The 112,930-nt window shown below is 41.8% G+C and overlaps 12 protein-coding genes across 17 annotated transcripts; 4 read left to right on the top strand and 8 right to left on the bottom strand.

Moving 5' to 3' along the window:
- Positions 1 to 5,802: 5,802 nt before the first annotated feature.
- si:dkey-234i14.6 (uncharacterized) lies at positions 5,803 to 15,018 on the bottom strand. Its single transcript, XM_062389284.1, has 5 exons — positions 14,301 to 15,018; positions 11,557 to 11,733; positions 9,100 to 9,309; positions 7,422 to 7,635; positions 5,803 to 6,887 (listed from the first exon to the last, which is right to left on the bottom strand). The coding sequence occupies exons 1-5, from the start codon at positions 14,769 to 14,771 to the stop codon at positions 6,709 to 6,711; spliced, it is 1,251 nt and encodes a 416-aa protein (XP_062245268.1). The 5' UTR covers positions 14,772 to 15,018; the 3' UTR covers positions 5,803 to 6,708.
- A 4,023-nt stretch (positions 15,019 to 19,041) lies between these two features.
- On the bottom strand, positions 19,042 to 25,521 carry prpf18 (PRP18 pre-mRNA processing factor 18 homolog (yeast)). Of its 2 annotated transcripts, XM_062390128.1 has the most exons (11): positions 25,345 to 25,521; positions 24,209 to 24,286; positions 23,945 to 23,971; positions 22,798 to 22,902; positions 22,586 to 22,699; positions 22,182 to 22,328; positions 21,053 to 21,121; positions 20,684 to 20,824; positions 20,529 to 20,600; positions 20,283 to 20,438; positions 19,042 to 19,798 (listed from the first exon to the last, which is right to left on the bottom strand). In XM_062390128.1, exons 1-11 carry the CDS (start codon positions 25,408 to 25,410, stop codon positions 19,718 to 19,720), a joined length of 1,056 nt encoding a protein of 351 aa, XP_062246112.1. In that variant the 5' UTR covers positions 25,411 to 25,521; the 3' UTR covers positions 19,042 to 19,717. The 2 variants fall into 2 exon arrangements, with proteins under 2 accessions (XP_062246112.1, XP_062246113.1); XM_062390129.1 differs by lacking the exon at positions 23,945 to 23,971.
- Positions 25,522 to 26,840: 1,319 nt separating this feature from the next.
- On the top strand, positions 26,841 to 31,633 carry bend7 (BEN domain containing 7). Its single transcript, XM_062389685.1, has 10 exons — positions 26,841 to 27,108; positions 28,010 to 28,087; positions 28,169 to 28,531; positions 28,753 to 28,869; positions 28,940 to 29,292; positions 29,915 to 30,022; positions 30,190 to 30,307; positions 30,403 to 30,516; positions 30,715 to 30,750; positions 31,503 to 31,633. Exons 1-10 carry the CDS (start codon positions 27,045 to 27,047, stop codon positions 31,559 to 31,561), a joined length of 1,410 nt encoding a protein of 469 aa, XP_062245669.1. The 5' UTR covers positions 26,841 to 27,044; the 3' UTR covers positions 31,562 to 31,633.
- Positions 31,634 to 32,876: 1,243 nt separating this feature from the next.
- Positions 32,877 to 39,060, top strand: sephs1 (selenophosphate synthetase 1). Of its 3 annotated transcripts, none has more exons than XM_062389706.1 (10): positions 32,877 to 33,003; positions 34,835 to 34,957; positions 35,063 to 35,159; positions 35,388 to 35,491; positions 35,610 to 35,717; positions 35,864 to 36,018; positions 36,127 to 36,217; positions 36,315 to 36,414; positions 37,141 to 37,353; positions 37,787 to 39,060. In XM_062389706.1, the coding sequence occupies exons 2-10, from the start codon at positions 34,862 to 34,864 to the stop codon at positions 37,999 to 38,001; spliced, it is 1,179 nt and encodes a 392-aa protein (XP_062245690.1). In that variant the 5' UTR covers positions 32,877 to 33,003; positions 34,835 to 34,861; the 3' UTR covers positions 38,002 to 39,060. The 3 variants fall into 3 exon arrangements, with proteins under 3 accessions (XP_062245690.1, XP_062245692.1, XP_062245691.1); XM_062389708.1 differs by lacking the exon at positions 32,877 to 33,003 and adding an exon at positions 33,257 to 33,845; XM_062389707.1 differs by lacking the exon at positions 32,877 to 33,003 and adding an exon at positions 33,257 to 34,335.
- Positions 39,061 to 39,396: 336 nt separating this feature from the next.
- On the bottom strand, positions 39,397 to 46,763 carry cpt1b (carnitine palmitoyltransferase 1B (muscle)). The gene is made up of 19 exons (XM_062389705.1): positions 46,595 to 46,763; positions 44,982 to 45,134; positions 44,698 to 44,837; positions 44,387 to 44,558; positions 44,107 to 44,208; positions 43,486 to 43,623; positions 43,327 to 43,404; positions 42,980 to 43,087; positions 42,434 to 42,518; positions 41,999 to 42,194; positions 41,724 to 41,909; positions 41,528 to 41,633; positions 41,332 to 41,448; positions 41,091 to 41,255; positions 40,865 to 40,999; positions 40,328 to 40,480; positions 40,122 to 40,235; positions 39,949 to 40,041; positions 39,397 to 39,825 (listed from the first exon to the last, which is right to left on the bottom strand). The coding sequence occupies exons 2-19, from the start codon at positions 45,120 to 45,122 to the stop codon at positions 39,691 to 39,693; spliced, it is 2,364 nt and encodes a 787-aa protein (XP_062245689.1). The 5' UTR covers positions 45,123 to 45,134; positions 46,595 to 46,763; the 3' UTR covers positions 39,397 to 39,690.
- A 999-nt stretch (positions 46,764 to 47,762) lies between these two features.
- On the bottom strand, positions 47,763 to 53,377 carry LOC133955043 (high-affinity choline transporter 1-like). Its single transcript, XM_062389684.1, has 10 exons — positions 53,194 to 53,377; positions 51,015 to 51,131; positions 50,748 to 50,903; positions 50,442 to 50,590; positions 50,221 to 50,364; positions 49,957 to 50,110; positions 49,466 to 49,683; positions 48,924 to 49,388; positions 47,976 to 48,123; positions 47,763 to 47,797 (listed from the first exon to the last, which is right to left on the bottom strand). Exons 1-10 carry the CDS (start codon positions 53,375 to 53,377, stop codon positions 47,763 to 47,765), a joined length of 1,770 nt encoding a protein of 589 aa, XP_062245668.1.
- Positions 53,378 to 55,842: 2,465 nt separating this feature from the next.
- chkb (choline kinase beta) lies at positions 55,843 to 65,927 on the bottom strand. The gene is made up of 11 exons (XM_062390886.1): positions 65,195 to 65,927; positions 62,640 to 62,748; positions 62,362 to 62,475; positions 61,618 to 61,751; positions 61,430 to 61,534; positions 59,447 to 59,505; positions 58,560 to 58,647; positions 58,308 to 58,416; positions 57,616 to 57,716; positions 57,433 to 57,514; positions 55,843 to 57,330 (listed from the first exon to the last, which is right to left on the bottom strand). The coding sequence occupies exons 1-11, from the start codon at positions 65,698 to 65,700 to the stop codon at positions 57,274 to 57,276; spliced, it is 1,464 nt and encodes a 487-aa protein (XP_062246870.1). The 5' UTR covers positions 65,701 to 65,927; the 3' UTR covers positions 55,843 to 57,273.
- Positions 65,928 to 68,660: 2,733 nt separating this feature from the next.
- On the top strand, positions 68,661 to 71,227 carry LOC133955850 (zona pellucida sperm-binding protein 3-like). The gene is made up of 8 exons (XM_062390887.1): positions 68,661 to 69,138; positions 69,258 to 69,376; positions 69,536 to 69,639; positions 69,744 to 69,921; positions 70,017 to 70,134; positions 70,241 to 70,323; positions 70,424 to 70,548; positions 70,707 to 71,227. Exons 1-8 carry the CDS (start codon positions 68,719 to 68,721, stop codon positions 70,766 to 70,768), a joined length of 1,209 nt encoding a protein of 402 aa, XP_062246871.1. The 5' UTR covers positions 68,661 to 68,718; the 3' UTR covers positions 70,769 to 71,227.
- Positions 71,228 to 73,647: 2,420 nt separating this feature from the next.
- On the top strand, positions 73,648 to 101,255 carry mapk8ip2 (mitogen-activated protein kinase 8 interacting protein 2). Its single transcript, XM_062389451.1, has 13 exons — positions 73,648 to 74,221; positions 85,932 to 86,037; positions 91,098 to 91,331; positions 91,449 to 91,527; positions 91,959 to 92,162; positions 92,796 to 95,252; positions 96,251 to 96,326; positions 97,101 to 97,273; positions 97,375 to 97,484; positions 97,578 to 97,700; positions 98,090 to 98,160; positions 98,249 to 98,347; positions 99,547 to 101,255. Exons 1-13 carry the CDS (start codon positions 74,157 to 74,159, stop codon positions 99,617 to 99,619), a joined length of 3,870 nt encoding a protein of 1,289 aa, XP_062245435.1. The 5' UTR covers positions 73,648 to 74,156; the 3' UTR covers positions 99,620 to 101,255.
- Positions 80,156 to 83,441, bottom strand: LOC133955456 (gastricsin-like). Its single transcript, XM_062390304.1, has 9 exons — positions 83,386 to 83,441; positions 83,160 to 83,301; positions 82,899 to 83,016; positions 82,084 to 82,202; positions 81,449 to 81,648; positions 81,243 to 81,359; positions 80,977 to 81,124; positions 80,705 to 80,803; positions 80,156 to 80,531 (listed from the first exon to the last, which is right to left on the bottom strand). Exons 1-9 carry the CDS (start codon positions 83,439 to 83,441, stop codon positions 80,376 to 80,378), a joined length of 1,155 nt encoding a protein of 384 aa, XP_062246288.1. The 3' UTR covers positions 80,156 to 80,375.
- An 834-nt stretch (positions 101,256 to 102,089) lies between the features above and the next one.
- LOC133954900 (arylsulfatase A-like) lies at positions 102,090 to 107,358 on the bottom strand. 3 transcript variants are annotated; one of them, XM_062389453.1, is made up of 9 exons: positions 107,269 to 107,358; positions 106,241 to 106,514; positions 104,959 to 105,199; positions 104,629 to 104,847; positions 104,388 to 104,557; positions 104,052 to 104,176; positions 103,521 to 103,648; positions 103,318 to 103,420; positions 102,090 to 103,226 (listed from the first exon to the last, which is right to left on the bottom strand). In XM_062389453.1, the coding sequence occupies exons 2-9, from the start codon at positions 106,468 to 106,470 to the stop codon at positions 102,931 to 102,933; spliced, it is 1,512 nt and encodes a 503-aa protein (XP_062245437.1). In that variant the 5' UTR covers positions 106,471 to 106,514; positions 107,269 to 107,358; the 3' UTR covers positions 102,090 to 102,930. The 3 variants fall into 3 exon arrangements, with proteins under 3 accessions (XP_062245437.1, XP_062245439.1, XP_062245438.1); XM_062389455.1 differs by having other exon boundaries at positions 106,241 to 106,511; positions 107,269 to 107,349; XM_062389454.1 differs by lacking the exon at positions 107,269 to 107,358 and adding an exon at positions 106,690 to 106,934.
- Positions 107,359 to 108,191: 833 nt separating this feature from the next.
- Positions 108,192 to 112,548, bottom strand: LOC133954899 (arylsulfatase A-like). The gene is made up of 8 exons (XM_062389452.1): positions 112,242 to 112,548; positions 111,035 to 111,275; positions 110,692 to 110,910; positions 110,451 to 110,620; positions 109,829 to 109,953; positions 109,558 to 109,685; positions 109,370 to 109,472; positions 108,192 to 109,278 (listed from the first exon to the last, which is right to left on the bottom strand). The coding sequence occupies exons 1-8, from the start codon at positions 112,469 to 112,471 to the stop codon at positions 108,983 to 108,985; spliced, it is 1,512 nt and encodes a 503-aa protein (XP_062245436.1). The 5' UTR covers positions 112,472 to 112,548; the 3' UTR covers positions 108,192 to 108,982.
- Positions 112,549 to 112,930: the final 382 nt, after the last annotated feature.

Below are 112,930 nucleotides of genomic sequence, written 5' to 3'. Positions count from 1 at the left end.
GTAAGAGGCATTTGAGACAAGTGTGTGAGAGACACGGCGTGAGATCTGCGGAGAGGGACGTCTCTCTCGGAGGCTGTCTCTGGTCATATCCGCAAAACGGGGAGACAACAGAGACGATGCAGAAGAAAGGATAACCCGGGCAAACACCCAGGGGCAGGATGGCAACGTGGAGAGGTTACCACATAGAGGAAGAGTACACAGGGGCAGAGGGGTCACCCGGCTGTGTGTGAGCTGGCTTTCCCACTCACGTCCCATCAGTTAAACTGTGCTTTTGTCTGCTTGATGCCCCCCCCCCCCCGCCCCCGTGCCCTCCCATCCCTCTACTCGCCGCTCTCTTCCTCCCAAGCCCTGCTCCGCATGCAGGGCCTCGTCAACTAGATCCATGGCGACAGGCCCTAGCTGCATGCGCACACTGTGACCGACTGCTCTTTTTGACTTTGCGTCTGCATGTGTTTGTGCGTGCATACGTGCCCATGCATTTGTGTGCAAGGAGAGGTGGGGGGAAGTAAGTCAGTTTCCCTGGCATCTGAGGGGTCGGATTTTTGTGGCAGGGCTGTCAGATCTCCGTTCCCCCCACGCCAGATCAATGCCAGCACTGAGCAAGTGGCAGCGCCTGATGAGAGCCACCCGCCCCTCTGACGGGTGCCCTCTACGACAGGGAATATGTTCTTCCAAATAGCAAGCTGGTAGCAACTAATTGATGCACACACGGAGTGGCACCGCGGAGGGAAATCAGCTCCTTCACTGCACAGGAAGGCTTTTTGCTGAAAGTAGTGGCAACCTAGAGGCAGCAGGTTCATGGGCCTTGAGGTCTGAATGGCGCTTTGTGGAAACAAAAACTACTTGTTGATTCTTTCTCTTAAACTATAAGAAGTTCAAATTACTTCTACTTAACCAAACAACAAAAAATGCCATTGAACTTTAGTCTTTAAAGATTTTTTTATTTCCCCTTTTCCGCATAAAATTAATCTGCGCGCTATCAACTGAGTAATTTGATTTTATTGTTTGGATTTATTGCTCGTCTTCAGTTTGTTAATATGTTGCAATATGCTGGTGGTGATTAACATGAGAATATCACCATGCCTACACGTTGCTGCTCTGAATTCTCCCTCTTTCTCTTCAAAGTGCTTCAGTCTGATGGAACGAACTCGATAAATTTCCCCCAACACGTTCTTGTCAGATGCAGGAGACCGGGCGAGGGCACGGCAAGCCGAGCGCCGCGTCCAATGCACAGCACCCAAAAGCCATAACACTAAGTAGACGCTGCCCACTTAAATCTTTACATTCTTCATTCACTTTAGCTCACCAAACACCACAATCCCCATAGGCGAGTAATGAATAATCATTAGCAAAAGGTCCACAAATTATTGATGTAAAATAAGCAATGATTCTTTTTTTTGTTTCGCAATTTATTGCCATTAACAAGTAACTTGCAATCCAATAAATGTCAGCATGGCTTTCAGTTAATTAAAGGGAAAGATATTATACAGTAATGCAGGGTGGCGTTTATATCTCGATTTCCACAGACTGCAATTTACTGCCGAGCCTTTATTTGAAGGGACCCACAAATAATGGCTATCAAGCCGTCAGGGGATGGACAGGGGATCACATTAATGAAATTAGATAAGGTGGAATGGTGATCTACACAGCCTGGACTCTGGAGACACACACAGACACACAAAGCCAAACGGACATTTGGGCACACTGCACACTAGCATCATATATTAGGGACTGCATGCTGTTTAGTTTCCTACTTCCACCTCTTTTTTTATTTCCCCCGACCTGCACTGGTTTCTGTTTTTGTTTTCTCGTCCTTCTTGCCTTCACCTCTTCTGCATTTTGTCCAGGCACCGACCGGGGCCCAGTTACAGCAGGTGTTCAACACGAGGACCTGTCAGCTCATCAGGCAAAGTTTCCCTGTTTGTCCTGAGCACTGTAGGTAGCCAGTCAGTCCATCAACTCTGCCATCAACACTGCAGACACACACAGACACACACACACACACACATATACAGACACGCACACACTGACACACGTGTCCACATCTCCCCCAGTAACAGGGAGGTGTCACTCGGGGAGGCAGCTGCAGTCGATGGTATGACGGCTCTCCTCAAATCAGAGACCCTCGTCCCTGTCAACAGCAACCAGGCCCTGAGGCTACCCCTGTCACACAGCGTACACCCCCCTGAACACACACGCACACACACACACACACACACACACATGGGGGAGGAAGAAGAGGACAGGGAGGAGGAGGTGGCTGTGTTCTATCTGGGGAGCTGAATTCCCCTGGATTACGGGGGAGCAGGGCAATGGAGGATGGAGGAAGAGCGGGGGAGAGGAATAAAGGGGGGAGGGAGGGATAAAGGGAGGAGTGAGGGATGTGTGTTTTAGTCAGAACAGTGGTCCTGATTTCCTTCCTGACAGAGAGGCCCAATTATTGGCTGTGACAGTTTAGGGAAATTGGGCGTGAATGTGATGGGACAGATAGGAACTCAACAGATAGGGGAGCTGATAATTGTTCGACAGAGGCCCAAGTCAGGTCGAAATCCAGCTGCAGGATTCGACTCACTCAACTTTCATGGTTAAAAAAAGCAGGAAAGGAATATTCCAGGAATCACCAAAGAGACATTTTTCCCTCGATAACCAACTCCGCCAAAACTCTAAACATTTCCTTTTCTCTGGCTTTGTCCTCGTCCTCTCTCTCTTTCTCTCACAATGTGTGTGTATATGAATGACTTGGTCTGTATTTGTGCTGGCAGCAAACATAAGAGGGCCTCTGTGCAATCGGACAAGGTGCCGATATCTCAGTCATGTGACAGTGACTTCCTGTCTGTGTGTCAGACAGCAAGTGAAGGCTTGTCAATACAACCTCGTGCTCACATCCTTCCCCATCTCCTCAAACACAAACTCACACGGCCGACGGAGAAACTGGGAAAATCACTTTCTTCTCTTTATTTTTCTGTCCTCCCTCACTTCAGGTCAAACTGATCCAGGAATGAAACTTTCTTTTAATACATACAAACTATTCTTATTCACTTAATGTGAACATGAAAATTTGAGGAACCATGGTTGGAGGTAGAACTTGTTTTTGCATTAGATTATTTGCATTTCACTGAGATTATCCTTCCCCAAAACACCACAGCATTAACTATTTTGCTTTTATCAAATATATATGTTCAGCAGTCAAACAGTCTCCATCCGTCCCGTCGTCGACCCTCGGCCACCTAATAAACTCAGAGAGAGCCTGGAGGCTAATTAAAAAGACAACACTGCCCTCCTATGGCTGAACAGTGCTATTAAATTTGCCATCCAGGTGTGCCTGACTAACCATTTGGGATCATGGAGGTCATCCAAGAAAAAGGTGTAAAGTACACATCATTATCAGTATCAGCTGCAGATCAGGTGCACAAATTCCTCACAAGTTTCAATTAATCAATGCACAATTAAAAAAGCGTTACAGTTGCCAATTTGATGCCGCGCACACTAACAATCCCACATGTTGATCAGTGACATCTCAGTCTGTGCATCACATGTGCTGGTTTGGACACATGGATGCCTGTTGCTGTGACGACGATCCATTCAGTCTCTGTTTAACATTTGTCATCGATTGCAGCCCCCCCCCCCCCCCCCCCCCCTCCATCCCCATTGGCAGGTCTAATTCATTTACGAACCCGTCATTCCACATCATTGATTAAGTTGTCCTTCATCCCACTTTTAATTATATACAAAGATAAAAGATTTTCTCATTAATGTGTTTAATCTAATGAAAGGCCTCGTGCTAGTGCGAGGGCCGGGTTCAGGGGTCTGGACTATTGACCTTGGAGGGCACAGCGAGCGGATGAATGTTTTTAATTAGACGGAGCAAACGGCTCCGGGAGCGAGAGCCTCAACTTGTCTGTCGGAGGGCTGGGACAGGTTGGCACGGAGCAGTTTAATGGATCTCCGCAGGTCACCGTCTCTCACCTCTATCGACTACAGCTCAAGACTTATCACCATTTGGAGCTCTGAAAAAATATCTGTCTTCAAGTGACGTTTAATTTAACATGCAGCCTTTTAACTGCTTGATAGTCTTTTACTTATTGGACTGCTCGGACTCATTATATTTCGAGTGTTACTGTTTTGTTCTGTTAAATCCAGTAGTTATTTGCTGAAAGAAGAACAGCAGTCTTTTCACAGACCTCCTGCCACTGTTAGATTGACCATCAGCACCACCAGGAAAAATCCCACGAGTGTGATGGCTGTTAAAACATTCATAAAGATTTCACAGTCCATGGTAGCAGGATTCATCATAAACTCACATTGTTCTCTTCTGAGGCATGTGTGGTCCCACGCTCCGTCACCAACGACTGATCAGCTCCAAAAGTTAATCATCTGGAAACACACTCCAAAGTAATATTTGCATGAAGTTTGCTGAAACTCCATTCATGCGTTGTACAGTTGTATTTGAACACCCCCCAAGTAAAACTCGTCGGATGAAGAATATAACTGTAGCCTTTTTCCATTACACAACTTTGAATATGAAATAATAAAACATCTTGTAAATAAGAACATGTTAATTCACCTTGGATCCACGCTTGGTAGATAAAACTGGTTTTGTTTTACTTCTCACAAGATAATAGATTCAGATTTTATGTTCGCAGGCATAGTTCTTCACCTTGTTTATATTTCCATTGTGGACAGTTAATAGTGGAATGAAAAATGATGTGTTGTGTATGTTAAGAGGGAGCGATACAGTGAGAAGATAAACATGTTTCCAGTGTACTCTTCACAGCACAATAAACATTTGTAATTAAACCTTACTGGAGAATGTTGTTTAATACTGAATTTAATGGGGGGCAAGTACTCAATGCCTGCTACACTAATGACATCTATGAATTTATATGGAAAAATATCATGTTTTTCATTTTTGTATATAATAAATGATTTTTTTATAAAAGTTCCTCTTGCATCATTTCAGTGATTATTATGAAGTGACTGAGACCACGTTTTTCTTTATGTGTCAGATTGGGAATTTACACTCAATCACCTTTTGATTAAAAAACTAAATCTGCACTGTTTTTAATCATCCTTGTAAAGTTTGACATGAAAACAATCCTGGCAAACACAATTTTATTTAACTACAGGTTCACATATAATATGTTGCTAGGTAAACTTTGTTGTTCCATCTTGCTCTTAATACCTACTATTCGCTATTTCACTTGACATCTAATGTTCTCGTACTGTAATTTTTTTGAATATTAAAATAATTCTTGGGGACTATTTATGGATCATTTTCAAGAGATCTTATCTGTGAAGGATCATCTGCTTTTATACATTAAATACTGAATAGTTTGTCTTATTGAAAAGTGACCGAAATAAGTCGAGTCTGAGCAGATGTACCTGACAGGCGACACCACTAGAGGGCAGTACTGCTTCATATCAGCCAGGGTGGGACTGGTGTGTTAACAAAACTCTGTAAAAGGACTTTTAGAACTCTAACAATAGAAACATTTCCTGGGAAATTATATATTAACATAAGTTCAATAACATAAAACTCAGCCTGTTATTTTCCAACTCAATATTTTATCTTAATTTACAAAGCCAAATTCTGTTACTTGCTAAACCGTAAAACTGTAATATAAATGCAGCTTGATACATATCGTAACAATTGAGTTAATTCAAGTAAATCCTTAGTTTTTTCTGACCTTACTATCCTCTCTGTTTTAACTTTGATATCAGATACTTATTAAATGTTACCTAAGACTAAACCAATGAAAGTTTTTTTTTGTAAAGATCCATATCATTCGTATTAAATCAATGTGTATTCTTCTTTATTGGCACTTCAACAGGAGCAGGACATCGTCATCAGCATAGTCTCCTTCAACTGAAATAATAAACTTAATAACAGGTGATTCTTTTGTCCTTTCAGATTCCCTTGAGAAAATGATTACAAGAAAAGTGAAAATTTGAATAATAAATATATATTTGTACTAATAAAGCTTCTCCATATTATTATTCCAGTCCATTATTTTTTAAATGTGCCAAAATCCTTCATTTATAAAAGTTGCACATAAAATAAGCCACGACAGCAAATGACTCACAACATAATCACCGCGATTATCCGCACATTGTCGAACAAACAAAAAGACAAAAGGCTCGGTGATATAACTTTGGAGCAGCTGCGCCCTCACGTCATCTGACTCCACACGTGTGTTCCCTTAATGTCCACTGAGCAAATCGAACCAGTTCTAAAAATCAAGTCACTTCTCTCCCTCATCAAAGTAGAAGATGACAGTAGTGAATATAATGAGGATCACAGAGTTTCCATATTTCCACTAGTCGAACACTTTACAGAGAAATCCAGTGCATTGAAACTCAAAGTAGCAGATAGTGTTTCACTGCAGCTGTAAGAGTTTACACATCTCTTCCTGTATTATCAAGCTTTGTAAGCTGAAAATCAGAAGAGCACATATGGAAAAACGTAGCCATTTCTATTCTCCCTTAGGAGCAGATCTATTCACTGAACGTCACAAAGACCTATGGCCACATGTTTACATCCATTATCCAGCTGTACACTGCTCATTCAGCTCCATTCAGCGGGAAACCATTAGTGGTTCATTCCAGCTTCAGACTCGTGATTCATGTAAACATTTGTTGTAAACATCAATGATCCACCAGCACTTTCCACTAGTTGATGTTATGCATTCGCCAGGATGTCCCTCTGCTTCATTCATACATTGATTCAGCCAGGCCCGTCTGCCTGAAGGTCTCAGCCACTTGTCTGGAGTGCTGCATCTTCGCTGACAGCGCTTCGAGAATATCGTTCTGGTCCACGGCGGTGGCTGTTTGGTAAATGAAGGACGCCATCGACTCCAGACCACGCATACCTAGATTTACCCCACAACCTGGAGGATGAAGAGGAGAGGAGAGGAGAGGAGAGGAGAGGAGAGGGAAAGGAAATATGGAAGTGAAAAGAAATGGAAGAATAGACATTATACACCATCAAATTAAATTTATCTTGGTACTGCACACACCACATATTAATGAGAAGTTCTGTTCCCTATTTTACAGACAAATCCTGAACCGTATAACCTTGAAGTCACAGTTATGGTCGAGATGAAAAACACCACAGCACATATACATAAACACCGCCGAAAGGCCATTGAGTGCAATAATGAGTCACCCTCCCATCAACACACACAAATACACACGCACACACACCACATGCATAAAAATGATGTATATTCTCTTTTCATTTGCATCTCCCTCTGTTCCATTTATTCAAGGGGCTCTGTTTTCCAGCTAAAAGGACCTTTGATGTTACGTCTCACCTTCAGCTACTTCTACACATATAATGGAAAAACAATACCGTGCTTTCAGACAAATGTCCCCTTCTATTCTTAGCGAGGTAAAAACTGGTATATTTCACAGACACGTACCAGTGTCGAAGTTGAGGACTCGTGCGGCCTCCCCCTCCACAGTGACCGCCACGTTGCCCCCCTCAATGTAAGCAGCGCTGATGCGTCTGTGCGACAGCTGGATCTCAAAGAGACGGCGGCTGCACTGCATGTGGTGGTGCGTCACATCGCTGAGACGAGGCTCGATGTCCGTCTTGTAGGCGTTGAAGGACTGATGGAAAATGTTCTTCATGATCTGGACGACAAAACGGGGACAGTTAAAAGACATTCTAGTTCATTTCACCATGACATCATCTTCCCATAAATAGAATCACATTTACACACACATGTGAAGGCTCTTATAAGCAACGTACCATGTAATGCAATGTATTTGCAACTGTGTTAACTGAACAGTCTGTTAAAACATACACTTGTTGTGAAGTTGATCACTTTGAACATTTTCATGTGAATACTGGTATGAGGAAGATGCACGGAAGGTTGCATCATAACTGATCCCACATCTGATGCAAACAAGAGCCAAAAATTATAAATATGACTCATCAACAGGAAATTAATCTGCAACTATCGTGACAAATAATCATTATTTTCAAGCAAATGCAAAAGCTCCTCTGGTTCCAGCTGCTGAGATGTGATCATCTTCTGCTTCTCCTTGGTACACATGATTTAACATTGCATAGATTAGGCTGTTTAGGTGTGGGTTGGCTGAACCAAGCAATTTGCAGGCGTTGTTTTGGGCTTTGAGGAAATGTGACCTATTTTAGTTTTATACATACATGAAACATTTAACTGAATACTCAAGGATACAATAATACGATTTGTCAATAGCAAACATAATTGCTAGCTGCTGTGCTAAACTTAATCTTTAAATCATGTACTATGAGTGACATGCTGTTCATTTGACCATCTGTGATGACTCTGTAAAGAATGTTATCTTTTCACGTTGCAGTATGAAAGATGGAGATGAATATGTGTGCTCCTGTTGCTTCGTGCCTCCTCATTTATTCCACAGTAATTGTTGGTATTGAGTGACAACAGCGTCTCTGGCTCCATCTCTCTGCTCTGCTCTTCTTCGACCCATACTTGCACAGTCATCTGTTACCAAGTAACAGTGCATCTGAATGGCCGCCCACATAGCAACTCGCGTTCCAAGGAGGCTTTCGCCTCAAACCTGTGAGTGAGTACTACGCTGCAGACTGTGGCTACAGGCTACACACCATCAGACCTGTGTACTTCACATGGAAACACAGAGAGATTACATCAAACACCAGCCGCCTGGAGTTCAGCACAGGAAGGAATAATGTCGCCTTCCGTTTGTCCACTGATGTGTAACAGCAGGGTGCAGAATGCTTCTACACACACATGCACACACACACACAAACACTCCGGGGAGGTCTACTTTCTTCTCCTATCTCTCTTTGACTCCGACACACTCAAACTCAAGTAGGTCCACAGACTTGAAAACACACACACACAGAATCCCTCACACATGCATGCACAGACACACACAGCCACTAATGGACTCCCACAATATTGCATTCAGAGGCCACCTGCTAAATGAAAGGTGAGGAATATGCATGGAATCACAACGCTGTGGAGTCTTGGAAGTTAACACGGAAACACAGCTTCACAGCCTTCACAGCTCATCAACGATAGTGAGCAGCACTTGAAATTGAATCAAATATTTTATGGTGAGCCTCACAGAAGAGTTGGCCGTGTGCCGCAGGAAGCGAACCATCTTGGTGTCCGATGTGGGGCAGACGAGGGCCATGTAGCGGTTTCTGAAGGTGCCGTAGATCTTCAGGTGAAAGCCGGGCTTGGTGGTGGGGCTTCGGTGCTCTCGCAGGGCCTCCACTCCGTAAGCTGACAGGTCAAAGTAGAGACTGTGGGCACGGATCTCAGGAGTGGGTACCTGAGGTTATGAGAGAGGGCAGAAGGACGGGGGAGATGCTATGGGAAACTAGAACACTCGGTACGCTCATACGTCCGCCAAGGCCAGACAACAGTCATAAATATTAGTTCCCTAAATATGCCTGATTATTTTTTCACAAGGACCCATGAATTCTTCCCTGGGAAAACTGTTAAAATCTAAATGTAAATGAGTCTCATTATGTTAAAGAAAGGATCAAATTTAATGGCTTCTTCCCTGACCCATACAGGTTTCATGGAAATCCATAGTTTTGTTTTTGTGTAATCTTGCTTACAAACAAACAACAAAAAAACCAACAAACAGGGGTGAAAACATAACGTCATTGGCGGAGGTGACATTTTTAGATGTTGAAAAAATATTCGGTGATCATCAGTTTTGATATCATCATTTCGACATGAGCAATATATCTTCCCAGTCGGTCTACGTCATAACATACATGCACCATATGATGCGTCTGTGGTAAAAGCACATTGAGCATTACCTACACACCGTTCCTGCCTGTGGAGCTGTTGTCACTTGAGCGGAGATTAAGAATGACTTGTTTTTTGATTCAGTGGCTCAATCTGGCATCGACGGCCCCCGTTTCCCCTCAAGCCAAAATTGATCAATTTCCTTTTTAATGTCACAAAGCAGCCACGTGAGATGAAACAGTGGTTAGTGCAGCTGAGGGAGACGAGCGAGGGAACGGAGTGCACACTGGTGTGGAAGGGACGGCGGGGCCGACCAGATCATATCCTGAGGGGTAAATTCAATCACTACAGGAAACAGTCACAGAGACAGGGGGCCAATAAAAGGCAGCCACACAGGCACAGAAGAGAATGTGATATCAATGGTTATGATGGCATAAAACAGCAAGGGAGATGATATCTGTGTTCAGTATTGGTTAGATATTAGCCTGGGGATTTTTTCACCTCCACGTGATTATTTCTTCAAATTAATCTTCCCTGTCGGACAGAATGTCACTGTATATAATCCCAAAACCAACCTGTCATCAACAAAAGTCATTCTATACAGATAGTGAATGACGAGGAGCAGGACGCTGCTGTAAATATCATTTGTCTCCTGCCAGTAAAAGGTGACCCAAGGCTGTCTGTCTGTTATTAACCTCTATTAACAGATTCTGCATGTGAATGTGCAGAATCTGGAAGTGAGGGACAAGAGTCTGGTTTTCATCTCTAGTGTCACCAATCACGTTTGAGCAGGCTTCGATGGCCCGCAGGTGAGCAGTCGGTGTGGAAAGCAAAAAATTCCTCTTGATTTTCAATTTATCTGCAATCACACTCAGACGGCCGTTTATAGAGATTAGTCAAAATGTCTCCTGGACACGAAACACCTACAAAAAAGTAACTATGCTGGGTTTTGTGTGGAGAAATGTTCGACTTGTGAGATTAGAGAAACTAGTCGGACTGTAAACGTGAACAGAGTCGTGGCTCAGATATCTGCTGTCTACAGAGGAAGGCCCAAAATATCGGCCACTGCCCCCAGAGGCTGATTCATCATCAGAGGGCGATTGGTCTGTTGTAAACCACATTCCATACATCACACATTTCTTGGTTCATTTTCTATTTTATGTCTCAATCTAAAGCTGATATAATATTACACAGTCAAAGAAGGAATTATTAAACTATTTCAGGGGCAGTTTTAGAGGCGATTACTCTGTGGAGATGTCTCTTATTTCTCTACTCAGTCTTTTATGGATCTTGCAGTGACACTGAGTCATCATTCAAGGAACCATCTGCCTATATAATAACAAATGACCTTTGATGCACCGCGTGAAAAACAGTGCAGCTGATGTGTCGATATCGTCATTCATATTCACACCAGGGGACGGATTATGAGTCTCAGCAGGGGGACGCAATGAATCCAGAGCTTTATCGCGGTCATCGCCTGCCTCCGTCAGCTGCTCTTATCAGATTCAATGAGTAAATCAAAATGTTGCCAGGGTTGACGGTGACAGGACCAAACAGCCTGCCAGCTGAAATCTGGCTGTTTATATGAGAAACCCGATATTGTGCTCAGCTGCTGTTGGCCGGTCCTCATCACTGTTTGCTCCGATCAGCTTTATGAGGGCGAATAAGGTCACCTTCACTGCAATATCCTGTTACCACTCCTTCATTCTTTCCAATGGAAAAACATTTGATTATTGCCTCAGCGTGTGCACATGAGTGTATGCATCTGTTAGTGTGCGTGCATGTGTGTGTGGCCTGGTGTGTGTGAACGTGCAATGACCTGTCTCTGGTCTAGTCTCTCTATTGTTGCATTAGCTCCATAGGCATGGCAGGAATCCACGGTGTAGTCGGAGCTGATGCCCAGCACCGAACACGAGTCACCGCACGACCCGTCAGCCACCACGATCACACTCGGCCACTCAGGCTGAGGGATGCGGCGCAGGTATTCCTCAGTGAACTAAAACAGGAAGAAAACAAACAAACAAACAAAAACACAATTATTTTCATGGTTCCATATTGAAAGGGGCTTCAAGCTATAAATAGAGGAAGAACGTAACAACTTGCATCTACTGTGCTGGAGCAAAACTTGTAAATGTTGATTTTTCCCTTCGCTGGAGGTGGGTGTGATTGTGGATGTTTGTTCAGTATTTTGTGAAAAAAAGGATCACAATGCTCAGACACTATAAACCTACATTAGTATAACATAACTACTTTATTGTAAGTACGTATTAGTATAATTGTAAAAAAAAATAGGTAAACAAATAGGTAATTGGTGATTCATTGTTACAATTTACAGGTTTAGAGCATCATTATTTAAAATTTGGGAAATCTTTTTTCTAGATTCCTTCATTTAACATAAATCTTTGAAAAGTAAGTTTTTACAACTTATACATCAAAGGATTTGATTTATTTTTCTACCACTGTGTAATATTTCAGAGACAAATGGGCTGTTTTTTGTATTATCCCCATACAAGCTGTTACAATATACTCCAGAGGCTATTCTTGTCTTAGCAGCAGTGCGTCTCTTACAGAGATTTATTATTATGCCTGTGTGCACTGCTGCACCTCAGTAAGACACCAGGCATTTGTCTGTGCACAGGACAAGAAAGAGCAGGACAAAGTGAGGTGGGGACAGACTGAAGGGGGAAAGGAAGAATAAAAAGGGGCCTTAGTAGGGTCTTTAACATATATCTAAGTTTAATCCATTCAGACTGCAGTGAATAGGGGATTTATAAGATCCCTTTTACATGCTCAGATCTTTGGAGGGGGGGGGGGGGGGAGTAATCAAACATAAGTTCCTGTCTACTCGAGAGGAAAGGGAGAACTTGAGAGAGACTCTGAACGAAACTGAAATTTATTGTGATCAAAGATCCTCTGGACCTTGTCTTCCACCTCATGAAGTTGGTGGATAGTAGTGAGGTTAGCTACTGATAACAGGAATGACAGCAGAGAGAAGAGTAGCAACAGAAAAGTGTACAGATAATAGTTAGTTATGTTTACTACTGTGTAATTGATGGTAGGAAAAAACACCAAAGTTCAATGACCACGTCTCAATATCCTCAGTGACGCTTTGACTCAAGTTTAATGGAGCAGGGATGAAAATAGTCGACTCTGGTTCCCAGCAATGAAATAATATTCACCAAGCATTGAGTCATTGTTTTTCAGTAAGAGGTTTTTTTGTCCTATAGTGGAGGTCAGGCTGGAGGAGAGAGGCTTAATGTGATGTTATTGTTCTCATGCTGAGGGTCTCCACAGCGAGGGGTATCTAATAAACTTAACTTTTTAATAAGACAGGGACAGCATCTGTTAGTTTATCATCATGCTTAGATCAACATTAGTGATCTCTGAAAACCGGGTATCTGCCCGGATACACTATGATACAGGTGGTCCCCTTAGTAAATACCTTTCTGGAATCATGTTTAATTCAAACAGGATTACAATTTATAATATGTGTTATTCAGATGCTGTAAAACGCTTGGATTTGAAAGTGTTTACTAAAATTTTGTCTTTACACCCCACATGACCTAAATGTCCTCAGGTTTGAGGTCAGTTTACATAACAGGTTATTTCCACTGATGAGCCCGCTTTCAGTCTGATATAATACAATGTCGTATAAAAAGAAGCTTTGGAGGAATTATATAAAATCAAACCTACATATATATGTCTGTTAATAAGAAAAATAGATCAGCAGAAAGCCAAGTGTTAAATGGCTTGCTCCTGAAGAAGGCTTGTGAACCGTGAACAGGGAACCTGAGTATAAGTCTCTTTCAGGTGTTTTAAAGGGCAAAATGGCTCATGTTGACAGCAACACAAAAAATTCAAAAGGCTTTTCAACAGTCAGAAAATGAAGTAGTGAAGTAGAGGAAGCCTGGACCAGGTTCACAGAAGAGATGGAGGAGACCGGGGAGCAGACGTCTCTGTCACCATCACTGCTGATCCATCGGATTATGAAGCCATTACATGATGAGCTGGTGTGAGTGTCTCCCCTCTACAAAGTGATCACACATCATTTCCAGATCGGTGGTTTTGCATGAGATCAATTTAAGTTTGAAAGAAAATGAAACCTGTACAACACAGTATGTATTGCTGAGAATAGAGCACAGGGATTATTTACCTCTCTGCAAGTTGTTATAAACATTGTGTTGAGCTGATACAACACTTGTTAAATACATACCGTTTAAATCAACCAACTAATCAAATGTTATTTGTATAGCCAATAATCACAAATTAAAATTTGTCTCATATGGCTTGACAAGGTGTGGCATCCTCTGCCCTCAACAAGAGTACGGAAAGATTACCCAAAAAAAAGGGGGGGGGGGGGGGCGTAGAAACCTCAGAGAGCCACATGTGATGGATCCCTCTACCAGGACGCACAGAAGTGCAATAGATGCTGCATGTAACTGAGAACATGAGTAAAATAACAGTATTTACAACATTGAAGAAACAGTTTGTAACACAATGGAAAAGTGTGTGAATGTTTAAAGTATGTGTACACGAGAAATATTATCGGATAGAAAGCTGTACCTTGGTTCCCAGCTGCACCTTCACCTCCACCTTCTGTTTCTTCTGCTCCAGGATGCTCAGCAGGTACTCCTGGAACACGCCTATCCTGGTGAAGAAGTGCTCGTCGTGCCAGCAGCCCTCCATGTTGTCAAAGTCCACACCGAGTCCCAGCAGGAACTTCACGCTCCGGGGATCCAGCGCGATCTGCTGGGGCCGGCACAGCAGCGCGCTCCGGTACCGCTCGTCCAGCACGGTCAGTTTCAGCACCTTCCCGGAGCGGACAGCGACCAGCGCGGCCGTCAGCCCCACGGGTCCCGAGCCCACGACGAGCACCGAGATCCGGGCTCGCCACTGTCTGATGCCGTCCAGGCTCACCTTCACCACCACGTACACGGCCACCGCCACCAGGGTGCTCAGAGCCGTGTCATAGGCCAGAGCGCGGTACTTTTCCTCCGGGTTTTCTCCAGCATGCTCCGCCTGCAGCGCGTCCATAGCTCCAGCAGAGATGATACTGTGTGGGCTCCTCTATCCACCAGCCCAGCGTCCTCTCGTCATCTGTGCGTTCACTTGGAGACAGCAGGAGGGTTTACATCCGTGCACACGCACACCAGCTGAGATCTACCAAATCCCTCCTCTGCACGTTGAGTTGTTGCTGCGCGCTGGACCCTCTCTCTCTTTCTCTCTCTGCCATCTCTCTCTCTCTTTCGTCCAGCCTTAAGTGACTTGAGTCCGGAGGGTGAGCAGTGTAAAGACCCCTCAGCTGTCATGTTTGGCAAGTGCCAGGACTTCAGAAAGGCAGTGGTAAACGATATATATTGTATGTAAAAACTATAGCTATGATATAATATAAATTTACTTATTTTAATCACATGCCTACACCTACATAGGTATGTCTTCTTTTCTAAAATCCTATAGATGCAAACTGTGGGGAATGGACATGTGCTTTGTTTTTACTCTGAGAAACTATTGATTTTCTGATGCTAAAAAAAGAGAGGTCGATTTAAATGTCTCTCTCTCTTTCTCTATCTATGTCTCTCTAACAAACACACACACCACACAAAAACACACACACACTGTACTTTTATCCTCTTTCTGAGGTTCTTCTAACCCTAAAAGCAAATGTGAATGCTTTAGAAGCCCTACTCACACATGCCAGCACCAAAGTAAACATACAATCAATCAGTGTGTACAGACATCTACTCCTGTGATCAATGTTCAGTTTGGGATCTGAACTGGGTGATGAAGGTTCACAGATTTACACAAAAACAGCAGACGAAAGATAAAGAGGGAAAAACAGCCAGAGGACAAGAGATGCTGGTTCATGTTTCCTACAAATCACATCTGCTGATAAGCAGCTTCACATTAATCTCCACTTTATCCCTCTGTGCCATTCAGTTCAATTTCAATTAAGTCTGACCATTACATTACGGATCAATTTCCTTTTTCTTTTCCTGTGAAAGAAAAGCAAGCAGTGACCGTGTGGTCACTTCACCATGGTGATGGCTCCTCAGAGGACAAGGCCAGTTTGTATGAAATCATTCTGTGCTGCTGTTTTTGACGGTGCTGTTGCCTTACTACAACTGAATGACCTCACTATACCTCTGGGTGGTGTTAGGATTTCAATATTTTAGCTATATTCTGTGTCTGACTCAACTCTAAATGAATAAAGATAGAAGCAGTTTGAGTCAGATATAATGCCTTCTATACAAATTATTAATAAATAACCTTTTCCTTCCTAGTGTGTAATCTTGAAAATTAGAATGTGTCTACGTTATAGTTGTGTTTCGTTGTTTTGGTTGAATTGTTTGGAATGTCTGTACAAACAGAGTATTGTTTTGATATAGCAAGAACACAATAATCTTTTCTCCAATTGTCAACACCATTGGCCCACATGCCATCAGCTGTGTCAAGGCCTTGGGAGTGGCTCCTTGTCACTTCCTTATTCCAATGCCAAGAGGATGGCCTACGCCTGCGCACTTTCGAGGAGGAAGAACCAAGATCTACTGTTATAAAATAGACAGGCACCGGCTGTTTGATGCGTTCTGATGGGTCTCGTGTTCTGATGCGACTTGTTGGATGCCCATTGCTTTGCTGATTGATACCTTTCATTGCTTTCTAAATAAATACTTGATTGAACAAGCTGAGTTCGGCTCATCTTCTCATATTTAGGATAAACCAACACGCCTGACAGTGGTTTGGGCTCATTTACATAAAGTTAACAAAGAAAGAACAAATAAGGGAGCAGATTAAATTAATAGATTTTTTTCAAATGGATATTAGTTGGTGTCATATTCTCTCATAGAAATTGTGAACATTCCCCATCACTCCTCTCCTAAAAACCTCAATGCAACACATTCATTAAATGATTTTGCATTTTCATCATAGTGCTGACCTTTGAGCCCCATTAGAGCCCAATAAAAAAGTCAATTTAGCAGGTAATGATGTCATCAGTTTATCTAAATGACTCTTCACATGAGATTTCTCCTCACAGGAGACAGAGGTTCATACAGGTTATTCATCACTGCATCTGACTACTACTGAAAAGTGCCTGAATCCATATGTCAATTGAAATTGCCAGGGAATTGGAGAGAGAGAGAGAGAGAGAGAGAGAGAGAGAGAGAGAGAGAGAGAGAGAGAGAGAGAGAGAGAAAAGGGAGAGGGAGGTGGTCATATTGGTTCGATACATTATGCTTTCCACCTTGGTTTCCACCTCTGCTCAGGTGCCTAGCAACGATCACACTGCTCTGACAGTCCAGGTGAAAGGAGAAATGCTCTAATTACAGCAAAGAGCTGCAAGCTGGCTGGCAACCACAGACGAGGCCTTTTCATGGAAAAGAATGGAGAGGGGTCACCTGGAAACACAGCCAGGAGCTGAAATATTCCAATGATCACTTTGTGGAACTAAAATGTAGTCTTCACCTTAATACAGAGTGAGCTGAAAAGCACGAAGAGTCCAGTTCCATTTGTTTTGCATGTATGACACATCTGTATCCAGCCTAAATAATGTACGGGTACCTCCAATACTTCCTGACATAATGCCCTGAGAGATAATGCAGCAGAAAACAATTCGGAGCAACACTTTTGCTTTGATTTCCACATCAGCGTGTTAATTTATGCAATTACAAAGGGGGTATGGAGATAATCCATCCACGAAGCCTCAGGATCTGAATGTGTTAATGACACTGAGCGGAACCCTCACACGTCCCGCTCTGACACAATCCTACGCCACAACAAAAGGAGCAGAGAGAGCGGGTCTTTATCAGCTCACATCTTACAGCTCAGTAACTGGGCTGTGCATAGGTCTGAGGTCATTAGAGAGGAAAATAAACATTAGGCCTCCACACAGTGAACACAAACCCTCATTGTTGTTAGGGAGTTCAGGCGGCTTTGAACTAGTATATCTATGTACAGGGAGACGGGGGGGCACTCGCTGGGAGAGTTTACAGATTCTGTTTGCGGCCTGTACACCCTCTCTGTGTGTGTGAACAAGCTGAGGTGAAATGAAGAGGACACTCAAGGGACGGAGACGGCAACTTAGCATGTGTGAGTGCATCTTGTTTACAGATTGAAGAGAGGGCAGAGTGTCACAGAAGCACAGCAGCTAGTCTGATACAAAGTGTATCAGCGTTAGGAGCTCAACGTTTTGGAGGGATCACTCCGGTATCTGCTTGGGCACTGCGATTGGTTTCTCGTTCCCTGTGCTGAGGTCGTTTCATTCATTCAGTCATTTATACAGTTCCTCTTCCACTGCTCCACTTGGCACCGGAGTAGCTGTTACGATCTCCAAATGAATCTTGTGGTTTCATAAGGGTTTTTCCCAGATGTCCAACTCAAATAAACATCCTCTCTGTTGGACATACCACGGCTCTGGGAGAGAACAGAACTCAACGACCCCCCCCCAGGTGTGATAACACACAAGGAAGTCTCCCGATCATTTTGAATGAACTGCAAATACTTTGGATGGTCATTTCAAGGCCTCGGGCCGAGCAGACGTCACAGCTCACACTCACACAACAGATTAGACTGGACAACAGCCAAAATATTTGGTGCACTTCATCTCAAGGGCAGACGGTGAAATGCCTCCGTCGCTGGACAAATGAAACGACTGCTCATCGGGTCATCCTTTTGCTCTTGAGTTCCAGTGCTGGATCTTTTGCTCTGTTTTTGCACTGTCTGTTAGATGCGGTTGGTGAAAGTGGAAAATCCCACACTCGTTGACGCGTTTGCTCTGCCAGCCGTCGTCCTGTCCATCTGAGTCTCAAGTAGTGACGTGTTCAGTGCCCACAGACCGAAACTGCAGTGACGTGCGTTCAGGCAGCCGAGAGCACACTTTGACCAGATCACATCACCATGGTTACTCAGTGTAATAAGGTAGGTGCGTGACGCTGAATGTTGCCATCTTAGCACCTTACTGGAAGGATTCCACCAATAATCAGGGGCTGCAAATCTAGTTTATTTCCCAATAGCGGCCCAGTAGAGCGCATAATAGCACAATGATTCCTTAATTGCATATTTTGATCTGATAAGTGCATTCTAAATGAATTCTTAAGTCTCATTGTGGGCACTCAAAATGTTAACTGAAGCATGTCACAGTTGCTGTTGAGAGACATTAATTACAAACTGTGTTGGCATCGACACATTGTCAAGAAAACCAGCTGCAGAGGACAAGAGAGCCAAGATTGATAATAAAGACACAAAGTTTATATTGAAAAGGGAAAATGAACTTGTCACACTGCATTCAAATTACTGTCAGGACTGTTGCTGGTATTTAACAAGACTTTATTTTCTCACAGAGATTGAATAGAGACACGTTGATAGGTTCCATTATCAGCTGAAAACATGACAACTCAAACACGCACATAAAACTAACTGCAGTGGAGAAAGCAGGACAACTAAGTGTTAAGAACTGTTCCATCTCAGGTGTTATAAAACCTGCACTACAGGAGCTACCCTGGCAAATGATACTTTACTTTTACATCATGAAAACAAACCTTTGAAAAACCAGTATTTAAAGTATTATCATGTTACAGCCGAGAGCAAGAGCAGTAAATAAAATTAACCCCTTAACATTTTAATAGTTCTTCAGAAATAGTTTTGGGTCCTAATACACATACATGTTCCCAGGAGGACCAATGACTTCATTGGTCTGGGATGTTCACCAGCTTTTCCAGTAGTTCACGAGGACAAATCAAATTAGATTCCCATGTAATCTGACAAGTTGTTCTAGAAAAGGAGTCTGAATCTTTCTGACTGTATAATACAGTTAGATTTAAATTACACGTGTATCCTGTAAAATGCATTTGCACTTGAAAGCGACTATACAAGGTTCTGCCTCAACAACACTTCAATCAGGCCAGAACCCCTAATTAAGCTGCAGTGAAAAATAACCACTTTGGACAGAGATACAATAGAACTGCTTCAGACGTGCTGGGTACAACTTAAAGAGCATTGTACTCGACACATTTTGATGGAACAGTGGTGAAGTGTTTCTGGCAGATGGTCATTAGCCTCTTCAGTCCCTGTGGTGAGAAAAATAAAAACAAGATGAGAAAGCTCCAGTTTGACTGAAATGAGAAAAACATCGTAGATTATCCTAAATTTAGTATAATTCATGCTATTGACGGGAACAGGATGAGGTTGTTACGCTATAAATTCACCAAATACTGTGAAAGTTTTGTTGGCAGAGGTGGAAACATAAATTAAATGAATTCACAGGCAACATATCAGGCTTAGTTTTAGACCTTAATGCCACATTTATTATTGTGTATAAATATGTGTACATATATGTCCATTGTGGATAAATAATGTAACTTTGAAGCATGACAACATGATGTCTATTGATTATCACTACATGTTAATGTGAGGATCTTGTCATGTTTATTAGTTTGTATTAGATTTAATAAGGTTGATGAGTCAATATCCTGAAAAAGTTATAATATAGATATAATCCCACCTAAATCAGGATTTCAATGCCATTTGTAGTAATGGATATTAGGGTCTTACCTGAATGTATTTTCTTTGAGTCTCATCGTTGAGAACGTGCGCCACGTGCTTGGAGAAAATCTTTTCTCGTCCAGTACGGGCGTGGATACCCACCATGGTCACACCAATAGGCCAGGGTGCATTTCCGATTGCCATCTGCAGATAGGCATCATTTGCCTTGAGAAAAAAAAGATGCAGATTGTTTATGACAATGGGAAGTCGATTTTTGATAATTAATAGAAAACTGTGATCAAATACTCAACACACCTTCACGTATTCTCGCTCCAACATGAATTTGATGATGTCTGTGATTGACTCTTTGATGTCAGCGGGTAAATTCTAAAAGAGAAAGAGAAATTAGGATCATTAAAAACTCTAGCATGAAAACTCACATCTTGCTTTAGTCTGCTCAAACACTATACCTTCTTCCTGAGCTTCCTGAAGAGAGGCTTGAGATAAGACTCGGTCTGTGAGTGGGTTGCACTGGCCAGCTTGCCCTGAACACTGCGCTTCACGTGGTCTTCTCGTTTGTTCAGATCCTTGGCCCAAACCCCAAGAAGAAACTGGAACACAACAAAAAAATCTGTCTATCAGGAAAAATATTACCAAAAATCGTAACAGTGACCACCACTTGATTTTGACAGACTCTTGACTTGAAACATATTGTACAACAAAAAACAACAAATAATTATATATAATATTTAATTTAAATAGATGAAAAACAAGATGAATTGCAATTATCCAACAGCTCCTTCTAGATCCAAGGCAGAGCTTGATGTTTTTGGTCTTACCCACAAAAACTTGTCAATAAGTTCCTGGTCTCCAAGATCGTCTCCGGTTCCCAGAGTCTTACCAAGAGCCTGGAGTAGATTTTCAATATTAGAGAGCAAAATAAACCATAACATTGATTAACAAACATATAATGTAAAAATCAGTTGGGTATGATTTTATCTGTACACTACAAACAGGTATTCAACAAGCTTGTCAAAACACAGCAAACACTGTCCAGAGACATGTGAAGCTGTTCTTGTTCAGGTTCATAAAGGGAACATCTGTTCACACATGTACAACAAGCTGGACAAGTGTCTGTCTTTTGAGGGAAACAGTCTTTATCCAGTTGCTGCTCGAATTTCACGAGAGAGAGCTGCGGTTGTCGGCTGCACATGTCATCAAAGCGCTGCAGCTCAATGACCTCGAGCTGCTGGGAGGCTACGCTAGCATTACGATGTTTCACTTCCCCCCCCATTCAGTGCAGGTTATTCTCTGATGAATTACGCTTCGGAATGTCAAGAAATGCCAATTGCCTGTTTCATTTTTGATTTATATAAATGTGTTATTTCACCTGCATTTATTTCACCCTAACATCTGTTTGTAGTCACATCAAGTAGGATCTACAAGGTGCATGTCTGCAAACTGTAGAATAGTGCTGCCATCATGAGGTGATAATTGAAAACGCAAAGTGATCACTCTGGATTAATCAATATAGAGTAGCAGGCCACGTACTGTAATCTTTGAGAGATTAAACGGATAATTAAAATGAGGTCACGGTTGGCCAGTGGGCTGGACTATGGACACACCGGCTGTAAAGGGTTTTTGTACCTCAGTGTGTGTTATTTAAAAGTACAAAAGTATTTATTACTCAAATTACTTATAGCTTGAACTGACTTTAACAAAACTATTTACAGACAGGTGACACAGCTAACTGTTCAACGTATGGGGAGAGCGTGGCCTAGGGGATAGAGCGGGTGCTCTGCAACAAGAAGGTTGCCGGTTTGAATCCCACTCTATCACATCTGCATGCCTAAGTGTCCCTGGCAAGATACTGAACCCCTAAATGGCCCCTCATAAATGCTGAGTGTTCTAAAAAAAAAAAGTAAGTCGCTTTGGATAAAAGCGTCAGCTAAATGACATGTAATGTACCTCCAGTTCTTCTATAGTGGTGTTTTCTTCATGTACTTTCAGGTCATGCTGTGTGTCCACTTCTCCTGCCTCTGTCCCTCCAACAACCTCATTCAGGTACTGCAGGTCGATCTTGTCCATGGCTGTTTTCAAATCGTTCCTCAAGCCCTAAACATAAAGAAAGCAGCAAATACAAGGAGTAAAGGAGTGTTGATCAGCACAATTCTGGAGAGTAGAACCATTTTTGAATTGAACATGACCGCTGCATTGCTGAGACGTGAATGGCTCTGAACAAAAGAAAACCATCTGCTTATGATTTTTCTTTGTGGTGACAGCTAATAGAACGATAACGTATATAACTTTTCCAAAGTAGAGGTGAATTCAGTTGGAATTGCCCTCACACTGGTTTCCAACCATATCCGTACCTTGTTCACTTCTGGGGTCAGAATCTCAATCTTCCTGAGTCTCTGGAAGGCATCATAGTCCGCCTCGGCAAACATTCGGATTGGTTCACCTCTTTCTCTGAGCCGACGAATTACCTACATAAACACAGCAAATTACATATTTAATAATACGTAATGCAAATCTGAACAAAAAATGCTCAGAGGCAAGCGTCACATTATACATATTTACTCACCTCCTGTCGTGACAGTGTCATCGGCAGCTTCTCTTCTGATGGCTCCATTTCTGAAACTGGGGTTGCAGCGCTGAATTGCTCATCTTCCTCCTTATCCTTATCAATCTTCAGGGAAACATGGAGGAAACAGATGTACTGGTGTTATTGGAGGGATATTGACGTATTATCAAAAGATTTTTTTCATTCTGCTCCAATGCAAAAGAAAGAAATACAACTCAGATATGTAAAAGCAACTGCTGTGTCTTGATAAAACAATATTTCACTGTATATACATGTAGTTCTTCAATAAAGACAAGCCACAATAATTCAACAATCAAAGCAGGCATGTTGAATATCATATAAACCTCATAACATCCATTTATAGGAACTTGAATGCTGGTGTACCACCCAAAGTCAAAAAACAGGCAAAAAGTATTTTTTTGGCAACAATGAAACTTAAAGTATACAATAAGGTCATGCGATTTTAGGCCCATGCATCCTGATACTCTTAGATTGTGGCTTAAGCAACACAATCTAAAAGAACCAACAGAAAACTGACGACAAGACGCCTTCCAAAGTAACAATGGCCCTGGCTCCAACAAACGCAGCATCCAGCATGAGCGTCTTAGGTCTTGCACAAAATGGAACAGAAATGCAGTTTTCCGTAGAGCGACTGTTACAATGCAATGCAAACTAGTGAAACAAAAACCATGGAAACTCAAAGTTGGCCAACATATTAGAGCTACTGAAGCTGCTGTCCCAGATTATGTGCAAAAAAAGAGACGCAATTTGACAACAGAAATATATTTTTAATATCCATTTAAAATCCCATGCTGAAATCCACATCCTGGCTGTGTCCCACTCCGGCTTTGTGGCTTCCTTTCTTTGTTGCCTGCTACGAGCAGCAAAGTATTTGGTGACTCTGTTAACAGTGACACATATGATTAAGTTAAAAAAAAAAATAGATTTAAATTCATTTTTAAAATGACCAGTTTAACAAGCCCAGCCAGCAGACATAGGCATTTTTTTGTATTCTGGAGGCTCACTGACTTCAGCAAATGATCTTACAAAAAGGATGCCAAGGAAGCAGAAGCTTTTGGGACACAGTGTGTTCTCACTGTACGTTCTCATGCATCCTGGTTGCTCATTTCACTGTGCATTGCCCTACCTGGCTCTCGGGAGTCTCTCTCTGAACCTACAGATGCAGGCAGCAGAGGCAGGTTGGGAAAAAACAGCACAATAAACACAGATACAAACACTAATTTTCACCTGAGCAGTACTGCCTGACTTCATTTCATTTACAAAAAGTTAATTCTGAGTATTAGACTGACTAAATATGATATAATAACTGAACTGAAGAACCGAAGGCATTGAAGGGATTTATGCATCTTTGTGTGACAGTAAGAGTAGACAGAGAGTGACGGGTATCAACCTTATATCCACATCTTTTGAAGTAATCTTCTTGTTCCTTGCGAGCAAGATCCGACCTTTTGAAGTACCGTTTGGAGTCCTGGGGACAGAGGGACAATTAGTTAGATTTTTTCAGGGCATTGTATGTATGCTGTGACAAGGAAAAAACAGTGAACCACTGTGCAATGACCTGGTTTTCTGAATTAATTGGTCCTAAAATATAATCCAAGTCCGAAGTACAGACAAATACAATGCTAAAAATCTAATAATGTACAAAACATACAGATTTATTTGTTACATCCCTTAAACCGGCACAGGGATGTGAAAAGATATAGTAACCCTTAAAGGAACCGATCAAACCCTGCCAGCGATATCCTAAAATAAATGTTTACAATAGTTGAGGATCAGACCTGCACAACATTCCTCAAAAGAGCTTCACTTCAGCCATGTTCTTATGATGTCTTGTTGACAGGCATTACTACTGAGTGAAGGTCTGGACTCTGGCAGCCTGTCCTTGTGTCAGGTCACTCTACAGCAGATGGGGTCAAATCCCTGCTACATCACTGACAGCCACCCTATATCATTCTGTAAAATAACCTTGATCAGAAGTCTCCTTCGAGGCAGAACAGATAACTCAAAGTGATTTGAGTGTTTATAAAATAATTGTAACCTTCACCTCTTCTCTTGTTTCACTGTCTGGACTCTAGGTTTGCAAACTCCAGACTCCAATAAACTTTTGAGTGGGATTCACAAACTTAATCCAATTCTACATTGCGATTACTTGAAGGATCTATTCAATAAGACAATAGCAACACGTGTGTTGTTGGTTAAAATAAAGCGTTTGTTCATTAATGTAATTAATTGAACATATGACTATATTGTTACATACATGTGTATAATCCCAAAGGCCTCATTGGAGTTTTATACCCATCTACCCCGAAGTTAACGTTAAAGATGATCAACACAGCTCGGTGATAATCTACTAACATTCGTGCGACGCGTCATGTTTAATTTTAGGGAATCAAAAGAGTTCGTCTCCGTAGAAACGTTTTGGGAATAGGAAACTGTAATTCGAGTTTCCTGAGCACAGTTAGTGCTTCTCAAAATTAGCATACGAGGCTACAAGCTAACAAACAAATGGCCGAATCAGCGACTCACGTCAACGAGCTGATTTTCTTCGAGGAGTTTCCTCTTCCTGGCGATTTCAGCTTTCAGTATATCCATGTCTGAACTGGGATGTCAGTGGTTAGTTCTCTATTTCCAACAAAAAACACTGGAACAAACAGTAGCTGCTGTGCTAGTGACGACACACAGACACCGGAAGTTCATCTCAAAACCCCGGAATACTGCATTTCAGTCTAAGAGTCCCTCAGTGGTTCCGTTTTGTACATTATGTTTCAAAATAAAAAGAAACGCAAGACAAAACAAAATGTTACTACCTGTTATTTTTGTTTATAACAGATTTCACATAAATCACATTACAGCTCTTAATATTTAAACCAAGCACTCCTGTTTAAGGATAACATCAGATATACTGTTATTATTTTGATTATGAGTGAAGTGGAAAAAATATTTCATCCAAATATTAACTTACTAAAGTGTGTTGTTTTCTAAGTTAAATATTTATGTCTTGGGTTTTCAACAAACAACACATTTCTTATTTACATTACGAGGACCTGAATCTGCTCAAATTGAACTGTGTGTGTGTGTGTGTGTGTGTGTGATAGACATACCCTTTATTTGAGAGCCCAGATTTTTCCTTTTTTAACAATTTTGTGCTAAACCATTTGTCTAGCCAAACCAACCCTAACCCGAATCAGAGTGCCATCTGCAAGCAGACAGGTGATCAAGACGAATTTAGATTATTCCCCCCTAAAGTGAAATTTTGTAATATAGGCTGTGAACAACTACAGATGAATTATACTTCATGCATGGACCACAGTGTGTCTTTTTCAGAAATAAGAAAATTATAAGGAAAAGTGACCCCAGCTAGTTCAATGGTCAGCACTTGTTTCTCACTGGGGCCTGTACTACTTCCTGTTTTCTACTCTATACAGTTGCCTGAGGTGAGGTCATGACTTGTGAGAGAACAGTTTTGCCGCTGATAAGAAGATGAGTTTATTCCATCTGACTCATGCCTGCTATGAGAGGACTTTTTTTTTATTCTAACAAATGGAACAAGAAAATGCTGGACAACCAACTCATCATATCTTTTTAAAAGAGCCTTTTTTTATTTTATTGTCCTGGGCTTTAGTCCTTATATTCCTCATTGTTCCTTATCAATTGTTATAGTTTGTATTATTATTATTATTATTAGTAGTAGTAGTAGAATTAGTAGTAGTATTATATCAAGTGTACTTCTCACTTCAGTCAGACATTAAATGTGTAAACATGAGATCATTTGGTAATTTTACATTCATGATAGTAAATAGAGAATTTCTATAAAAGAAAAGTTTGTGTGAGTGTGTTGGGTCTCGTTGCTTTTTGGGTTGCATGTCTGGACTCCACAGTGTCTGACTCGACCTTTCAGACGACAACGTTACCATCAGGTGGCGCAAAGGGATATGTGACGATCTTTTAATATTAAAGTCATTAATTTATTTACATGGCGCAAGGGAGGAACCAGCATCACGCCGGAGACGGGAGCAGATCTTACTCAGCAGCGGTTATCAGATGAATGGAACCACAGCACGGTGCAAATGTGCGGATGACAGCGTCTGTGTATAGCTCAGCCTGAGGAGGAATAGAAGTGATCAATAAGGCAGACGGACACTGACTGTGTCCTGCTAACTGAATCTGAATCCTGCTCTCTGATTTTCCCCCTACTGCGCTACTTCACTGAACAAATCCTTCTGAAGATGGAGTTTGGGGAGAGGAAGAGGAGAAGGAAGTCTCGGAGCTTCAAACTGGTCACGGATGAAGGTAGGCTGCTGGATGAATGGATGCAGGACCGTGCGGAGACGCGCGTCTGTGTCTGGATGTTTGTCTGGCGCCGTGTGCCATGCAGAGGCGACACTGTAAACAAAAGCAACGGCCACGACAATGCCTGCATCGATTTTAAACAAACAGCGAATGATTCACATTTTACATTTGAAACAATATCTGACTCATTATAGCTCCTGACAATAAGATCTAATTAAGGAGACGAACGGTGCAACATATGTAAACATGTTGCGCATGCATTCTGGGCATGCTACATGCAGCCTTTGATTGTTCACTTTCTGCTGAAGCTGTAAGCTGTAGGCCACCTCTCTGACCAGGCTCTGACTACACTTCGCCATACCACCTCTCTGACCAGGCTCTGACTACACTTCTTCATACCACCTACAGGTGGTGGTTTCTGCATGGGATGGGAGGGGGGGGGGTCTGCCTCATTGACTCACAATCCCTGCTAGTCTGCACAACCCTCATCATAAACACGCAAAACAAAAGGCAAACATGCACCATTCCTGCAATCATCAACTAAAATATCTAATTCTTGTTATAGATAGATAGATAGATAGATAAACAGATAGATAGATAGAGAGATAGATAGATAGATAGATAGATTGATTCATAGATAGATAGATAGATAGATAGATAGATAGATAGATAGATAGATAGATAGATAGATAGATAGATAGATATGGGCTAATTGAAGACCAGCACAAAACTATTGCTAAATACACAAAATATAAAAAAGGCTTTGTAGTTCGTGGAGGCGGTTGGATTTGTTGGGGTATGTAATGTCCTGAGTGACCGTCTAACACTGTCTGTTGTGAAACCGTGCCTTGTAAGTGGAATACCCCATTTTCTTGACAAAACCTTGCTGTTTTACATGCAGATGATGACGCTTCATGTGTGATGAATCCCAGCTATAAGGATCCCAATGTGGAGCCTAAGGTGGCTGCTGTGCCTGAAGGTATGTGTCACTGCAAGGATTCATCTTTTGATATAACATAATGGATCTCCCTATTTTGACTGACACTCTTCTCTCTCAAAGTAGTTTGGCTGGGGGATGAAGGCATGGAGATAAAGAGGCAAATCACAGGAATGATGCAGCTCCTGAGTGATAAGAGCAGCAGGGCCTATCACCGTGTGGGAGCAGAGCAGGACAGCTCAGTGACGGAGCCCCCGGAGGCAGACTGTCGGGCCTGGCTACATCAACCTGCATCTTTGCCTCTTGTATCAGAGGACCACCAGAGCAACAGCTGGAGCTCTGCAGCGGACATGGGGCCTGCAACGACTTCAACCATATCTACTCCCATCCCCGGCGATCCAGGCTGTTCCCAGTACAGCACACGCTCCAAGGCCCTGAGGATCCTCAACCACACAAAGGATGGCATCAAAGTGAATGAGGATAACGGTAGAGTACCCGAGCATGTGTGAAGAGGAGATGGAAAAAAAATTTAATGAAACAGAAAGGAGATCCTCTCTAGTGTTGAAGTGTTTTGTTGTGTGTGTTTGAGTGTGAAGCAGACACTTAGGAGTGTTCTTGGCAAATGGATCGAAAAGAGATGCATACACACACAGTGTACACGCTGTCTTCAGAGATATGGCATTAAAGCACTACTGATTTTCCAGCAGATGTGGTACCACCTGCTGCGTCAGAGGCCCCCTGCTGCCTGTGTAACTGTAAGGGCACCTTGCAGGCCATCCTGCAGGAGCTGCGTGCCATGCGGAGGCTGATGCAGGCACAAAAAGGTCAGTGGTTAAACACAAATACTAACACACGGTGGGAGAGAGAATGGAGTGTGTGTCTGTCTTTTTGTAGCCACGCTGGAAAGGCAGGAACAGACAGCATCACCATGCCAACCTCGTCTCGGTCCAGGACCTGCTCCTCGCCGCAGGCCACGCAAGAGGAGGCCAATCTATAAAGTGGCACCGCTGAGTGTGTCTAGTACCAGGAGAGCTGCTCTTAGCCCTCTGGAGGCCTCGCCACTTATAGCTGCACTTGCAGAATCTGGAAAGAGGCAAGAATCAGAGAACCAGCGGGACGAATCGGCAGCCAACAGACATCCAGTCTCCTCTGAGGTTTCTGTGCTGCCACCTCGGAACAATCCAGTGGCTTTTAACAACTCACAGAGTCCTCTCCTGAACCAGTTAAGGGAACCTCAGTCATCAGAGGTAAACTGCATGTTAGTGTAAGTGAATGTGTATGTGCTGTGCAGTTTCTGTGACTAGCTTGTAGCAGTGATTTATACTTGTGTGAGTGTATTACACTATTTCCCACTGAAACAGTACTTATGCATTTTGAAGTTAGTCTGTGGTTTAAATTAATGTGTTTCCTTCATAAAACTTACAAAATATACTGATACTCTTTTCTAACATATATCTCCAACCCCATAAAAATGTCACGTGGTTAATGTTCTTCCAAGTTTGTATGAAGATGCAGATATAAGACATAGTGTTTTCTATTATAGAAAATCTCTCTTTATCATGTTTGACTTTATTTAAGCCATTTAAAATCATTAAACTTAGAAGCCATTATCAAGCTTATGATTTTGTTCCATTACCTTTGTGATCTCTTGGACGCACTCACATCATAACTTTCATGTATGATCATCATCATGCTTTATTTTTATATAATAATGTACAGCATTATGACTCATTAGGGATCTTATTATGATAGTGGTTTCTGTTGGACAGTTTTTATTTTCTCTCTAAAAACAGAAATGAATCAAGTTGTGTTCATCTTTCCCATGATGTGTTTTCGTCTCATACTGTGTATTGTTTGATTCCTTTTCAGTCTGAGGTGCGTCTTGCCAAGGATTACGATGTGTTTATCTCAAAAGCTCAGCTGGACTCCATCCTCGTCAACTACACACGCTCTGGGAGCCTGCTGTTTCGGAAACTGGTGTGTTTCTACAACATTACACATCAAACTCTTGAGTCTTTTATTTAAAACCACTGGATATTTCTTTTTTTAACAATCATTTGTAATTGTTTCTAATACACTTTGATAATAACTTGAGTTAACTAAAGGCTCCGCAATGTCTTACCATTGTGTGATTACATGTTTAGGTGTGTGCCTTCTTTGATGATACTACCCTGGCCAACTCCCTGCCTAATGGTAAAAGGAAGAGAGGACTCAATGACAATCGTAAGGGCTTGGACCAGAACATTGTAGGTGCCATTAAAGGTAGGCAAGAGAAAAGTACCATAGGCTTCGTAGCAGTGTACACCAATCACGACAAAGCAAGGAAACGTTAATAAAGTTGTGTAAACTGTGTTCAGTCTTTACAGAGAAATACTGCACCGAACACCGAATAGAGAAGTTGCCCGGGCCTCGGGACTGGGTTCAGATCCTTCAAGATCAGATCAAACTCGCCAGGAGGAGGCTGAAAAGAGGTACTGCCTGCAAGGCTTTTCTTGTAATACTTTATTTTCATATTTGGTCTGGCGTCATATTTCTACTTCTTTAATCTTATATTATCACGCAAACAGTTTTCTGAGATTTGACTTAAGCAAATAGTTATCATTAAGTAATACGGTTACTGTGTTCTGTGAATGTGTCAGGTAAGTTGTGATGTCCCTTTGACTCCTCAGATGCTGCAGAAGAAGTCTTAAATGGACCTTCTACAAGTATGAGACACACACACACAGGGACACATTTATTTACTTGTATACATTCATCTTTCCTTGCCTGCACCAATTGACTGTATGTACAGACGGATGATGCATCTCCACTTTCTCCCCCTCACCACAAAAATATTCCAGATATGAAAGCCACCATCTGGTGATCGGGGTAGGGAGCTCAGACAAAACCAAACATAGTGGAAATATAAACACAAGCAAACATCAGTGTGATAAGAACTTGTGACATTACTATATTAGGTCCATGTACCAACATGGAGTAGGGGGGGTTTATGACCTATATTTCAGCCAGTCACCAGATAGACATTTCGACTTCCCTTTTGTGTAGCTGACAAGCTATGGTCTCCACCTTTCCCCTCACTTCATCTTACTCCATCTTTCTACCAGGCCTCCTTTGAGCCCACAGCGTCTTTACCTCTCCCCACTTTGCCATGACATCACACGGAAACTGATGTTGCTGGCCTGCTTATTGGCTCATATGTCTTTGTCACGCGTCACTGTGACATTTGACATACTCACGCAGCTTCTCAAAATGTCAGCTAATTATCTTCACACCATGCACCATATCCCTTCTTTTACTTCTCTAGTGCACTGTTCACGTCAGAAAGGCCCTTCTCAGTTAACCTTTCAAAAAGGCAATGAGACCTGTAATAAAACACCAGATGTGTTGCTTATACATTGTCACACAAACACATAGAGGCTGTTCTGGTATTTCATTTGTATATTGTGTTTCTTTACAGGCTATGACTACAGCAAACCTGCAAGTGTGAATGGGACAGTGGTGAACATGACAGGTTGATATGAGGGCTGCAGAAGATTTCCTGATAGTCATCATTACTTCTCTAACTTGATCATTCATCATATTCTGATTTTTCTTTTGCAGTTAACTGCTGTGTTTTGGATGTAGAGGGGAAAACAGGACCACGTGTAGAGGAAGTCCCTCCCTCTCACACACACACACACTTGTGGTCCTTCAGACTTTTTATTTGACATGGCGTAAACCACTTGGATCTGGGATTCTAAACCAGCAGATGATACAGTGGTAGAAGAAATGTCAGGTTATTTTCAAGTTCAGAAGTAACTTAGGGCGACAGCTATAAAAGCCCACTCGCCTGTAGCTCATACGATATTTAGTCTACTAACTCAAAAGCCTGAAATGGGACAAAGTACTGCAATTCATATATTTTGCACAAATTACGTTTTATGGGATGTTGCCGATTGTGGATTAAGCCTTTAAAGTGACATGTACTTCAATGGGTGTAATGTGCAGTGCAGCATCAGCCTTAAGTTCAAACATTACATTGAAAAGTAAATATTTGATGTGAGCTGAAAATAAAAAAACTCTATAAAATAATGTTTCTTTTAACTTGTTGTAACTCTCGGGATGGAAATACTGTATTTCCCCCCTTGCAAATGAAATTGCAGTGCACATTAAAATGAATGGTTGTTTCCATCAATGAATATTGTTTCTTCACAACTGTGTTTTTCTGTTGAACACCTGAAAGTATAATTGATTCCTTCCTGCAGAGGTTTGACTTATAATAAGGAAATTAAGTTTATAGTAAAAAAATAAATTAACAATTTGAAATTATTTATTTCGATGGGATGATTAAAATATATGTTCATAAGAATAATTTTTTTCTGACCTTCTTATTGCCAAGCAGGTTAACACATACAAGGGATTTGCTGTGTGGTATTTGTGCAGGTATAAATATAAAAAATATAAACATAGGAAACAAACATTTAATATAACTAATACTATGAGCACCAGGGGAGGGATAGTGCAAAGTGAAAGATTATGGATCAATGAATATGTTTATATATTCCAACCAGGCAGGGCTGTCGTGTGCTCGCTCGGGTCGTAGATTTGGAGGGAAAACAGTAAATTAAAGGTACACTCCATTGTAGAGATTTTGTTGCCAGACTCCACAGCTCGTTAAAGGGGATGTCGAAGCAGCCATAGCTCAGGCGGAGGACCCTTTGAGAGCTCGTCACTTTCCTCTTTGTATTGTCAACCAAAAATCTTTTTCGTGACTGTTAAGGAGGACTCGACAACTCATCCATCCAGAGCTCGGTCGATGTTTGTGATAGTTCTAATTTTTTACCGTCCGGTCCCGACATTGCGGGCGAATATGTCTGAATTCTCGTCAGGCTTTCTCTGAAGACGCCCGTTTCTGGCCGCAGTGCATTGTGGTCCCGTCCCCGCTCTTCTGTCGGGGATCCACCGCTAACGTGAAGCTGGTAAGGATAAACTGGTCCGAGCAATTAAAGGGGAAATGTAGAAAGAATATAACTCCGCTTTGGCCCTAATATCGTGTTTAGGGCTCCTGTAAACAAGTGTACTGCACCACACCAGCACAGAAGCCACACACGTGGCGTGTTTACCCCGGTTTCATTGCTTTTAACGCTGATGTTGCACCACCTCGCATGGCGACGGGCAGGAAGGGGTTAATTTTTTCCGCCGCCGACATTTTTGCTCGGTGCACTACGGCAACTTTCTAACTTAGATGTGTGCAACGGGCCGGCGCAGTTTCTCCCGAGCTGGCGCCACGTCTGTGCTGCAGCGTGTTGTTGTTGTTGTTGTGCTTTGGATGAGGCGCAGATCTGCAGCTCGGGCGCTCCCCGCTCTTTTGTTGCTCAGAGCCGCCGATGCCCATCGGTGCACGGATCGACGTTTGCTAGCAAGAGCTAGCATCCGAGCGAAAACTGCATTTCCCATCAAAACAAACACAACATGATACACGCGGATGTGCCCGTCAGACTTAAAATGTCACAGCTTGGCTTGACGTGGGTTGTATTGACACTCGTGACTTTTTGTTTGCACTAATATTCCCAGAAACAGAGGGTTGAATGAAGTTTGCAGCGTTTTGCGTCTTGAACACTCCCACAGTTCACTGACCGATCCCACTTTGTGCAACCTGCAGCAGTTCAAACCTCGAGGAAATGGTTCGAATGGCTTCTCTTGTCAGGTGTTTCCCGCCGGGAAGTTACTGCGCTTCATTCAGTTATCTTCAGGGAAACTATGAGAATGAATTGATCAACACGCTGCAGCTCATTGTGATGGTGGAGGTTGTCAGTGGAGAGTGAGTGTGGTGCATGGAGCTGTGGAATGCAAACAGTGTTCAAGGCGGTGCTTTGCAAATTGCATCAGGAGCTGTTTACCACAGGCAAATACACATTTACCAATAGATCATGCAAAAGATACACGAGACACGCATGAAAAGAAGCAGCGATTAAAATATGTATAAAGTGCTTGTTTTCATAGTAACTGCTTGTGGGTTTGTGTGCAACAGTGCTACTGTGAGTGCAATCGTCATTTCTCTACCAGGGCACATAGATACTCATTATTGTGTGCTTTACTAAAAGTTCATTATAGTTAAGTTTTCTTTACCTGCCTTTAATTTAACACAGTACAACACGCTTAACCAGACATATACTCGTCATTACCTGCTAGAGATATGATTTATAAATTGGCCAATAAAAGCAGTTAAATCTTGAAGGTTAAATTACTTATTGAATTATTTTGCTTTTAATTGTTTTTTAAAGTCTGACTCTTTTTCCATCCTCTTCTTTGTGAGTATCTTTAAATTCAATATTTCAAGATTTCAGTCAGACAAATGCGTCAACATTTAAAGCTATCACCCAGGGCTTTGGAGATGTATCTGGAATTTCCATTGTATTATAACACTTACAGTGAATAATGAATTGCCAAAATCTGTAGCTAAAGTGATGATAAAAACAATTGTGAGTTGCAGATATAAGCAAATAAACCAAAAAATGTAATATCAACAGAAGTGAAATGAATCCCTTCTTTGTGTAGCTTAAAGGCAGGATGCATAGCAGGGCTTCAGATTGTACAGATCATTTGTGCTTGTGTGTGATTCACTTGACATTAGGCACAAAAGAGAATATTTATGAATAAACCCAGATGGCACTGCAGTCTGACGAATCAGCTGTTTTTATTATTTGATTTTAAGGCTGTGCATTTAACAAAATGTTCTACCTGAGACATTAAGACCCTGTTTCCAATCACAAGTATATTTTTTCTGTCCTGTCATTAACATGGTCTTAGTGGTGAGGACCCAGAGTTTGTACAGACATGTCTGTGCGGGAGTCCTTCAACCCCGAAAGCTATGAGCTGGACAAGAACTTCAGACTCACACGCTTTGCTGAGCTCAAGGGCACAGGCTGCAAGGTTGGTTCTCATTAATATCTCTCTTATAGGAAATTCCACCTGATTCAGGAATATATATATTAAAAAAATAATGTGTGGTTGATAATGGGTCATTTCTGGTCACAGGTGCCCCAAGATGTTTTACAGAAGCTGCTAGAAACCCTACAGGAGAACCACTATCAGGAGGATGAACAGTTCCTGGGGGCAGTTATGCCCCGATTAGGTACTAATGATATTCATATGGCGATAATGATGATAAACACCCTGAATGTGTATTAGTAGTAATGTTTAACAAAAATATACAGGCTGTATGAATGGTAGAAAGAAGTGTGTTAGTATAAAATATAATTTCTATATTACATACAACCTGACCCGTAGTTCTGAAAGTTCATGAAATTCTATATAAAAGCCAAGTTGTTGAGCTTCTGCTTTGTTTTTGTTTTCTGTGAAGGCATAGGCATGGACACCTGTGTGATACCCCTCAGACATGGAGGCCTTTCTCTGGTCCAGACAACAGATTACATCTACCCCATTGTGGATGACCCGTACATGATGGTATGGAAGTCTCTCTTTTTACTGAGTGCACTGAAGTGGTCTTATTGATTATATATATACATGGGACAAATAAAATGGTGACACTAATACTATTAGCTTTAATTTTCCTGTCTTGTAGGGAAGAATTGCCTGTGCCAATGTTCTAAGTGACCTGTACGCCATGGGAGTGACAGAGTGTGACAACATGTTGATGCTTTTAGGAGTCAGCAACAAAATGTCAGAGAAGGTAAGTGTCACGTCAGCCGATGCATTCACTTTTGGATTGAGTGCAAATATCTGCAAAGAACCCACTGTGTTAACTGTTAAAAAACCACACGTAAATATTTCCTCATTTATTTTGCCGCTCTGACTTTTTGTTTTTTCACTTTACAGGAAAGAGACAAAGTCATGCCACTGATCATTCAGGGATTCAAGGATGCGTCAGAGGAGGCAGGCACGTCTGTAACAGGAGGGCAAACGGTGCTCAACCCCTGGGTCGTGATGGGAGGAGTCGCCACAACAGTCTGCCAGCCCAACGAATTTATCATGTAGGAGTCTTTTCTTACTCGAGCAGTTTGAGTTACTCACAGCTGCTTAAGGATAATGTAGAAATGTATTGTGATGCAACTAATCACACCTTGTTGGACATTTCTTAGGCCAGACAATGCAGTCCCAGGAGACGTGTTGGTGTTGACGAAGCCACTTGGAACGCAAGTTGCCGTTGCAGTACATCAATGGTTAGATATTGTAAGTTTGCTTGTTCACTCATGAATAATTATGTCGTGACAATTCTTGTTGTTTAGGATAGACACTAATTCCATGTATATGCTTTCAAATCACTCAGCCTGAGAAGTGGAACAAAATAAAACTGGTGGTAACTCAAGAAGATGTAGAACTGGCTTATCATGAAGCCATGATGAACATGGCTCGGCTCAACAGGACAGGTAAATGATGAATTCATCCTCAATATTGATTGGCAGTGATTAGAGTGTATTTGAACTTTTGGTTGTCCTTACTTTTAAATCAAACAAGCAGTATAAAGTTGAGCATAAGTACGTCAGCAATTGGGCAGAGAAGCTTTGAATTTTGTAAAGGGCAGTAGCCTCTGCTGCAGCTCAGCTGAATCGCACACTTTGTTGCTTAGTATCTTCAAGCAAAGACCAGACTTTCCACAAGGACATTAAATAGTGAGCCAGTGGGGGGAAAGTACCCACCGACAAGGGTCCAGGGTCATGTGTGTTGTGGAGGAGAGAACAAAGAATTGAGTCAAATGGGAGCAGATCAGCACAAAGCATCTGATTCTTATATAACCAATTACACTCACACAACTCGATATAAATGTCCTCTGAAATACAACCTTACTTCAAATAAAAAGTCTGTTACCTTCTGCAGTTGAGGTAAATAAAGAAGGAAGTACAAAATAAAGATTAAAGTTCAGTCAACTAATTTTGCCCACTTATGGAGTAAGATGAAGTACTTTGTGATAGTCAACCCAGACTGAATATTCTGCATTTTTTCCCCTACTGAAGAATCTTCAATTATGAAAACACAGGTGTTCGTCTGTCTGTCTGTCTGTCTGTCTGTCGTCCGTCTGTCTGTAATCTTAACAATTATTATTCCAGGTGCCCTTCTAAGTCTGTCTCTCTCTTTCTCTCTGTTTCCTCATGTAGCGGCGGGTCTCATGCACACCTTCAATGCCCACGCAGCCACCGACATCACAGGGTTTGGCATCCTTGGCCATGCCCAGACGTTGGCACGACAACAGCGAAGTGAAGTGTCGTTTGTCATCCACAACCTCCCAGTGCTCGCCAAGATGGCCGCTGTGTCCAAGGCCTGTGGGAACATGTTTGGTCTCATGCATGGCACCTGCCCTGAAACATCGGGTATGTGTGTATTCCTAATTTAATCATTCAACTTTTTGTCTCTTATTATCTACATTGTGTTTTTCGGGGGGGGGATGACAAAAAACATAACACAGGGAAATATTAATACAATGCTGTATAATTCCAAAGTTTCAGTCACAGTTTGCCCTTCTCTCCAAGAGGGAAACTCAAAGCCCCTGAGTCTGTCAGTGTATTATAGATTTACGATGAATGAGAAATTTGAATCTATATTTTATACAAACCTAAACAAGGGAAGCCAGTTTACTTCAAGAAAATGAGCCCTGAGGGACACCATAGGAGAGAAAGTGATGAATCTCAAAAGAGTCTAAATAGTCAGAGAGATGATGAGAATTTCTGTTATGAATTAAAACACGTATATATCTTCAGCATCATTACAACATCAGAATCCTTATTAAGACCCTTTCATCCACAGGAGGCCTGTTAATCTGTCTGCCGCGGGAGCAGGCTGCTCGCTTCTGTGCCGAGATCAAATCACCAAAATACGGAGAGGGCCACCAAGCGTGGATCATCGGGATTGTAGAGAAAGGAAACCGCACTGCTCGCATCATTGACAAACCTCGGATCATAGAGGTGGCACCACAGGCCGCCACGCAGAATGTCAACCCAACTCCCGGTGCAACCTCTTAATCCTCCTCTGCTGAGTCATAGACCGGAACCCAACAGCTCTGTTGAGTGATTTTAGACACATAAACTACAAAACCATCCTAGAGTGTTGAAATATATACACACAATAGTACGTACACAGAAAAGACTGGGTTGGCGTGTATCTACGTGGAAAAACTGCACCACACAGTGGCCGTGGGGAGCATGTCACCACCCATGGACTCAACCTGAAGTTATACCCATTAAGAAACATTGGTAAGAAATAGAGCGTACTTAAAATCCATATGCCTTTTGTGTCTATTGAATTCTGTTTCGTTAAATGTGCTTGAGTGGCAGGAAGCTTCTGGTGAGAGAGTGATCAAGACGATAATCTGATAATGTTGGTTCATTTTGAATCTTAGGAAGTCTGGAGCCCGTTGCCTCTTTTTAAAAATTGCTCTCTTCAAGGGACATCAAGGTGATGTGTTGGTGTTTTTGTTTGTCCATTCACTTTGTACAGTTAAAAAAAGCCTAGTTTTAGTTCATTGCTGTAACTGATGCCTTGAAAGAGTGTGACCAGAATGGTTTGTTTTTTATTACTTTGACTTTTTGTATTGTCCCCACATAAACTAATAAATAATAAAATAGACAATGTTTTGTTCTCGCTGTTTGGGAGTGGCAGTTCTGTGAATAAACAAATACAAGGTGACATTATCTACTTACTTACATAGAGCTGCAGATAGATTTTTTTTTTTACATGAACAGCAGATTGTGCTCCACTTAGATGAGTTCTGGTTTTAGGTCAAAGCTGAGAAAATCTGCAAACTCTTAGGAGATGAACCTTCTGCATTCCTGATATCAGATTTAAAATTGTGCGACTGTTATAAAGGAAAAGAGTTTTTCAGACAACATGTGCTCGAATCTGTGAATCCGTTACCTTGGTTCAGGATCCGTTGCATTTAATTTAGCACTCACTTGAAACAGAACTTTGTTTTGTTCATCCTAATTGCTGAGATGAACCTCTGTAAATGTTCATGTGGATATCATAAACCAGGTATAACCTCCACCCCAGCTCTAATAATAAACTTCTCTTATAACATAGTGCTTTCCTGTGTCAGTCTTTGTTTACCTCCGCCAAAGAGTTTGTTGTTTGTTTGTTTGTTAGCTGCATTACACAAAAATCTACAGGACTGATTTCCAGGAAACTCGGTGAGAGGATGTGCTACAGAACTGGGGAGAACCTATTTTATTTTGGTGTGGATCTAGGAAGATTTTTTTCACTATAGCATTGTGTGATTTACAATAATCAGTGGGAAAGTTACTAGTATGATAATTTCATAATCATGAAATTCATAATTATTGGCAGATGATTAAGAATTTAAATCTCAATGTCTCAGTAGAAAAAATTACAAATCAAATTAAAAAAGCCAAAGACCAAACAAATATATAAAGATTTATTATGTTACATACAGTTCTGCGTTACCTGGAGAAATGTGGTGGGTTCATTTATCTCCAGCAATGGTGGTTTATTGTTTGCAATAAAACCACTATTTTGGAAGTACAATATAAATAAAAATAAATTAAAGGTATACCAACTGTGAGAAGAATAGCCGCCTTCTAAAATGACCCACCGGATAATCAAAAAGATTTTAAGTGCAATCTGAACTTTCTTCCTGCATATGAATGAAACTTGTCAAAGACAGACTCTCAGGTGAATCCGTCCCACAGAGTCCGTTATATGTGCTTTTTACCATTTTCAATCTGTGCATGCTTTCCAACATCCTCCATCTTCTTATCATTTTCTGGCTTGAAGAGTCCCTGGATATCGAGCATGGCCTTCTGAATGTTCTGACCAAACCGGTTTGAGTCCTGCATGGCACACAGACAGGGAATAGTGAGAGTGAGTTAGAAACAGAGAGAGCATTGAGGTTGGAAAGATACTGCATAAATAACTGATATATAATAGCCAATGCTCTCAGTTTGTGCTCTTACTGTGTCAGGGCTGGAGAACTTGCAGGAGATATGGAATGTGATGAGGTTCTCCCCCACAATGATATAAGACACACCATAACCATCGTCAGCCACCTGGGGGCACAGTAGAGTTGCTATTATTCAGCTCAGGACTTCAGGGTAAAACATTCTGAACATTTAACATTTTAACTCACAGGTCCAAATCCACCGCCTGCTCCCACGTATTGAGGGAACTTGTTGATGTCAACCAAATTGAGCTGCTGCTGTGGAGTCTGGCTGGTGGACAACTTCCACGTCTCTGAGAGCACCTTGAATCAGAGACATTGAATGTTGTGTGGGAAACTGACCGATAGGTTGTGGTATGTAGGTTAACAGGACACCTGTGAATCGGCGCTCTAACCTTTTTAAGAAATGGCGAGTCAACACCAAGGTATTTGGACACGAAGTAGAGACAGAAGAGGTGGCGGTCGATACCAGAACCAGTCATGGCCAGACGGTACATGTTTTGGTGCTTATCAGCTGCCTTCCGAAACAGGGCAAGTCTCTGGGCGTTCTGGTCACAGAATAAAAGAGCAAACACACACACACATCAGATCAACATGACCTGAATTCTGTTCACATGTATGTCAGTGTAACCCTGGGACATGAGAGAGTTCAGAGTCCAGGGCAATGACACACACACAGACTCATTATCTCTGGTGTCATCGACCAAGTCCTCAGCAGAATGATGTGACCCCTCACATCACATTATGACACTAGATATGTCAAATTATATGCAAAAAATATGTAGCTATTCCCTCCAGTAAAGGATTTTAATGTCTCACAACTACAATTCCATTATGAGCAGCTCAGCGTTATTTATACCACCCCCAACTTTATGTAATGGAGCTTTTATGTTGCTTTCCAGTAGTTCTGTGTGTTAATGCGTTCTGCTTACTGTTGCAACTGTGTCCTCCATGGCTCTGACAAATGCAACTGCCTCAGAGGTGCAGGAGCGCACGGTCTCCGTCCGACCGTCCCTGAACATGCGGGTCATTGACGACTCGTACGTCAGACAGAACACTCCCTGATCCTGTCAGAGCAGAGAGAAGAGTGTGACGTGATGGCGGCGGATGGTACAGATGGTGAGAGGCAACGTCAGCATAGAAGGATTTGAGTCGTACCCTGAACTGTGCCAGCTGCAGGGCGAGCTGGATAAAGGCATCAGGGCTGGTCCTGCACTTCTTGATCAGGCCTTTCCCAAACTCACTGAACAGATGAGCATGGAAGTCCACGTCGTCAGCTATCTGCTTGGCTAACAGGTATGACGTCTCGATGACTGCTTGACACTAAAGAGGAGAAAATGAATTTGTGATGGACACTAAGTGTATTAATTGTAATAAACGAAGCAGGGCTCTGCTGTACCTCCTTTAGAATCCGCCACTGTAGCCGAGTGGGATGGGGCAGGTTCTTGTTCACGTCGCCTTTACAGTGTCCCTCCTCTGTGTAGCCCAGATGGAAGGAGTCTGTTGCAAGGACATACTACACAGACAGAAAGGGACAGCTGAAGATGACTGCTAACTTAATGCTTTATCATGCAATACCTGTGCACACGTCTTACCTCCCACATATGTCCTACAATCGGCGCATCCGCCCACGAATGTTCAGCATTTATACCCATTTTTCCATTTGGGTAAGAGATCAAGGTGAAAGATTTGTCGAACCACCTGTGAGACAAGGAATAAAACCTTTAGGGCAACAAAGCACAACAAAATCTAACCTGTGATGATGGTAAGAACGAGGCCTTCTCTGGTTACCTGTCATAACACTTTCCATGCAGCAGGGACTTGGCATAACTGTCCAGTGAGTTGGTCTTTGCGGGGTCATAACCCTGCGGCTCGTCATCCAGTGCCAGGAAGAAGGCAGCTGACTCTATGGCATCCAGGGATACTCTGTTTACCCCCTGGCTGAAATATTTAATCCGAGCCCGAGCCCATGGAACTCTAGAAGAAGTGAAAGTGTGACACATTTATCCAAGCACTGTATATCTACTTCAGTGTGTGTGTCATCTGTATATGTTTATAGAGAATACCTGTTTCCTGCAGTCAGGGCAGCTAATTTGAGCTCTCCTGGCTCAGGCTCTGTTGTATCATTGAGGATCCTCTGAAACTGTGTCTCAAGTTCACTGGGTAAAAGGTGGCGCCCTCCGGTGTACAGCCACACTTGGAAGAAGCGGCCCCTGTGGTAGACTATCAGGTGCTTGCGGTCGGTCAGGTGCTGCACAATATCTGCAGGAAAAAGTAAAAATAGAATTAGAAGCCCTAGTCTTCTGTCTGATCACATGAATCTTGAGGGCTCACAGTGAAGTTGTCAGATCAGCATCGAAACACACACACGCCGGTTACAATTCTTAGCATTTTTCAGAATCAAAGCAGGTGTTCATCTTTTAACTGCTAATGGAAAACGTGGCAACAACTATTCCAATGTTATTGAGCCTTAATTCACCTAAAATGAACCCTTGTCTCACCTGTTTCAATGCCAGGGATACGGGTGGTGTTAAACATCCTCTCCATCTGAGAGGAGCACATTGGGACGGTCCCTAAGGCCCTCAGCTTGAAAGAAAACAGACAGTGAAACAAGTTTAAAAGCAATCAGTAAAGAATATTAATAGATTTAAAGGCCCATATGAAAACACGATTTTCTACCGAAGTTGGAATAGCTCATGTGATTTTGCTTGAGAGATTTCTGCATTTGTGTCTCCGACTGATTTCTTCCTGATGGTTTAAAGTGGCACAGTTTGAAAAAAGCTGATATTGTGTAAAGATATTTACTAATCAGGGTTATATTCAAATCTGAATCTGACAACAGTCTTTTTTTGGTTTTACTTATACACATATTGATCGCTTGAGGTTTAGAGGGTTATACTCCCTTTTTTTAACTGTTACTTGTGCAGATATAAATATTTCATTTCAAAGGTTTGATATTCATGCTAAGGCTAAAGAGAAGATTCAGGGAGAAAATCTAGTGATGTTATCGTGTCATTACATGACTGTGATGTCATAACAACCAATACCGGTTCATGTTCACCACGTTCCAGTTTGCGTCTGTACTGCAGCAAGGCGTGGACCACATTCCCCACGCGGGCTGCCTGTCGGTGTGTCGGGGTCACGTACAGGAGGTCCTTCACGCAAATGAACACATGAACAAAACATATTGCATCAACGCAAATCCAAAAAACTATCAATCGAAACCCAAAATGTATTTCAAATACTGTGACTGGCATGTTAAGAGGGGAGGTTTTGAGAATTTAAGGAATTTGTTAAATATTTCTAAATAAAAGAAGAAGTCTATTATACTGTATGAAATCATTCCCCACCTTTGAATGCATGAATACAATTTGAGCATTACTAACACACTCACCATTATATAGAAGTTACTGTTCACCATGATGGGACTCCGGCCCCTGAGGTAGATGTACTCCTCCCACCAGTCACTCACCTAGAGCAGATAAAGATTAATATTTTACATAACATTATGACTGAGAATTCAATCATAATCATAAATCACCTCTTTACTCACATAATTTGTTGCCCACCAGGATTTTAGCTTTAAGTATCTTTGGAGCTGGGCTGCTTGGGAATCTTTAAAGTCATTGGCCAAAATGTCCATTTGGTCGTACTGGTCTCTGTCCAGAAGAGGACGAACTGACTCGAGGTACTGTGGGAAAAAGATGGCGTGTGCGGTCAGAGCCAGGCAGTGTTGTTATATACAGCCCAGCTGATCCAATAGAGCTGCTGAGACACACACACTGAAAAGCTTTGGAGGACAACCGGCAGATGCAGCTGAGACAGATTGTATTTAATCTACCATCGTATTACCCTGTCTAACTTTCACAAGGCCGCAACATACATCATGGTGTTGTCATCATGTGTGGCTTTCATCAAAGCTATAAAGCTAACAGTAAACAAGCAATGACTTAATTGTTCACCTTATTGAATAAAGCTGGCTGCCTTCTACCCATACATTTCCCAGTATGTTCAATCAGAGCTGGAAACTCACTTAATATCATTTTTAAGTGCACAAGACTACATGCCGTCCAAATACCTAAATCATATGATTAAAATGTCTTTGTCATGCTCCCGTGCAATTCAACAAACTGTTGTGTTTTTGCAGTCATGTAAAATCTGTGTAATTACACACCCTGTTAACTGTATCATCCACACTGGGCACAGGGAGTCTGGGTAATGAGGCCTGGAAACTGTAGAGCAGCGGCCTGCGTCCAGAGAACATCTTCACCAGGCTCTGGTTACAAACACACAACACCATACATACATCATTACACATGCCGTGTAACAGATTGCACTTTATAGCCAATTCTCACCAGAGTTAACCATATATCTTCTTCACTGAGGGAGGGACAACCAGACAGTGGGATTAAAGATTCAGGCAGTGTATGACAGACAAAGGGAGACATTCCTACCAGCCACACTTTGGTAGATGTGCTCATTCTTCCATGCGACTCAAAGATCCAGCCGTGGTAGGAGAGCAGAGCTTTGAGGGTGTATCTCAGGAGGTAGATGAGGAACAGCCACAGTCCAGTGGCAAAGAGGATGGCACTCAGCACCAACCGGGTCTGGCCTGATATACAGTCTCTGTTCAGAGAAGGCACAACACTGTCAATCTTAAACAGCTGATTTGTGCACATAGCGCCATTCCCCCAAAAAACTAAATGCTCCAGCAGAATACTGAACACAGCATAGCTTCCTTCATGAACTATGGGGGATTTCTGACCTTTGTGGAAGGTTGTCCTTGATGGCGTCAATCATACCGAGAGACGGGTCTATGCGAATGTACAGGGAACTCATCATTGCGATCACAACTATCAGCCAGCTGGACGGGCTGGCTGGATAGACTCCGGCCAACACACCGTTCTGTGAGCAAAAGACAAGAATTAGTGTCAGGACAAGATTAGTCTTTGTGTCCTATGTTCTATTAAGACAATGCACAAAGCAAATTTATAAACTGTGAATATACACTACAATCGTGAGTGACTCCATGACAATATGGGACTATACCTTGAATTGTATGGCTCTCTTCTTCCATGCCGTCACTCCTGACAGGTAGATGTTTTTGATGACCTCCTGACTCAGTTTAAGATCCACGCCATCGGGCCGCACGGTGAACTGGAAGCCAACTGCCTGATGTGCCTCAGCCATCTCTGTGTATCACTACCATGGAAAGCAAAGGGAAACTATCTATAAAAATAATAACTAGGATTGTTACAACAACAATGTTACGACAACTTAATTTTTACACTGATCAGTAGTTGGAGCTATGACCCTGAGGATATATTGACACATAGAGCTGTTCAGGCTTGGATTTTGGGCATGAGACAGAAGTTTGGTGGTTATGGACAATGCCCAGTTGAGTAATGATAGCATCGTCTCCTTTTGCAAAGGATGAACCTTCGGCATACCTCAATGTTTACACGGTTTGGGGAAATGTCCCAATTCCGAGAGGAAGAGAGAGCGAGAGACGTTACCTTTGTAAATCATCAAAGATTCCTTTGACCTATGACCACTGAGACTGTCACTGCAGGAGTAGAGTTCCTGTTTACGGATCAGCATCAAGGGATTCATGGTCCTTGTATGTTTGTGATACAGAAAATTGTGCTTTGATGGCGTGTTATCAAACTTAGACGCCACACCACGGTCACAACGTGTGACGAAAAATCGATCTTGAGTTAGTTTGTATCTCCATCTTGTTGAGATGACACATATCTCAATTTGAAGTTGATCTGATGTAAGCCCTGGGATAAGTACCTAAAAAAAAAATATGGCGAAAATGGCCACTAAATGCAAAATGTTACTTAATTTAAGTTTAATTTAAGTTACTCCAGAATGCGTTTCACCAATTTCAAATTTTCTGCAAATTTTTGTAAGAATTTGAGCATGTTAAAGCTATTTACTGACATTTACATAAAGAGAAACCTTCTGACTTTTCCACATCTTACTCTCAGTGGCAAAATATTTTTAAGACAAGCAGAAGTATTTGTCTGAACTGTTTGCTCATAATGTGATAAGAGAGGCCAGTGATAATTTTTCACCCCTTTTTTCACCTAGTACTTGGTTTACTTATTAAAACATTTTCTTGATTAATTCACTAATACATATATTTATAGCTTTCGTATATGTAATGTGAAATTCTACCTAAAAAACATCTCCATGTAATGTTCAGGGAGGCAGGGCTAGGATTTCTTTTTCCATGTCATATGACTGAGCAGTTCCCAAGTGGGACAAAGTTCAACGGCCAGATATAGTGGTGTACCGGCTGAGCATGTGCACAGACCTCAGATGAAAATATAAACACAGAGTACAGCCCAGAGTTAAATGGTAAACCGTTGCTCTCATAACATCATCTGTGATAATCTGGCAGGTGAAAGGCAGAACCAATACAGAATGATTACAGGAAATGTTATTTTAGAAAATCTAATTTTCAGCAATATGTAATTAAAGCTCCTCTTCATCTTACATTTTTACATTAATGTTGCATTGCAGTACAAGACAAAACAATATATACATGATAGAGTTTAATCTAAAAGAATCAATCAGGAAAACATCTGCAGCAAATACAACAACTTGCAGATAAGAGTAAGAACAACAGAAAAAGAAGCAGGCCCATATTTTACCTTTGTGAGACCAGTCAGTGGAATCCACTCAGGCAACGACGGGCTGTGGCTCTGGTTTGTGTCAGTGAGGCAGTGAAACTCCTCTGTACTGTGGCCTGGGTCTGTCTGTGTTTGTGTCTGTGACTCCAGTGTACTTCAAGTGGCTTTTCTCAGGTGGTGAGATCAGAGTGTTAATTTCCCTATGCTCTCTCTCTCTCTCTCTCTCTCTCTCTCTCTCTCTCTCTCTCTCTCTCTCTCTCTCTCTCTCTCTCTCTCTCTCTCCCCCCTCTCTCGCTCCCTCTCATGCCTCTTTTTGTAACAGGACACCAAACACAGACTGAGCCTCACCTCACGTGCCACCGGGTCTCTGCTCTGTAACTGATTCTGGTATAGTGATGTGTCAGGATGTACAGCATGAAACAGTTGGTCATTTCTCCAAAATGGTAATTTTGTAAATATCTGATGATATTTTCAAATCTTTAATCTCTGAATACTTAGGCAGTCCTGTGGACATTTTCAATCTCTTTTCAAGAGAGACCTGAGACCAGGTGAAATACTCAATCATAAAATACATAATAGATAAAAGCAACACAACAGGGAAAACCTTTTCAATAATCATGGAAAACATGAAGATGTAAAATCACTAAGGGAAATGCAAGACTTCAGCTGATTCCATTTGAAAATGCATAACACCTGAATCCGTGTCGGGTATATCCAAGGTGATGTAGTAACTGGATCATGTACTGTAGTGATTCGTTCTAAATGAGAAAGGAGTGGTGAGGCTTTTTGTTTGTAATTATTGGTATTGCAAGCGACAGAAACAGGGAAATATAAAAAAATATATGCAACGTAAACAGATTAAATACTAGAGAAGACAGATGACTACATAAGTTGTCTTAATTGTGTGACTAGTTGAGTCCAGTACAATTCAAGATAGCAATAACAGGAAAGAATTCACGATATTTAATCTCAAATACAAGCAAGTGCATTAGAAGTGAAGATACAAGATAGATTCATACCGGTGGAAACTGGAAGAGGAGGAAAAGCTCTGAGGGAGAGAGTTTCGAAATCTAGTTTCATAACAGTGTTGTGTTCAATACTTGTATGAAGACACCGTCACCTGCGACTGTCCCCTGTCTCCGCCCTGTGCTTCAGGTGAATATAATCCAAGAATGCCTGATTGACAGTTTCAGGTCTCTGTTCCATTCTTACCTCTCCCCATCTCTGCGATCAGAACAGAACGATGTCACCACATTCTCTGAGTTGTTTCCACCAATCACAAGAATCGTGTCAGTGACACCCAGGAAGTAAAGAATGGGGAGGTCGGCATCTGCTCTGGTGAGGGTTTAGACTGAGGGAGGGACCAGCAGTCTAAAGCACAGAAAATACAGAAGCGCTGTACGTTGCCTGGTGTTGTACTGTAGCAGCAGTTTCTCCCCGGTCCTCTTGATGCTCCCCAACACATAGACACCGTGTCCGAGACTTTTGTGGTGTCTTGCAATCTTGAACAGAACCTGCACCAGAGCCTGGACCAGAACCTGTGACGCCCTCTGAGAGAGAAGGGGGCATATTCTCCTGATGTTGTGCAACATGAATCTACAGGAACGGTTTGTTGCAGTAATGGAGACTTGACTGTCGGGGGGGGGTTATCACTCGAGTTCTTTTGCCATCCTTCTACGTGTGAGCCAGTTTTTATGTATATATATATATATATATTTATATCCTCTACTTTCTGTATATCTTGATTGTCTGTATTTGGACCCAGCTCAGCAACCTTCTAAGTGCAACTAGAGACAGGTGGTCATATAATGAGCTTGTGACCTCTTGCTTTTCCCTCCCTTATTTCCTTCTTGTTGATATGAATCTTATTCTGGGTAAGAGAGGACAACGCATAATGTAACTGTAATCAAATGGAAGATTTTGTTTCAGAATTTGAAGCCAGTATAGTCAAGATTTTTTGTCCTGTCTTTTTGAAATAAACCAGCTGCAAACACTCAATGATCATTTAATCAACTTTATTAAACGATTTTGGTGAAGTGGTTCAAATGAAATTGTGTAAATACAAACGATTTTAAGTGCCCTGTAACATCACAGATTAAAATGCCAGCAATATAAAGGAGTAATTTCCGACCAATTACGATATCTGATTTTGAATCTGACCATCACACTTTACATCATGAGAGACACACAACATGGTGTTTTTTTCACACTTCCTGGTCTGTGTTAGAATTCAAACAACAGATATACTGGGCCTCTAGCACTCTGAGCTTATCATTGGCTCTGAGGCCTCAGTCTGAGGACATGTGTTATCCTGTGTCTCTTTCGCATTGTCTGCTTTGGCCCCATGTACCAGTGTCAGCTCTCGTGCTGATTGCTGGACTTTCACCTTGAACACGTCACACTTCTCAGGTAACAGGCCTTTGTTGAAGAGCACAGACGTCAGATAGGAGAACAACACGATGGCAGCAATGGCAGACAGCATGGAGATGGTCTTAACTGGAGCGTACTGGACATAAACTCCATCCTCAAGAAAACATCCTGGGAAGTTGAGGACAACTGGCAGCCCGAGTGATGGGAGTCCACTGAGAACTCTAAGCACCAGTCCCACCACACAGCCCATAACAGCTCCGTAACCATTTGAGATATTGACGAAGAGGACGCAGACCAGTTGAGGGAACATTATGATGTAGGACACTTCAGCATAAAGAACCCAGAAGAGTAAGACACTGTTTTCATTGCTGGTTAGTGATGTACCAACCAAACCCACGACCATCACAGCAACTCGGATCAGCCACTGAATCTCTCTGTCTGATGCCTGGAGAAAAAGTAGACAGGAGGATGTGAAGAGGTTTGAGATACTAACTATTATCTTATAATTCAAATTTTTGTCACCTGTGGCCTCAGGATGCTCTTGTATATGTTGGCGGTGAAGACAGAAGCAGCAGAAATCAAACCAGAATCAGCAGATGACATCACAGCAGCAGCAACACATCCAGTTCCGATTATGGAGATGAAAGACGGGGTGAGGTGCTGTAATGTGATCGACAGGACTTGAGATGCTTCCCCATGTTCATATGGAGATGGAGAACCATAAGACGTCAGGTTCCAATCTGAGGAGCAGACCAAAGAAAATTCATACAAAAACAAAACGTTACAGTGAACATGTATAAAGTGATCAAGGATAAAGTAATCAACCGTCAGAATCGCTCCTATTCAAAGGCTGCATGGTTAAATAAGATAAGTTATGCAAAGATGTTGCTCCTTGGTTTCCTGTGATTTAACCATTGATTTAACATGTTTTGTTCTTCCGGTTACATTAAATCCAACAGATAAGCGGATGTCAGATTTCACAGTTTACATTGGTATGTAGAAGTTCTCAGTACCTGTAGATGCAGCAGCTGCCCCAAGCAGTATTGGAGGAATTCCAAACACAAGTATGAGGAAAGCAGCGGCCAAGCACGAGAGCTTAGCTGTGGCTAATGAAGAAGCTGCCAAGGTCCTCTGGTGTAAACACTGATATCCCAGATTTCCCAGTGACTTGAAAATGAAACAGAATTAAAATATGAGTCATGTGTCTTTATCTTGAGGATTTCTCTCAACACTATGGGAGTACATTTGACATCAGCCTCAGTTTTGCTCCATCTTACAAACATCAAGAATTCATCCATCATGATCCCGGCCTTCTCCAGTCCTGTTGCACCAATCCAGGGAGCGTGTAAGGTGTTGTTCATCAGTGTCTTGCTGATGTCCAAGCAGTTAGGGTTTGTCATGACAAAGGGAACACACAGCCACTGCAGAGACAAATACCAATGTAAGTAATGGACAATGACTCCAGCACTTTATAAAACCTCAAAGAACAGCAACTCACCAAGCTGATGAATATAAGAACAAGCTGAATAACATCAGTGTAGGCCACAGAGTAGAGACCTCCCAGCAGAGTGTAGATGATGACAACTGCAGCAGAGCTCCAGATACACAGAGTGTAGGGCAAATCCAGGACCACACTCATGGTGCCTCCTGTTAAACACCTTGTATCAGTGGAATTATACTAATACATGCAGCCTGTACAAGTATCACTGACTCATATTCCTTCAAATACATTTATTTTAAACTGACATCTAAACACACACACACATGATGATTGGTTAAAGTGCTCCTGTATATTGTCACTTACCTAAGCAAATCAGTGTTAATGCTACCCATAGTATATCAATAAGAATTGAGGCCAGGCTCAGTCCAGCTGTCAGAACTTTTCCATACTTGATGTGGAAAGGGTCCATCATTGTGACACACTTCATTTCTCTTAGTGGTTTAGCGAACACCAGGCCACCTTAATTTAATGAGGGGAAAAACCGAAACTAATGATAATATCAAGAATTCACAATAATAATGATTCAACTTAAGGTGAATTGATGAGGTAAAATTGCCAACTTCAACTTACATAGAATAAAAGATGAGCTGTATGCGGTTAACATCATGGCTGCCCAGGTTAGTCCCATTGATGGAGTGTACACCATCTCAGCTGTGCCAACAATGAAGCCTCCTCCAACCCATGTAGCTTTAAGATGGATCAACACACAGCAGATATTTGTACAAAGACTAAAGGTTAGATCATAATTCCATATTACAGTTTTTCACAATTGTTAACACACAAAAAGCGAAAATTCGGCACAATTTGCACAACCTTCACTTAATTTACAAATCACTTGACCCAATTTGGCACTACTTCACACTCCCTTATCTGCATTAGACTCTGACTTTCATTCTTTACACTCTGATGTCAATTACACATCACATTGTTGTCAAAACACTACACACAATATTCAGTTGTTGCACACACTTCTCAAGTATAATCTCAAAGCATCAACCTACAACACACAAATACTCAAATCTCTAAACATTCAGGTCTGTTGAGCAATTTCACCTCATTTACACAGCCGAAAAGGAGACTGAAATTGTAGATATGGTTCGTGAGAACAACGCTATCACACTCAGACAAATAAACACTAGGATCCTGGCTGACCATGCTACATTTAGAAACGTCCAGACCGTCAGCCTCTCTACATTGGAGTGTATTCTTCATAGGACTGCCATGCGGATGAAACAAGTGTTCATGGTCCCATTCGAACGGAACACAGGCATGAAGGAGTTACAGTGAGAGTTTGTGCTTGTAAGTACCAACATTCAGCATTGACACATGCATGTATTGTACCTGTAATCTAACTGTGTTGACCTCTCTGTGTCCATACTGTAACTTGCATTGTCATGCTGTCTGTGTCAGCGTATTTACATTACATTACATTACATTTCATTTAGCTGACAATAAGTGCATTAAACCCAAAGGGAACAAACCCAGGACATATCCAGGAGCATGACACAGCTCATGTGTTGTACCAGTACATCTTTATTGATGAGGTGGGATTCAACCTGGTAAAGAGGAGGCGAAGGGGCAGTAACCTCATTGGCCAGCGGACCATTGTTGAGGTCCCCGTTCAGCATGGTGGGAACATCACAATGTGTGCTGCAGTGAATCACCATGGGATCTTGCACCGTCACCTAGGGGCCTATAACACTGCCCATCTCCTCGTCTTCCTGGATGGCCTGCATGACCTGCTGGTACCACCTGGTCAGATAGATGACCCACAGCGGATTGATCACATTGTTATCTGGAACAATGTGAGCTTCCACCTATTGAGTAATTCTTTTCAGCCTGGAGGTAGAAGGTATATGAATGAAAACCAGTAGGACCAGGTCCCACTGCTCCAGGCCATGGAGGAGGCCTGTGGCGACGTGAGTGTCGAGGCCTGTCAGGGCTTCATGCGCCACTCAAGGTGTTTTTTCCAACGCTGCTTGGACAGGCAGAACATTGCCTGTGATATGGATGAGGCCCTCTGGCCAGATAGGAACCGGAGGCCTGATGCCTAAATAATTTTTGTGAATAGTACTGTACTGTTCTCTGTGTGTACCGTAATAACCCTTTTTTTAATGCATATTTGTGTGCTGTTTTATATTTGACTATGAAAAAAGTAGGCCTACATTGAGACATTTTACAAAAAGAGAAATGGCTCATTCTCCAGAGTCACTGTCATTCATATGGTGTGTTCCATTTTGATGATTGTGTTTTCAGTTTTGCACTTCAGTGTGCTGTAAATGCTTGGTAGTGTGCAAGCAAATGCTTAGTTGTGTGTACTCAATGAATGGTATGTGTGTGTCATTTGAAAATATGTCTCTGTGTACCGAATGAAAACACGAATTCCATTTTGTGAACAGGTAAGAGATTTGATGGCAAAGAGTCATCTTGCAAAGGGAGTGTCAGGTTTAGCATTTTGTGTGTGAGGTTTTCAGTTTTGTGTGTGCAGTTTTGAGAAAACTGTTATTGTTTTGAAAAAACGTGTTTTAACAATTGTGAAAAACTGTATTGATCAATAGGACCAGTAGGACTTCACCCAACCAAGACTTTTTTTAGTCAAATCTGATTTGGCTGTTTATTATTCATATTAAACCACAATTCATGATGTTTTCTTGTAATAGTACTTCTTTTATAAATTGCCAGATCTTTCTGCCTCCATGCCTGCGACAGACAGTTTTCATCCTGTTGTCTTCAGCTGAGTTGTCCTCACCTGTCATCGTGAAGATCCCCACCACCAAGTTGATGCTCCGGTTTCCCAGTAACGTCATCTCAAACTCATTGGCTCCACTTTTCTTCTGTTCCTTCTTGGACTTGAAATAAGCCCAGATGCCGGTCCCAAGGACCATCAGGTAGAAGAGCACCATCAATATCACTCCTGGGATGTTCACTGCCATGATGAAGAATGGTGACTGTCTTTCACACCAGCATGTGTTTTTAACTTATATAACATGAGTATAGGTGTAAAAGCAGGTTTGGACTCGCCCCCATTTCGACATTGACAAGTTGGAAAGATATACATTCCTCCAAAGGGGCGGGATTAGATTCCGAGAACCCTGGAATGCGTTCACATTGACCGATCGTCACAAAATTCGAGACACAGGTGTATCATGAACAGACATACAAAAAAGTCTGGTTCGTTATTATATTTCAATTAAAATAAAGAAACCCAGGTCTTTTAAGTGAAGCATACAGAAGATCTACATCTTAACACTAATTAAAATGTCAGCTTGAACCTTTATTGAATCCTCGTAGGAAATACTCATGTCTGAAGAGAAGTGTGTCACATTCGCAGAGGAAAGTAAGTCTGCAGTCTCTCAAGTGCTCTCTCCTCGTGGTGAGTTATTTGAGATGTCAGGGCTGCTCAGAGGGAAGGTGTGTTTGAGACAGAAGGAGTGGAAAGGCCAATTGACGTATGGGACAGACTGTGTCTGGAATCCAGGCTATCTCTTGTCCTCAGGCAGGTAAAAGGCCACATAGTAAACTGGCACACCAGAGAGCGCAATGCCAATCCCTATGAGAGAGTTGATGGTGTCTCCGTACAGAATAAATCTATTTAAGATGACATACAGTATATCTTAAAGTGGTAAATATATTTTTTATACACACATATGTATTAAATGATCAGTGGTGGATGTTGCATTCATTTAATTTACGAAAGTAAAAGGAGCATTCAACCCTCTAAAATACAAGTTAAAACTTAGTTAAAACTCACTTTTAAAATGACGGAAACATTATTAAGAAAATGTTTTAAAATATCAAAAAGTAAAAGTATTAATTCTGCAAAATATTCCCTGTCATTATTCATGATGGATTAAGTGGTACTTTAACATAATGGTTTCTTGAGGTAGCACTATTGGAGGCCTCTTTTGATAGTAATTTCAGCTATATGTATGATAATGTCTAATAATATGTATCCTGTACTAATGTTTTCAGCTCAGATTCATACATTTTTTTTGCTTTTTATTAAGTGTTTGTCATTCTGTGCTGATAAAGAAAAGTTAAAATCCACAAACTTCACTTGGAAGCAAAAATATATATTATAACATTTGTGATATTGGTGAGTAGATAGAGCTGTCAGATAAGTGCAGTAGAGTGTAGATTAAAGTCGCCTGAGGATGCACTGATGAGATTATTAATCGATCGATTATTGGATATTGGTCCGATACTGATTTAAATAACTGGACTAGCACCAATCTATTAATTCAAATACTGTTAATAATACATGAGAATTTAGTACATTCATATACATTTTTTACATTTTGTTTGATAAAGCAGTGTTTAAATGAGGTATACAGTGTGTGTAGTAGTAGCACCTTGTTAGTACTGTTAATATAATTATATAGTAACTTATTTATAAATAAATAAAACACACACACTGCTGTTAACTGTTCTGTTGCCTGTCCTGTATTCACTGTTCTTGTCCTCTTTGTTTTGTTCTGTCAATGTTTTGTCTTGAAAAGTTAAATGAACACTTAAAAGACAAAATTAATAGAACTTCTCCTGTTGCAGATGAAGGGAACTGGCTGGTGTATTTCCTTAATGGAGCTTTGGGATTCACTAAAATCGTACTCTGTACATGTGTTGTACATCCTAAACATCTGTCATCAAAAACATAACGTATATACATTAGTCAAGTTGTACTTGGTAACCTTGGTGGAGATGAACTTGAAATGGTTGGTTATCCAGGAAATTATAAACAATTTGCATCAATAAAAGTACATTTCACTTTATTTCAACAGGATAAGTCAATATTACTGTTATTAGATTTTGACAACTATAAAAGGTCTTTGCTCCACTCACACTACCATTGCTATAATCTCACATTCAGAATGGTGCTTTAAAGGCTCCATATAAGGTCAGGCAAGCCCCCCGCCAAAGAATTCCAAACAGCTGCTGCACAATGGAAGAACAGCGGCTGGAAGAGTCCGTTTAGTTGTGTACCTCTAGTTCGACTCCTTCGCCCTGCCTCAGCTCTCAGTCACACACACGTGCCCTCTGACAGCACAGTCGGCAAAGTCAGCTAAGATTTAAGACCCCTGTGTTAATAGGAACAGCATGGTAAATAAAAGGCTGGTTAAGATCAAACTTTGGCTTCAGAGTTCCTGTTTGTTCTGCAACAGATCCAGTTAATTCTAAAGTTTCCCCTCGATCTCTGAGCAGTAGACTTTTTGTTCCTGCCGGTCTATTCTTGGCACATGGAGGTAGGACAACAGTCGGCCCTCTGGCACGTCACCATGGGGCATTCAAGTTACCTCGCAGTAATATGAGAGTATGTGTCAATACATTTATTAAATAGTATTAATTTGAATACTTAGTTAACGAACAGGTAATAAATACATAAATAAAAAAAGTCCACCAGTATATTTTCCAAGCACGTTTATTTTTGAATTATGTTTTAGTAGTGCAAATAGGACCGAAACAATAAAGAGAAAGTTTAACAGAATGAAACTGCACAGGGACAACTCTGCTGTAAAAACAGCTACAGTTAATGAGGCACGGATTCTTTTTCAGTAGTTTCGTATCAAGAGTAAACTGATGATGCACGAAACAAAGATATGGACATTAAAGTTGATGGCAGTGCATTGAGTCCAATCCAGGAGACAGTACAAACGAATAAAAATTAAATAAATGTCAAAACCCCACTTCACATTCAATTGAGTTAGAAGGAAAGTCATAAATAATACATGTTTTTATATGGTTATGTCAAGAATTTATTCCAAAACTGTTTTCAATAACTGTTGAATTTTATTTAATCCATCCAATTTAATGTTGCTACACTAATGTGCCATGTAGAAATTATAACAGAAGTTATTCTTGTCAAATAAAAACACTTTATGTATAGAAAACATTTAAATCATTGACATTAGCATAGAGTGACACATATATGACAAGAGATAATATAACCTGAATCGAACATGTGCGGACAATTAGAGGAGCAGCAGTAATGTACACTCATTACCTTGCAACCAAAGTAGTGACAAGATCCAATATTAAGTGCCTCACGTCTAATAAGCTTTCTGATGGTTAATCTAATTGGAAGTATTGTTTGCTACAATGATAATGTATAAAATAGCCCCTGTGAAAAGTTAACAATATAGGTAAACTTTTAAAATAACTGCAAAAATTGGTGGGTCACATTTTCACTTATTCTTCTCTGCAGTAAAACTAACTGACACATGATAAAGTTTGGAGCGGCAGGTGAGAATATTTACTTTCCGTCTTCCCTCACAATCTGCATTCATGGGATATACCTATGCGACTAAATACATAATGAACATCAGAAGAAAGAGGTAAGGTGGAATGAAAACACTGAACCAACGAGTTATACAAAAGCCTCCCACAATGAAGAACTCATTTCTACAAGTGAAATAATACAACATGATTGCTACAGTAAGATTCTAAAATGAAAAGACATGAAAACTCTGGCAACGAGGATTGTCCATCACTGACATGCAAAGACAGTGCAGCTAAACAATTATTGATGTCACAAAAAATGGTCCAGAAATGTTAAGTGCATCTAAAAATGATAAAACAGCATATCTGAACATTACATGATTCACAACAACATTCAGAGCTACAGAGCTAAATCTGCTCCAACAACATTCCACTCTTTGTAGAGGCACGTACTTTGAGAAATTGGATTGCCTGAAAGCTTTTATTGTGCTTATGCACACGTCTTAAATTGCAAATTCACACTTTTCACAAACCACAGATGGTCATGAGCTGACATGCATAGAGCTGGTGTTTCAATAACACATTGCTGAACATAAATATCCCGACAGGGTGGAATTCAGGAGAAGAGCTTTTTTTGCTTGAAGTAGGCATCTAATCGAACCTGGGCATAGTCCTGCAAAAAATTATGTTAATCACTGTAAGGCATAGACTGAGTGAAAAATTAAGTAAATGTCATGTTTACTTGTTTCCATCAGACAAAAACTATTCTCCTTACCATGTATCCAAACTCGATCTTGGATATCTTGGCTTGAATGATGGACCACAGGGCCCAGAGGAAGTGCGAAGCTAATGCATACCTACAAATCAAACCAAACACACAATAAATAACACAACACTGCCAGGGTTACTGTGATTCTGCCAAAAGTTGTGACTGCACACCACTGCTGTAAATAATCACCTGTTGGCTTCAATAATCATGTCCTCTTCGATCTTCGTCTGGTCCTCAGGAATGTCTGAATATTTTCTCCGTTCTGACAAATAACTTCTTAGGAAATGAAGCTGCAAAAAGAATGAGCATTATCCTTATTACATTTGTAGATGTTATGATGGACTGTTTAATTAGTTTCATCTTTGTTCCATTTAATAAATTATCGTTACATAAGCATTTGTTTTCTCATATTTTGTTCTTATTAACCCATTATATCAGCAACAGATAAATAAATACAAACAATAAGTTAATTGTACCAAAACTGTTATTAATAAAGATGCTTTTTCATTACAATTGTTGATCACACATTTCTAGATCACGATTGTGGGACAAATTACCGATCTGGAGAGGAAATGGTTTCAACTTCTTGCACAAACATATATTCTGTGTGTGTAACAAGCAAAGTGTGCATGCATTCTATACATCTTGCTAACGTGGACTTAACATAACACAAGTGTAGAACTAACAAAGACATTTGGGTCTTGTTTGGCAAAACTTTGTGTTTATGGTCCACTTGTATTAAGAAATAAAACCACTAGAGGGCATTGTGAGACCAAAACACTTCCATCACCTTTTCCTAAACAACTGAGCCCTGGAGTTGAGAGCTGTAGAAAGAAAAGTAGCTGTCGTTTACACTAGGGCTATAAAACGCTTAGACAGACCTGCTGCTCTCTGGTGGGGTAGTTCTCTGGTGAGGCTTTGTAGAAAGGCCACTGGTTGTAGGTGTAATCGTACATCCACTCACAGAAATGGTTCCCAAAGTCAAAACCCCTACAAAATAACATGTTCTATATTAATACACAGAGGAAAGATGTAAAACTGCAGTCCCAAAACACTAACTTCTAACCATAAGGCCTCAGCAGTGTTGATGTAGGACTCATTGATCCCTCCACACCTCAGCCTTCACACATTACCTGTAATTGTAGCTGCTGTATTCGAAGTCTATCAGCATGAGTCTGTCTGATGAGGACTGGCCACTGTCGTCCAGTATCAGAATGTTTCCTGTAACAGAAAAACAAGAAGTGAGAAAATCCACTTTGATCTAATGAGTGGTTTTATTTCTGTAACAATGACAAGTATCGGAGACAGTCAAAGAGCAGCCGCCATCACACATTGAGTGTGCGTAAATACCCCGTGTGTGGAAATAACGTGGGTTCTTATGGTGCATCTACTCTCTTCAGCTGCCTGTTGTACTTTAAGAGTCACATTTCTGACAAAAACGCTCTAAAAGTAATAGATATTCAGTTTGTGTGGTCAGTAACTTAGAAGTCTGTATGTAAGAAATACACAAAAGCATGTGGTAACATCCACTGTACTTTGTTTCTGGGGTTTGGCTTCTAAGTGAGAATGAATGTTATAATAAGTGATAATTGATAGCATTGGGGTAACACTTTTATTCCTGTTCCACAGAGTTTCAAATCAGATCGCTTCCCAGAAGAGGGCAGGTTGTTAAGGCAGCATAATAATAATAATGCACATGGAATTAACATTGGTAGGTGTAATGCTCAGGTGTCCACATACATTTGGCCATGTGATGTAAGCTCCGCTTCAGTGAGTTCCTGTTCTGTGAAACACTCATTCATTAGAAACCTAAATCAGCGGCTGTCACCCCATCTACGTCCATGACTCATTTTCACCCATAGGAGGATGCATACGAATATGAGCTGTCCCTATTAATAGAGACCCCATCCTCCGTTTTGACTTATGTAATATCCTGCTCTTCTTTCTAAATGTGACAGAAGAGTCTCACAGGACAGGGGACAAGGATCAATCAGACAAACTTGTGAGAAGTTTATTTTACCTTCCTGGACGTCATTGTGGCAAAAAACCACTGGTGATGGTGTCTCTGCCAGCAGTGCACTGTTGTGGAGATGAGAGCCGGATGAAAAGAGTAGGTGATAAAGAAAAAGGGAGAAGAGAAATAAGAGATGGTGAAGTACTGAACTCTGAAGTAGGGTTACTCAAGCATTATTATAATACTTCTATGAGAAATAAAGAAATATATAATTGAAAATTATAAGGGCAGTATGAGAGGGCATTCCTCTGCCAAGTTAAATGCCCTTCCCCCCCCCAAACGAAAAACTGTATCTGACAGTTTATCTGGATCTACTCCCAAATGCCTTTGGTCTTGTCTCACCCTTACCAAAAAATTCATGGAAATCAGTTGAGATTTATTAGAATTCTACTAGCTATCAAAAAGACACTGATGAAAATATAGCCTCAGTCGCAGAGGGCGTGGAAAGGGGGTCAAGATGTCCTCGCCCATAGAAACGCCTCTGAGGCAATGAGATACAGTCACGTGTCATGTTATCAACAGCTTTCACTGTTTTACTGCTGGAAAACCAGGCTGCACTGCACAACATGCATTCCAGGTCCACCCCTGCCCCTTATACTCTTGCTGGTGGGCAGCTAACGTGGGACAAAACATGACAAACACATTCAACGGTATCTAACGTAACGTTCCATATTTAGATTATCGGTATGGGATAGCAGGTAATCACAGAGGTTTCATAGGTAATACATATGACGCCATTTAAAAAAGCTACTACCCCGGCTAGACAAGCCCATAGAGCTGGGCAATATACTAGTGTCATAATCTTCATGAGCAGGAAATTGATAACTCAATAATTATTTTAAAAAATGTAAAGTTTCCTTTAAATGCTCCGTTGTGGTCTAAATACTTATCATTATATAATTGATCTTGATGCAAATTCAAAAGTACGAGATAATCGCTATATTCACTGTTTTCGTCATTTGTGTTACCCGGCCTCTCTCACACATGGTTATTGTTTGTTCTTGCCTCTTTGTTCATTTTATAGTTCCATAGTGTTTATGAATGAGGAAGCTCCTGAATTATTCATTCAAACGTTGGTCAAAGTGGGGTTCAACACTCTAAAAGGAGGCTTTGGGGAATATAACTAAAACCTTGCGGAAATTAAAGTGATAAATCCTGAGGGGAGAAAGAAACCAATGTCCATCTGATATCTTATATCTGTCTGAACCAAACACATGTTATGAGCTCCGATAAGAAGGAGGACGAGCGTCAGGTGATGACAGTGCATTGGCCCTGTTTTCCTTCAGTGGGAGACTGGTTTATCTACTAGATAGACGAACGTGTTCATACATAAACACGGACAATAAGCACTGCGCTGGAACTCTACTGGTTGCCAAGGTCAGAGCGTCAGGAGGACGCAGCAGTGAGGTTGTGGCAAAAGTGGAACAAAGGTCAGCATTCAGAGTGGAAACAGACAGCCCGTCCTCTCCCTCAGATTAAACTTGTATTCAACAAATCTGTAAGTTGGTATTTGGATTGTTTTACTAGTTTATATACAGAGCACAAAATCAATATGATAGGATAACTCATTATTTGTTGAATACACGTGTTGACAGTAACTTCCGCGCCTCACTGGCAGACAAGAGGGTCACCACCCACCAAAACTCTCAGATATGATCATTCCAATACAACCACTCTACAGGTTTTTGGGGATTGCCCTTTAACATGGGAAGTGGAACAGACTACACTGACACCCTTCCGAGCTGGTGATTACAGTGAGTAATATGATACGGCTGTGATGGAACTACACGTAAGCACCCATCGCTTGAGCAATAAGGATTGCATCATCGTTCTGCTATTTTCTCCTCGCTTTCTGTCGCTCACTGACACTGCTGGGTATTGAAAAGAGGGGCCAGGGGATACAAGAGGTTTCCTCCCATAGCCGCTTTATATATAAAAATACATATAAAGCCACTCCATGCAACATACAGAATGTTGTGCAGGACTCACCGGAGGCTCTGCAGCTCTGCAGGCAGGTCAAACTTCATCAGCTTCTTGAATTTCTTCACATGTGCTTCCCGTACAAATTTAAGCTTCATCACTTGATACATGTATCTAAAAGAAATAAAGTAGATGATACAAATAAGTAGAAAAAATGTATAGTGCTAGAAAGAGAGTGATACTTAGGGGGTCCTTACTTGTCAATGGTCCCAAACAGCCACTTAGGCTCTTTGTTAAAGGGCATAATCATCTCATGGAAACGTGCCACCTTGGTTGCGAGCTCAGCTGAGACGGCAGGATCTGAAAGTTGTTCTGTGTTCATGCGGGTATTCTGGGAGAACAGAGATACAGGGAAATTACTATACATCTGTGAATGCTTCTGTAACATAATGAACTAAAGCAGAAAGCAATGGCAGCAGGACCTTGGAATCTCCACAAACCTAATGGGGTTACACAGGTGTATCATGACCAGACAAACAAAAAGTCTCAAGGGGCATTATGAAAAACGCAACAGGAAGCCCCCAATTTAGCATTTAGTGGCCATTTTTCACATTTTTACTTTGCTTTGACGAACTTGTCTCAGGGCTTTCATCTGATCAACTTCAAATTGAGATGAGTGTCACAAAGATAGGGATACAAACTAACTCATGAATAGGTTTTTTGGTCACACAGTGTGACCGTGGCGTGGCGTCAAAGTTTGATTACACGCCATCAAAACACAATGTCCTGTATCTCGGACAATGATGTTGTCATAATTCCACTGTGAATTGTCCTATCACCATTTATTATTGTAGCCCTAATGAATTGGCTTTTTGAGGGCTTTAATTTCACATTAACATCCAAATAGACCAATATCTATTGTGCTTGTATGATTTGGCTGGAGATGATAGGAGTGTGAAACAAAAGAGACACAGTTTATTTCTCTTGTGTGTGCTTCATACTGGAAGGTATTGTTCCAAGCGTCCCTCAGGGAAGATGCCATAAAGTTTTGGGCCCAGAGTTCGTTCTGCCAGGATGGCAAACATCACACTCTCCAACACCAGAGAGTCCACACCCTGTGACAGAGACACAGACAAGACTGAATGTCAGACACAATATCATCATTTTCAAAATGCTTTTAATGTCATTTGATCTGATTTTCATTTCCCCACCATAATTATTAAATATGTGCAGCCACACCGGGCCATGGAATAATATGATTTCTTGGAAGCAGACCAACCTGTAGGATGGCACCGTAGATCCTGAGGAGCACCTGGCGAGGTTCCTCTCCCACCGAGTTCACATGCTCAGGCAATGTACACAGATACAGCAGATTACTCAGTCCACCACTGCAAAAACAAAAACAGAGGCAGGTTAACCTGACCCCACAGGCCACCTCTCTGGACGATCAGAAGACAACCAACATGTAGATTTGTCATGGGAGGCTGTTGTGTTTTGGTTGAGCTCTTGGCAAGTTAATGTCCCAGAAAAGGTTCAACAAACCACACCCACCCACATTACATTTGATTTCATTTGGCTGACGCTTTCATCCAAAGCGACTTACAATAAGTACGTGAGGGTACAAACCCAGAACAACAAGAATCAAGAAAGTACAATCTTCCAAGAAAGGGTGTGTTTTTACATTTATAATCTTTCTGCTGTACTGATGTCAATGGGGAACTCATTCCGTCAATTAGGAGCCAGGACAGCAAACAGTCGTGACGTTTTCACACACACACACCTTCAATTGTTAAGTGTCCCATAGTGTCAGCGGGGATACAGCTCATTACATAACAAGACAATATGACCCAAAACGATTAAAACAGCAGCAGAACACCCAGAGGTGTGGACTCGAGTCACATGACTTGGACTCGAGTCAGACTCGAGTCATGAATTTGATGACTTTAGACTCGACTTGACAAAATGTAAAGAGACTTGCGACTCGACTTGGACTTCACGGTCGAGACTAGGATTCACGGACTTATGATACAACCAATAAGTCCGGCTTCAGCCGCCAAAGGACACGAGAGCAGGTCATGCGCTCGGGACAGCACATCCGTTTATTCTCCGTTTATTTTACAACTTCATTATTCACAGCACCCACTTCCTTTAAACCCCCCTTTCAAAATAAGAGTCACTAACAACAACCCACTTAAAACCGGATATACAAATCAACCCTTAACAATACGTCATTAAATAAATTAGCTTACAATTATAATGCCGATATTATTTCAATATAGAAATATTAGGTACCTTTTAGCCATGTATATCACAAAAAAGGCAGAACAAGAGATTAAATTGCTCAAAAAAAAGTTAAAGAAGATTGACTATTCTTGTTTGTACTTATTGATGATTATTTAATGTAATCATAGAGGAGTTATGCTTAGGGCACCAAAATGGCTCGCAGCGGCACTGGGTGGAATCATACTATGTCCCCATCGTGCACAAATGACTGACAGACTTTGGCCAATTTGGTCTTTTGCAAATGCAATTCAGCATAGGGCCCTGACATATAAAAAGCACAACCATGTTCATTATTATGTTCAAGTATTTGTTATGTTTCTCACATGTACACAAACACACAGACAATATGACGTGAGATAAATGAGATGAGATAAACACAGGACAGGACAGAAATGTTCATGTTCATGTATTTTTTATGTTTCTCACATGTACACACAGACACAGACAATATGAGGTGAGATAAATGAGATGAGATCAACACAGGACAGGACAGAAACTGCTGTGGAACTAGTTAAAATGCAAAATACAATGTTAGCACTTTTGTACAAATAATTACAGTTGCACTTGTTTTTTCAAATGTGTTCATTCTGTAGGAGTGGTTTAAAATGAAGAATATTCTTGCAAAATATGAGTTAAATGTTAAAAATGACTGGTTAATAGTGGAATAGGGAAGTGCAATGTTGGCACAATTGTTTTTCTGCAATTTCAATTGCACTTGTTTTAATAAATAAATACAGATTTTAAAAGCATACATGATCTGTGTAAATATATTATTAATCAGTGATCAAAAGGACTCGAAAAGACTCAAAACTCAAACTGCAGAACTTGGACTTGACTTGAGACTTGTCAGTCTTGACTTGGGACTTGACTCGGGACTTGCCTGTCTTGACTTGGGACTTGACTCGGGACTTGAGGGCAAAGACTTGAGACTTACTTGGGACTTGCAAAAAAAAGGACTTGGTCCCACCTCTGAGAACAACCATAAAGATAGTGGCTCCAATCTGGAGCCATAACTACTTATCAAGAGTCCACAGAAAGAAGGTTAGTCAGTATGGAACTCATGTTCTATTTTGTAGGTAAAATTCCTATAACTAAGGCCATATCCTGCAATGATCATGATCAAGGGCGCATGCTACATCACATTCACATGTCTCCTGTATGTATTTCCATGGGTAACTTTAATTCTACTATGTCTGACATGATTATTATTATTATCTTACTGGTAAATGAACAAATAACAAGCCGTCTTTTACCTGTGTTATCAATGAGGTTACGTTATTTGTTAAATCCCTCAAATGCACTCTTATAAAAATAGCAACCCAAATGCGTGTTGCCACGTTTCGTTCCCTACTGGTTTGATTTATGGATCTAGTGTCCTAGCTCCTTTTGCTCTCGTTTAATTATGATTATGATTATTGTTTGTATAAATAATAACAGTGAACAGTTAATGACGGTCATTACAGAGTCGTCATAATAGTTGACTACAAAACGACCCTCCATCATTACAAGGACACTGCGGTGCTGTTTACATCGTTGTCATTTATTATTCACCTGACGATGCTGATCTCAAAATCCTCCTCTGGGATCGTCTTCCACGACCCGGACAAAAAGTCCCGGCACCAAGCATACGCGCGGCTCCTGGTGTCCCGGTCCACATCCTCGGTCCTCCCGCCCCGGTACGACTCTGCCTCGGAGTCGTCGTCCGCGCCGGCGTCGAACAGAGGACTCGGGGTCCTTAAGTTTTTCTCGTCAACCACGACATCCTGTCGTCTCCTCGCCAGCGGAGGACCCATGTCTTCCGTAATGATGGAGGGGATGTTGCCGCAGAGCTCCGGGCCCGGTTCGCCTGCTCCTCCGGGGCCCGGCTCATCGCGACCTCCGCGGCTGGTTTGCGCTTTTCCACTCGAGTGCATCGAGAGTTTGCGGGCGAGGAGCAGAGGACGGCGGTTGTTCAGTGTCGGTGTGAGGCGGAGGCGTGGACTCAATGAGGAACGCAGGGCACCGGTAATGCTCCTTAACCGGAAGAGGCGACCATAACAAGCCAGTGATAGCAGCATGTGGGGGGCAGGTTTAAATCGAGCATTAAACTATCAGAACACTCAACTTACTGACGTCCACCGACAGCGTGGAGCGTTCCGGACTGAGCCGAACTGACGTCTGCGATACCCAATCACAATGCGTGTGCGCGTTCTTTCTGTCATATCATTCGTTGTTTCGGGAGTTGCGGCACGATACGTCAGCTTCCTCGTACCCCAAAGGTTTCTGGGAAATGCAGTGTTTATTTGAGGGAGTGGCGTGAGTGGTGACTGCCCTACCGAGTTCGAGCCCCTCAGGTGTCAGCAGTGACCAATGAAAATGCGTGTGCGCGTTCTTTCTCTATTCTCATTGGTTGTTTTGGGCTTTGGGTAACGATACGTCAGCTTCCTCGTACCCCAAAGGCTTCTGGGAAAGTGTTTATACGAGAGAGTGGCGTGAGTGGTGACAGCATACAGCCCTGCCGAGTTCATCCCCTCAGGTACATACAGGACAAATATAGCAGCTCTCAAATTAATCTACCATGTTCCTTTTTGTTTATGGTATGTTTTAGAAAGATGGTGATTACATTGCAGTCCAGTATACTTTATCTATGTTTGTTTTCTTTTGGTACTCTGGTCCCAGCCCAATTATCTTTGAAATACTCCATTAAATATAACCCATAGATGCTTTATGATTGTTTTCAAAACAACCACAAATTGCTCAAATGCTTATATACTTTAAAAATGTTTAAGTTCACCAGAAGTAAAGAGTTTGGTATCTATTAAGTTTTTTTCAGCAATACAGAAATACTTACCACTTTTGCCATAATAGCAGGTGCGTCCATCAAAGCAGCAGCTTATAGCTTCACACTCTTTGCCAGAGATACTGAAAACCCCACATTGTATCTTGTAATGTTCAGCCACATCACAAGAGTGATATACTAACTGGTACGTTAAGGGCGGCCTTTGAGGTGGTTATGGTGGTGCATATCTTGATGCCTGGGGATGCTGGGGCTGCTGGTGCGGCTAGGGCGTCAGGGGGCTGCTGGGGCGGCTGGGTCGGCTGGGGATGCTGGGGCTGCTGGGGCTTGGAATATTAAGCATCAGCCAGACAGCCAAGAAGGACCAATGCCAGGAGACAACCTCTGATCAACTTCATTGTTGTGGCTTCACAGCAGAGGGATTCACGAAGAACACCAGATACTGTGAAAAATGTGGGGCAAAGTTGCTGCCTTTTATCAGATATTGCAAAGACAGACTTGTCAATATCTCACATCCTATTGGCCGCCCGCAACTGCAAATGAAATGCTCCTGTTACTGGGCGGTGTTTGGTTGAACAATGAAGAGATTCAAGATAATGCCAAACAGGTAGACTCACCATCAGAATTTATACCTCTTTTCATCTATAAGTGCAGTTGTCATTTCTAAAAATACCCATCCTTCTTCTTGTAATATGCACTAATATTTAATTGACAGAATCACCAAGTGAAGTGTTCAGATTTTTCAAGATGAAAGAGGAATTACAGTGGTTAGAGTATGCATCTAGTACAGTGTAGTACTTAGTAGATTTAACGGATCCGCATCTGATATGCGGAAGGTTCCTCTTTGACTCAGCAAATCCTTAATGTACATCAGACTCGTCATGAATGTCAGATTTGTAACTTGTTTTTTTTCTTTTACACTGGATTGTATTCAAAATTAAATTAAAGAAATCTTCAGCTGGAGTCATGTGTATATTTAAAACTGAAAACATAATTAGTTTTTGTTTAAAAATCTACGAAGACAATGATAATCAGGAGAATACTCAAGTGACAAGCCACTAGCTATCATTATATAACTTTATAACTAGTTCATTGTTGTACATCCTAATTACAGTGTGACAGAATAGCTGCTACTGAAATTGGTTTATTTCTTTGAATTACTTATGGGATATGTGTAATATATATATATATATATATATAGTTAATTTCATCAAAATACTGGCAAAAAAAAGATTCTGGGAACTTTGCTCGTGAAAGTGCACACAAGACGCTTAATGTTTGCTAATTCAGGTTGGTCTGACATGACCCTTGTCACTGTTTTAACTTCCTTCAAAAAAACTTGGATGAGTTATAACTTACATTAAAAAAACATTTCCTGTTAAATATTGACTAATACAATATAAGTTGTTTTAAACATTCAAAAATATAACAAAAACGTCTTTAATTGTTATATGTTTAATAAATCTTTATTTAATAAGGAAACTCTTCAGAGCTAAACTGTTAAATCTTGAATTTAAAATATAAGTGGTTGGAATTTGCCAGAGTAATAAGCAGATAAGTATTAAAGATCTTTATTTAGTCACACATACTGATTTAAAACACCAGCTGCTTTTAAGCTCACAAAATCATCATCAGGTCTAGTGAGTGCTTTGCAACATTAAAAAGTATAGTCACATAAAGTCATTTCACTTTTCTCCAAGCTCTGACTAAAAGTGTTGGAACAATGTTATCTCCTCTTTGTGACTTTGCTGGAGCCAAATTGATTTTCAACATTCTGCTAAATGTACTTTGGCAGAATGCAGAAGTTGACATTTCATGTTAAGGGCAGGTAGACCTAATCCACGGTCAACATAACTTGGTACATGGTTGTCAACTATTTATACACATTTTTTTCATTTGCTTAAAGAAAAGTTAACATAACCTTTCAATTTACCAGCATGATACTGTTCAATTTGGTACATTATCCTCACATTGATTTATGTTTGCAGATGTATGTAGACTTTTTAAATAGGGTATACAATTTAGGGCACAGTCACATTTTATGTATCAAGAGATTAAATAATCTGAACTTTAGCTGAAAATGTCTCAACACATCTATGTCATAGGCTTTGGTCAACAGCTGCACATATGTCATTGGCTAAGGTTTACTCTCATTAGGTCTGATGAGGAGGGCCCAGTTGAAGGGGCGGGAATGTAGTGGGAGTAAACATATGCACGTGGTATAAAAGTATGTGCACATATCCACCCTCCTTACAGCATCCAGTGAAGTGTGCAGAGCACTCGTTGTGAAGCCATAGGGATGAAGTGTAGTGCGGTGTGCCTTGTGGCACTCTCCTTGCTTGGCAGCGTATGTGATGCTCAGTGGTTACAGCAGAAGCCAGTGACACAGGAGCCCATCAAAAATCCGCCTAAAGAGCACCAACAGGCAAAGCAGACGTTTGAGAAACCCCTCACCTGGAAATACCCTGCAGATCCCCAGCCTGATCCCAAGCCTGACGTGCCTTTCGTGCTGAACTTTCCGGTCGCTGCTGCAACTGTTGCCGTCGAGTGCAGAGAAAGGGATGCTATAGTGGAGGTCAAGAAGGACCTGTTTGGGATTGGCCAGTTGATCAATCCTGCTGACCTTACCCTGGGAAGCTGTCCGGCTGTCGGAGAGGACCAAGCTGCCCAAGTGTTGATATTTCAATCCGATCTCTCTGATTGTGGCAGCTCATTAGCAGTAAGCACAAAAAGAAAAAATCTGTTATGATGACTATTAACTATTAGTATGGGAAAATATGTTTTGTATATATTGCTATTTGCTGTTACTAATATTTATTTCTCTACTTCTCTGGCCAGTTGACAGAAGATTCCCTTATCTACACCTTCACTCTGAACTATATTCCACAAAGTCTGGCTGATTCTCCTGTGGTGAGGACTAGCAGAGCTGCTGTAATTGTCGATTGCCACTATCAAAGGTATGTAGTCGATCAACAAGAAATGTGGCAATAAAGAAACTAAACACAAACAAAATCTTAACTTATAGCGTTTGACCTAATAAATTTCAGTGTGGAATACAACAAATGATGGAATACTTAAGTTGCTTGCATACTAAGGAAACCTGTCTCATTATTTAGGAAGCAAGATGTGAGCAGTCTTCCTCTTCACCCTTTGTGGGTCCCATTCTCCGCAGTTAAGGTGTCAGAGGAGTTCTTACACTTCACACTGAGACTTATGACTGGTGAGTTCCAGAATCATGTATCTGCGTATTTATATATTTATGGAACTGTAATTAAAAATATGATTGTGTCACCATTAGTGAAATGTATGTTTTTAAATGCACAGCTGACTTCAACTTTGAGAGACCAAGCAACGTGTATTTCTTGGGAGATACTGTTAATATTGAGGCTACCGTCGAGCAGTTCTTCCACACGCCCCTCCGTGTTTTTGTGAACAGCTGTGTGGCTACTCTTTCTCCTGATGTGACCTCATTCCCCAGATATGTCTTCATTGAAAACAATGGGTGAGGTAGTTTAAGAAGTTCACTTGAATTGTCCTGCAGACCACGAACACCCAGCATGTCCCTCTGCAATTTTGAATGTTTTTTCTCGTGTTCAGGTGTTTGGTTGATGCCAGGATCACAGACTCCTCCTCAAGGTTCCTTGAACGCACTGCAGAGAACAAGCTTCAGTTCCAGCTGGAGGCCTTCAGGTTCCAGAATGCTGAGAGTGGAATAGTGAGTATCTCCACACCTAACCTAAGTATAAAATATTTTTTATTAAGCATAAAAATCTGCAATATTGGATTTAATAACATTCTTAATTCTCTGATAATCAAACCAGGTCTACATTACCTGCATGTTGAAAGGACCATCAGTTGCCTCCGGCATTAATAGTGAACAAAGAGCTTGTTCCTATATAAATGGGTGAGTCTGCGAGTGTGCCTATACGAACGTGTGTGAATTAGAAAGCATGACAGGAGAATTGATATGGGACTTCTTATCCTACACCTCCTTTTCTTCCCAGGATGTGGAGGGAGGCCAACGGTGTTAATGAAGTCTGTGAATCCTGTGAGACAATGACAGCTGCCGAGCCACGTCCGTCTACCCCTGGTAGGAAGATTCGTGACGCGTCCCAGAAGTCCAGTGAAAGTATGTTGTTCCTACATAATTATATAATAGTTTGATTTCATATAGGAAAAATTTAACAGCCAGCATTTTGTAAACTTTATATCAAAGGGTGTACTTATCTGGGTTGAGAGACAACCATAGTGATAGTGTAACACACATCTTCTGTTTTTCTTTCTCAGGTTACATATGGGAAGGCCAAGTCACCCTGGGTCCAATCCACATTAAAGAAAGGGCCCAATAGCGCTTTTGTAACTGCCCTGCCACCACTATGGCCATTGAAATAAACATTCTGAATGGTTCATATATCTGTCTGTATATGTGATTCTCTTTCTTTTTGTTAACAGTTCAGCTTGAACAAGGAAAGTAACCCAATTTACTCCATCAAATGTAATCCAAATTTGACACATTGAACAATAATAAAAGTGTGAGAAAAAAGAAATCCTCCAGATGAAAGTGTAACATCTTCTACATCGGCCTCTGTGTAATCTTAAAAGTTACATTATGAACAAATGCCCCCCTTCATAGACCGTAAATCATTACATTTGATGAAATAAAAAGCAGTTGTGATAAAATTGTCACGGAAATCTTCCTTCCCCTTTTTTCCTTCAAACTTTAGACAGAATGTGAAGTACATAACAATGATATGGAATGAAATGGACTATATGATATACAAGTAAATATAATAAAGCTACAGCATTTAGTATCTTGTATGATCCTACATTTGTTTCGTATATATCCTACTTCATCAACACTATTACTTTTCCATTCATGGAGTCTAGAACAAAATCTAAATATTAAAATGAAGTTACTTTGTCAGTTTAACATTCTGGATATTTAGCGAATGAGGTCTAACATTCAAGCGTAATACAAATGTTGTTGCTGACACAAAGCTTTTTACCTACTTAGCGGGTACTCACCACCCTCCTGTGGTCCATATGGTCAATTACAACTTAGCAGGTTTCACAGTTTCAGCACCACGGCAGTGAACAGCTCCACAGTGCTTGTCACTCTACCTTTTTGGCTCTTGTTTTTTGCTGACTGCTCTTTATTCTTTAGGATCAACACCCTTAATGGAAATTTAAAAAATATCACATTCATTACCAATAGGCTACTTTCAAATCATTTACACAGTGGATGCTGTTTCATAGGAACCCCTGGACCACTGGTGCAAATCAAGGGGTCAAGTGCGCCCCTTGCCCCAGTTGAAATCCGATTGGCCCCTGGTGTGCATGTAGTCTTTTTTGAATCACTAACTAACAATTAATATGAGGATTTATTAAGAAACACACAATTTACTCAAAGCTACAGAGCTAACAGTCAACTATAAAAAATTACTTTAATGAGCCCCTCACTGAATCAGGATGTGCATGGATATTTAAACATATAATTGACGCCTCTGTGTAAATTATGGCCGCTAATTCAGAAAATGTTTAGATCTGCTGCGGACTTTACTCTTTTTGTGTCTTTGCTTTTTTGCCCGCTGTGTTATATTCAGGCTCAATGCCCATCAAGCTTTTGGTAAAAAAAACGTGACATTGAAACACATGGTCTGTGTTGGGGCATTGGGGGGACTGGACCCCAGCTGAATCTGAAGTGCCCCTTTCTTGTCAGAACACATACAGACGTGGACAAAATTGTTGGGACCCTTCCGTTAAAGAAAGAAAAACCCACAGTGGTCACTGAAATAACTTGAAACGGAAAAAAGTAATATAAATAAAAATGTACTGAAAATTAACTAGTGAAAAACAGACATTATTTATGAATTGTGGTTCAACAGAATCATTTAAAATAACAAACTAATGAAAATGGCCTGGAAAAAAATGATGGTACCCTTAGAAAAGATTGAAAATAATTTGACCATATGGAAATGTTAAACTAAGGTGTGTCCTCTAATTAGCATCGCAGGTTTCTTCAAACTTGTTATCAGTCAGTCTGCCTATTTAAAGGGTGAAAAGTAGTCACTGTGCTGTTTGGTATCATGGTGTGTACCACACTGAACGTGGACCACAGAACGCTAAGGACTTGTATCAGGAGATTAGAAAGAAAATTATAGACCAGCATGTTAAAGGTAAAGGCTATAAGACCATCTCCAAGCAGCTTGATGTTCAAGTTACTACAGTTGCACATATTTTTCAGAAGTTTAAGGTCCACAGGACTGTAGCCAACCTCCCTGGACTTGGCCGCATGAAGAGACGGATAATACGAACGGTAACCAAAGAGCCCAGAACAATTTCCAAAGAGATAGAGGTGAACTCCAAGGTCAAGGTCCACCATCAGATGCACCATCCGTCGCTGTTTGAGCCAAAGTGGACTGGATCCTCGACCAGGATCGTGACCCAAACACACAGCTAAAAAAAAACAAGAATGACTAAGAGCAAAACGTTTGACTATTCTGAAGTGGCCTTCTATGATCCCTGATCTGAATCCTATTGAACATCTGTGGAAGGAGCTGAAACATGCACGAAGAAGACACCCTTCAAACCTGAGACAGCTGGAGCCGTTTGCTTACGAGGAGTGGGCCAGAATACCCGTTGAGAGGTGAAAATGTCTCTTTTAGAGTTACAGAAATCGCTTGATTGCAATGATGCCTCAGAGGGTTGTGCAAAAACACATTAAGTTAAGGGTACCATCATTTTTGTCCACGCCATTTTCATTAGTTTTTTTTTTTAAATGATTCTGTTGAACTACAATTCAAAAGGAATGTCTGATTTTCATAAGTTAATTTTCAGTAAATTTGTTATTACTTTGGTCAGTTTCAAGTTACTTCAGGGACCAATGTTGGTTTTTCTTTCTTTAACGGAGGGGTACCAACAATTTTGTCAACGTGTGTATGACCATTTGTCAAGGAACAGTTTTCAAAAATATTCTCAATCAGGAATTTAGAGTGGATGTTGGACAAATAAGTGGCCTGTAAGTGGGGGGCCCTTTGTGGCGCTGTCCCACTGTTTTGTATGCAAACGTCCCTGTCAGTGTGATGTCAGTGTAAACACTTCTTGTTTTTTTACTCCACTGTTTGCAAGCTCCAGCTCTGCCTCGGTGCAGCCTGCTCATATGGTGAAAGCACTGACGTTATATGCTCCACACCACCCTCCTCCTCCTCCTCTTCCTCCTCCTCCTCTGTCTCCGCACTGCTGGCCCCCAACCCGTTGTGTGTCACAGGCAGCATCAGCATCAGTACCAGCATCGCAGCATCAGCACCAGCAGCAGCAGCAGCAGCAGCAGCAGACATTTGAAGAGCTCTAACGCGGACTGCGGACGCACACTGCGCGCTCACGCTCCGTGTGGGCGCACTGGGGGCGAAACGTAGGATAGTCTGTTACATTTCTGCGGTGCCCCGATCTGTCTCTGAAGAGCCTCGACGCCCGTTTCTCTCTCCATCCCGCCCGTGTGGATGGTGGACTGCTGCAGAGTTCATGGTGCTGCTGTGCGGGCGCGTCTGATCGAAGGCTCGCGGCCAGGAAGCGGAGGAGGGGGGGAGGAGGTTAGCCGTGGGGCCGCAGACAGGAAGAGGGAGAGAGAAAAACACCTCTGTCCACGGCCGCGTCCGTCCGATGCCCCGCGATCGTGAATGGACTGAGCTTCCACTGTGATTTTCTGCATTAGATCTCGCGACTCGTCTGTGGAAGAAGATGGCGGACAGGGCTGAGATGTTTTCCCTTTCCACTTTCCATTCCCTGTCTCCTCCCGGATGCAGGTAAGAGCTGACACGGGGGGAGCGACAGAGGAGGGATATTGGGGGGAGGATGTGCAGGGGAGTAGAGAGGTCAGCAAAGCCACTAAAGAGCAGAAACGCACCCATCAGTGTTGTTTTGATGACTGTGGTGAAGCGCACATTATAAAGCCTGGGCAGCAGCCTGATATTCTAATAACCCGACAGGCCTGCTCCTGCCTGGAGATGCTGCGGCTCAACACTGCCGCTTGTCTGTGTCTGGGAACTGATGAAAACAACGACAGCTGCTGTATTTTGTCACCGAAGCATGACAACTGGGGCGAGATTTTGAAATATGTGGCAGATGACTGATCCTTAGCTGTCGCGACAGTCCCCAGCTTTGCGCATTCTCTGTGCGAGGCCCACGCCCTGTCGAGTCCAACCCAGGCAAGGGCATGGTGCTGAACAATGATTTACGGAAGTCTCATTGATATTGATGCTGTTTCAAACGCCTCTGATGTGACCTCTGCGACGCACAAATCTGCTTGCGTTTTCTTCTGGCCTCAGCACAACCGTGAGAGGTTTTTCCCCAGAGATCAATAACCCAGGTTGTTATATGTTAGAAGACCTGCATGGTTCAGGTCTTATAGGGTTTGCTTGTCAGTGCCTCGAAAGAGGAGAAATGGTGCAACTCTCTGGTGAGGTTTGGTTGAAATTGTGTGGAGGCTGCTGCAATATTCAGATGACTGTTTGTGTACATATGTTGAGTATAAGACACGTCGCGTTGCATTTCTCCTCAGTCTCATGCTACACTTCCTGATGCAAGGCCTTCCTCTGAGGAAACAATGGCATTTCTGTGCTATTGATAATTTTTACATCTATATAAAATCACTTTATTCCTGTGTTAGGACGAAGAGAAACAAATGGACAGAGGACGCTCTCCGCATTATTGCATTTCATTGTCCATGTGTCTGTCTCCACATGTCCAATGTCCTACAGAGTGCAATCACATTAGGAAGCAGCTCCCAGTGGGATTTTTTTTATCCACAACATGCACTCATGCATGGATTTAGTTACAGACTGTAGCTTCATCTCATGAGAGGATCATATCAGATCAATACTGTAAAGCTGAGTTGTTGTTTGACCTCAGTTCATAGCACTGAGCAAAGCTTGGTCCTTTACATCAACATTTTGAATTCTACAGCATTTAAAAAGGCGCATGAGCCAGCTAATCTTAGTAGTATCAGTGGATTAATGGGTACAGGACATTCCATATGCACACCATTGATCTGCTTGGGCATTGTGTCAACCACAACAGAGGCAACCTTTCAGTTAATTTCTCTGTTCAAAATAGAAGGCAGTGTTATAGACCACTGATGAGACATGTCTCTGCAGTGTGTCAATATTATGTGAATGAGGTGGAGAAGGAAGAAAGAGGTGATGTTTTTTGTCTAAATTAGTTTGTTTGGTTATATTTCTGCAGGATTATGCAAAAGCTCCTCCATCGATTTCCATGACATGTTGTGAGGAAGATCCCATGAAATGAAGATTTAAACAGTGAAATTCTAGTGAATCATATTTAAATACTTATATCTGGAACACGGAAAAAAACCTGCATTTGTAGATTTTTGTATGTATATCCATGCTTTCCTCATGTATATGTTCATATCATCTCTATATGTGACTGATTCATGGATTTATGGATGAAACCACCTGCATTGTGATGGTGTGGTACAGTAATCTGTTTTACATAACCTTGGTTTCCAATGGGCAACATAATCCTTAAGAGAGCCTTGTTTCTCCCAGAGCACTAGAAATTTATGACTGACTCTAATTTCTCCTGAACAGAGGACGCACTCTCCCCACTGAAAATACAAGCGTTTACACAGATACATGCTGTATGCCTCGGTACTAATCATTTAACATTACATTTGTCCTCTGTTGCCAAAAGCAAATGTGAATGCACTATTCCTTTCAGCTTCAACTAAGTGAACTGGATCCATAAAAATAGGATGAACATAATAAATGGAAACATTAATGCTCAATTTTACTTAATTTTGCAGAAATGAAGACCATCCACATTTTCTAGGTAGGAATAAAAGCATGCATTCACTAGGCTAAATGAAACTAAAAATCACCTCTATTGTAAAGGCTCCATTTTGGATCCAGTTTTAACAAGCTTTGAGTTCAACAAATCAATCTATGACAGTTTCCACCTTTATTTTAAAATGTATAAAAAATTCACATTGAACTAGAATAAATAGAAATAGAATATATAGAGCAGGTACGTTGTTAGTGCAATCACAGATATGACAGAAGCTTTTTATAAATCCGGTCATATACAACTGAAGAAAGACAATTCTACGAGAGTTACAACTATCAGTCCAATAATCAATTACTTAGCAACACAAAATAAAATTGACATAATGGATCAATTAAGTCATTTCTTCAGCAAAAGGAGCAAAACTTGCTGGTTCCAGCTCCTCAGTATTTTTTTGGGTTTTACTTTGACAGATTTATCAGCCTCCACCTCCTCTACCCCTCATATTTAGAATAACATATGATGAGCAGTCAATGTTCCACTTTTGCCTTCTGACTCTTTGAAGGCTGCTGGAGGAGGCAGAGGGAGGGAGCTGGGTGGTGATGGGTTTGGTTACCATGGGGTAAGAGGCTTAAATCAGATTCAGATTCATTTTAGCTTAAGCCCCCCCCCCCCCCAATCCTGTCTCCCTCGTGGTGGTTTCATATTTCCTCTTGCCATGTTTTCATCCGTCAAATCTTCACAGCTGCTATAGCTTTATTTTTTCCATTGAACAATAATGGCATAAGTTATATTTAACCAGTCCAAGAGATTGTTTTACCATCAACATGTGAACATTTCCCACAAGTCTGCAGCATTCACTTCAAATCTGATGACTTCATTAATACAAATCCGGCCAACTCCCCCTCAAAGAGCAAACCGATGCATCATCTCAATTTAAAAATGGCGTGATCTTTCAGGTCTGGATCTGACAAAGAAAACAGAGGGTGCTTCATTAGGTTAAATGTATGACTCATACGTGTGTGTGTGTGTGTGTGTGTGTGTGTGTGTATGTGTGTGTGTGCGTGCGGTGTTTGCTTGTGGTATTACTGGAGACAGATTGTGAGTGAAAAGCCTGGGAAATTGATCTTAATGATTCAGTGACAACCACATCAACTGTCCCTGAAGATGATGTCACTGTGAAGCAGGTGCTCATGGTTTTCACATGGGAACAATAAATAAAGTCAAAGGCAGCTTCACTGTGACATCATTGATTCTCCTTGAATCTGTTTTAGTATCGTGTATAGAGTGTCTTTTTCATTTCCTCTCAGCGTAACGACTATAGGAAATAAACCAAAATTACAAATTTTGTCTCTTGTCAAATTTTAAATACATATATCTACTATTCAGCTTTTTATACATACACACTTTATTTTAACAATTTGCTTTAATTGATATTCTTAGTGTCTGGATCTTTGACTGGATACAACCAGTGATAATTTTCAACATTAATTAGTTTTTGTTTAAGCAATTGGTCTTTTAAATATCTGATGTAATATCATGTAATTTTCTTAGTTGACATTTTTAAAAATATCTCGTTTCCAAAAACCCAAAAGATAATGAGTTTAACCATTATCTAAACATTTTCTGGAAACTGGAATCATAAAATGTTAGATTTTGGTGATTTTTAAAATCTATCGATCATGAAAATATTTACATTTGAAGTGAATCGATTAATTATTGCAGCTCTAAAATGAATTATTGTGTCGAGGCTTTAAAACTCGACCCTGTTAAAAAAAGTTAAATAAAGCCTAAGTCAATGTGACAGTTACGTGAACTTGTGAACTTGTGTCAAAGAGAAATTGTCAGAACGAATGCGAGAAGGAGAGATTGTTTTCAATCTGACAGAGGAGAGGAGAGAATGCAAAAAAAGAGTGAGACCTGAGGAGACGAGGAGCTCTAGAACAAAACTCTCACTGGTGGTAGTTGGGTGTGTCATTGCAGCAACATGTGCAGGATCAGTGAATGGTAATTTTGTGCTGACTGGTTTTCTTGTGGTAGGATTCTCTCTCAGCATGTCACCACTAGAATAGTTGCATGTTCTTTAGATCCAGATACATACACATGAAGGGTTCTAGTACCATTTATGAAAAAGAAATAGCAATTAACTTGAATAACAAAAAGCTGTGAGTTATGGGGCGTATCAGTTGTCATTGAAAACTGTCCACTAAGTCTAATAGTGTAGCATAGAGGCCAAAAGTGCACCTGTGGAGGATCTTAAGTGTCACGCTGTTAATAGAACAATATAGTGGTATAAGATCACTTTAAAAAGTAAGAGACGGACTTTGAAATGAATTATGAAAGCGCTGGAGACCTTGTCTCAAACTAGAGTTATATGATCCCTAATTCTGGTTTTGGTTAAAACCCATTCTGAATTGTCTGTAGTCCTTCAATGGCTGCTTTTGATTAGCCAGTGCATAGAGCTGGACAGTCGTCTATCAGGTACATTCTCCGCATCTTTCTGGCATCATCTTCATCTAGACCCTGTGGCACCGAATTAATTTATTTTATTTTGCTCACAGCATTGACCAATGACCTTTGAGATAATTCACCAGTACCATCCCTTTCCAGAAACACTGTCACTATAGTGTCTGTAGTGTCCCTGTGGATCAGTTCTGATTGACACTATTGTACTTTCTACCCATGAAATAATCTTGGGTGTGCATTGTGAGTGTGTTCTGTGGGATTATCCAGAGTGACAGGGACACTGACTCTGGATGACTGACTTTATGTGCGTCTATGAGTAAGCAGATCATTACCACGTCCATTTTAGGACATTAGCACGATTAGTTTCAAAATGAAACAATCACAAACAACATTAAAAGCCTCCTGAGTCTGTACTTTGGACCCAAATCTGTTGCATTGCTTCTTTTCACAATGAAGGTTTCTTTGAATAATGAATCACAGATTTTGTATTCTCTTGAAAAACATGTTGCAGATTCTCGTCTTCCTGACTTGATCTCAGCTCTTCCTCCTAAAAGCTTCCGTTTCTCTAACTCGTTATTCAAATCGATCAAACGTGAGATATTGTGCAGTGGTGACAGGTGCATTGATGTGGTGTGTTTCCATTGTGAACCACACACACACACACACACACACACACACACACACACACTCACACATACAAGTAAAGATTCCCTGAATGTTTGGATATTCGAGAAGCTCATTAGTGACCTTATAGCTCCTGGTTTAAGACAGGCTCTTTTGTGTGTGTGTGTGTGTGTGTGTATGTGTGTGTGTGTGTGTGTGTGTATCCATGGTGGCAAGAGTTCCGATGCTCTAATCACCCCCACAGACCACACTTAGGTTTGGGAGGTTGAGAAAACCATTTTAAATGGATGCACATTACAACCACGTGAATACCACTCACCTCCCCCTTCCCTTCTTAAGTGGGTAGGAGAATCTACTTTAGCTTTCAGGTAATGTCAAAAGTATGACAAGCCCTCTCTAGAGCCAGTGTTTTGTTTGTCCATTCTGGGCTACTGTAGAAACATGGTGGTGCAGCATTGTGGACTCCTTAGAAGAGAACCCACATCCAATGTAGATATAAATGGTAATTCTAAGAAAACACAGGATTTTTAGTTTAAAGTGATTTTACATTTAAAAAACAGATAATTATATTCAAGTTATGCCAATGGATCCTTCTAAACGCTGGCCCTTCATTGATTAGCTTTTTCTAGAGTAGTCTTTGTATGCGCCTGGATTGTATGATATTTAAAATCACCATTTGTCGTAAGAAGTACTTGGACACACACACACACACACACACGCACACACACACGCAAACACACACATAAACACAGGCCCAAGGTTAATTAAAAAGGAAGGCAACCCCTTTAATGTCCCTCATCCCAGGGTTTGTGCTGTTACAATAAAGAAAAACTTAAGACAGGTTAAAGCTCAGATTTTCACCTTTATTCTGCTTGATAATTATGTCATTTCATTTTCCCATCAAAGTTCTTTCTTTTTTGAATATACGGTTGTAACCAGGTTATGTTTGTCAAGACCTTTCTACACAAATTTGAAGATTTAAAAGAACTACACTGCTATATTTAGTGGGGTAAATTTCACACTAACAAATATGTTAACTGAAATGAACCCATATTTTACAAACAAGACTTAGGCAGCTGAAGCAAAGCCGACACGGTTGTTGGTGCGGTCATAGACGGAGTAGTACTCTCTGAGGAACACGTCTCCAAAGATCCACAAGGGCTCGCCATCACGAGAGGGCAGGTAGGTGGGGGTGATGCCCACTGAACAGGACTGGTATCCATTCTGTTTTAATGGGAGGCGGAGAAAAATAAATTTGCAAATTACTGCCGGTACACTAAAACAATACCGTTAAGGGTGTATGAACCCACAGAGATACATGCTTGCAAGAATGTGGTAAATCTAAGGATATATCAAGACTTGGATGAATCTTCACAGCCATGAATGTAGTAACTTACCTGGATGATGTAAGCAGAAGGAGGAAGCTGGAATGCAACACCGCTGATAACAAAGCTCAGAGTCGGCAGGTTGTTGATCTGGCTGCAGTCCACCATGTACTGGGTCAGGACAACGAAGAGAAAGTGTGTGAGAGGTTTCATGTGCAGATATGTGAATGTAAATGGTGCGGCATACAAACAGGGAAATAATGACAGCGGCTTACTCTCTGATTGTTTTTGCTTTGTGGGTGAGTGAGTGTCTGTTTGCCTGTCTGTCCCTCAGTTTGTCTTACCTCCCCATACTGGCTTTGTTGGGCCCCAATGGCCTGCATGATGTAAGGCAGGAGTTGGCTTGGAGCTGTCAGCGAGGAGGTTCCAGTGTCGACAATGGACTGGCAGCCCCGAGAACACCAGCCTGTCTCTTGACCGTTGATCTCAAATCTGTGGGAGGAAGCATGTGCCCAAAGTTGTTTTTTTCTTGCACAAATATTAGCACACTAACTTCTCGATAAAAACAGAAGATTGATTTATGTTTATTAAATGTTGGAGAAGCACGGACCCTTGAACACCGATCTGCCAGTAGGTCTCCGAGGTCACTGGGGTCCAGTAGATCTGGCCCTGGTACAGGCTGTTGTCCACTTCTCCGAAAGAGAGGACACTGCCCTGCTGTCCTCCCCTAAACCACACAACCAAAACTCAGCTGCAAGCTCCTTATGAGGAGAGAATGTGTATCGTACAATAAAAATCTTATTTGACCAGTTTCACCTGGACAGGTAGAAAGCGAATATGTTGGCACCCAGCAGGTTCTGAGAAATCATGTTGTCCATGACGGGGGTTTCTCCTCCGGCAGAGATGTAGGGGTAGGACAAGCCGAGGATGCCGTCAAATTTTGCCACCACAAAGTTCTGGCCAGGCTCGTTTGTGCTCAGACCAATTTCCTGGTTGTTGATCACAATCCCGCCAACCTATTGGTCCAAAACCAGCCAATAAGACCCAGTAGAAGATGCAAATTTTAGATTGTACACATACATAATCAATGTGTAGCATATTGAATTTGGTAGGCCCACTGTTATTTTGCCCTATTTTAATTCTATATTATTATAGACTTCCCTGAGTATCCTATAAGTAAAAATTCATATATTTACTTTAAAATACAAGTTTCATACTTAATACACATAAGACTGCTGCACTGATCTTTGGGTATAAACACTTTCCAGCATGATGCAAGTCTGACCAACTTAATACAGGGATGTTTTTGCTGCGAGGCAACACATGAATGCCTGCTCCCTGGTGAGAGTCTGTCTCAGTATGACTCAGTCCTGTGTAGTCTGCTAAAAGTGAATGAAAAACATGGCAACCATTCACATGTTGAACTGATTGTTCTCGATGTCTTGGCTTACATTGACAGTGTCATATCCAAATGTCCCGTACAGGCTTCCAGCTCCATAGGGCAGGTAGAAGGTCTGACCCTTGGCAGAGTAGGTGGACGACTGCCGGGGGTCGAACTTGGTGTGTGCGTCTGTAAAATAGATCTGGATTAATTTCTGCAGCCATTTCTCTGAAGCTGTCCCTATGTCTATAACATAGCCTTTTAACATTCCAGTTATTCCTTAATTTTAGAAATCATGAGCTGAATTTGAATTAGAGTAGTCACTTATTTTTTTTGATTTGCATGTCTGTATCTTCACTAAATATAAAAAAAATACCGTGTATATACAATGTGGGATCTCTTGGAAGTAAGCTGAAAAAAATACAACATCAGTATGTACTGTGTGCTCAGCCTGTATCAGCTTTAAAGGTTCAGTGTGTAGTATTTAGTGACATCTAGTGGTGTAGTTGCATATTGCAGTTGAATATCCCTCGCCCTCCCCTTCAAAGCATGAAGGAGAAGCCTTCAGTTGTCATAAAAACTCCTAAGGTGTCCGGTCTGGGCTACTGTAGAAAACATGATGGCCTCAATAGAGACGACCTACTCCCAATGTAAATATTCAAAGTCGGGCAAAAATAACAACAATTCGTACAATTTCGATGAAAAACACAAGTGAAAACATCACTAGGATTATTTCCTATTCAACTTCTGCCGATAGATCCCTTTTACCTAAATCTAACACACTGAACCTTTAAGTCCTCTGGAGATGTTCTTCACATGCACATATGTTCTGAGGAACGTGACAGATGAGGATTCAGAGTTTAAATCCTGTAGGTTTGTACTCACTGCAGGCCTGAGTGCTGCAGTAGATGGAGTCAACCCACAGGTTGGCAGAGCCGGTGTCAAACAGCACCTGGAAGGACTGAGGGGGTGTTCCAATGCTGATCGCTCCGTAGTAGGTGGTCTGGACAACACATTGTTTGGAGATAGAGGGGAGCACAATAAAAAAGGGTTAGGGTTAAACACCTCCATTAGTTTCAGAGCACCATTCTTTTTTATTTGGGGGTGTAAATTATGCAAAAGTGGTGTAAACCCAGGCGTTCTCACATCAGCGTAGTTGTTGATGTACATGTTGGCCGAGCCAGCAAACTCATTGGCCTGGTACTTGAGAGCCGGGTCCTGGTACGGCAGCTTGATGCCTTTCTCTCTCAGGGCCTCGCGCATCGACTTGTGCTTTTGCAGAGGGATCCTGGGGAAGAAGAAGGAAGCAAAACCTTAAAGTCTTCTCATGCTAGAATTCCGAAGTTAGAATTAGGAAATACAGATTCCTTACTTGACGACTCCCTCTGCAAGCACGGCGCAGACCAGAACAGCAACGAGACACTTCATGATCCCTCCTGTACACACAGCTCTCCTGGGTGGATCCGACTCAGCTCGGATCTGAACAGACTTTATATACACGCCTGTGTGGTCCCATATCAGCCAGGCTCTTATCGAGATTTCAGTCGTATCAGTTAAGACAGGGTGACCCTCAGAGTTTATTTGTACATGTAACACTCTGTGCTGCACAAACGTTGACAAAAAAAACGTCCTAATTAGATATATTATATAACAACCACATAGTAAACAGTTTTTCAGTTGGGGTAGTAGAATAATACTGTGGTCACAGTAAAAACGTTGGTTCATCACTTAAAAATCTCATGTTTATATTACACAAACTGCTTCCGTCTTTTCTTCTTGATGCTTGAGCTACGTCTTATATATCGATATCGTGATTTAATTTAAACCATTTGTAATAAGGGTTAATTGTGTAATTGTTTGAATGCTCTTGGTGATGATGACCAAGATGACAATATAGGCTTTCTGTTTCTATTCTGTACTAAATCCTTGAGAACCACTTTAGAATAGTTTTATCTGATTATTTAAATATATATCAACAGCAAGGTCAAGTTTAATAGTTTTCAGGAGACCAACATTTTCCACTAATGGAAAATCTATGTGTTTTATCATAACCACACAGTTTTATCAAAACCTTATTGTGCTCTTCAGCTTATCATAACTTTTAATATGTTGACATTTGATAGCATTGTCTTACCCTCTGATAAAATTAAGATTATATTTTTTTCATACATCATACAATGTTTGTTATAAAAAAAGTTATGTTAATAGTTTATGTTTCAAAACCTAATAACATTTTATTCTTTGGGGTTGAAGGCGTCTGTAGTGGATGTAGAATTGTGTAAAGTGTTAATAATTGCAACGAAAACAACCCATTCATGGGCAAATATTAAACATTTATAAGATCATATCTTGGAAAATTGCTGCCAGACAACTACACTCCTGAGCTTGTACAAACCAGTGTTTTTAGCTTCACAAGGTCATTAGAGAATAAAGCCATTTTGTTTAAGAGAGTTTAAGAGGTTTAGTCTAATTCGGGAAGTGCACCCCCCTGGAAACATTAGTTATTGTTACTCAATGATTAACTGTCTTAAGTCTCCCTCAGTATTCAGTGTTACCCATTGTTTCACAGTGTAAGTCCTGCATGTTGCCCAGTGTAACTCAGTATGTTGTTATATTTGCTCTGTGAGCACAACCTCCAGTTGGCAATGTGTCAGAGGTTATGTTTTATTTTGTTGCTGAGGGCCAGACCACGTACTATTAGACATGTACCAGGTTGTGTTCAGCACTGGCATTACCTTAAAGGCTTCTTGTGAGAAACAAAGATATTACAGGATTTGTACACCCCAGTGTCCTGGATGAAAGTGGTTGACCCATTCATCCAACACAACCTGTTTACAAGTCGCTCTCAGATTCTGCTGCTTTCTATCCTGAAGAGCCTGAAACCTTTTCTGACAGAAAAAAGCTTCTGGCATAAAACCTGGAAAGCAAACTTCTCCTGAGTGGCTAATAACGGCTGCTGTGACAAAACATCACTGAGGTTCAGGATGAGCTCAGTGTTGAGAATGACTTGTTTATAATTTTTTGAAAATGAACTCTTCTTTACACTCAAAACTTTAATTGTAAACCACATTTTTACCCTTTTATTTACAGTTCCCATTATTTCTCTCAGTAGCACCTCGCTGTGCATTAGAACAGTCCAGCAGCATAGGGACACTCACTCTTTGTTTCCCTTTGAGATGCTTCAGCAAATCCTCATTTGTTACCTGGTACATTTGACATTGTGTAGATAGATAACATCCCTATAAATATATATATACACATGTGTGTGTAGGGTGTGTGTTTGTGTGTGTGTGTGTGTGTGTGTGTCTGTGTGTTTGTGATGTAAGCTTGCAACCATACGTAATAAGTGGAGTGTCCTTTCCATAACAGGAAAACTGCAATGCAGCATTTACCTCCAGACATTGTGAGCCGGCTGCTGTAGAAGCAAGAGGCTGCTGAAACTAATGGGCCAAAGATGAGATGGAGCCTCATCAACAAACTTACAATAGAACGGCTCATTACAGAGATATATTCACCTCCTGCTGTAATGTGATGGAGCTGTAAATGGAAGCTGGGAAACTTTACCCCCCAAAAAAGGCAACAACCAATATTTCACCTACAACTCTGTACATTATACAAACAGCTCACAGTCAAATCAACTTAATTGTAAGTACTTCACTTCACCTTTATGTGTCTGTTTTTGAGAAGAGAAGATTGAGGTGTGTGGGTTCCAGTAAACGAGACTGAGACCCATTTAGAACATGACAGGCCATCACTTACAGTAGTTTTCCCTGAGATCAGGGCCTCCTAAGTGAGCATATATCAATGAGAAATATCCCTCTGGAGCGTTCACTGGTGAAACACACTAATTATATCATGTATTGTATCAACGTTTTGTTTTTACGTCATGTAGTGAGCGTCTCTCTCATGTGTTCCCAGGCCATCCCATGACATCAGCCTGGAGGAGTTTGATGATGAGGATCTCTCCGAAATTACAGATGACTGTGGGATTGGACTCAACTATGACTCTGATCCTTACGAGAAGGTGAGGCTGCTTGATCCTGTCATTGATATTTTACCCATTTGTTGAGGTGTGTCTCTTATATGTTTAAATGAAAACTTGCATATAATTTCTACATTTATAAAAACTTTACAAAGCAGTTATAGATATGATCTATTTCAGCCGAGCCTGTCACAGACATCACAGCAGGTATCTCTGCTTGCTGATATGCACTGATATAAAAACGTTTTATTTTACAGTAATTACAAATAATAATAAACTTACTTTATAAAGCACATTTCAAGACACAGTAACAAGGTTAAACATGAACATATGTTATATATATAATTATACTCCTGTCAGTCAGTTCATTTCACGCTGGATCTGAGCAAACAGCCAGGTGTACATTCATTGACTCTAAGCAGCAGGTCCTCAAGGCGTGCTACTCAAATCACTGTGTTTTGAAATATATGCAAATAACTGAGACATTCAAAGCATCATCCTACATGTCTGACCATCTTAGACAATTACATATGTTGAACTATTATCTCGTTCCCCTCCCTCGACCTCTCGCTCTCCATCCTGTTGGATGTAAATGTTTGATGCCGGTGGCGTGGAGCCACAGTTGCAGCAGAGGGTGGGTGACCCAGTGCAGTTTGCTGCTATGCAGAGACATCCTCCTCCTTCCCTCCTTCCGTGTTTCCCTCCCTCCCTCCGATATGTCTTCCCTCCCTGCTATGCAGAGTGTTGGAGACAGAGCTTAGATTCCCTCCTCCCTTGTTCTCTACCACCTCACCACCCCTTCCTCCCCCTGACAGATTTCCTTCCCCGGCTTTTCTCCCTCTCCCTATTGCTCTTCTCCGCCGACGTGATTTAGCTCAGGCATGGTTGGCTCTGAGGGTTTAGCTCTCGGCATAAATCTGTGCTGGATATTTCGCTCCCTTCACTTTAATCCACCAACAAAAACACATTATGGATGGTGAGCAAAGCCCTTCTGTTGCAATGATGTTGTATTTTTTTCGATAGGATGTTGAAAAACCCCGAGGGAGTGCGACTTTAGACAGTCATCTTTTCCCCTCTCATGCCGAAGAGGTCGTACAGTAGTGAACCAGGCATCAGTGCCCTTTTTCACCTCTGTGCCTCCCACATGCAGTCACACACATCAGACACACATCAGCACAGGCCCTGACTGCTCACTTCGAGAAAGCACAGGGCCGAGAGAGTGTCGGTCCTCGTTATGTTTCATTATTGCCCAGAGGAGGAAATCTTGCTGAAATGCGATGGATCGGGGACACGTCCAGCTGCATGTTTGAACAACAGAGGAAGGAGAGCGAGACAGAGCTTTATGCAGAGGGTATTTCACATGGTGTTCTACTTTGCCTGCATCAGTAGGGCTTGTGACACTTTGTCAGCTCGTCAGCCTCCTTCGTGCCCTGAACTCTGCTGATGGTTTTGCTTTTTTGTGTCAGTGAGATTCGTTCATACTGGACAGCATGCCTTTGATGTTCCCGAGGATCAGCCAATCTAAACAGTGGGATTATCCTCCGGCCCCAATCCCCAGCTCTGATTAATTCCAATTCGTTATGGGATGTGAAAGCAAACAACACTCAAACACACACACACACACACACACATGCATCGTGCCTTAAAATAGCTTCATCTATCATTTGAAGCAGAGGGCATGCAGTTAAAGATCGCTCACGATCAATGTCTAATTTTGCAAATGGTTATTTCAGGTCAAAGGCCAAAATGTTTCTGCAGTTGTAGTTCAGTCCTTCCTTTCTATCTGGGGATCAGGATTATCAATGTGTTTTCACAAGTCATTTGGCTTTTTCTTGACCTTCAAAGCATTGAAACATAACAAGTTCACATGCTTTTGTCCCTGTGGCTTCTGCCTCATTTTCCCTCTGATTCCTCTTTTTCTCGTGAAGACCACTAGGACCCACATGAGTCAGGTGGAAGGCCATCACCCCCTAGGGGGTCTCCATTAACAGGAGAGAAATCTGCATCTGTCATAAATTCCAGCACAAAGCTAAACCACATTACAAGCTACATTTGATTTAACTGGGCACATTGTGTAGTGTTATTGTACAGACAAATAGATATTTTGCAGTGTTGGTGATTTTGTAATGTAGGTTTGTAGGAGTTATCTACTGAATCAATACTGCTCATGACTTTCAAGGATATTACTATCTCTTTATTTTCCTGTTTTAACTGCCTAGGGACAACACATGCAAAATTAGCTGCAAACTAACTCTGTTGCAATTGCTTTAATTGTACAATAAAAACAAAATAAATTATGCCCAGCGATGCACCAGTGATTTTATGCACGACATAGACAGCTTCCACAATATAAAATAAAAAAACTCAGCTGAACAAAGGCAACATGTTCTCATTAAAGGTCATTAAGGACCAGAAAACCATCATATCTTCTCTATTTGGACAGCGTTGCAAACGTGGTCAATAAACAGATGTCTTCCAGCCAGTGAGAATGCTTGGCACCACTATCCTTTTTAGTTTTTCGGACCCACTGCTATCTGTTACGTCTCAAACACTGCTTATCTCCCGGCTTCTATATGTGAAGCTGTGAAGCCGATTCTCGACTGAAGATCCTTCTCTCAGTTTCTCTACGTCAGCTGATCAGCTTATTAACCAGGATTCCCAAGCAGTCCGACCTGAAGCCTCAGCTCCGTTGGCTGCTGAGGCCAGTGCTGTACAGTGGTGCTGCCACCTCACGGTTCTGTGATGAGCGGCAGCAGCAGCAGCAGCAGCACAGTCAGTAGATACAGAATTAGACTGAACCAGCCCGTGCTCTGCTCACTAGAGATCAAACGTGGCTCTGCCTTCATCTTCTAATTATCACAGGAATATTTCTCTGCTAACTCAGCAGTATGCAAAGGCATTGCTCAATAAATGGTTAATGGATTCTATATGGTCTGATATCCACTGTGGTGCGGTGAAATGCATGTTAACTCACAGAAAGAAGGCGTTTGAACCCTAGTTTGAGGTTATTGTTTGTGTGGTTTGCAGGTTCTCTCCGTGCCTGTGAAGGTTTTCTCCAGGTACTTTGGCTTCCTCCCAGTCTAAAGACATGCAGATCGGGATTATGTTAATCGTAGACTAAATTGACCTTAGGTGTGAATGAGAGAGAAAGGTTGTTTGTTAGCCCTGTAAGGGACTGATGACCTGTACAGGAAGTATCCCACGGCTCGACCACTGGGTCCAGATCCAGAACTACCCATTCGCACAGCACAATATAAACAGTGCTTCACTTACACCACAAACACTAATGGTACGTCATAGGAAATTCATGCATTTGTCAGTATTTTGCCCAAAGACACTTCGGCACGTGGACCGAACGAACTAGGGATCAAACCACCAACCTTCGGTTTCATTGAAGACTGATTTTACCTCTTGAGCCTTAGACATTTTCTATTGAGCTGCTGTAATAGAGAAGAACTGACAACAAAGGAGTCGTTTACAGGAAATTTAAGTAACTTTGACTCAGTCGAGTACATACCTCCATCAAGGTCCTGTTATGAAACCACATTTCAATCCCCTAGATCCAGATTTCTATTTGAATCTGGATCATTGGACACACTAATAAAGAACAATCCCCTTAACATGCCTGATTCTTAAAAAACAGGATCCATGACCTATTCTCTGAGAAATCAAGAGAAAACAATTCTCTTGCTCGCAGTAAACCAGGTTTCATGGTAATCTGTCCGTTAGTTTTTCATAATAAAGCCCACAAACAAACCATTAAACAAATGGAAATGGAAAACATAATCTCCGTGGTTCAGGTAATAAGGTTTTATTCGGATCAGTACAGTTTGTATGGGTCTGAGTGTATTCGTGCAAAACAAGTAATACCAGTTTGCCTTCAGACTCACTTCATTTGAATATAATACATTAGCACTCTCTGATGCTTGTGAGTTCGGGAGAGGGTTTAAATTCGTTCACTTCCGCTGCCAGCAGGAGGAGATGCTTGTATGAGGCTGGTGGGCGACAGGCACAGCGACGGATGGGATGCCCTTGGGAACCGCAGACCATGGGCATCGATTCTCGCCATGACACAACTCTTTTTTTATAGTTCTCTCTCTTTTCTCTGAGCTCGCCTGTTTGTCCGTCGGCCTCGCAGAACTTCTCCTGACGGCGCAGATTATTCTCCCGAGCAGATGTGGCATTTTCACAACCCAGGCTGAGGGATGGCAGGATATGTTTACACCGTCATATTATAGGTCACATCGCCCCAGTGATGGATTATAATGGGCTGGTGTGGGGAAACAGCATAGTGAGGCTTGACAGTAGGTTGTGAACTAGCTGTAAATAATGATCTATGTCGCCAACTTTTTCAGAGCACGTCTTCCCGGCTCAATCACAGGGAAACATTTATTTGACTTTGAATATTCATGTGTGCTCTCTGGGTAATAGATTGAAAGTAGATTTCTGGTGCTGTGGCATAAAGTGGATGCACCGGGTGTCAGCAGATTTGTGCACGGTGAGAGGATGAGCTTTGATTTGTCCATTGAAACGGCGGCACAGAAACTGCAGTGCTGTTCCACCTGCAAACCAGATGAATCAATCCTGATGTTTGAATTGTCAATTACATTTAAAGTAAGAATAAGATGCTCAAACAAACCCACCAACAGTGATGCTGATGCTTTGGCGGCTTTTACTAACGTCAGCGAGAGAGTCCGATGTCACATTTTACCTCTGCCAATAAAGATGTTTATATCGGCATCTAATGTTGGGGTAGTTATGACTAACTATAAAAGTACATATATACAGGGTTAGTGTGTATATGTGTCAAACATTGGGTTGCCATGTCCTCCATCTGTGCTCTCCTACTCCTTTTCATTCTCAGACTCATTCTTGGCAACTTTTTAAATGAAATAGGAAGTGTGTAGTGAATCCAAGGTAGCAGCCATTTACCCTTTGTGTTTGCTCACTACAGACTAGTTTCCCCTGTGCCGTCAGAAGAAAGGATGCTTTCATTAAAGTATCTTTCGTCCGACATGTAATCAGTGTGTGTAAAAACATTCTGTACTTCATCCTCTTTCTTCATCATTAACTCTGTCGCTCTCTTTCTTTTCTGGGTTCAGGATTCCCTCATTCTGGAGAAGAGTGACATGCACCACCCGATCTGCTCCTTCCAGGACGACTTCCAAGAGTTTGAGATGATTGATGACGAAGACGATGATGACGAGGAGGAAGAGGATGACGAGGTTGACCCCAATGCCACCCCATCCCCCTTTGCCTCCCCTCCTCTCTCCCCTACCCTTGGCACTATAAAGAGCAGACCAACCACGCTGAACCTCACCACTGCTGTGTCGCAGGTGAGCAAACAGAAGCTCTGCTCCCAAAGACATAAACAATGATTATGCATAATGTAAACTTAAATAATAACTATCAAAACGCTTGTTAAAGACCTTCCTCTCTCATTTTTTTACTAGGATTCTCTTAACAACAACAGCAGTCAGTCCCCAAAGAAAGGAAGCTGGCAGGATTCCTTGCGCAACCCCACCTCACAGGGTGAGTACATGATTAGTTAGCTATTGTAAATCAGGTGTGGACAGTGGAGATGTTTTAATTATTTCTTTATATTCACAAGATAAATATATTATTGATAATTCATAATTAATCAGTTGAATAATAGTTGGAAAACTCTTGACCTAGGGGGAAATTTCCTGATTGTCTTTACTACTTCAACCTGATCCTACTTCTCGAGTAATGTCTCTCAATATAATATGATGTAATATAATATAATACAATACAAGGACATTGATAAACTCAAATGAGGCAAACAAAAATTACAAATAAGTATATGTTACAATTGAGATAAATTATATTCTGTTGTATGTTTCTGAAATTGCCACACACATTTATTCCATTTTCTTGTTGCCTTCAAATGAAGTCTGGCGATTATTAATAATAACCATTTACAACATCTACTCTTCTTCTAGGTCGTCTGTCTCCAACTCACTCATGTCTGGAGGATGGCAGCCATGTGACAGGCCAGTGCCCAGTCTCTCCAGTTTCCCAGGCACCAGGGTCTCAGACCAAAGGTACTCCACACAAACAGACAGGGGAGGGAGGGAATCCCCAGTCCCCTCACAGGCCCCTACTCTGCGACAGTGAGGGCAACAGGCGCGAGAGGCCAGAATACGGTAACACGAAGGCCCACCGGGCGAGATCAGAGCTTGTTTCATTGACATCAGTGTCGTGCTGTGTATTTGACTAAAAGTTCAGCAAAGCATTCTTACAAACCAAATTGGATCAAGAAATGAAATTTGTGTTTTTAGTGAAGTAAGAAGAGTTTGCTGAACTTATTCATCCATCATCAACTTGTGAAAGAGATCTACATCTTGCATGTCTATTCATTCATTAGTCTTTATGTCCTTTCTTTCTATATTTACTATGTCTGACCTCTACAAGTCCTCTGACCTATCGTCTTTCTCATTTTGCATTTTTTGAAAGTCAAAGTTAATTAAATAGCATGTTCCAAACTCAGGGGAAGAAAAAGTAGGATGTTGAAACACACAGTGGATGGCAATAATGCACCTTCATGCAGGTTGCCAACCTCCAATAAACCGAGCTAAGAAGAAGAAGTTGCTAAACAGGATTAAAATATGAAAGTAAAAGCATGAAAAACAGAATAAATAGAACATGCAAAAGAAATAAAATGTTAAACATCACAAATATTTGAGAATTGCACAATAGCAGATGAAGAGCAGATGTCATTGTCTATTTTTATTCTCTGACGCCCCTTCATTTTTCTCTCCACCTTTTTATCGTTGCAGGTTCATTCGGTCAACTTAAGTCCCACTCGCGCTCCGGTGATGTCACTGAGCCAAAAGCTGACCTTTTGATCCAGACAGCCAGAGTTCCCTCCGTAGACGAGCACTCCCAGTGTTCAGACACAGAGGTGGACCATGACCTCAACAGCCACCACAATCACAAACACTCAAACCGGTGTACCACCGACACCTACACAATCACCAGCGAGTCAGGTATCGAGCCGGAGAATGACCAAGACCCAGATGGAACCAGTCACTGCTTGTCATCCACTGCACCCATGGGAGCCAATGATGGCGCTGACACACCCTTGACTGATGAGGAGCTAGAGAAGGACTTTGAAGTGGAGTTCATGTGTAAGGAGACATATGATATGGTGTGTAAGGAGAATCAGTCAGCATACATCGAGTTCCCCTGCATTGAACCTTCTGAGCCTGTCTCCTTCTCCAGCTATATGTCCTCCAGCCACTCAGAGGCTCTTGAGCAGTCCAACAGTACAGATACACAAGCAAATTCTGCCATGGAGGCAGCAGCTAACGACTCCACCTCTCCATCCTCCGATCCAGGGATAGCAGATATGAACCAGCGGGGATACTTTACTTCAGACCAGGAAAAGGACCTCAGTTCTCCGGGGTCTGACTCTGACATTGAAGGAGAGCTGGAGGCAGCGTTTGCCTGTGGAGGTCCTGTTGTCTCAAACATGATCTCCTCCATTTCAGAGACAGAGCTTGACCTTACCAGTGATGAAAGTAGCAGTGGACGCTCATCTCATCTCACCAACTCCATTGAGGAAGCTAGCTCACCTACATCAGACCAGGAACTGGACCTAGACACTGAGTTGGAGCAGGACAGTGGTATTGTTGGACTGAAAGCGTCTCTGCTTCTGGGCCAGCCCGACCCAATCAAAGAAGGATCTCCTCTACCATCTCCTTCCCCTCTACCCTCACCCACAATGGCTACACCATCCCCTCTTGATTCGCCAATCTTACCCCCTGAGCCTTATGATGATGATCAAGCTCTGATGGGGCTGCAGAATGTGGATGATGAGCTGTCCTGCGAGCACCTGGCTGACCCAGATGAGACTCTGCCACCGGCCCAAAGCTGCGAGGACAGTCTGTCCAGACAGATGGTTCTCCAGATAGAACCAGACCACAGCCTGGAGAGCTTCAAACGCTCCTTCTACCTGCCAGTGGGACCCAGGCTTATACAAAGTTCAGATGAATACGATGGAACAAGTGAGGGAGACTCAGAATCAGAAAGTGAGGATGACTTAAGTGAGAATTCCGACTCACCCTGGCTGCTCAGCAACTTGGTCAACAGGATGATCTCAGAGGGCTCGTACCCAATCAGCTGTCCCGAGGAGTGCTTCAAGAGGAAGGTGTCAGTGTCAGACACCATCTCACCATCCTCAGACATTGGAGAGGTAGATGGCTTCAATGATGAGGACAGAGAGAGGAAAGCAGAGATGGAGGAATCAGAGGAAGAAGAGAGAGAGGGTGAAGGGTACAGAATGGAAAGGATGGAGCCTGGAGAAAGAAGAAGTGTGGAGTCTTCAAACGAAGGGGTAGTTATAAGCCCCCGTCTGTATATGAGCAACTCTACTGGTGACACAGCAACCCCTGTCATTTTAGAGCGCTGTACAAACAATGGGAGTGGAATCGCTGATTTCAGCTCCTTGTATACCACTAAAGACTCTGAGAAGAACTTGACGGAAAAAACATTGAAGAATGGCAGGAGACAGGAGGAAGATGAGGAGCCCAATAACGACTTGACGATGCTGGAGGGAAGGAAGGATCTGGACTCACCCAGTTTCAGTGAGAGTGTGGCCAGCGACAAGGACGAAGGTCGAGAGACAGAGCCCAGGCCGGGGAGCCGCTCGACAGCCTCTCTTGAGCGTATCACGGAGGTCAAACATAGCCTGACGCTCGACATCCCAACCACCCAGACCAACCGCTGCTTCAGCCTTACCTACTCCACAGACAATGACGAAGAGGAGGACGATGGGGACTCTTATCCATTCGTGAGTGGCATGAGGAAGCAGTCCTTCAGGGGTAGTGACTTGGAGCTGGACAGTTCACCGCCAATCGATTCCAGTGTGCAAGACCATCGTTTATCCGACCATGACCTCCCACTGTGTGAGAAAGATCTGGCTCTGAGGCCGTCGAATGAAGAGGATGAACTGGCCTATGACTCCATGAAATACACACTAGTGGTGGATGAAAATACTACGCTGGAGCTAGTCAGCCTCAGAAGGTGCACCTCTGTTCTGAGTGATGACAGTGAGCTTTCCACGCTATGTGACGACGAGCCTTTGGGAAGGAGGGAGGTGGGCTACGGTCGAGATGATGAGAAGGTGAGGTCAGAACTTCTCAGTTCTTCCGAGGACTCCTCCCCTGAAGCTGACCTCCCATTCTCCAAGAAGTTCCTCAACGTGTTCGTCAACAGCACCTCCCGCTCCTCCAGTAAGTCCCACACAATGCTGTTTGAAAGTCATGACTCTGTCCGTCTGAAAGTAGAATTAGTTTAGCATAAAGAATGAAGGCCTCCTTCACACCAGTATAGGCGCACAAGCAGGGCACTGTTGTCTGCCCTTTCTAGATTAAATGACAATGTCATATTGTAATAGTGTCCTTGTCATAATAACGCCATTTATACAACATCATCATAAACTATATAAGCACCAGGTCGGGTCTAAAATCCTATTGGATGCAAAGATACTTCATAAAATTACTATTATATCATGGGGGAACTCTTTTTTAATCAATTTAAGTACTAGATGTGATCCCTAGCTGTACTTTTTCCACATATTAATGTCTATTCTGGCCACTTTGACCCTTGATCAGCCCATAAACTTGTTATTGCATCCTCACAGAAAAATCCAATGGTGTCACTGATGAAGAAAGAATCTCACAGTCAGATTTATTCGTTGGATGTGTTTTCTGCTGCCACCAGTGTTTTTGCAAAGCTAAGCTAACCGTCGCCTGGTGTTGACCTCATTTATTGTACAGAAAAGAGAGTAATGATGTCATTTAACTCTGTGCAAGAAGGTGAATAGCTGTTTTTACCAAAACGTGGAACTCAAGCCAGTGGAAACTACATATCCGACATGTTAAAGCTTTTTAGCATTATGTGGTACAGTTATCCCTCCATGGTCCTTAGGATGAATATTCTTTATCAGAGTTTAACTCATTACTGTCAGCATGATGCATTTATATCTGTTCCAAATATTACAGGAAGATCCCACAAGATGAATGGGAGGTCTCTGCCTCCCAGTACAACCACCATCAATCAGTGTTCTCTTTTCAAGATTTTTATCTCTAATGAAGGGTGATTTGCATAATGAAGGCTCATTAGAAGGCGTCCAGCCCCATTTCTTTTTTTTTGACACATCCAATCAACTTTAATTTGGACTTCCTCTCGGAAAATTCTTAAAGCTTTTTCCTGTCTCTTCGCTTGATAGGTACAGAATCCTTTGGACTTTTCTCCTGTACCATCGATGGCGAGGAGAAGGACCAGACACACAGGGCCGTCTACAGGTAATACCACCACAGTCATTTCCAACCACAGGACAACAAGGGGAGCTTTTTTATGTTTTGTGTTACTGGCAGATACAAAAGCAGACCAAACAGGAAGGCAGCAATTAATCCAAACAAGCAACTCCAAGTGGCTATTCAGAAAAATTACAGAAAGCAAAAGAAATCAGGCAACACAGGGAGAAGCTGAAACATTATGAACAGATTAGAAATGAGGACAAACCAGCAAAACTGAAGTACAGGGAAACTTAAATTTAGAGAAGAGAGTGGGATTTTTCCTTCAAGATCCATGATTTACTCTCTGAGAGATTAATGGAAATTTTGAAAAACATCATATCTTGCAATGTTGAAGAAAATGGAAAATAAATCCTAATATTGTTTGCATCCTTCCACCAAGTTTCATACAACTGCACCCTGTGCATGTTTAATTATGCATTTGCTTTACCACAGCCCACTGTCAGTAATCACGTCTCCACATTTAGAGCTCCCTCTCTCTCTCTCTCTCTCTCTCTCTCTCTTCTCTCTCTCTCTCTCTCTCTCTCTCTCTCTCTCTCTCTCTCTCTCTCTCTCTCTCTCCACCCCATTATCGTTCCTGGTCAGCTCTTTCATCCCTCCTATCTCTCTCTCTCTGCTCCCCACTGGGAGTCACCTGACACCCAGATAGATTCTATAGGATCTAGACTATAGGATGCTCAGCTGCAAGGATTCCATGAAAGGACAAATGGTGTCAGAGGTGATTTGATTATTTTTACTTTGCCTCTCTGCTGCCCCCTGCAGGTTCATTCCCAGACACGCGGATGAGCTGGAGCTGGACGTGGACGATCCTTTATACGTGGAGGAAGAAGAGGATGACTACTGGTACAGAGGCTACAACATGCGGACAGGGGAGAGGGGTATCTTCCCTGCCTTCTATGCCCATGAGGTCATGGGCCAGTCTAAGGAGTTGTTGGGTGAGTGTGGACAGATATACAAACCCCTTGTATTCTCACCTGTGTCATTATGAAAGGCAGAGGAGTCTCATGTTGTGCATGTGTGTCCACATCATATATAGGAATGAAAAGAAATCCAGCGTGGATTGAGACGTTCAACGTTCAGTTTTTGGGATCTGTTGAAGTACCTTATCACCAAGGAAACGGCATTCTCTGTGCTGCCATGCAGAAGGTAAGCAAAGTGGAAAAAAAAACAAATATGTTCACGTACAGCTTGCAGTGTGAAATGATGTTTTATTTACATGGAGGCTTTTCCGCTGCTTAGATTGCGATATCGAGGAAACGGACGGTACACGTGCGACCTCCTTCCCTGTGTGAGTTGGAGATTAGCTTGCAGGGAGTGAAACTGATCATGAGCTTGGAGGATGACTTTGACACCCTCGATGAGGTATGGAAAAATAATGAATGCAATAATATTGTATCAGTGCTATATGGACGAGTTACCACAATTTGTTTCAAGTATGTTGAATTGACCCCTGAAGTAGAGTTTAGCATAAAAAAATCTAGAGGTCATAAATCCTCCCACATTTCCATTATGAAACCACATTTAAAACTGCTTGATCATGATTTTCATTTGGATCTGCATCTTATCAGGACTCATTTATTATTCAGAGAAATCAGTGAAAATGTCCCAAAACCAAAAATGATCTCACCATATTGATCCGATGGATTTCTTGGCCCATTTCCTTTCATTTCTAAGTTAATACTGTGAATGCAAACTAATATTCATGTTTTCTGTACACAATGAGTTTGAATCCCTCTCTCGCACCTCTTCAGTACGACAGATGTAGTCACTTCTTCCAGATGAAGAACATCTCGTTCTGTGGCTGCCATCCGAGGAACAACTGGTAAACAAACAAGCTTCTTCCGTGCTGTTTGCAGATTGCCTTTGGAACACCCGACTGATTGCATCACGCTGTTTCCTTCTCTCTGCAGCTACTTTGGCTTCATCACCAAGCACCCCATGCTGAGCCGATTTGCTTGCCATGTGTTTGTTTCCCAGGAGTCCATGCGACCTGTAGCAGAGTGTGTTGGGTGAGTTGCATCATCAGATCAGTTACTATACATCAAGCACATACCATGAGACGGTAATGATCTTTTTATTCTGTGACTCATGTCTGAGTAGACATATTTACTCGACTTAAACTCTAAGTGCTCTGTAATTGCCAAGATGCTGAAACGCTAACAGTCCATAAAAGAGATTGTAATTTATGCTAAATATATTTAGCTTATATCCCTTTTTAAGTACTCTTCGATGGCACCTACATGAAAACTTTTATTTGACATAATTAACTATATAGAAAGAGATGTGCATTTATGTTTATTATCCTAACTCAAGTTCTATGTATTTGATTGCATTTGTGTTTAAAGTTTATGACTAAAGTGTAAAATATCAAGCCTCAATTCCAGGTCTTCAGGTTTGATGATGACGTCTTAGAAAATATTTGTACTCCATATTGAAGCTGGATAAGAACGCAATGATCCAGGTTCTTTTGTGTGTGAGCTTGTGTGTAAGGTCAGATTTGAATAATTAAAGATGTCAGGTAGCTGAATAAGAGCTAAACTGATCACATGATCACTCAGCTTCTCATCCTGCTCTTTCTCTTGGGGCCAGACTGACGAAGGCAGAAATGAAAAACAGCTTCCGTCCTTTGATTCGAAGAGATCAGCTCGGTGTTTCCACATTTATTAGGAAAGCGCTAACGCATCCATTCTCACTACAATGGCACAGCCCGCAGGTCAAATTGGGGTTCAGTGTCCTGTCCAAAGCCACTGGAGGAGCAGGGAATCAAACCACTGACCCCCCCTGTTGGTGAATGGTCCCTCCTGAGCCACATTTTACAATCTGAAGTATTGAATTCAGGCAAAATTACTTCTTCAACCGAACTTTTTCTTACCTGCACATGAGTTACACTTCAGGTAGAATTGAGACAGAATCAAATTGAGAGAATGTGTGCAGCTGTAAAGCTCAAAATAACCTTTAAAATATTATTATATTTTGAATGCAAAAATGAAGGAGAGGAGTTGTGCACCTTTGCCGTCATTGCACATGGATTATCATCCTTTGTTTTGTTGAAGATAAATAACATATAAACCCTTTCATTAAAAAAATCACAGTTGCACTTTTCTCAACTATTCTAAAGCGTTTCATAACGTAATATATCATATTTAAGACCTAATCTACGTTTTATTGTTCAGATATTTCATCATGTTCTCACCTGTGTTTCCTGCAGTCGAGCCTTCCAGGAGTACTACCAGGAACACCTGGAGTACGCTTGCCCGACTGAGGACATTTACCTAGAGTAAGAAGTGTTGCCACGACGACCACCTTCCTCCTCTACAGCTTGTGTATGTTCATCAAGTTTGCCACCAGAGGGCACTGTGAGTGGGGGTCTTCTCTCCATAGTTAAAAAAAATACTCTTCTGTGTCCCTCTAAATACTGGGAACTTCATTTCTACAGTATGCGACTTACTTCATCTCTCTCTCTCTCTCTTTCTCACTCTCTCTCTCTGTCTCTCTCACCGCGATGGGTTGATTGCCTGTTTCTTTGATCCTTTTCTATGATATAAAACTAAAACGCTGAGCACCTGTTTATTTAAAGGTTCCTCTTTTGAAATGACAAAAAAAGAAAAAACGATCTTACCTACTACTGCTGTTTCACTTTTCAATGCATGGCTAGTAGGGTTAATGCACACAGACACACACAAGAAGTACACATATCCAAGTGAATGGCAAGCAGCTCAACAATCAGTACGGGAGCGGTGTGGAATCAGGAGGCCGGGAGTTTGATTAACTGTAAATATGTATTTGTTCAATATTGACAAACTGCTGATTAGATTTCTACTGATAGTGACATTGGAGCAAAGTAGAGAGAGTACAGTGAACCGTCCTTGGTCGGAGCTTACCCCTGTGTTGCAAACAAGACGTAGTGTGTGTTGTAAATACATGTATAGAGAGTAGACATACAGGCGCCTCATCCACACTAATTAAGAGACACTCACATTTAGGACCAATGGAGGGGACTTTCTTCTGAGTTCTCTTGAAGGTATTAATGACTGAGTAAGTAGAGATTATCTACGACTGGTTCTTTTTGAAAAGTTGTAATGATCGAAATTGAACTTTGAATGTCATTAGCCCTGCAGACATTTTATTCAGCCCTTGCGCGTTACCTGTCGGCACATCTGTAGGAATTTGACAGAACCGTTTTTTTTTTACTTTTGTCCCGTCCTGAAATATGTTCGGTGAGCTTCGCCTTGGGGAGGCGTCACAGGAAATAATTTAATCGTGTTAAACCGTGGTTTGTCACTGTGTGCTTTGCAATGATTGATGTGACTTTCAGGTCAAGAAAGCAGAAAGGTCAAAGGTCCTCTGAAAAGCCATATCCTCCCACCTCCGACTGTTGAACTGTTGGATTTCGCTCTAGTCTCTGCTTTGCTTTTGACTTGGCGGTTTCAGCGAGGGAAAAGGAACGACTGGATTGACCACGTGGCAGTGAAGTTGTTTGGCCGAGTTGTGGCTACTGTGCAGTGAGAGCGACTTGCTTAATTCTCAGACTCAGTGTCAAAGTGGAATTAAACCTTTAATGAAGAGTTGAATATGAAGTTTTGTAGTTATGTAAATGGATAGACTTTGATCTGTTTTTAACTATGAAGGACAGGACGGATGGCGACGCAGTCCCATATTTATTTATTTATTGCTTTTAGTCCGATCAAGGATTACAGCGTTCACACGTTACACAACAACCTACTTATTTTATAGCACCTTACAAAGGGGAGAGGTTTGATCTAAAACTCGATGCATTCACCGCAGGCGACTGCTACATGACATGTTAGGCTTTGAGGTTTGACCTCTCCCGACCGTCCTCATCAATCGCTGGTTCTGTTTGGCTTCTTGTTCTGCTGCTTTCAGTCACAGTCGACCAGAACAAACAAGCACCTCATATTATCTGCAGGATTTCACTGAATGTTGATATGGCAGGAGGGAAGCAGGGTGTTATCTGCATATGTATCGCTGTCAGTTAGATCATGTATATACAATAGCGAATCTAAGATAGTGCTGTGTCCTTTATGTTGAGTATGTTACTGAAATTAATATGTACATTAATTAAAAAGAAATAATAAAAAAAACTAAAAGATCACAACCAGACCAAAAGGCCCTAAAGATTAGAAAAACACATTAAATATCTGTGATCTGCAATAATTTTATTTCAGTGTCTTATGTTTCCACGTGAGGTGTTTATCCCAGTATCTGTCACACAGGTGGGATTTGGGTTCCATAAGGTCTCTATGAACGGGCTTCAGCAGCACATTGAGGGCATATTTGTGAATACGTGACACACCCACCAGATTACTGACCTATCAGCTGTTAGAGCTGAAAAGTGACTGAGTCAGCTGTCGCTGATAAACTCTATTGCCAATTGTAATAATCACCTTTGACCTCCGACAGCATTCCCCATCACTGATCTGTATCTATTTGCTTCTGATTATGATTTTCTACCTTGTTACAAATCCTTCCTCACTTTCAGCTACACATTAGCCGCTGAGACATACATTAACAGTTAAACCAAACTTTTGACTTCACTACATTAACAAGATTCTTCACTGTATACCTAGAGCAAAACCGTATGTGACAGAACCAACATATCCTATCTTGTATCTTCAAAAACAAGGACTTGTAAAATTAAAGGGAAAAACTAAGAAAAATGACAAAAAATATAAATCCTTCTGCCTTGTCATGGATCTGGTCTTATGAATAAAATATATGCTTGATGTCCAAAACCTTTCGTGTCGTCTTTATTGTTCACATCCACTCTTTTTTGTCTGATTGAAATTTCCTGCAAAACATTTTTACAAATACCTCCATAAATCTTGAAAAACTTTTGATGATATAGAATGTTGAACTTAACATTTCATAATGGATCAATTAAAACTAGAGGGGTGGTTAAAGACTGCAAATCTCCACCAAGGCCCCAAAGTCCCCTTATGAAAGTATAACAAAATAAAGTAATTCACAGCATCCATTTTTTTTCTGATGTGCACTTGATCAGTCCCCACAGAGTGCCTGGTTTTTTAAATCAAGATCAATTAATATTCATGTGGGAAATAAACTAAAATGTTTTTTAAAAACCAATCTCACAAACAAACATTTTTGGATGAGCCCCCTGAACATTTTAAGGGTTCTTTCCAACCCTTAACACATCCTTCCATCAGGTTTCCTGGTAACAGTAGTAATTTGTGCCTGATCCCACTAACAGAAATAGAACCATACCTTCATTGTCGTGCATTATTTCCTGCGGTGAGGATGATATGTTTTCTTCTGGCTTTGTTTCTCTGTTCTTTAGTTAGCAGGATTTCTCAAAAAATACTGAAACTTGAAATTTTGTGTGGGAGCCGGAAATGACCCATGGAAGAATGGTAGGTCCAGATAAATGTGATTTCCTCACTGAGGAAAAGAGACTATTTGCAAAATTACTTTTCAGTATTTGTCGTACTGAAACTTAACATTCCAAAACAAGAAGCTGAATTGCATAATTTCAAAAATCACAGCCTATGAGCTTTGAGCACTTTGTACAGTAAAATCAGTCCAGTAGCTTCAGCCTCCCCACACATCTGTCCCATCAGCACCGGCAGCAGCTGGGTTTGGGGGTACACTGAGGATTGCAGCAAGGCTCCAGGTTGCGGTCTATTCCTTTTGATATCTGGCTCTGCCCAAACACCATGGAGGCTTCAAACTGCTGCTTGACTCTCTTCATCCTCTCCAGCAGGGCTTGGAGGTCGGGTTTACCCTCCAGAAAGAGAGGGTAGTTCTCAGAGGGGTCAAGCTCCAGGTCGAAAAGCAGCGGGGGGTCGTGGGCCTTGAGAACAGCGAATTCTTGGCAGTCTTTGTCCGGGGTCGTGCTGCTTTTGATTGAACCTGATGCAAAAACACATGAGTAACCACAAGTCAATTCTACCTCAGTTCTGATGGTGGGATTCTGCTTTTGAGCAGATGTGACCTTTGTTACCTTGAGTGTAGTAGTGGGCCTTGTACTTCCCCAGCCTGAGAGCAAACAGACCATACATCTCACTGGCGTCTGTGGGGTAGAATATCATCGTCTCCCTTTTACTCTGCAAAACAAGATTTGAAGAATAAAAACATCATTGAAATTCATCATAATACATCATCTTGGTTTTCACAAAATCTGCTGCAAGGTGTGACACCAGCTACCTTTCCTTGTTTGACAAGTAACTCAGTCATATCGACTCCATCCAGCATCACCTGGGGCAGTTTGGCTCCTGCCAGGGTTGAGATGGTGGGGAGGATGTCCAGAGTGCTGGCCAGCTCATGAGTGATACCTAAAGAGAGGCACGCAGAAAAAGTTACATTTAAATGGGTTTTACACAAAAAAAGAGTGGAACACTACGGAGCACATACCTCCCCCAAGGCCAAGCAGTCAATTTAAATCCCTTTACATTCAAGCAATCTGCACCAAGTTTCACTCACTCAAAAATATCAGTTCCCTAAATGTGACAGATTTATCCTTTCATCCAGATCCATGAATTATCCCCACCAAAATGTTTCTTCTCCGACTGAAGTTTTGTGGCAATCAGTACAAAACATAAAAATGGCTTTGTATATGTGATTGAAACATGCAAAACCATCAAAATGGTCTTTGAACTGATATTGGCTGAGCTTCCTTCAAAGAATAAATGTGCACCAGCTATGGTCTGTGTGGAAAGCTGACCCAAGAGTCCTCACCTGGTTTGATGGTCCCTGGCCAGTACGCGATGGCTGGCTCCCTCATGCCCCCCTCATACGTGGTGCTTTTCCCACATTTCAGAGGGCCAGCATTACCGCCACGGGACATACGCATCAGCTCAGGTCTGCACACAGAGCGACAGGAATAACAAGTTTGATGAAGGACAATCAATGAACCAGACGGCCATAAATCCAATGATATGATGATAAATCTAAAGATATCATAGAACTTGACGTTCGAACAGAGGCTAATGTTCCACAGCTTCTGGTTTTCAATTTACAGTAGGAAGGAATGATTCCAGGCTTTCGATTCATTTGAATAAAACACAAACCAACCCATTGTCTGCAGAGACGAAGACCAGAGTGTTGTTGATGACTCCTGTCTTCTCCAGGGCTGTCAGTATGTTTCCGATAGTGTTGTCAAACTCCAGCAGAGCATCTCCAAATGGGCCCCTTAAAGACTTCCCGGCGGCCCCTTGACCAGCATACTGGGGATAGTGGGTGTGCTGGAGGAGGAAGTGGAGAGTGAAGTGCTTCCACAATCTATGAAAACATACATTCAACATGTGCTACTTACATGAGAGGGATAGTAGAGGAAGAAAGGTTGATTCTTCTTGGCCGATGTGGTGATGAAGTTGGTTGCGAAGTCACTGTACTTATTCTCCAGGTCCAGGAAGTCGACCGGTTGCTGCTTGATGACGTCATTGTACATTAGCGGAACAGTTACTGCACCGACATCACACAATCCAAAACACTTCACATCTGGAGGGAAACAAGTCAAGTTCTGACAGGGGCCCTGGGGGACGAACAGGCACAGAGAAAAACACATTCAAATTCATGCTACACCCAAAAAAAGATACTTTAACATATACTATCACAGAAACTCTTAAAACTCAATCACACTAACCTGGTCATGGGAGTAAGGGATCCCCATGTACTGGTCAAACCCCTGCTTGGTTGGAAGGAACTTGCCATTGGCCCCAAATCCCAGGTGCCACTTTCCCACGGCAGCTGTGGCGTAGCCCAGAGGTTTCAGGACCTCAGCGATGGTGGTCTCGTTCAGAGGAAGACCGCCTATAGAGCCCGGGTATAACACTCCTGGGTAGATGCCGGAGCGAGTCTGGTAACGTCCCGTCAACAGTGCCGCTCTGAGAAGATGTCACCCAACAAGGCATTTAATAAATGTGTCTCTGTTTCCTGGCCACATTAAAACACAACAAGCTCTGAGTTTATATTAACCATTTTATCTTAGGCTCCAACACTGTGGAGGTGGGGGGGGACTGGGAGAGCAACCGCATCTGCACCACAGATGATCAATCAGCACAGGTGAGAGCTGTTAGCTGATTGGTCCTCACACTTAAAAGGCAGCGTCTCCGCTGACTCAGGGCGCCTCAGGCACTGGAGAGAAGTTTATATTTGTTCACATTATGTTTATCAGTAATCTTTTAGCTAAAATAAATGATTCAGAGGTTTAACCACTTGCTTTGAGGTAAATTCAGTTTTTCATATACTCTTAAAGTTCCTAAAGTTATCAAATATGTGCTGATTTGTTTCTCCAGCAGTATTAAAGTCTGATTTGTCTTCTAAATGACGGAGCGTAAACTACTTCAGCAGGGTTTCCAGTCTTTCTGAGAAATTATTCTCCAGGAGTTTATTTCTGTCATACAGGACAGAAATTGGTCATAAAAATGATCATATAATTTACAGAGAGACCTAGAATTGACCCATTTAACCTCCTTTTCATTCCTACTTTGTTAATCATGCAGGGCTTATGATTAGAGTCTCAGTTACAGGTAGCTGCTCCAACTATCACTGCTGACTGTACAATATTGACCATGGTGTGTCTACTTAAAACGTGACAGTCACTTTAAACACTGGCTTTTGAAGAAGGTCCATAACAATCATCTGCTCTAGCTCCATATCAATATAGTAAATCAACCTATAAGCTGCACTTGATGGTGAGTGTTGTCATAGGTTGAAGCCTCTAGTTATAGGAGACAATAGACCTGTCACACTGCACAGCTTCTGAATAACAGTGAGTTAAATTTAAAAGAAAATACATCTTGACCTTTACGTAGGAAATCTGGATAAGAGGCTAAAATATTTTATATTATATTATATTATTGTCCATGTTCTCCGGTATGAGTGTGAGCCTGAATCAGCCCCAGTGTGTGTAAGAGCCCCGGCACCTGGACGGGCTGCAGGCCGGGCTGGAGCAGTAGAAGTCGGTGAAGCGGAGTCCTCCCGCGGCCAGACGGTCCAGGTTCGGGGTGAGAGAGGTGGGGTGTCCGTAACAGCCCAGATCCCCGAAACCTAAATCATCGGCGAAAACCAGGACAAAGTTCGGAGGAGCAGCTCCGAAGCAGCAGGAGAAGCAGAGAGAGGAGAGGAGGAGGAGGAGGAGGGAGGTGAGATCCATCCCGAGACAACTTCTCCAGCTGAGGGAAGAAGATCAGGAACCTGCTGCATAAACAGGAAACACAACAACACGTCACGTGTCCTGTCGCGGAGAGTCGATGTCACGCACGACTTACTATCTCATTATTATGACTAAGTATCTCATTATAATTAGATAGATACTAAGTCATAATAATGAGATACTGACTGTGGGCGGGCGGCAACAGAGCAGGACAGCCACCTGTCTCGCGGAAGTGAGCGACGATGCATCGAGTCAGTGACACAACATAATCGATTCATGTTTTCTGCTCCGTTCATTGTCTAAGCGATGTGCTCCCTCTTTGTCATTATAACCAGCGCTGCTCCAGGATCAGAACAGACGCTCATGAAAGGTCCGGTCGACCTGTATGTGTCGGAGTCTGTTTCCGCCTCACTTCTCCTCTGTCCTGCGCTCCCTTCACACTTTAACAATAAACACCAGCACTGATCACAGGTCATTAGGACACGTGCAGGACTGACGTTTACTTTGTTTGTTTGAGTTCATGAGACACATGTTTAAACACTGTGTGCACGTCCCCCGCTCAACACAACACGAGACGTTACGCGCCTCGCATAGTGAGGACATTAGGGTTAAAGTGACGGAACGATCTGGAGTTACACACACACACACACAGAGAGAAACGCACACTCCCGCAGACAGACTCTGCAGTCAGTATCTCAAAATCGTGAGTTAACTGTGTCATAATATCGGCCCGTCACTGTCTGTAACCCTGATGTCCTGACTGCGCGCGGCCTTTAAGAGGAGCTGGAACACACTCACCTGTGGATTCGAGCTTCTCTCAGTTTCTGTGAGGATCTTTCTCAGCGTCGGGAGCTCAGTCTGGAGGGCGGCAGAGACCCGAACACTCCACCCACCGACACACTGCAGCCAGTCCAGGCAAAGTAGCGCTTTATGACCGACTAATTGTAAATTAAGTTTTTTTCAACATCGATCATTTCTATGAGGTGTCCAGAAGAACATACTAAAAGTCCTAAGAAATCCTAGTTGAGGAAATATGTTTGATTCTCATCAATGTGGGCCAATAAGACCATGCAACAATACACCCCAATGTGGCTATTTTTTTTTCCTTTACTCCTATCAAAATGAACCTTTACACAAGAAAGTACCCATGAAAAGTAACTTTTTTTGTATTATAATTTTCTTTAATTTGAATATTCACATGAGCTCCACACTTATTGAATATGTCCTAATTTGCATTGGCAGAAACACCATTCATATGTATTACAAATACATCAGCCCAATCTTCATCCAATCTTCCCAGTGCCAATGGGTGATGGCAAAGCTGCTTTTAGACTGGCCTCTAACCTGAAAACCGCCTGGCTTGCTGGTACCTGCCAGGGGTATCCCCCCCTGCCCCGGTATAGTCTTCAGAGTAAAAACGTTGATCTTCAGTATGTTGGTAGTCAGAGAGGTCCTGAAGCCAGGCATATCAGTCTCTCTCTGAACTTATTGAGCAAAGTGTTTTTATAGAACTATGAAATATCCAGAAATTAATTGATATGATTGTTCAAATGTTGGACTTTACTTTGAAAAATCTCCAAATCTATACAGTAAAAATGTTTGATCTTCAGTATGTAGGTAATCAGAGGTCCTGAACACAGGCATATCAGTTTCTCTCTGAACTTATTGAGCAAATCGTTTTTACAGTACTTTGAAATATCCAGAAATTAGCTACTTGAAGCTAAAAATGTGTGACTTTTATTTAGTGAAATCTCTGAATTGATACAGTAAAAATGCTATTCATAAAAATTACACCTGAGACGATATATACTTCTAGTGAATATAATCCAATCCATTTCTTTTTCAATATATGTGCTCCATGTCAACAGTTTATTTGGAAAAAACGCTTTGGATGCGTTTACCATAAATGTCAGTATATGCGCGGAGTAGAATTTCTGTGTCGGCTGATTTGACCAAAGAGATGCGAGTGTCGGCTGGCTTGACCGCAGTGCCTGACAAGTGCTGCTGCTCAGTTGTGGGAGGTAATGAAATGTATTTAACCTCAGGGGGATTTTGAGTTTTGTGCTGTCCTCTTCCTTAGAGGAAGTTATTGTTTATCTTCTTTAATATTTTCTTTATTAATCTACGTTACACATTTAGATTTTTACCTTTCAGTGAATTTTGTGAAGGAGCCGGGAATGACCCATGGAAGAATGGTAGATCCAGATAAATGTGTGTATCCATGAATGTTCCACTGTCTTTAACACAGTAAGATAGCGTTAGCCTTTTCCTACTCTGGTTGCTCTTCTAATTTGAAATATAATCAATATTAACACAAAACAATAAGATTTCCTCACTGAGGAAAACAGATTATTTGGAAAATTACTTTTCAGTATGAGTAATACTGAAACCTTAACATTCCAAAAATAAGTAGCTGAATTGCATAATTTCAAATATCACATCTTTCGAGCTTTGAGCACTTTGTACAGTAAAATCAGTCCAGTAGCTTCAGCCTCCCCACACATCTGTCCCATCAGCACCGGCAGCAGCTGGGTTTGGGGGTACACTGAGGATTGCAGCACGGCTCCAGGTTGCGGTCTATTCCTTTTGATATCTGGCTCTGCCCAAACACCATGGAGGCTTCAAACTGCTGCTTGACTCTCTTCATCCTCTCCAGCAGGGTTTGGAGGTCGGGTTTCCCCTCCAGAGAGAGAGGGTAGTTCTCAGAGGGGTCAAGCTCCAGGTCGAAAAGCAGAGGGGGGTCGTGGGCCTTGAGAACAGCGAATATTTCACAGTCTTTGTCCGGGGTCGTGCTGCTGTGGGTGGCACCTGATGCAAAAACACATGAGCAACCACAAGTCAAAACCACCTAAGTTCTGATGGTGCGATTCTGATTTCGAGCAGATGAAACCTAGTTTACCTCGAGTGTAGTAGTGGGCCTTGTACTTCCCCAGCCTGAGAGCAAACAGACCATACATCTCAATGGGGTCTGTGGGGTAGAACATCATCATCTCCCTTTTACTCTGCAAAACAAGATTTTAAGAAAAACATAAAAAATTCATCCTAATACATCATATTGGTGCTGCTGCAAGGTGTGACACCAGCTACCTTTCCTTGTTTGACAAGTAACTCCGTCATATCGACTCCATCCAGCATCACCTGGGGCAGTTTGGCTCCTGCCAGGGTTGAGATGGTGGGGAGGATGTCCAGAGTGCTGGCCAGCTCATGAGTCACACCTAAAGAGAGGCACGCAGAAAAAGTTACATTTAAATGGAGGGGGGGGGGGGGGGGGGGGGGGGGGGGGGCACAAGACCTCCTTGATGTAATGTGACTGAAACATGCAAAACCATCAATATGGTCTTTGAACTGGAGTCCTCACCTGGTTTGATGGTCCCTGGCCAGTACGCGATGGCTGGCTCCCTCATGCCCCCCTCATATGTGGTCCCTTTCCCACATTTCAGAGGGCCAGCGTTACCGCCACGGGACATACGCATCAGCTCAGGTCTGTACACAGAGCGACAGGAATAAGCAATTTGATCCAGGAAAAAAAGGCTGATAAATTAAACTTTTTCCGAATCCCGTAGGAAGGACAGCAAAAACATATTTTCGATCTACAAATGCCTTGATCGCGTTTCTCTGTTCCTCTTTCAAAATGAATGCGCTGTCGATGTCTTCTAAAACAGACTCAATAGCAGCATCTGCACCTCTCAGCTCTCCAGCGGCAGGCATGTTTGTTGAAAACTAATTCAACCCAAGCGCTCTTTGGTGACATGGTTGATTACGTTACTGTTGATCATCTGTCTATAATCGTATAAAGCCCGCCCTGACGATTTGATTGGTCCGACCAGCTTCTGTTCGGGAATAGTTTCTCCCCAACGGAGCAATGCCAGACCGAACTTCCCGACCTCAAATGTTGTGGGCTGGGCTAAGTTCTTCTGGCATCCAGGCTAAGAAAGTGCAAATACAGGCCTTCAATTCATTTGAAGAAAACACAAACCAACCCATTGTCTGAGGTGAAGAGGACCAGAGTGTTGTTGATGACTCCTGTCTTCTCCAGGGCTGTCAGTATGTTTCCGATAGTGTTGTCAAACTCCAGCAGAGCATCTCCAAATGGGCCCCTTAAAGACTTCCCGGCTGCCCCTGGACCAGCATACTGGGGGTAGTGGGTGTGCTGGAGGAGGAAGTGGAGAGTGAAGTGTTTCCACAATCTATGAAAACATACATTCAACATGTGCTACTTACATGAGAGGGATAGTAGAGGAAGAAAGGTTGATTCTTCTTGGCCGATGTGGTGATGAAGTTGGTTGCGAAGTCACTGTACTTATTCTCCAGGTCCAGGAAGTCGACCGGTTGCTGCTTGATGACGTCATTGTACATTAGCGGGACAGTTACTGCACCGACGTCACACAATCCAAAACACTTCACATCTGGAGGGAAACAAGTCAAGTTCTGACAGGGGCCCTGTGGGACGAACAGGCACAGAGAAAAACACAATCAAATGGATGTTACACCCAAAAAAGATACTTTAACATATACTTTAACATATACTATCACAGAAACTATCTTAAAACTCCATCACACTAACCATGTCATGGGAGTAAGGGATCCCCATGTACTGGTCAAACCCCTGCTTGGTTGGAAGGAACTTGCCATTGGCCCCAAATCCCAGGTGCCACTTTCCCACGGCAGCTGTGGCGTAGCCCAGAGGTTTCAGGACCTCAGCGATGGTGGTCTCGTTCAGAGGAAGACCGCCTATAGAGCCCGGGTACAACACTCCTGGGTAGATGCCGGAGCGAGTCTGGTAACGTCCCGTCAACAGCGAAGCTCTGAGAAGACGTCACAAAACAAGGCTGTTATTTAACAGAACAAGGATGGACTGGAAAGTGTTTATAATCAGTAAAAAGCATTGATGAATTAATGGTCTTTAGTGTATGGGTTGCAGATAAAAAACACGAATTATCTAAATGACAAGTCAGAGCTGAACAGTGACTGAGTCATCAGTCACAGGAAAACTCTTATTGTGTCTGGACGATTCCAGTGATCACCTACTACCCACAGCTCTTATCGTCCCAGATCATTTAGGTCATCCTCACACCAACAACAACCCTTTCACAATAACTATTAGTCAAACCTTTGTCAAACAGCTGAAGGAGACCGAGCATTTCCATGTAGTTTCTCCAAAAGCTTTGGAATAGTCTCCTGCCCCCACAGGAGGTCTTGTCCCACAATCGACAGTTTTAAATCTACTTTAAAACTTTTTTGTTCCTGCTTTTAATACAGCCTGATTCATTTTTGTTTTATATTCTTTAATCCTTTATGTCTTCTATTGCATCTTCCTCTCACAAAGTCGTAGTTTGGACACCCCTGCCTTAAGGTAAATTCAGCTATCACCTCTATAATTCTAAGTCGTTTTATCATCATTTTTTGTTAATCTAATAATTTCAAACAGCTACTTAAAACACTTTAAACACTGGCTTTTGAAGAAGGTCCATAACAGTCGTCTGCTCTAGCTCTATATCAATGTAGTAAATCAACCTATAAGCTGCACTGGATAGTGAATGTTGTCATAGCTTTGTGTAACAGGTGATAATGGGTTGAAGCCTCTAGTTACAGGAGACAGAAGACCCGTCACACTGCACAGCTTCTGAATAACAGTGAGTTAAATAAAAAAATACAACCTGACCTTTGCATAGGAAATCTGGATAAGAGGCTAAAATATATTATATTTTATTTTATATTATATTATATTATTGTCCATGTTCTCCAACATGAGTGTAAAAGAGCCCCGGCACCTGGACGGGCTGCAGACCGGGCTGGTGCAGTAGAAGTCGGTGAATCGGAGTCCTCCCGCGGCCAGACGGTCCAGGTTCGGGGTGAGAGAGGTGGGGTGTCCGTAACAGCCCAGATCCCCGAAACCTAAATCATCGGCGAAAACCAGGACAAAGTTTGGAGTAGCAGCTCCGAAGCAGCAGGAGCAGCAGAGAGAGGAGAGGAAGAGGAGGAGGAGGGAGGTGAGGTCCATCCTGAGGCAACTTCTCCAGCTGAGGGAAGAAGATCAGGGACCTGCTGCATAAACAGGAACCACAACAACACGTCACGTGTCCTGTCGCGGAGAGTTGACGTCACGCACGACTAGGAAATGTAGTCCCTTGTAGGATTATGGACTACACAAGACCTCATAAGACAAATTATATATGATTTTTAGCTGTATAATAATTTACAATGAGTATAATTAATGAATAAATAATGTGTGTGTGTGTGTGTGTGTGTGTGTGTGTGTCTGTTCCTGTTCCTGTACTTGTATCTTTGTGAGGACCATTCTAAGCATAGACCCTGCAGTGTTGATTGATTGATTATTTATTTAAGCCTCGGAAAACACATTGAGGAATAAGACCCTCATTTACAATACAAATTACAGAGAGAGTAATTTGTATTCTTAAATATTGATGAATGAAGAAAAAATTGGGATCCAGCAGAAGCG

The sequence above is a fragment of the Platichthys flesus genome, chromosome 6 (genome assembly GCF_949316205.1).
Source record: "Platichthys flesus chromosome 6, fPlaFle2.1, whole genome shotgun sequence".
In the NCBI taxonomy this organism is placed as follows: Eukaryota; Metazoa; Chordata; class Actinopteri; order Pleuronectiformes; family Pleuronectidae; genus Platichthys; species Platichthys flesus.
Note: the sequence above shows the minus strand (reverse complement) of the source record. Positions and strands in the feature narration are given on the sequence as shown.

Coding starts and splice junctions, on each gene's coding strand:
- si:dkey-234i14.6 (XM_062389284.1), bottom strand. CDS start 14,771: ATGGACGCGCTGCAGGCGGAGCATGCTGGAGAAAACCCGGAGGAAAAG. Junction 11,734..14,300: donor AGGTGCAGCTGGGAACCAAG/GTACAGCTTTCT, acceptor TTCCTGTTTTAG/TTCACTGAGGAATACCTGCG. Junction 7,636..9,099: donor GGCACACGGCCAACTCTTCT/GTGAGGCTCACC, acceptor TTTGTCGTCCAG/ATCATGAAGAACATTTTCCA.
- LOC133954900 (XM_062389453.1), bottom strand. CDS start 106,470: ATGGATCTCACCTCCCTCCTCCTCCTCCTCCTCTCCTCTCTCTGCTTC. Junction 105,200..106,240: donor CCGGCCTGCAGCCCGTCCAG/GTGCCGGGGCTC, acceptor ACATCTTCTCAG/AGCGGCACTGTTGACGGGAC. Junction 103,227..103,317: donor GGCCCACTACTACACTCAAG/GTAACAAAGGTC, acceptor TTTTTGCATCAG/GTTCAATCAAAAGCAGCACG.
- chkb (XM_062390886.1), bottom strand. CDS start 65,700: ATGCTGCTATCACTGGCTTGTTATGGTCGCCTCTTCCGGTTAAGGAGC. Junction 62,749..65,194: donor TTTGAGATCAGCATCGTCAG/GTGAATAATAAA, acceptor TTGTTTTTGCAG/TGGTGGACTGAGTAATCTGC. Junction 61,752..62,361: donor GCTTGGAACAATACCTTCCA/GTATGAAGCACA, acceptor CTGTTCTCCCAG/AATACCCGCATGAACACAGA.
- LOC133955850 (XM_062390887.1), top strand. CDS start 68,719: ATGAAGTGTAGTGCGGTGTGCCTTGTGGCACTCTCCTTGCTTGGCAGC. Junction 70,135..70,240: donor AGAATGCTGAGAGTGGAATA/GTGAGTATCTCC, acceptor TAATCAAACCAG/GTCTACATTACCTGCATGTT. Junction 70,549..70,706: donor GTCCCAGAAGTCCAGTGAAA/GTATGTTGTTCC, acceptor TTTCTTTCTCAG/GTTACATATGGGAAGGCCAA.
- cpt1b (XM_062389705.1), bottom strand. CDS start 45,122: ATGGCTGAGGCACATCAGGCAGTTGGCTTCCAGTTCACCGTGCGGCCC. Junction 44,838..44,981: donor AGAGAGCCATACAATTCAAG/GTATAGTCCCAT, acceptor TTTTGCTCACAG/AACGGTGTGTTGGCCGGAGT. Junction 41,634..41,723: donor CATGGAAAGTGTTATGACAG/GTAACCAGAGAA, acceptor CTTGTCTCACAG/GTGGTTCGACAAATCTTTCA.
- LOC133955043 (XM_062389684.1), bottom strand. CDS start 53,377: ATGGCAGTGAACATCCCAGGAGTGATATTGATGGTGCTCTTCTACCTG. Junction 50,904..51,014: donor CAGCTCATCTTTTATTCTAT/GTAAGTTGAAGT, acceptor CATTAAATTAAG/GTGGCCTGGTGTTCGCTAAA. Junction 49,684..49,956: donor GGCAGCTGCTGCATCTACAG/GTACTGAGAACT, acceptor TCTGCTCCTCAG/ATTGGAACCTGACGTCTTAT.
- bend7 (XM_062389685.1), top strand. CDS start 27,045: ATGGAGTTTGGGGAGAGGAAGAGGAGAAGGAAGTCTCGGAGCTTCAAA. Junction 28,532..28,752: donor CAAAGTGAATGAGGATAACG/GTAGAGTACCCG, acceptor ATTTTCCAGCAG/ATGTGGTACCACCTGCTGCG. Junction 30,023..30,189: donor GCCTGCTGTTTCGGAAACTG/GTGTGTTTCTAC, acceptor TTACATGTTTAG/GTGTGTGCCTTCTTTGATGA.
- LOC133955456 (XM_062390304.1), bottom strand. CDS start 83,441: ATGAAGTGTCTCGTTGCTGTTCTGGTCTGCGCCGTGCTTGCAGAGGGA. Junction 81,649..82,083: donor TTGGATATGACACTGTCAAT/GTAAGCCAAGAC, acceptor TTGGACCAATAG/GTTGGCGGGATTGTGATCAA. Junction 80,804..80,976: donor AACAAAGCCAGTATGGGGAG/GTAAGACAAACT, acceptor GTCCTGACCCAG/TACATGGTGGACTGCAGCCA.
- prpf18 (XM_062390128.1), bottom strand. CDS start 25,410: ATGGATATACTGAAAGCTGAAATCGCCAGGAAGAGGAAACTCCTCGAA. Junction 22,329..22,585: donor TGACCCCAGAAGTGAACAAG/GTACGGATATGG, acceptor CTTTATGTTTAG/GGCTTGAGGAACGATTTGAA. Junction 20,439..20,528: donor TGGAGCGAGAATACGTGAAG/GTGTGTTGAGTA, acceptor TTTTTTCTCAAG/GCAAATGATGCCTATCTGCA.
- sephs1 (XM_062389706.1), top strand. CDS start 34,862: ATGTCTGTGCGGGAGTCCTTCAACCCCGAAAGCTATGAGCTGGACAAG. Junction 34,958..35,062: donor TCAAGGGCACAGGCTGCAAG/GTTGGTTCTCAT, acceptor TTCTGGTCACAG/GTGCCCCAAGATGTTTTACA. Junction 36,218..36,314: donor TACATCAATGGTTAGATATT/GTAAGTTTGCTT, acceptor CAAATCACTCAG/CCTGAGAAGTGGAACAAAAT.
- LOC133954899 (XM_062389452.1), bottom strand. CDS start 112,471: ATGGACCTCACCTCCCTCCTCCTCCTCTTCCTCTCCTCTCTCTGCTGC. Junction 109,686..109,828: donor GCCAGGGACCATCAAACCAG/GTGAGGACTCCA, acceptor GCCTCTCTTTAG/GTGTGACTCATGAGCTGGCC. Junction 109,473..109,557: donor TACTTGTCAAACAAGGAAAG/GTAGCTGGTGTC, acceptor CTTGTTTTGCAG/AGTAAAAGGGAGATGATGAT.
- mapk8ip2 (XM_062389451.1), top strand. CDS start 74,157: ATGGCGGACAGGGCTGAGATGTTTTCCCTTTCCACTTTCCATTCCCTG. Junction 86,038..91,097: donor ACTCTGATCCTTACGAGAAG/GTGAGGCTGCTT, acceptor TTCTGGGTTCAG/GATTCCCTCATTCTGGAGAA. Junction 95,253..96,250: donor CAGCACCTCCCGCTCCTCCA/GTAAGTCCCACA, acceptor TTCGCTTGATAG/GTACAGAATCCTTTGGACTT.